At 54.0% G+C, this 112,788-nt stretch overlaps 4 protein-coding genes and 1 non-coding gene across 8 annotated transcripts; 4 read left to right on the top strand and 1 right to left on the bottom strand.

Annotated features, from left to right (window-relative positions):
* Positions 1 to 1,517: 1,517 nt before the first annotated feature.
* Positions 1,518 to 18,914, bottom strand: MLC1 (modulator of VRAC current 1). The gene is made up of 11 exons (XM_061124013.1): positions 18,851 to 18,914; positions 17,577 to 17,630; positions 17,194 to 17,295; positions 10,444 to 10,542; positions 10,215 to 10,217; positions 10,013 to 10,084; positions 9,049 to 9,165; positions 7,590 to 7,646; positions 6,951 to 7,073; positions 3,031 to 3,192; positions 1,518 to 1,613 (listed from the first exon to the last, which is right to left on the bottom strand). Exons 1-11 carry the CDS (start codon positions 18,878 to 18,880, stop codon positions 1,539 to 1,541), a joined length of 894 nt encoding a protein of 297 aa, XP_060979996.1. The 5' UTR covers positions 18,881 to 18,914; the 3' UTR covers positions 1,518 to 1,538.
* Positions 18,915 to 25,430: 6,516 nt separating this feature from the next.
* Positions 25,431 to 84,240, top strand: MOV10L1 (Mov10 like RNA helicase 1). The gene is made up of 26 exons (XM_061124283.1): positions 25,431 to 25,527; positions 27,238 to 27,422; positions 32,866 to 33,028; positions 37,238 to 37,350; positions 37,810 to 37,997; positions 40,387 to 40,530; positions 40,797 to 41,041; positions 41,373 to 41,505; positions 45,524 to 45,718; positions 50,423 to 50,537; positions 53,988 to 54,165; positions 54,430 to 54,500; positions 56,112 to 56,203; positions 66,160 to 66,218; positions 66,676 to 66,773; positions 78,074 to 78,182; positions 78,446 to 78,618; positions 79,125 to 79,271; positions 79,764 to 79,885; positions 80,038 to 80,137; positions 80,267 to 80,431; positions 81,576 to 81,749; positions 82,380 to 82,529; positions 83,210 to 83,317; positions 83,788 to 83,925; positions 84,010 to 84,240. Exons 1-26 carry the CDS (start codon positions 25,431 to 25,433, stop codon positions 84,103 to 84,105), a joined length of 3,558 nt encoding a protein of 1,185 aa, XP_060980266.1. The 3' UTR covers positions 84,106 to 84,240.
* Positions 76,441 to 76,512, top strand: TRNAG-CCC (transfer RNA glycine (anticodon CCC)). Its single transcript has one exon. It is a non-coding gene; the product is annotated as a tRNA-Gly (tRNA).
* A 6,636-nt stretch (positions 84,241 to 90,876) lies between the features above and the next one.
* PANX2 (pannexin 2) lies at positions 90,877 to 98,383 on the top strand. Its single transcript, XM_061124277.1, has 3 exons — positions 90,877 to 91,102; positions 95,430 to 96,860; positions 97,238 to 98,383. Exons 1-3 carry the CDS (start codon positions 90,877 to 90,879, stop codon positions 97,579 to 97,581), a joined length of 2,001 nt encoding a protein of 666 aa, XP_060980260.1. The 3' UTR covers positions 97,582 to 98,383.
* Positions 98,384 to 101,103: 2,720 nt separating this feature from the next.
* On the top strand, positions 101,104 to 109,509 carry TRABD (TraB domain containing). Of its 4 annotated transcripts, none has more exons than XM_061124280.1 (10): positions 101,104 to 101,165; positions 105,796 to 105,862; positions 106,080 to 106,158; positions 106,485 to 106,651; positions 106,787 to 106,927; positions 107,334 to 107,444; positions 107,537 to 107,676; positions 107,885 to 108,057; positions 108,151 to 108,262; positions 108,362 to 109,509. In XM_061124280.1, exons 2-10 carry the CDS (start codon positions 105,830 to 105,832, stop codon positions 108,537 to 108,539), a joined length of 1,134 nt encoding a protein of 377 aa, XP_060980263.1. In that variant the 5' UTR covers positions 101,104 to 101,165; positions 105,796 to 105,829; the 3' UTR covers positions 108,540 to 109,509. The 4 variants fall into 4 exon arrangements, with proteins under 4 accessions (XP_060980263.1, XP_060980262.1, XP_060980265.1 ...); XM_061124279.1 differs by having other exon boundaries at positions 105,978 to 106,158; XM_061124282.1 differs by lacking the exon at positions 101,104 to 101,165 and adding an exon at positions 103,402 to 103,425.
* The last annotated feature ends 3,279 nt before the right edge of the window (positions 109,510 to 112,788 follow it).

Raw genomic sequence — 112,788 nt, 5'->3', positions numbered from 1 at the left:
TCGGCACCTTCCTCCTGGTAACTTTCCAAAATCTAGATGTCATCTTTATTTGGTTTAAACATCTTTATTTTGCATTTAACTTCCCGAGATAACCCCAAAGCGAGGCTCTGTGCCTATTCTGTGAGGGATTGGGGGTCCCGGGGGAGGCACCAGTGCTTTTCCAGCCTCCTCCCATCCCACCTGCAGACTGGCTCAAGGCTATGGTAAATCATGAATTAAAAGCATCCCCCCACCATGCTTTACGTCTTAGTTGTTTCGGAACCTGGGCATGGAGATGCGGGGCGACCCAAAGTGAAATAGGCCACTGGCCACAATGACATGTTAGCATTTATTGCTCAGGCAGTATTAAATTATATCACACAAAAATGTAAATTGACAGAGACAGGACTATGCAGTTTAAAACCCCACTTGTGTGAATGTTTTGCGCTCTCTCTGAAGTTAGAAGTGCCTGTGTAGCCCCAGGCACTCACTCCAGCTGTCAGGCTCCAACTTCCTGGCCTCCTAGAGACATCCGTGTCACCTGCGCTACCCCCGTGGCTTTCACCCAGCCTGAGGAGCTGGGAGGGGGAGTTGGCCCCCACGGGCTGCACGTGGGTGGGTGTGGTCTGCTTGTGTGCAGACAGCCCCTCAATGCTCCCGTGCTTGTTTGGGGACTTGACCAAGGCCTGTGTCTGCCCGGCCTGCCAGGGACACGAGGCCATCAAGGCATGGAGATGTGGCCTGTCCATTTTCAGAGCTGTGGACGGGCTCAGCCACAGCCGTGGCCCATCCGGAGGACACTGAGCTGCCAGTGATCAGGGTGGACTTCTGTGTTGACAGAGGCTTCAGGACAAGAGTGCGCTGACCACCGCTGAGCTGGGTCTCTACTGGCCGTGCGGACAGCCCAACATGGACGAGGGCCCTTCCAGAAACACTGGGGTTAAGTGTAAAAAGAGGTCAGAAATGCAGGCCCGTGGGTTTCACATGGGGACACTGCGGGTTGAGTGGGGGCTGCCGGCGCCTGCAGCTCTGAGGGCTCTGCAGGCTCTGGGGCAGGCAGGAAGCAGCTCTGCCCGCTCCGGGGGAAATCGAGGCTTGGCAGGCTGCCCCCCTCGCCTGGAGGATAGAAGTGTGGAGATGGGTAAGGTCCATGCAGGGATGCAGGGCTGAGCACACAGCAGGTGCAAATCAAAGCAGGGCAGGGAGGCCGAGCACGGTGCAGGCGAGCATGCCGGCAGCCTGGGGCCCGGGGCTGCCCAGCAATCAGCGCCGGCAGGGTTCGGCTCCGGCCAGGCCCTTCCTCACCAGGGGCCCCGTGCCACGGCTCCTATGGTCAGGCCACCTCAGCAGCACTGAAATGATCACCCCTCAATAAGCACAAAGCAGTCAACATTTGCCTATTTCACAATTAAACCACAAGAAATGAGAAAACTCCACATTGAACCTGGCCTTTCGCAGGAAAGGGGAGGGGCAGGCTGGGGTTGCAGCTCGGGGGCAACTAGCGTCTGGGTGTTAGGGTGCCGGGGCGTGGGCCCTGGGCCTTGGCGGCCCGTGTGCGGTCACTGGGCCATCTGCACCACGACGGCTCTCCACGCTTTCTCCTTGTCGAACTCCTTCAGGGGGCTTCTGGCCACCTGCAACTGAGGACAGCGTATCTGTCCGGGGCTGCCCAGCCCGTGCAGGAAGCAGGGGAGGCCCTGACCCCCTCACTGGCCCTCCCAACTCTCCCAGACGTCCCCCGCCGTGCCGTCCACAGGGGTTGGGCTGGCACCCACACCTGCCTCGTGAGGCCTCTTCCTGCGTGCCCGCATCCTGCACCCGGCAGGGCAGTCTCGGCACACGGCAGGTGCTCAGTAAGTGCTGCAGACGGGCAATAATGCTCTCCAGGGCACAGCGGCAAGTCCCGCCAGCTCTTCCTGGGGAAGGGGACAGATGCCCCCCATACCAGGAGGCTGGACCTGGCCCTGGAGGCTGTGAGGCAGCTCCAGGGCTGTGACCCCTGGGAGGGAGGGCGTCTGAAGCAGCCAGTGGTCACCAAACAGGGTGGACCGCTGCCCGGATTGCCTTCCTGAGCCCCAGAACGGCAGCTCTGGAACCAGCCGGGAGGAACCACCGGCTTAGACGCTGCATCTTGACGTCCTGGCATGGAGCCAGGTGGACCTCACGTGGGGCCCGGGGACACAGCAGTCCCTGCGGGAGACTGACCGCAGCCGGGTGGGAAGGACAAGCGAGCGACACCGCCCGAGCAGCGCCCAGCGGATGGGGGGCTGGCGGCGCTGGGCTCGCCCCAGGAGGTGCCGCGCGGAGCGCAGGGGAGCCCCACTCGACTCGCCGTGTCCCCCCGGGAAACCCACGGGCCTGCGTTTCTCACCTGTTTTTACACTAAACCCAGTTTTCCCGGAGGGGCCCTGGTCCATGCTGGGCTGCCCTGCACAGCCCATAAGTAAGCCGGGTGGGCCCAGGGGGCAGCCAGGCAGGAGGAGTGCCCCGTCCATCCAGGGTGCCCTCCCCAGGGGCCCAGGGCATGGTGCCGCCTGGGGGACAGTGGGCAGGTGTGTCCAGCCAAAGCGCCGCAGCAGACAGCACCCGGAAGGAGCCATCCACTTGTGGGGACGAGGGGCGGGGCCCGGGCAGAGTGCAGCGGCCATGAGCCTGGCCGAAGGGCTGGCGTGAGTCCTCAGAGCCCGCGCCACGGGCCCTGGACGCACATCTACAGGGGGTGGGCTGGGCTCCCCTTCCTGGCCAGGCTGCTGGAGGGAGAGCCCGGTGATCCCTGAAGATGCTTGCCAAGTTCTCAGCTCACTTATAAGAGTAAAACTGGAAGCATTCAGTCCATAATATCTTTTCAGAAATAGATTTGTGTTTGCCTGGCTGGCTTAAAAACTGTATAAACGTATTGCACCTTTTCAAGAGTTTTCTTTGTTTTAAAAAGAGAAAGTGACCCAACAGGTCTTGAAAGAAGTCAGCCTGGGTGGCGTCGCTTTGCCCAGGGTCCCAGGATGGCAGGCCCCCCCTTCCCCTTCCCTCCGGACGGGCTCAGAGGCCACTCACCTCCCCGGCCACCGGGCGCTCCTGCGGGCTGGGCAGGGCGCCCGCGGCGTCCCAGGACGCGCCCACCTTGAAGCGCACACACTGGATGACCGTGGCTGTGTTGAGGCCCGCCTGCAGCAGCAGCTCCAGCATCAGCATTAGCAGCAGCGCGTCGTAGGATTGCTGGGGGCGAGAGGTGAGCAGGAGACGGGGGAGAGGGCGGGAGGGGGGGATGGCAGGCCGCACACCCTGCTCCCTCTCAGCCGCTACCCCCCCACCCCACTGCGTGGCCCCTCGGCCGGGAGGCTCCCAAAGCAGAGACCCCGAGCCCTGGGGTAGTTACATGGAGCGGTTTCAGCTTCCCATTCCTCGGGGGCCCTACTGTGTCACCAGCTGGGGCAGTGATCACTGCAGTGAGCCAGAGCTGAGGAGCTCAGTTCTGGTCTGAGCTCTGTCATCCTGGACTTAACAGAAGACCCGCACAAACATGACCCAAAGGCAGCCAGGCCCCCGACGGTGCTGCCCGGCTCGTCTTCCAGGCCCCCCAGCAGGGCCAGAGAGGAGCTGCTGAAATGATCTATGGCCTCCCGGAGGGTGCCTGGTGACGCAAAGGCGAGTTCCGTGTGAGACGCCAGTGGAAGCCCAGAGCCGGAGGAGAAACAGGGACACAGGCTCCAAAGAAAGACCGGCAGACCAGCTCCAGCAGAAGCCGGGGGGCCTGTACTGACTACTGGGAGGAGGCGTCTGCCCGGGACCACAGGAGCAGGGGGTGGCACGCCTTGGGGAAGGGGCTGCCAGCAACCCTAGGAGGAAGCCCTAGGGTCTGTAAAGACACCCACAGACCACTGGCTCTCTCCTCACACTGCAGGGTGACCTTCCAGCCTCAGAAACGCAAAGCAACCAAACATTAAGACAAAGAACCCAGGTAGGGTCACTGTTTAAAAAAAAGAGACTCAGTGTCTCTGACGTTAACCTGCATACTTAAGGGTGAGTCTAGTTTTTCTAAAAACTCAACACTGTGTTTTCTTGAGTCAGGCAGGGTGATTCTAAAATTCACACAGGAACTTTCTGGTAGTCCAGTGGTTAAGAATCTGCCTCCCAACGCAGAGGATGTGGGACTGATCCCTGCTTGGGGAACTAACATCCCGAACCCGCCGCTGGGCAGCTCAGCCCAAGTGCCACAGCCACCGAGTCTGCACTCGAGGGCCCGCGTGCCCCAACAAGAGAGAAACGCACGTGCCGCAATGAAGACTCCCACACGCTACCACCGAGTCTGCACTCGAGGGCCCGCATGCCCCAACGAGAGAGAAACACACATGCCGCAATGAAGGATCCCACACGCTATAACCGAGACCCGACGCAGCTCAAAATAAAACATTTCTTACAAATCTAAAAAATAAAATTCATATATAAGAACAAACAAGTGACAGAAGTGAGGAAGCCCTGAAATGCAGGGCAGCTGGCATCAAGCCAGCCAGGTGGTGATGGCCTGGTGCCAACCTCCAGGGTGGGCAGAGCAGCACAGATTGGCTGCGAGAGGACAGTCAGGGCAGAGAGAGACCCAGATAGACAGAAACTCAGTGCAAGAAAAAGGCAGAGCCTCAGACGACAGAAAAAGATGGGCTTTCTAATACAAGGGGCTGAACCTTTCATTCACAGATGAGCTACTCGAGTAAAGTCCGATTGGGCCCACTCCTCGCGCCATGCTCCGGGTTAAACTCCAGCACAAACACAAGTGTGAGCCTTCCTAATTGTGACTCAAAATCCAGAAGCAATGAAGGAAAATATGGACAAATTTAACTGTGTAAAACACCAACAAAACTTCCACATGAGACAGATCACAGCAAGCAGAATGGAACAGCTGCCTAGCTGAGGCCGCTGTTTGCATCTTCCGTGTCTGACGGAGGGCTGGGCTTCCTGTGTTGACAGCGTTATTAAAGCCCGCAGGAAATGGGCAAGAGACACAGGCAGAGCTTGTAGGAGAAAGGCAGGGCCTGGGACAGAGGAAAGGGCCTCAGTGACCTGCGTGTTCAGATGCGTGCTTCAGCCCCCCCGCCACAAGACTCCATCTCTCAGCCATGTCACAAGTCCCGGGGGACACCCCTCCCGGGCTATGGGGGGACAGGTGCCCTCATACCGCTGGTGGGAGGAAAGAGAGGAGCCTCCAGGGGATTTGCCAACATCCAACTAAACTATAAATGCATCTATCCTTTGGGTGATGAGGAAGCACCAAGATAAATTGTTTAAAAAAAGAAAGGTAAGGTGCAGAGATATATTAGAGTGACCTGTTCTGTAGGAAAGAAGGAAACTAAAGATACACACAGTTGCCTGTGGGAGCAGTGGGGGGCCGTGGATGGGACCACAACCCCTCTGAGTTTGCCTCCAGTTGATTTCACTTTTGAACCACATAAAAGTTTTATATGTTCAAAAGTACTAACAAGAGGGAAAAAAGCATCAAAGCCCCAAACTGAATACAAACAGAAGCCGTTAAACTTGGCTCTGCAGCACGGCCACCCAGCGGGGGTTCCTTCCCAGAACGAGTGGGTGGAGGAGCCGTCAGCTCGCCCAACGGCATCACTGCGAGCACGTGTGTGCAGTCAGATGAAAGGTGGCAGCAACCACAGTCAGTGCTACCAGGAAACATGGTCTCTGGACTAAGAGAAAAATAAGGCAAATATAAAACAACAGAGGCTGGGGGAACCCTAGAATGTAAAATTTTGAATTAGAGATACCAACATACATTCAGGATCTGTAAGTACACACATTTCTCAGCTCTGTCCACTGACAGGGCCTAGGCATGATGATACCCCCGCCGGAATGGGTACATGGCTCCCCAGGGCCAGGGCGAGTTGGGGCGGGGCCAGGACCAGGTGAGCTGGGCCATCTCAAGCGTCTGATGGGAGAGGCTGATGGGCTGGCATCTGGGAGCCCAGAGAACAGGGACGCAGCGCTCTGCGGACAGTGACCAGCGCACGTCCCCTGGGGGCGGTTCTTGGGCAGACACAGGTGCACACACCCCGACCCCATCTGTGGCCCAGGGAGTGTGCCGCCAGCCGCGCTGACCCACAGGTGCCGGCGCTGGGACTTCCTTCCTTCAAGGGGTTGCAGCTCCTGGGAAGCCCGCCGGCAGCACTGCAGACTGGCCAGCACGCAGCGCCAGCGCTCCTGGACTCACTCCTGCCCACACTGCAGCACACAGACCCACGGGGGCATCTCCCAGGCCACAGGCCGGCACTCTGGAAAGTCAGTGCCTGGGGGGAGCGGAGGCTGCCCCAGATCCGAGGACACCAGAGCGCAAGGGTGAATGAACCTCGCTGCTCTGAGGACCACAGCCCTGGGAGCGTCTTCCTGGGACAGTCCGAGGGAGGCTGTGCTGTCAGCTGTTAGGCCAGCCACCTCAACTGCGCCGGGACTGGCCTTACTGCTGACATGCAGAGGATCGAAGGCCAAGGGTCACCTCAAGCATCTGCCACTCCCTTTCAGATGCTTCCAGAAAACAACGCCTGTGTGTGCTCTGCCCACCCGTCAGCGCACACCACACACACACACACACACACACAAACCACCAGAGAACCTCAGTGTTGACTGTATTAACCTTCAACTCTCCTGATATGTTTGAAATTTCTTATAACACCGTCTTACTGGGATCATCCAGGGCATCTGAGACTAACCCTGCCTGATGCCTGAGCCTCTGGGGGAGACACTGGACCCCAGAGGTCTTAAAATAATCCCCTTAAAAAGAAGGTTCTCGCTCCCTTCAGCTTACCCAGGAACCAATGGGGTCTCTCATGAGACTGGATGAATGTGACTCTAAAACACAAATGAACGCAGAAAGGGCTGAGAAAATAAGACACGCCTGTGAAGGCAGGCGTTCCAGACCTGGGCAGCAGCTCAGCGGCACCGTGTCTCTAAGGGTTTAATTAAAATAAAAGCACACAGACCTTGAAGGCTGGTGGGTAGTCTTTGAAAACGTCCATGATTCTCATGATGCTGAAGGACAGGTACCCAGAGGCCGTGAACAGCAGCGGGGCCGCCAGGCTGCAGACGGCGATCAGCACCTCCACCTGGGGGAGCGGGCGGGGTGGGGGGCTCGGGTCTGCGGGTCTGTGGCTGGCGGGGGGCCTGCTGAGTCTCTGTGCCCAGTGTGCCCCTTGATTCAAAACGCACTGTGTGTTGAACTTTCTCAACTGACGCACAATTCACTCTGTTCATAAAACAGCACTTAATGATCTCTGGCCTCCTCCCCATGTCCTCCAACCTGCTCCTCTGACCTCCCAAAACAAGCCACGCAGCCCCAGGACTTGGCCGAGCTGGGATGCTCACACCTTGGGGCATTCAGACTGGATTCAGCAGTTCAACACCCACACCAGGACAGGACGCCGCCTCTGCTGAGTCCCTAGAATCTCTCCCGACTCTCATGCCAGACCTGCCGTGGCTGCTCATTTCCAGATGGGCCAGCCCTCGGACAGTCGCCCGGCCCTCCTGCAGGCCCTGCAGACGCCCCTCGGGTGCTCACCCCCACCCCGTTCAGGCCAGCAGGTTGTGCAGGAGGTCCCTGGGCCCAGCCGGGTGTCACCTACCAGAGGCCTGCTGGGACACTCCGCCGTCACGTGACTGGCGATGGCGCTTGGGAAACACTGAGAGCGGAGGAAAGAGAAGGCTTCAGAGCCGACACCCCACGTCCGGCCCCAAACCTGCCCCCCACCTTCCCCGTGCTCATTCAGGCCGGCCACTCGGGGCTAGAGGGTGCGGGGGAGGCAGGGGAGGCACCCTGCGCCCTGCTGCTCAGCGCCACAGCGGCTGGGGGCCAGGCCGGGAGGTGGGCGCCCCGCCAACACCGAGTGCCTATCTCCTGCTCCCTCCCAGCTCAGCGGCGGCCCGGGCTGTGACGCAGACTCAGTGGCCGTGTCCAGGGCAGGGTCTGCGTCCAGCTGCAGTTGTCCCCGCCGTGTCCTGGCCCAGCTGGGTCTGCTCGCAGCTCAGGGTCCAGGTGAGGATGAAACTTCGTGCTTCTCGTCTCTGGGGAGCCCTCAGCTGGCCCTCACCTGTGCCTCATTCGTGACGTTTCTGGGCCGTCACCAGGGCGGGCTGCATGGGCTCAGCTGGGCTGTCAGACGCAGGGGCCCTGGAGACACTGTGCCACCGCACACCACGCTTCGACCACGGCGGGGGCCTCCACTGGGCCAACGTCCCTGCCGCTTCGTTAGTAACAAATGCCTGTGCTACTTATTTTAAGGAACCAGATCTAACTCTACACGACCCAGGCAGGGGGAAGTTCGGGGGCTGAACTTCCTCAAGGTCGCCAACCCCCGAGCCCACCTTCTGGCCATCCACCCGCCCGCACCAGGCACCCGGCACCCTCCGCCGTCCCGGCCAACACGGCCTGCTAAGCCCAGGTGTGTCCAAACCCCAGCCAGCCATCCACGCAGCCACAGAGGAAAGGGAAGCGCCCACACGCTGGGTGTGGAAGCACCAGGCTCCGGAGGACTGTGCGGTTGGGGCGTCACACGACACGGGGAGACTCGGGGCGCGGGGGGCCCTGGTAACTGCCCCAAGCGGACTGGGATCCAGGCACCCCGGCACGGCAGGGCCGCAGGGTGGCGGGGCTGGGCAGGTGCTCCACAGGGGGCTTCCCAGTTTAAGGGGCAAATAGCATTCAATTACGTAAGTCAACTGAGACTTGCTTATAAGAGGGTGGACGTTCCGTCTGCAACAGCGACCCAGCGGTGAGCACTTGCCAAGCTGAGCCTTCACTGTGTTGCAGTCAGTGTAAAATAACACACGTGTCCTTCATTTAAAATGTGAAACAAAATGAATGCTATACATTATAAAATTATATAAAATAATGAAACAAGGATTTTCCTAGAAAAATAATACAAAAAATAAGATAAAATAAAACAGCTAGGCTAACAGGCCGACTCGTTTCCTCCCGGGTCCCAAACAGCCCGGGTGCCCCGGCCCTCCCACTGCGATCCTGCCTGGCCCCTGAAGCTGAGTTCAGAGGCTGGCCACCCCCACGGGCACCGCCGGTGTACTCACAGCCACTAAGATCCAGAAGAACGTAACCGAGAGGTGCGGGCCCGAGACGGTGTCGTCCACGTTCAGAGCAATGATCCCTCCGAGGATGGCGGAGACCCCTGCAATCACCTCGATGACCTGGGCGCAGGCAAACATCGAGGGTCAGCATCTCCCGGGGGGTTGGAGCGGCTCCCCAGGGCCCCCCGGAGGCGGGTGGGGAGGCTCCCGAGAGCTCGGGGCTGAGGAGCAGGGTGCCCCCCCATGCAGTGACATGCAGGATAATCTCCAAAGGAATACTGAAAATATGCATTCCAACACAAATTTGTGGGAAAAGGAAGGAGGAAGCTTCCACCAATTCAAAGGAAAGTGGGAAAAGCCACAGAAAATAGGAAAAAGACGGAGAAATACATAAATACGAAGGTGCCAGGAATTGTGCTCCGGGTGACCTGGCTCAGTCCACACAGCCCCTATACGCCACACAGAAACCACCCAGATGTGCGGGAAGAAAGGGCTGGAAGGAATGGAAGACACGGTGAGGAGATATTAACAAGAGACAACTCGTGTAGTTAATGATGCAACTGTCCTGGCAAAGGCCACGACTCTGGAGAGTTGCTCGTAATGGTTTAAAAAAAGGCGGCGGGGGTGGGGATGGGGGGACAGGCGTAAGGAAGGGATTCTAAAGTTGTGTGTACTAAAAACCAGCAAACTCTATGGTGCAAAGCTGCAGAATTACAGAGACAGATTCGTAATCTGCACTCAGGTTGGGAGGTTTTTAACAGACCTTTCAGTAATAGAACAAGTGGACTAAAAGATTTTGGAAAGGGCTTAAAACACAGTTAACATGGGATTTATGGAACAGGGGTGCACTGCCAACCAGGGCGGTGCCTGTGATCGTGGACACGCCCACTCCGTATTTATCACGTACACCCCCTCCCCCCACCACTCCATGAAACCAAGTAGAGGGGGAAAAAAAAGCCTTTCTTACAGAGTAGGATTTCAGGACCCGAGCAGGAAATGTCACTTCACACAGAATGTTGGTGGTCTCAGAGATGGAACCCTGTAAAGAAACAAACCCCGTTACAGGGGTGGCCATGTCCAGGCCACCGCTCCAGGGATGGTCTGAAATGGGAGTTTCTAGGCGATGCTCCTGGATCTTCAGGCTTAAGAGCAGAAGTTCAAACATGGACTTTCTCTTTGCACATGGAAATGTGTGATTGCTGAAGTCCTAGTTTACAAGGTGATACTTGAGGTTGACTTGGGCTCTGTCTGTGGCACTACTGGGGGTGGGGAAGGTACTTGGTCAGAATCAGACGAGGGAAGAGATGGTCCGCATCTCTCTGTTTGCCTCCCCGGGGCCATCGACCCCTCACTCCGCAGCCAGGTCTGTGGTGCAGCTGTGCTGCAGGCTGGACCCACCTTCTGCTTGCAGTGCGCCTCACTGGACCGTGCAGAGATGATCACTGTGGCCGCCATGAAGAGCTCCAGCAGAAGCAGCAGAATCAGATTGAAGTTGATCTGGCCAAGGAAAACATACACATTTATAAAATTAGCTTCTCCACTTTGATCCAGTAAACGTAGACAGCCCCATGAAGGAGCTCAGTGGCCTCTTCAAAGCCCAGGCAACATTTCCTGTCCAAAGTTAGATATCAGGCAAGCCTTTTCTTTCTTGGTTGTGGATTTTTGTTCTTAAACCACTGTTGGTTCACAGGCTGGATTTGACCTTGGGCTGTAGTCTGCCAACCCTGACCTCAAGCTTCCTTGGCAGTTGTTCCCTCCTGGGTATTTATACTAAAGGAATGAAAACTCACATTTATAACAAAACCTGCCCATATTTACAGTAATTCTGTGCATAGCTGCCTCAAGTGGAAAACACCAGGCTGTTGGGGGTTACAGGACTGACCCACATCCTGACTGTTGGCAGTTACAAGAATCCATGCCTGTGTTTAAATTCACACAATACACAACAAGTCAATTTAACTGTGTGATATAAAACCATAATATCTACTACTGTGGGCAAGAATCCCTTAGAAGAAATGGAGTAGCCCTCATAGTCAACAGAAGAGTCCAAAATGCAGTACTTGCGTGCAATCTCAAAAATGACAGAATGATCTCTGTTCGTTTCCAAGGCAAACCATTCAGTATCACAGTAATCCAAGTCTATGCCCCAACCAGTAATGCTAAAGCTGACATTGAACAGTTATATGAAGACCTACAAGACCTTCTAGAACTAACACTCAAAAAAGATGTCCTTTTCATTGTAGGGGGCTGGAATGCAGAAGTAGGAAGTCAAGAGATACCTGGAGTAACTCTTGCAGTAAAGTGATGCACTCAGTATGGCAGCAAATTTGGAAAACTCAAGAGTGCCCACAGGACTGGGAAAGGTCAGTTCTCATTCCAATCCCAAAGAAAGGCAATGCCAAAGAATGTTCAAACTACCGCACAACTGCACTGATTTCACACGCTAGCAAAGCAATGATCAAAATCCTCCAAGTCAGGCTTCAACAGTACATGAACCGAGAACTTCCAGATGTTCAAGCTGGACTGAGAAAAGGCAGAGGAATCAGAGATCAAATTGCCAACATCTGTTGGATCATAGAAAAAGCAAGAGAGTTCCAGAAAAACATCTACTTCTGCTTTACTGACTATGCCAAAGTCTTTGTGTGAATCACAACAAACTATGGAACATTCTTCATGAGATGGGAATACCAGACCACCTTACCTGCCTCCTGAGAAATCTGTATGTAGGTCAAGAAGCAACAGTTAGAACTGGACATGGAACAACAGACTGGTTCCAAATCGGGAAAGAAGTACATCAAGACAGTATATTGTCACCCTGCTTATTTAATTTATATGCAGAGTACATCATGCGAAATGCTCAGCTGGATGAAGCACAAGCTGGAACAAAGATTGCCAGGAGAAATAGCAATAACCTCAGATACGCAGGTGATACCACCCTTATGGCACAAAGCGAAGAGGAACTGAAGAGCCACTTCATGAAAGTGAAAGAGAAGATTGAAAAAGTTGGCTTAAAACTCCACATTCAGAAAACAAAGATCATGGCATCCAGCCCCATCACTTCATGGCAAATAGATGGGGAAACAATGGAAACAGTGATAGACTTTGTTTTTTGGGGCTCTAAAACCACTGCAGATGGTGACTGCAGCCATGAAATTAAATGTTTGCTCCTTGGAAGAAAAGCTATGACCAACCTAAACAGCATATTAAAAAGCAGAGACATTACTTTGCCAACAAATGTCCGTCTAGTCAAAGCTATGGTTTTCCCAGTGGTCATGTGTGGATGTGAGAGTTGGACTATAAAGAAAGCTGAGCATCGAAGAATTGATGCTTTTGAACTGTGGTGTTGGAGAAGACTCTTGAGAGTCCCTTGGACTGCAAGGAGATCCAACCAGTCCATCTTAAAGGAGATCAGTCCTGAATATTCATTGGAAGGACTGATGCTGAAGCTGAAACTCCAATACTTTGGCCACCTGATGTGAAGAACGACTCATTGGAAAAGACCCTGATGCTGGGAAAGATTGAGGGCAGGAAGAGAGGGGGACAACAGAGGATGAGATGGTTGGATGGCATCACCAACTCAATGGACATGAGTATGAACAAGCTCCAGGAGTTGGTGATGGACAGGTGATCTGCTGAAGTCTATGGGGTTGCAAAGAGTCAGATACGACTGAGCAACTGGACTGAACTGATAAAACCAACTAATCAGGAATTCCCTGGCAGTCAGTGATTAGGACTTGGCACTTTTACTGCCTGGGCCCAAGTTCAGTACTTTTTTTTTTTTTTTGGCTCTGTTGGGTCTTCACTGCTGTGCGTGGCCTTTCTCTAGTGGAGTCAAGAGGGGGCTCTCCAGCTGCGGCGCTCAGACTTCTCATTGCGGTGGCTTCTCTTGTTGGCGGCTGTCGGGTTCTACAACACGCAGGCTCGGCAGTTGCGGTGCACAGAGTTAGCCGCCCCATGGCAGACAGAAAACTTTAACACTAACAATGAAAGATGTCCCCTCACCAACAGTCATCATCGAGATGACTTTACAAGTGAGTTCGATCAGACTTTCCAGAAGCAGTGACTTCTCGTGTCAAGATGTTGCAAAAAGCAAAAAAGAGGTAAGAGTTTCTGTGTTCATTTTATGAGAACAAGGAAAACCTTGGTTCTAAAACCAGACAAAGGAAATGTAGGTCCATTTCACTCAGGAAACTTGATGAGCAACCCTAACGAGGAGACTGGTTGGTCGGCCCATCAAAACACTGAAAATAACACACTGTGATGAGGTAAAGCTAATCTCCGGAAGGAAAGTTTCAACACCAGAAAAATTAGTGCATTTAATAAAGTAAATGAGGACAGAGCATCTCAATAAGTTCAAGAGCAAGCAGCACATGTTTGTATTTTTAAAACGAAAAACTTACAGCAAACCAGGACTTGAAGACAAGGTTTTAACTTGGTGAAAGTTATGTATAAAATACTTAATGGAGGGACTGCTCTAGTGGGCCAGTGGTTAGGAGGCTGCCTTCCAAGGAAGGGGATGCGGGTTCGAGCCCTAGTTGGGGAACTAAACTCCCACGTGCCACAGAGCAACCCAGCCCACGCCCATAACGACTGAGCCCTCAAGCCAACTAGCGAGTCTGCAGGCAGCGCAGCCAAAGAAGAAAAAGAAGGAAGTTCACGGCAACTTTAGATCCAGCCCATTTAAAACCAGGAATAAGACAGAAAGGCCCAAGGTGCCAGAAGCCCCGGGCAAAGCTATGAAGACACAGGGACTGAGGGGCAGGCTGAGCAGGGCGTTTAGTGTCACTTGTGGTGACACAGGCCTGCACAGAAAACCAGCGCAACCAAGAGGAGCGCTCGGAGGATGCGAGTCCAGCAAGGCTTCCGGACACAAAGTCCTCTTATGAAAATCCACTTCTAAAAATGGCTACCATTTCAATGGAATCTAAATTAACACATGCCATGTCAGTTGATTTGACAACATAAGATGCTGTCACTGGGGCAACTGGATAAAGGACACCCAGGAATGCTCTGTACTGTGCATGCAAATTCTTTTCAGTCTCTAACACTTCAAAATAAAGGGGAAAAAAAAGAAAATCAGAAGCTTCTCTCTGCACTAGGAACAACCCATCTAAAAATATAATTTGAGAAAGAAGACACCATTCACACTAGCAACACGCCCGTGAATTATGTAGAGACTGTCTAATACAGGAACATTCCGACCCTGATAAAGGGCAGATGCTGCGAGGGGGGAGACAGTCTGTGCCCCTGGTTGGATGACGTCACACAACAAAGCTGTCAGTTCTTACCAGGTTACTCTATAAACTTCAACTAATCGCAACAGAATCTCAGCTGTATTTTTTGGGAACTCAGCAAACTTCTCCTCCAACATATCTGAAATAAGAGCGGTCGACTTTGAAGGAGGAAGACAACTGAAGTCACGAAGCCACACTGACAAGCCTGGCTTCGCCTCGGCCACCAAGCAGCCCACGGGGGTGTAGGCAGGGGCTGGCCCACGTGGCACGGCCTGAGCTGCTGACCACGGGGAGACCCAACTCAGGAGAAGCCGAGGACGGGAGCAGCCAGCAGACAGAAAGGAGGTTCAGGAGGGCACCTGCCTGGGAAGAGGGGTTCAGAGGTGGCAGTGATCCGAGGGTGGTGACGTGCGGCAGCTGGGAGCCACGCCACAGTCATCAGATGGGAAAACGGGATGGCTGGAGATGCCACGTGCAGGGACAGCTGTGGGACCAGGCAGCTTTTGGCCGTGGGGAGGATGGACCCCGCGGTGTCCTGGGCTTGGCTGCGTCAGGTGGGTTCACGGCCCTCCTGGGCATCCAAGGAGCCCACGGAGATGTGCCACGTCGGCCTCATTTGTTGAGGGAAGAGTCAGAGGCCAGGGAGCTGGGTCCTTCCCTAAAGAAAGCAGTGCCCAGGAGGACACAGAGCAGCCTGGGTGGGGAGTGCGGGGACGGAGGCAGCAGAGCCTCTACTGGAACCCCGCGTGGCCTCCCCCAGGGAGGGCAAGTCCAGCTCCTGCTTAACAGGCAGAAGGGGGAGGGGAGCAGCCCCCTCACCCTGGTGGCCTCACGGCGCGGGGCTTCAGGGTTTCCTGTTTCATCGTACATGACCCTGTTTGGACACTGGGAGTCCGACCTCGTGGTCCTGGGGTCCTTCCGTGCGTTCAGGTGTCCGAGCTTCACGTCCTCCACGTGGCCTGGCTGGGCCTTGGAGGTGCAGGAGCCCATGGGTCTGGTTAGCGATGGTGGGGGGATGCTGCGGCCCAGCCCCGGGGGAGGCCACCGGAGGAGGAGCCCTCCTGGGGGAGCCCTGGAGGAGGGGAAATGCAGTGCACAGCTGCGCACATCCGCAGCCTCTTCATCCACTCTGTGTGGGGCGCCGTCCTGGGTGACGGGTGCTGGATTATGTTCTGGTCTGGGACTCCTGCCACCATCAACAGGGCTGCTAGGAACACACTGCCTGGTCACCCGTGTGAGTGTCTCTCTGAGGTTTGTACCTCTTTCGAAATGACCTGAAAATTCCAGGCCTTTGCCAAGAGGCTGCAGCAGCAGCAGGAGTTGCAGGAAGTGAGGGAAGCCCCCTGGGCCCTTGCCCGACCTTACGGGGAACGTCATCTCCTGTGGTTTCAGCTGACCTCCTCTGACGGGTGGGTCTCCGCTCGGCTGCCTGCTGGCATGGCGGCTGCCTGCTGGCGAGCCCCTGGCGCAGTCACCTACAGCCCAGGACTTTCTCCCAAGGCTCCGCACAGTGGCCTGGAGCCAGCCGCTCTGACAGAACCTGTCCCCTTCCTCACAGCGTGGGCTCCTGTGTCCGCGGGACAACTGGCTGGGCCTCATGGCGGGCAGGTGGCAGGGCCAAAGCCGAGTCGATCACAGCTGTGTGCCAAGCCTGGGACGGCCACACCCTGGACTGCTCAGGCTGACTGGATGCAGGCGCTCTCCTCTCCTGCCAGGGCAGCTGTGTGATGGAGGGGGAGACCCCCACCTGAACTTCAAGGGGGCTCCGCCCCGGCCCTTGGGTACCACCTGGATCTGCTGGGGCCTGCCTGTGGGTGGACTTGCTCTGGGCCCACAGGCCGGCAGCACCTCCATGCAGAGTTTCTTTCGTGAAAAAGCATCGCAATTATCAGTGAGGCTTTGTGACTTGCTACAAACAGTCTCCAGACCTTCTGTTGCATTTATTCCCAGAAACTTGATACTGTATTTCATAAAGTGCTATCTGTATTTCAGTAACATTTTCAACAATTTCTGTTTCTGGCACAAATAATTGTTTTACATGGATTTTCACATCCAACAACCTTGCTAGGAGCACTTAACGGTCAAATGTCAAGAAAGCAGAGACTCGTCTCCTGCAGGACAGGCAGCAGACAGGCTCCTCTGAGACCTGAGCGTCTGTCCTCTTCCTGCTCAGACGCCGGGCTGGGGTGTCTCTGGCCATGGCCTCCGTTTCCCGATCTTAAAGAAACGCGTGCACTGTCACACACAGAGCAGCAGTATCCCTAACCAGGTCCTGTTTCCGAGAGATTCTTCTCTGCTTTTTTGTGATTTAAACAACAAGGCTCTTCCATTTTTCTTAGCAGAACATAAAGTAATAATGGGACTTTAGTCAGCAGCATCACACATTTAACAAAATACGTTATGTACTGCTAAATGTTTAAGACCCTGTTTAAGACTCCTTTGAAAAGACCCTGATGCTGGGAAAGATTGAAGGTGGGAGGAGAAGGGGACAACAGAGGATGAGATGGTTGGATGGCATCATCAACTCAAAGGACATGAGTTTGAGTGAACTCCGGGAGTTGGTGATGGACAGGAAGGCCTGGCATGCTGCAGTCCATGGGGTCGCAAAGAGTCGGACACAACTTAGCAACTGAACGGAACTGAACTGAACAGAACGTTTAAGAACTGTCATGAAAGAAATACAAGAAATCAGTGTATCCATCCACTGACACCAATGAAAGCATCGAAGACAGTTATTTTCTTCAGAAGCATAGGTGAAATTCTCAGACTCAAGAGCTACGGTACACATCCCTGCGTAACTGCCCAGCAGACAGCTCGCCAACACCCGCTCCAGGCCCACAGGGCTGGGCAGACTCAGGAGCCAAGCCCGCGGCACCCGTGAGCCGGGAGACCGCATGGCTCTCTGCGGACTCACATCTACTGCTGACGGGTTCAGGACAAGCTTACAGCCGAACCAGATCAGGCAGGTGGTGGTGACAGCAAACGTGGACACGAACAGTATCTGGAAGTTGGGGATCTGGAAGACAAGACGGGAGGCTTTCCTTCACCTCTGTGTGATGTTCAGCCTCATTCCCGGGCACTGACCACCACCCCGAGGTCAGGCACTTAGCATCAGCAGGGGTGACTGTGAGCTCGGCCCCTTTGCCCTCATGGGGGCAGGAAGAGGGGGTGCAGAGCTGCAGAGGGTGTGCCCCACGGGCGGCCTGGGCCCACCCCCCAGCCCTCCCACCTGCGTGCCCTGCCGTCTGGGGCCTCTGGTGCAGCCCTCAAGCTGTGCAGGTGGAAGGCTGGACTCACCGCGCTGACACTTCTCTTCGAGACAGCGAAGCTCACGATGGCTGAAGGGATGCACTGCAAAGAGAGAGTGGGCGAGCGTCCCGCTGCCGCTCGGTGTCCTGAAACCCGCAGGGCCCGAAGCACGTCCCCTCTGCCCAGTGGGCTCGCTCAAAGCTGGGGGGGTCTGGGTCTGTCAAAATAATTCTTCTGGAAACAGCTTTAACTGTTCTGATGATGGAAAGGCACCTGGAGGTGAAGACTGTCCTAGCCAGACGCGCCTGGAGCAGATTAGTTTCCTATCACCTGAGACCAGCGCGGCTTGCTAAGAATTACCCAGGAGACCCCGAGCCCCTTGGGGTCCTTGTTGGGGGCCCCCACTGCACCCTCCCAGGAGCTGAGGACAATGAAAAGGGGAAGCCTGGGCGGCAGGGAGGGGATGGGGGCCAGCCTGAGCCTCGGGGATCATGCCAGCGTCGCTGCAGCCCCAGGACCCCCAGACCTCAGAGGGAGCAGTGGTGACACAGCCTGGCGGGGGTTGGCTGGGGGCTGGGCCAGGGGAGGAGCCAGGGGGACCATGTGACCCGCCCCCACCCCGTCACCCCTGACAGTTCTGCTGGGACATCTGTCTAGGTCAGCGTGGCCCTGGAGCCACCTGGGTCAGAGGTCAGAGGTCACTGTGACCCCCAACCAGGGCTGCTCCAGTAGTGAAGAGCAAGGGCCACCTAGGAGGTTCTGGAGAGAAGGGCAGCAGGTGAGTGGAATTCTTTCAACGGGTTTTCTTTAAGAGAGCGGAGGCTGTGCGCCCTGCGGGGGTATAGGGTAAGGAAACGTCGGTCTCGAGTTTTCAGACACTTGGGAGTGCTGACGGGGCTGGAGCAGGGAGCAGGTGCGCGAGCCCCCCCCCCACCCAAGGCCCCACGGAGCGTGCCCTGTGCTCGAGCTGGCCGGGGTCACCGGGTGTTTCTCCGTGCAGGCCAGCGGCTCCCCTGGGCCTCAGCACTCTGAGTCCAGAGCAGGCACAAGCTCTGGGGAGGGCAGGTGCAGCCCCCAAACCACGGAGGGGGTTCCCTGCTGGCTCGTGGGACAGCCCAGAGCAGCTCGCAGCCGCCTGGGAGAGCTCAAAGGGCCGCTTCTCACCCTGGAGTTGGTGGAGTAAGGCAGGCTTGCTTCATTCATCCATTTCAAAAGCAACAGAAGCCAAAGTATACAAAGAGATTTTTTGAGTAAGAAGTGAACACAGATACGGGTCAATCTCAGAGTCAAGAACTCAGTGCTGACGGAGGACCACTACTCACTGAGCCTGCAGCACAGCGTAGGTAGTCCATCTCCAGAGGAAACACGTTTCCCAGGTAGAGAGAAAACCCCGAGGTCACAAGCAGGCAGCTCTGCAGGACAGCACGAACGCAGGTGACGACAGCGGGCCTGAAGCTCAGGTGGAGGAACAGGAAGCCCTCTCCCACACCTTAACTCTGCCCACACCAACACCCCAGCTGGATCCTGCTGGACCTGACTCCCTCCTGAAGGACAACAGCTGCCCACTCTCCCCCAGGCTCAGGCTGTGGGCCTCAACACTTACTAGGGGGACGGGAGACTCTGTCAAAGCTGAAAGCAAGAAGCAGAGGTGCCGCTTCCCAGACAACGCCTGCACCTCAATGCGCGCAGGGGGCCTGGGGACGGAGCCAGCACACAACCGTGTCCTCCTCAAGGAGGCGGAGATGGAAGCTCACCCCACGGAGAAGGCCATGGGGCGAAGGTCACAGGTAGAGGTCTCTCAGACCCGGGGTCTGGCGGGGGGGCTTGTGCACCGTGGAGTGGGAGTATGGGGCCTGGGGGTGCAGGGACAGAGGAGCCCTTGCTGCACCCCCAAGTGAGGAGCAGACAGCTGGGCCACGCGCTATGGCCGAGGGCACAGAGCCCTGGGCCCTGGGAGTGAGAGGAGGCTGACCAGCTGCTGGCCGTCCACACAGGGGTGGGGGGAGGAGACTCCTCCGAGACACAAGTAGTGGGGGTTCCAGTCTCAGTGGCACAGGGTCGCAATGTAGGGGGAGGGCAGGCAGGACACTGGGGTGCTGGCCTGTAGGGCCTGGGCCCGGGGAGAGGCAATGGCCCAGCCTGGATCCTGGATCTTGGCCTGGGCACACGGGCCCCCAAGGTCCTGCCCACGGAGAGGTGGGGCCAGTGGCCAGCCCCGGTGACTGTGCTTGCTCAGGCCAAAATGGCTCTTGCTGTTGTCTGAGTGCCTGCGCAAGCTGTCAGAAAACGTCCCGGGACCCCAGGCACCGTCCGCCCGGCCTGCCCCCAGCTCCCTGTCAGCCCTGCCCCTTCAGCCCCTCGGTCTGCACGGTCCCGTGGCCCTGGCGTACTGCCTCAGGGCCCCCTTCCACTGTTCACCCTGCCAGAGGCCCGTCCTGAGAGCAGAGCCCCTCCTCCCATCTCTGCAGAGCCCCCAGGAGGTGATGGGCATGCAGGCCATCCTGGCCCAACAGGTGACCTGGCCGATGGGCAGCGTGGGCCCCAGACTGTCCCAACCCTGCGGGACACAGGGTGGCCACCAGGAAAGAATCCAAAGAACAAAAGCAAGCCAGCATGTCACACCCGTGAGGCTCTCAGATGCAGCAGTGACCCAGGGCCCCGGGGAGCCACACGCAGGCAGGGGACCCTTGGCAGGGAGCACTCACCCCCACCAGCACAGAGAAGACCCATGTCTTGCGGCTGAAGCACGGGGGCAGCCTCGATGACAGCTGAAGGTCGCCGGGCTTGGTGTCCGGGGCGTAGCCCGTGGCGTCCGGCCTCCCGCGCTCCAGCGGGGGCATCCGGTCGTACGCCAGGCCCTCCCGGCACTGCTCCTCACGGGCCATGGGCCGGCCGGGGCAAGGCTGGCGTGAGCGGCTCAGCGCGGCACTCACCACGCAGCCCTGTCTTTATTTGCGATAAGATTACAAATTACACTTTGATCACTCTGAAAAAACTCCCACAGAAGTGATTTTCAGTAAATACTTGTTTTGGGCTTCCCTGCTGGCTCACTGGTAAAGAGTCCACACCCACTGCAGAAGGCGCGGGTCGAACCCCCAGTCTGGGCAGGTCGCACACGCCAAGGGGCAGTTATGCGCACGCGCCACACCCACGGAGCCTGTGCGCCCCAACAAGGGCAGTCACGCAACGAGAAGCCCACACACCACAACTCCAGAGTAGACCCCACGTGCCGCAGCTAGAAGAAAGCCCGTGCAGCAGCAGAGACCCGGCACAGCCAGAGACAAATTAAAAAACTATTAAAAATTTCTTAAATATTTGTTTTCAATAAAAGAAATATCATGCGTATGGAAGTACTGTGAATTTGAAGAATAAAATGAACACTTAATTTTGCAAGTGAACAGAATCACTCTCCCAGTAAAACCACCCTGACCAGTCCAGATTCATGGAGGGACTCAGGCGCCTTGCTGAACTGGGGCTCCCTCGGCGCCTCCCCCCCACATCCCACTGTCCACTGGCACCTGCAGCCACAAATCCCTTGATGTGTCGGTTACGCCAGGTCCAGGGTGGTGACCAGACAAGAGATCACAGATGTACCCCACCCAAGGGGTTCCCAGCTGTCCACACACTTACCTCCGTGGTGATTCTGGCGGCGGGAGCACCAGTCTCTGGGTGATGGGCTCCTGTTACTGAGTCACTGTGCCTTGGCATCCAGTGAGAACTATTCACAGACGGAACAAAAGCCCAGCAAAACTGCACTTAAGCCAGGGAAGCGGGACTGCTTCCTGAATTTCAATGAGGGCATAAAGTGAGGGATCCTGGAAGGTTCTCGGTGGTTGTGTAACTGCTGGCCCAGAGTTCCACTCTATCCTGTGCCAACCCGCCAAGAGCAGGGGGGCCTCTGCTGCCCCACTTGTGGCAGACAGGTTGTGAGCACCAGAGTGGGCCTCTCAGGAGAAAGAGCGTGCCCGAGCGCAGAACTGTACCAAGCTCAGGATCCTAGAAGGCCGGACAGCCCAGCGCTTGACTCTTTTGGAAACAAGCACGCTTTTATCCAAAGTCTTACTCTCCATCCTTTCTGGAAGCCCTTTTCCATCCCTGCCATCACACAAGGAAGGCCCTTCACAAGGTCACACGCCATTTGCGTGCTGCGTGACTGGCCTGGCCCTTAAACTGTTTGGGATTCTGACCCATGGGTTCCTGTGCGCCGTGAGGGCCACGCTGTGCCCGCTATGTCCGCTCAGCGCGGAAGGGAAGGGACGGGCGTGCATTTTGCCCAGCCTCTGTTTGTTACTCCTCCGTAGCTCAGTCGTGTCCGACTCTCTGTGACCCCATGGACTGCAGCATGCCAGGCTTCCCTGTCCTTCACTATCTCAAGGAGTTTGCTCAAACTCATGTCCATTGAGTCGGTGATGCCATCCAACCATCTCATCCTCTGTGGCCCCCTTCTCCTCCCGCCCTCAATCTTTCCCAGCGTCAGGGTCATCAACCTGGTCAGAAGTTGCAAAGTATCGATACTCCTCACTGTCATTCAGCCTTCTCTATTTGCCATTGCTTGTGAACTTTACACACAGACAGTGCGCTCCAGAACGAAAACCACAGTCACAGAAAACGAACCCAAACGATCACATGGATCACAGCCTTGTGTAACTCAATGAAGCGATGAGCTGTGCTGTGCAGGGCCACCCAAGACAGACAAGTCATGGTGGAGAGTTCTGACAAAACGTAGTCCACTGCAGGAGGGAACAGCAAACCACATCAGTACTTTTGCCTTGAGAACTCATGAACAGTATAAAGGCAAAAAGACATGACATCAGAAGATGAGCCCCCAGGTTGGTTGGTGCAGAGACTCCGGTGCCCCCTGATCACGTCAGTCTCTTGTGTTCTCAGGAGCCGAAGCCTTCCACAGAGCTGGCCGCTCAGACCACAAGCCCACATCACGCCCAAGCAGAGGCTTCAGCTTCCCATCACAGGATGCTCAGAGCCTTAGTTCTTCAACCAATCAAAAAGTATTAGAATTAATTTTCACAAACTGTGAGGTCAAGAAGGGATTTTAAACATTGAAAACCTCCCAAACCTCCTTAGTGACTGCCTTTTAAAGCAATTAAGTGCAACTAGCAGGGAGATTGTCAACCAGTGGAACTCTTCGCTTCTCTCTTTGTTTGAAAAAGAGCATTATGCAGGTTTCACCATGTCTGTGCATTTCCAAAGTCGTTCTCTAAGAAACACAAATAAGCAGTCTGGAATTAGAGATGGTGGGACAAACGCCTCCCACGCATCCTGGGAAGAACTTCCTCATCTCCGGCAGCAACACCAGTCTCTAGAACAAGCCCCACCCCTCGCACGAACTCTGTTCCTAAAGTGCCCCCTCTCCCTCTGTGCTGCCCAGGTCCTGCTCACGCGTCAACATTCACCTCGCCATTCAGCACACACTTGCGGGATGAGCGGGACAGGCCACGGCCCTTCCCATGTGGAGTCCACAGCCTGATGGGGCACACAGGGGCTAAACGGGTGTCTTCTGTGGTGATGCACCTGGCTCCCTCTGTGATGGCAAATAAGTCCAGGGAGGGCGTGGGGGGCTACTTGGGGGAGTTAGGGTAGGCCTCACTGGGGGGGGCAAGGAGGGCTGGGGAGCAGCAGCGCCCCAGGTGCAGAGGCACTGAGGTCATGGCAAGGCTGGAGGGCGGTGGGCACAGTGACCCCGTGAGGCAAGGTGCAGGTGAGGCGCCCAGGCTGAGGCGCCTGAGGATGTGGAGACGGCTGTGGCTTTGACTCCGATGCACTTGCAGGGCAGGAGAGTGAGCGTTCAGCTGGGTGGAGCACAGGCCGTGGCACAGCCGCTGAGAGCAGGTGTTGGTGGGGTGGAGGGGGCGCCGCGGGGGTGGTGAGGAGCCACCAGATTCTTGACAGACTGAAAAGTCAAGCTGACCTGCCATCCAAATGATGCGAGATGAGGGGAGCAGGAGTCCGGGGACTGGAAGGTTCCTGGCCTGAGAGGTGCAGCGGCCTCACCTGAGACAGAGCACAGAGAGCAGGAGTCCTGTCCACGGGACGGCTCAGCCACAAGCCCATGCTCTGCGCCGAGAGATGCCGCCGCAGTGAGAAGCCTGCTCGCCACAACTAGAGAAAGCCCACGCGAATCAACAGAGACCCAGCTCAGCCGAAAATAAACAAAAACTTCCAAAAAACTGTATATGCAACTAATTGGTGCTTAGAGTAATACATGGTCTTAAATGCTGGTGTTAAAAATGAAGAAAGTTCCATTCCAAAATTCATTATCTAATTTTCCAGCTTAAAAAGTTAGAAAAGCACAAATCAAACTAGAAGAAGGGGAAGGAAGGAGAAGAGGAGTGGAAGGGGGGGAAGAGAAGGGGGAGGAAGAGAAGGCAGGAAATAATGAATAGAAAAAAGTCAATGAAACCAAAAGATATTTTTTGAAAAGATAAATAAAATTGATAAACATGTAGCTAGACTGATGAAGACAAACAAGAGGACAGACATTAATTACCAAAGTTAGGAATGAAAGATGGTTCATCACAGTGGATCACAGAGACATTAAAAGGATAGTAAGGAAATACTATGAACAATTTATGCCAACAATTTGACACGTTGGCTAAAACGGACAAATCCCTTAAAATTACCAAAGTTTATGCAATATTGCTGAATATTGGTAACAGCCCTTTAACTAATATAAAAGTTGAATTTGTTAAAACAGATATATGTGTTTGATAGGCCACGAGGCAGGCTGTTCCAGTTAGCACAGATTTCAAGCCAAATCAGGTATAAGCCCAGAGGACTGCCCTACACCACAATAAATGAAAAATTCCTCATCACTCAGGCACAAACACACCACCCTTGACCAAATATTACCAAGCTGGATCAATACACAAAACAGATAATACACCATGACCTGGGAAGTTGAGCTTACCGGGAATGCAGGGTAGTTTAACATTTCTCTGATGGTAAAGCGTCTGCCCGCAGTAGGGGAGACCTAGGTTCGATTCCTGGGTTGGGAAGATCCCCTGGAGAAGGAAATGGCCACCCACTCCAGTACTCTTGCCTGGAAAATCCCATGGACTGAGGAGCCTGGTAGGCTACAGTCCATGGGGTCGCAAAGAGTCGGACACGACTGAGTGACTTCACTTTCTTTCTTTCTTAACATTTGAAAATTCAATCAATGTAATTCATTCTCATTAACACGCTAAAATAGAAAAAACAAGACGTCATTTCACTAGATACAGGGAAAGCATTTGAGAAAACTCCACACCCAAGCACTGTAAGAACTCTCAGAAAAGTGGGCAGAGGGGACTTCTCCCACTTGATACAGTGAAGTGAAGTCACTCAGTCGTGTCCGACTCTTTGCGACCCCATGGACTGTAGCCTACCAGGCTCCTCTGTCCATGGCATTTTCCAGGCAAGAGTACTGGAGTGGGTTGCCATTTCCTTCTCCAGGGGATCTTCCCGACCCAGGGGTCGAACCCGGGTCTCCCGCACTGCAGGCAGACGCTTTACCATCTGAGCCACCAGGAACATTTGCCGAAGCTACACCTAACAGCACCGAGCAGCCAAACGTTCAGCCGGCTCCCGCCCAGAAGGAAGCAAGCACGCCAACCCAGCTTGCCTGCACGAAGCCCGGCCAACCTGCCCCAGGTCCCGCCCACCAGCACAGGCGTGACGTCACTCCCACAGGCCGCACTAACGGTCTCAACCGCCCACCACTCGCGGCTAAGTCTCCGCGTGCGGCACACCCATTGGCTGAGCGCCACGAGCTGGGCGCAGGCGCCGCAACCCTATTGGCCAAGCTCCAGGGCGCGCTGGCTCGAGCGCGGCAGCCCATTGGCGGCAGGAGCGGCGTGCCGCGTGCGGGCTCCTCAGTCTGTGGCGCAGAGGCTGGGCGCCCAGGCCATGCTGCGCCTCGCGGCCAAGGTGGTTTCCTTCTTCTGGAGGAAGGCGGACTGCCCAGAGGAGGAGGCCGGGCCTCTGGGGCCCGAGCTCGTGGAAGGTGCCTCGCGGGGAGGGCGGGCCGCGCGGCCCCTGAGGCGGTCCGGCCTCACTGGACGCTGCCCGGGCGGGGGCGGCTGGTGACCTAGTAGTAGCCCCCGAGGCTCGCGAAGCCTGGTTCCCGCGCCTGCACTGAGGGTGGGGGTGGGGAGTGGCCCGAGCCGGGTCCCAGGGCGTTGGCATGAGCAGACCAGGGTCTGAGAGACCCGGGCGTCACCTTTATATTGTCTTCTCCCTCGAAGCTGAGGCGTGTCTCTTTCATGGCAATCTCTTCCCAGCATAGGATCTGTGTCTCCTTTCCGCTTGGTTTTTTCGCGCGCTGCGAGCGCCCTGATACCAGTCCCTCTGGACAGGTTCCCGCTCTTTCTTTGTCCGTGCCCCAGCAGTTGGGTGCGTCGACGGCTCTGGAAAGGGTGACCCCGGCTGTCCTAAACTGTCCTTTTAGTCTCGTGGGGTCTTGCTCTTCTCGAAATTGTTTTCGAACCCAGTTCCTGAAGTCCAGGCAGTACTTGTGATTCTGGCACCCGGAATTACACATTCCCCAAGGTTCTTGGCATTTTCTCCCAACCCCTCCTTCTGTCCGAGACTTGAGCGCTGGGTAGTGACTCTCTAGTTGCTTTCTGTAACCTCCAAAACCAGGAAATTCTCCGCGAGAGAAGCCAGAACGTCAGTCATGGAACTACTTGTCGCAACGTGCTATTAGCCGTCCCCCGCCGGCATTCTGGCCTCTTCAGCAAACTGCGGCCTGGAGCAGGTCGCTTCACCCATCCAGGCCTTGTCTGTCAGTGCAGCCCCTCAAGCAGCAGTAGGATTACAGCTCGGCCTAAGTGGGCTTCCAGCCGGGCCGGGGGGCACTCGGGTGTCTTCTGGGTCTGAGAAGGAGCAGGAGTTCTAGGCCCAGGTCTCCTGAGTGGATGAGGGCAGGCCAGCTCTGTCCCAGACTTGCCCCCCAGGCCCAGAATCTTCCAGTAGTGCCTGCCTGGGATTGAGTGCTCAGTTGTGTCCCACTTTTTGCGAGCCAGTGGACTATAGCCCACAGGCTCCTCTGTCCATGGGATTCTCCAGGCAAGAATACTAGAGTGGCTTGCCATTTCCTGCTCCAGGGGATGTTCCTGAGAAGGAATTGAACCTGGGTCTCCGGCATTGCTGATAGTTTCTTTTACCATTGGGCCATCTAGGAAGCCATTCCTGGTATGATGAAATAATACTGAATCTCCTACCCCTGCTGCTGGTAGTATTGGTGATGAGAAAGACAATAGTGGTGATGAGAGTACACAGTAGTGACTCCCCCACTGCTGCTCTAAAGCAGCCCCCAGCCTGTGCCAGCCACGCAGAGATCTGTGCTTTGCACATTCTGTCGTGTGATAACCTTCACACAGCTCTCTTGGACTGTAACTGTCTCCATTTTACAGATGAGGACAGGCACAGACCTAGACCAGGGTTCCCCAGATGGCAGGGCAAGAGCTGGGCATCAAACCCAGGCAACATGGCTCTAGAGTCAGAGCTCTACCCATGGTGCCTACCACCTGTGCCCCCTGAGAAGTCTGCCTCCAAAACCCTACTTTCTGAGCACTCTGCTCTCCAGGGAGGTTCTCAGCCCACAGGGCTCTTAGCCACAAGGATGCTCTGAGCTCCACTGTTCTCTGGGAGGCTCAACTGTAGTGTGCACTTGCTTTGTGGTCAATGTAACTTTTCTGTTTACCTGTCTCAGGTGACACCAGGTTGAAAACTGTCCAGGGTGTTGTGACAAGATACTGCAGTGATTATGGCATGATTGATGATTTGATCTACTTCTCCAATGAGGCTGTGACTAGCAAAGTGCTTCTAAATGTCGGACAGGAAGTTATTGCGGTTGTGGAAGAAAATAAGGTGTCAAATGGACTGAAAGCAATCCGGGTAAGACCTGAGTTGTTGAGGAAGAATTTTCTCCACCTTGAGCTTTGCACCACCATCCTCCTCTCAGGGACAACCTATAGTTTTGTGCCATGGAGGAAATCAGTGTTACCACTTCGTTATCTATTCTTCTAGTCATTTAAAAAACTATTGTTACAAATGATAGCTATTTGGACCCTTTGTTATCCAGTTAGCAAAGATAATTAATGAACTCTACTATGCAGCAAATTTTTCTTTAAAAAAATATAGTAGTATTATGCTCTAATTCCCTGATGTTAGTCAGAGGGTATGCATGTTTAACATTTTAATGGTTATCATCAAATTATCCTTCAAGAACTTTGTGCTAATTATACTCAGGAGCAGGATGAGAGACTTGTCACCTGTGTTGGCAAGGGTGTGGACTTAGGCATCTTTGAAATCTTCACCAGTCACTTTCATAAATGATCTTATTGTTTTAATTTGCATTTAAGCCTTAAAATAGACTAAATATTCACATTTTTTTCCTGTGAGTTATTTTAGTGTCCTTTATACATTTTGTTTGTTAGATTCAGCTATTTAAAATTAAACTTTCTACATTACAGGATTAAGTTTCATTCCATGTAGTTAATGGGTCTGTCTGTTTCTTGTGGCTCTGGGGCTTTGTATGAATCCTTAGAGAGGCTTTTCATACTTCTCAGTACAGACATGCACTCAGGTTTTCCTCTGAAAAATTGTTTATTGACATTTAAATGTTTAATTTCCCTGGAACTTATTGGCTGTGTGGACTGAAAGAAGGAACCAGATGTTTCTTTCCTGGTAGCTTGCCAGTCATCTGCTGAGTGGTCCAGTCTTTCCTACTGAGTTGGAAGGTCCCAGAATCTCACCTACCTGGGACCCTGTCTGGACCCTGTCGGTCCTAATGCCTTCTCTTGGACCCCGTGGCACAGTCACATCCTTGGGTGGCAGGCTGGTTCCCTCTTCCTGTCTGTGGAGGGGCTTCTCCAGGCTCTCCTCTTATTCTGGGTGAACATTAGAGTCGTCCTGCTGTTTCTCCTCCTTGGCTCAGACTGACCTGGACCAGCACGGAGTACATGGATCCACTGAGGTCCAGTGACGTGGATCAGGGCGAATTTCACCAGCTACAAATTAGGTCCACTTATTTAAGCCTTCCTTTGTGTTCTTTTTGTTCACTTATGTTCTGCAGATTCCTTCTTAAGTTTATTTTTGAGAATTGTATTGATTTTATTTCATTATCAGTATGATTTTATTTTCTATTTTCAATCTTTTTCTTCCCTTATAGGAAATCTGTTGATTTTTGGTATATAACTTGGTATCTGGTAAACTTACTGAGTTCAACTACTTTTTTAAATGGTCATGACATACCATCTACCAACCATATGTCGCTATTTAGATTTATTAAAATTAAAATTTAGAATTAACTCCTCAGTTTCATGAACTACATTTTAAGTACTGAACATGACTGGTGGCACCAAATCGGATGCTTCCAACATAAACCATCTCTATTGGGGCAGAAGGGCCTGTGGAGTTGCTGTGGTCTGGAACATGCCACCCCTAGGGAACAGCATTCTCCTCGTGCTCCACCTGGACTCTGGCTCTTCAAACACAGTGCTTCCTTGTTTGTCTTTAGCTCTTCTGGAAGATGCCTGTGTCACTTGATTTACCAACACTAGGTAGGATTAACTGACTTCCACTGTGAAAGTTGTGGAATTGGCTCATTTCTACTAGCCTCTGGATTTATTTGCTTATTTTTTATTTAGGTTTTTTAAATCATGGTAAAATGTATATAACATGAAATTGTTAACCATTTAAAATTTCTTGATGCCATTCAGTGGCACTGAATACATTCATGTTGTTGTGCACCCATATCACTACTTTCACAACTTTTCTTTGTCCTGAATACAAACTCTATACCCACTAAATAATAACCTACAGTTCTAGTTTCTGTCTCTATGAGTTTGACTATCCTGGGATGCTTCATGTTAGTGGAATTGTGTATTAGTCCTTTTATATCTGCCTTATTGGACTTAATATTTTCAGAGTACATCCACGTACCAAGTGTCAGCTCTTCATCCCTTTTTATGGTTAAATAACATTCTGTTGTATGTATAGACTATATTTTGTGTTTCCACTCATCTGTTGATGGGCATCTGGGTTGTCTCTACCTTTTGGTTGCTGTAGATAATCCTGCTATGGAAAGTACCTTTGGAGTCCCTGTTTTCAACTCTGGAGTCTTCACCGTGCAGTAGAATTGAATGGTCATATGGTAATCCTGCGGGCTTTCCAGGTGGTTCAGTAGTAAAGAATCCGTCTGCCAATGCAGGAGACAGGAGATGTGGGTTCGATCCCTGGATCAGAAAGATCCTCTGGATTAGGAAATGGCAACCCCCTCCAGTCTTCTTGCCTGGAAAATTCCATGAACAGAGGAACCTGGGGAGCTACAGTATACGGGGTTTCAAAGAGTTGGACATGACTGAGAGACTGAGCATGTGTAAGGTAATCCTATATTTAACTTCTGGAGAGTCCACCACAGTTTCCCCACCAGCAGCACAGAGCTCCACTTTCTCCAGGCCCCGACCAACGTGAATTATTTTCCTTTTTTTTTTTTTTTGATAGTAACCAACCTAGTGAATGTGTCTTATTGTGGTTTTGATTTACATTTTCCTAATAGTAACACTGATCATCTTTTCATGTCTTTATAGGTCATTTACAACAACATGTGTCTTCTTCAGAGAAATGTCTTTTCAGTTCCTTTGCTTATATTTTAATCACTATTTTCTTATTGAATTGTAAAAGTTCTTTATATATTCTGGTATTAATCCGTTATCAGATGTGTGATTTACACGTATTTCCTCCCATTCTGTGGATTTTTTCACTTCTCTTTTTAAATTTATTTATTTTTGGCTGCATTGGGTCTTTGTTGCTGTGCGTCAGCTTTTCTCTAGTTTTGGTGAGCAGGAGCTACTCTCTAGTCACATTGCTCTGACTTCTCATTGTAGTGGCTTCTCTTGTTGCAGAGCATGGGCTCCTTAACCTTCAGTAGCTGTAGTGCAGGGACTTAGTTGCTCTTCAGCAGCATATGGGATCTTCCCAGACCAGGGATCATACTGATGTCCTCACATTCCAAAGCAGAGTCTTAACTACTGGACCGTCAGGGAAGCCTCTTCACTTTTCTCAATAATATCCTTTGATGCACTGAAGTTTTAAATTTTGATGAAGTCCAATTTATCATTTTTAAATTATGATAAATTTAAATTAAATTTAAACTAAAATTATCATATTTTATTTTTTAATTTAATTTAAATTAAAATTTAATTTTAACTTTTAATTTAAATTAAAATTATCATTTTAAACATCAGCCTGTGCCTGATGTCACATTTAAAAAATAACCCAAGATCATAAAGTTTTTCTCCTATGCTTTCTTCTAAGAGTTTTGTAGGTTTAGCTCTTAAATTTAAATCTTTGACCCACTTTTTAATAGTTACTGAATATGGTGTTGGATGAGAGTTTGACTTCATCTTTTACATGCTGGGATCCAGTTTTCCCAGCGCTATTTCTTGAGGAGATTGCACCACATGGAAGACCTTTTCTCCTTCGAATGGTCTGGCACCTTTGTTGAGAGTCTTTTGACCATACATGTGAGGGTTTATTTCTGGGCTCTTTATTCTGTTTCATTGGTGTTTTGTATGTCTCTACAGTCTTTTAATTATTGTAGCTTGGTAGTAAGTTTTGAAATCAAAAAAGGTGAGCCTTCCTACTTTGTCCATCCTTTTCAAGATTGTTTTGGCTATTCAGGGTCCCTTGAGATTCCATATGAATTTTAGGATGGGTTTTTCTGTTTCTTCAAAAACCGTCATTGGGATTTTGACCAAGATTGCATCGACTCCATCGATCACTTTGGGCAGTATTGATGTCTTCATGTTAATCTGTGGACGTGGGGTGTGTTTCCACTTGTTTGTGTCTTCTCTAACTTCTTTCCTGGTGAGGGCTTCCCTGGTGGCTCAGACGTTAAAGAGTCTGCCTGCAGTGCGGGAGACCTGAGTCCGATCCCTCGGTCGGGAAGATCCCCTGGAGAAGGAAATGGCAACCTACTCCAGTATTCTTGCCTGGGAAATCCAATAGATGGAGAAGCCTGGCGGGCTCCAGTCCATGGGGTCGAAAAGAGTCGAACATGACTGAGTAACACTTTAACTTCTTTCAGTCACATTTGTAGTTTCAGTGTATAAGTCTTTCACCTTCTGGGTTAAATTTATTCTTAAGTATTTGATTCTTTTTTGATGCTATCATAAATGGAATTGTTTTCTCAGTTTTTTTGGATCATTTATTACAGGTAAATAGAAATACAGCTGATTTTTGTACGTTGATTTTGTATCCTATAACTTTGCTGAATTTGTTTATTGGCTCTAACAGGTGTTTTGTAGATTCTTTAGCATTTTCTGGATGTAAGATCTTGCTCAGTAATGTTTGACTCTTTGCAACCCTGTGGACAGTAGCCTGCCAGGCTTCTTTTCCATGGAATTCTCCAGGCAAGAATCCTGGAATGGGTAACCCCCTTCCCTTATCTAGAGAATATTCCTGACCCCAAGGATCAAACCCAGGTCTCCTGCATTGTAGGCAGATTCTTTACCATCTAAGTCTTCAGGGAAGCCCATATTAGATCATTTGTTGTTGTTCAGTCCCTCAGTTGTCTTCAACTCTTTGCAATCCCATGGACTACAGCATGCCAGGCTTCCTTGTCCTTCATCTCCCAGAACTTGCTCAAACTCATGTCCATTGAGTCGGTAATGTCGTCCAACCGTCTCATCCTCTGTCGTCCCCTTCTCCTCCTTCATTCAATCTTTCCCAGCGTCAAGGTCTTTTCCAATGAGTCAGCTCTTCTGATGTCAACTTCAAATAAATAGTTTTACTTCTTCCTTTCCAATCTGGACATTAAAATTTCTTCTTCTTGGCTAGTTGCTTTGACTGGGACTTTCAGTATTCTGTTGAACAGAAGTGGTAAAAGCACACATCCTTGCCTTTTTCCTTATCCTGGGGAAAAGCTTTCAGCCTCTCACCACTGAGGGTCATGGGAGCATTGGGTCATATGTGGTCTTTATAGTACTGAGGAAGTTCCAGTGTCTTCTTAGTTAATTGAGTATTTTTATCATAAAAAAGGTGTTGGGTTTTATCAGATGCCTTTTCTGCACCATCTGAGATAACTATATAATTTTTCATTTGTTCTGCCAGATTGCTGGATGGTGGTGACTGGTTTGCATTTGTTGAGCCATGTCTTTGTTCTGGGAGGAACCCCTCTCCATCACGACGTGCAGCCCCTCACCATGCAGCTGCATTTGGTTTGCCTGTGTTTCACTGGGATTTTTGCCTCAGTGTTCATAGGGGGTCTCGGCCAGTATTTGGCTTTCTCTGTGGTCCTCGGCATGTGCTAAGTGGTGGTTTGTCTGTCTTGCAGGTGGAAGCTGTCTCTGATAAATGGGACGATGACAGCAAGAGCCACGGTGGGGGGCTGTCGGACCCCAGCCCCCGGGTGCTCATCGGCTGCGTGACCTCGCTGATAGACCGCGCGGGCTACATCAGCCAGACCACGTACTTCTCCCTGGAGAGTGTGTGTGAAGGTGCGCTGGGCAGGTCTCTGCTTCACATTTACAATCAGTTTTTGTGGTTTTTAAAAAATGTTAATGGATAGAGTTGAAGTGACTGCTCGAATCACTGAAAGGGCTGAGTCTGGGTTCCCTCTGGAGGAGGCTTGTGGTGGGAGCAGCAGCAGGCGCTGGTGCCACAGTGCCCCTCGTCTGTGGCGTCTGTCGTGCAGTTGCCGACTCCTAGGTAGCTGTTCCTTTTCCATAATTGTTGCTCCTGACCTAAGACAGCAATGTCATAGATGTACAGAGGTACTGTGATTTTTTTTTTTTAGTTATGTCCGGTGTTTTAAAATAGGACTTGGGGATAACCTGGTACTTTTCTGAGAGTACATTTTTAATTGCATTTAGCTGATATTCCTAGATAGCACCGTGATAAAGAATCTAGTTCCAATATAGGAGACACAAGAGACCTGGGTTTGATCCCTGGGTTGGGAAGATCCCCTGGAGGAGAAAATGGCAACCCACTCTAATATTCTAGCCTGGAAAATCCCATGGACAGAGGAGCCTGGCAGGCTACAGTTCATGGAGTTGGCAGAGTCAGACTCAACTGAAGGACTGAGCACACACACATTAGCTGATCTAAGATTCTGTTTTTATGCTTAAAGAAATAATTCGTCAGCATAATTTGTTGAACAACTATTTATTGTGTGCCTGCCGTCTCCAGTGGTGGGTAGGGAGCAAGGCAGGAGGAGACCCAGATGAGTGAGCCCTTGCTGTCCCTCCTGAGGAGAAACAGCTCTATACATGCTTTATCCTCAGGCAGGACTTAGAGGAGCTTGGTGGGGGGAGGCCCGTGAGCTGGACACTCTGCTGGGCTGTGTAGTCGAGGGGCCGTGCCCCCTGTCTGGATGACCCTTGAGTGATTGATGTGTCCAGTCCAGGGACCAGTTTTCATCTCCCAGCATCCCTGAGGTCCTCAGAGTGTTGCTCTGAAAGCCTCGACCCAGCACCTGGTTCCTTCTTCCTGGGGCTTATCCCAGACCTCTGACCTACGACCCACCTCAAGGCTGGACCCCTTTACCCAGATCTCCCCCTTCTCTGACCCTAGGCCTCCCCTATATGGACCACAGCCTTGCCCTCTGCCTTCTGGTTGGGATTAACCTGGGGGGAGCACCAGCAGGTTGAGGATGTGGGGAGTGAGATTGGGCTCAGCACCCCCACCCTGTGGCCTGCCCGTGGCTTCGCTCCTCTCCTGTGACCATAACCAGGGCACCAGGCAAGTGAGTGGCCAAGCTGGTACACAGTGGAGAAGTGAAACGGACATTCAAATTGGTTAAGATTAAATCATTTTAAAATGTGTGTGTGTATATATATATATCAATTAGCACATTTATTTTATTATATTGGTGGGCCTTTACTGATATTCAAAAACTATTTGCAATGCTAAAATTCCTTCTAAAAAAAAAGAAAAACAATACCTGGGTACATTAAAGAATAGTAAAACAATTTAATCTTGACTGTGTAGCCATTATATTCTTTGTGTGTCTTAACATCTTTTCATTTCTTAGCAGCCCTAATACCATGTCACTGGTATTGTTCTGAGGAATGTACATTTTCCAGTGTTATCTTAGCTTCATTTTTTCATACAGTGGCCTGGAGTCTTCCTCAAAGCTGCATTTTATGGTCGATGAACTTGAAATTGTAGGCACCTTTGATGGGCTCTCCCTGTAGGCTTTTGTATGCTCAGTCGCTAAGTCATGTTAAACTCTTTGTGACCCCCTTGGAGTGTAGCCCACTAGGCTCCTCTGTCCATGCGATTTCCCAGACTAGAATGCTGGAGTGGGTTGCCATTCCCTTCTGCTGGGGATCTTCCCAGATCAGGGATTGAACCCTCATCTGCATTGCAGGTGAATTCTTTACCACTGAGCCACCTTTTAATTAAGGAAATACTAGTAAGCTCAAAGCAGATTCTGCTGAATGTGAGTTTATGAACAAGTCTGGGTTTTTTCCTACTGAAATATCCAACTTTTTTAGCCCAGATGTTTCACAAGTATTGGTTTTTACCTCTGTAAGTACAAAGGTATTCAAATATTTTCATGAACTGAAATCTATCAAATAAGTCATCTCTGTGATTTTTTTTAATCTTACACCAAATTTGGAAGCTGTAGACTTGTTGTAGGCCTTAATGGTTTTAACTTATTCACTGCTGAATATCAGTGTATCCAGCTAAAAGTGAGGGCTTGATTGAACGGCTCCTCACACAGGTGGTGGGCGTCATGGCCAGGTGCTCAGCTCTGCGCTGAATCAACACATGGGGCCTCGCTGCTTCAGGTTCTCGGTGCTTTTATGGGAGTGAGTGTCACCATGTCGTGTTTACAGGCTGTATTCCCAGTAACTGCAGTTCACAAAAGTCTCAGAACTGAAGTTTTTTTTCTTTTGTTCCATCTCCCGCTCAGCCCCACCCTGCCGTGCCGCACAGCTTGTGGACTCTTGTTCCACAACCAGAGTGAACCCCGCCCTCACCAGTGAGAGCACCGAGTCCTAACCACTGGACCATCTAGGAATTCCGTAAAGCTGAAGATTTGTTGCTTCCACATTTACTGAGTACTTTAATTAAAAATTGCCAACTGATTTTGAACAAAGTGTAACCAAAATTTAGAGCCCTCACCTGAAAAAAGTGGAAGGAGCACCACTGAAGGGTTGATTTACAAAGCACTTCTTCAAAGGTTCAACCATTTTTAAAATTCAGGCTGCGGGGCAGCCAAGAGGACCAGGCCACCAGGCCCCACGATCTGTTTGTTTTAACACTGGCTTTGCCACGGGGCTCTGAGGCTGAGTTGCCTCCGTGCCTCCGTCAGTCTCCATGGCTGCAGCCTGTCCGTCCACTCACCGCCCGGCACAGCGTTGGGGAAGCCCTGGGCCTGCGGGCGCATGGTGGTTCCTGTACTTGTTGCCCCACGGGTGTCTCGGTGCACAGGGACGTAGTTTCTGTTACAGTTCCATCAAAACTTGCACTTACGTGTGTTATCATGGTAAAAGCAAATAATCTTTTCTCCAGTGTTGGGTTTTTAAACTGAATTACAGTCGCTTTCACAATAACGTCAGATATATCTCCTTCAATAGAACAGTCTTCCAAAAATCTTTACATTGACTCCATGATTCTGATGGGGGAAAAAATGAACTAGTTTTTTACTTGCCTCACTGTTTTTCTCTTTAAAATAACTTTTATACAGCTAACAGTAATAGCTATTGCTTCACTTCTCGTGTATGTTGGAAGATACAGAATTAAAAATTAGCAAAATTATCAATTATTTGATAAATTAAGGCATGGCTTACAAACCAACAAGTAAAGATTTCTCAGTGGTGTGTTAACTTGTGCTTCTGGGCCTCATCCTCCTAAAAAACTCACCAACCTGGAAGCTGGCGCCCAGGAGCTGTGTCTCCCGTGGGTTTGTGCTGCCGTGCCATGCTGGGTGGCCCCTGTGCTGAGAAGCAGTGTCTGTAGGTGTTTGGGCTGCTCTCTGCTTATCATCAGCTTTCTTGAGAAACAGCTCAGTATTTTATTAGGCACTGTTGTCTTCTCAGCTCAATAAAAATGTTTATTACAAAAGAACCAAAAGGTTATCAGCAGGTATAGCCCCACCATGAACCACGGCAGTTCAGCGGCTGCCTCACGTCCGTGCTCCTGTGGTTCCCGTCTCTGCCTGCCCCGCCAGTTCCCAGGCACGCTGAGGGGGCTCCGAGGGCTCCCCTGCCTGAGCTGGGGCGGTCGCGGCTGCCCAGGCCTCGGGCGCGAGTGCACCTCCCTGCGTCGCCACGCACCCACGTGTCCCTGACGAGGAGGGTGGGCGCGCGCTCCCAGTGTCTGCTGGAGCCTGCAGAGGAGCGCCATGAACACCCACGCCTCCTGGAGCTCACCTCAGTGCGGTTGTCAACCACGGTGCTTGGTCACGTGTTAGATGTGTGCTATATGTGCATATGTGTATAATTGCTATATATGTATAACATAATATATATGCCTGTGTATTATATAGCATATAATTGTGTATTACATATGATCACATATGAACACAACATATATAGTTGTATATAATTAGCATACATAATATATACCTTATATACATATGTAACAACCATGCTCTGAAAGGTAACTTCAGAGTCTCTTGTACACTTTTTTTTTTTCTTGTACACTTTAATGTTTCAATGTCACCAAGTAACTTGCCTGGTTTCCCTGCCTTGGAGGTTTCCAGCCCTGCAAGGGAGACTGGGTGGAGGCTGAGTACTGGATCCGGCCAGGCACATGGAGCAGCGAGGCCATCTCAGTGAAGCCGCTGAGGTACAAGCGCGTGGACCGGGTAGGTACCAGGCCTCGAGTATCCATGGGTCCTGGGTGCAGCGGGAGGTCAGGTTAAGTGAGAGTCAGAGAAGACCCTGACTTCTTAGCAAGATGACCGGAGGCCGGCCTGCATGCAGGCGTACTTAAATTCTAGGTCACGGGGGTACTCAGTGTAAAGTGTCTGATGGTGGGACACAGAGAGCGGGTGTGGGCTCTGCCTGTGCTCCTCGCAGAGCTGTGGTCTGGGGAGTCAGGGCTGGAGCAGAGGAGGGAATTGCGCTCGCGAGTGGAGGTGGAACCTGCCCTGGGCTGCTCCCGAAGCCTCGGCTCCGGGCTTCTGCCTGGCCTGCGCCGTCTAGGGCGTTGCTTCTCACCAGCAACCAGGCCCGCGCCTCGCTGGCCACAGCAGCCCCACCCTCCGGGCGCTGGTCTCTGCCTCACTGTGCACGTGCTGCCAGCCCTAGTGTTCTGCTTGCAGGTCTGCGTGTCCAGCCTTTGTGGGAGGAATGGGGTGCTCGATGATTGCATCTTCTTCACCTTGGACTCCCTGAAACTTCCGGAAGGCTACACGCCCCGCAGGCACGATGTGGTCAGTGCGGTGGTGGTGGAGAGCAGCCAGTCCTGCTACGTGTGGAGGGCACTGTGCATGACTCCAGTGCAGAGGTGGTGAGGAGGCGGGAGCGGGCCCAGGGTGCGTCTGAGGGTTGGTTCAACAAAACAAGATCCCCTGAGCCAGCGGGGTTGGAGGGAGACCTCCTGGGTGCTGAGGGGTCTTCGTGTTTGACTGAAGGCTGAATGAAAAATGGCCCCTTGAGCCTGATCTCATGTTGATGATCTTCATGTTTTCATGGGTTTTGTGAGTTGTACTCTTTCACACACTGGTGTTTTGCAGAACATGTTACACATGGCAAATTTTTAGAGTTACTGAATTTGCTGTATCCGTGTTCTTCTCTCTGTGTCCCAGTGACCTTCCACCTCTGACGCGTGTTTGTGAGCACTCCAGGCATTCCCGAGCTCGGGTGTGAGCAGCAGCCCTGCCCTGCGTCCTGCCTGCCTCTGCTCTTTCTCCCCAGCGCTCAGTTAGGGCACTCATACACGGTTTCCTAAGCAGTCCTATTTGTCCTGTGGTCCCACAGGAGCAGGTCACATGTGGGAGGAGGGTCTGTGAGCCTCAAGTCGGGGAGCCTGTCTCAGGAGAAGTGGGCTACCAGCCTGGCCAGGAAGGTGTGCTGCAGATAAGGTGTGGGCAGAGCAGGGGACATGCAGGCGGCCCTGCCGCGTCCAGACCGCCTGTGGGCACGTGCTCCTGCCCCACGGGGCTTGCTCCCCTTTTGGAGAATGACTTGGCCCATCTGCGGAGCAGTGAAGTGTGTGAGACACATTGCCCTCACCCCTACCAGCAGAGAGGCTGAGGAGTTCTGGCTTCAGCCTGTCTGATGGGCCCAGGGGTGTGAGGACCACCCTGCCACGTGATCGTGCTGGCCGCCAGCTGCCTGGAGCAGAAGCCAGGGCCCTGCCCACATGGGTGTCATGGTTGCTCAGAACCTCCTGCCGCTCTCAGGAGACCCCAGGTCATTGAGACACATGATTCCATGACCGTCCTCTTTATGCCGCAGTTAACTGGGTTCCTATTGGCTGTGGGCATGGGCGGACCGTGGGAGGGTGGCCGGGACTGGCCCAGATGACCATCCGGGAGAAAGAGCTGCCAGCACACCCTCAGGGCCAGTGTGTCCATCAGCAGGACTCTGGATCCCTACTGCTCCACCTGTCTGCCTCTCTGCTCACTTCCCTTGCCCTGCCCTGCTGCCCTCTGTCTCCAGAGGACTCAGGTCTGCTGAATGGAGTGGGTGGGGGCATGGGCAGGGGCTCCCTGGCTGTGGGTGGCAAGCTTCAGGTGAGCCTCTTTTGGGCCCCGGCTGCAGTGGCCTCTGCTCCATCCAGGGAGGGGACCTGGTCCCGGGCGCGTGATGACAGGCATGTCCCCCTGCGGCTGGAGCGGCTGTCCTCGCAGGGAGCCTGCGGCCCAGCAGGTGCTCCCCGAGCACTGTGGCCTGTGCCACTGCCCTGACCCTGTCTCCTCCTGAGCTGGTCCCGCCTTCCGGCTTTAGCCCCAAGTCGAGGGTGCCGCCCCGCCCTCAGACCCACTGTCCCCCACCCACTCGAGGGTCCAAAGGCCAGCAGCAGTGCTGTGTGTGCAGCAGGGCCCGTGCTCCTCCAGGCCCAGCCTGTGGTGCTGTCCAGGCCCGCCCCCCAGGCTCTGGGTGGGTTGAGCCCGTTAGCCAGTTCTCAGCCCCTGGGTGGTGGGCTGGCTGTAGGACAGATGGCCACTGCCACAGCACGCTGGGCTGGGGGAGGCTCGGCAGGGCTGGCTGTGTGGCCAAGGCGAGGAAGACGGGATGGGATGTGTGACTGAAATGGGTCTGAGGGGGTGGGCAGGCTGAGGTCGAGGATGTTGCTGGTGTGTGGACAGGGGCAGGTGTGAAGGAGCCCATTTGTGAGTGGCATGGGGTGGGTCAGGGATGGGAAGGAGCTGCGGGTAAGTGGTGGACGCAGCACCTGCAGCTCACAGCCGTGTCAGCACAGAGGGGACGAACGGTCCCTCCTCAGGGGAGGGCGGCGTCTGCCCATTTTCTAAAGATTAAAATTCTCCTTTAGTTTCAGATACTCTGAAGCCAGACTCTTTTCCCCAATGAAATGGGTCCCTAACAAGCCAAGTGCCTCCCTCCAGCCGAGGGGAGGGTCTGAGGAGGAGCACTGAACGCCCTTCCCTCTGGGTGCAGCGGGCTTGGGTCCCTGGGCCACTCTGGTGGAGGCAGCCTGCTCTCAGACCCTCAGTATCACTGCTGGTCCCCCTCTCCTCTGGAGTCAGCAGGCTTGTGGTTTCTTCATGAGGGTGACCTGCTGTCCTGCCTAGAAGTCCTCAGGGTGTCCTTCCACGTCTCCTCTGGGGCTTGGCTCCATGCCCTGTCCCCTGCGGTTGGTGCCACCCGGTGGGGCGGGGCCTCCACACACCCCTGCCTGCTGACCTGACAGCGTCCTGTGGTGCTTTCTCCAGGGACTTCTCTCCCGCCACGGGGACTGCTGAAGAGGCCTGTGGAGCCCTTTTGCTCAAAAACAAAGGTGACATTGAAGTCACAAGGATGACAGATTTTGGAACTCTGAAAGAAGGAGAAAGCAAAAATATGGTGATCTGGATAGAGTAAGTTTGCCACTTAAATAGAATTACACAGTTGGGTTTTAAGCTGTGATTGAAGAGTTTCTGTAGAGTGAACTTTACTTTGCCTGTTTGTTTTTCGTTTTATGTCTGTCTTTCTAGATTTTCCGCCCTGAAGTAGCCTTTTCACTTACACTCAATTAGAAGTATTTTCAATTGTCATTCTCTTGTTAGATTGAATTCTGTTTTATGGTAATAGTGTTTTACTTTAAAAATTCTGTCTCTGTTCACAGCTAATTTTCCTTTTCCAGGAATAAAGGAGACGTTCCTCAAAACTTAGTCAGCTGCAAGCTGGGTGGCTGGGATAAAGCTCAACAGTTCCGATTTCAAATGCTGGATAAGACCCAACTGTGCCCCGAAGTGTCTCCTGTTTGTCTTCCTCAGAAGGAGAAGGATTTTGCAGATGGAAATATTAACTCACTAGACAGCTGCGGGGGAAGCACAGCCGGGCAGCCCCTGGAGAGCAGTTCAGTGAACAGCAGAGAAGTCTCTCCAGGTAGCCGTCTCACTGATGCCGTCGGGTCAGCCGCACCAGCACCTTTGGCCCAGGGGCTGGTGCAGCTGCTCCCGGGTCTGGGCTGGTGGGGGCTGTGGCTACACTGCTGGCGCTGGCTCTGCACCCTACTGTGGTAGCTCGGGGCTGACGGCTGGAGACGCCCAGTGTGCTTCAGACAAGCCACTTCCTCTGAACGATTCTAAACTGGGGAGAGGCTGCCTGTGCGCCTTTGCCTGCTGGTCAGTGTGTGTGCTAGACCCTTCCATCAACACCACCGCTGTCAGAACAGCTCGCCTTTGGTCTGATTTTGGATTTAAATTTCATCTCCCAGGTGATTGTGCCTGTAAAGGAGAAAATGGACTAAAGGAGAAGAACACATCACAGAAGCAGGTGACAGAGTCCGAACCTGATGGGCTCATCCCTCCAGGGGGAGAAACTCGGATCGTGATCACATGTGATGCAAAGTACGTGGCTGGAGGGTGTGGAAGGAGTTGACCTTAGGGATGTGTGCGCATGTGTCTTGTTCTGTTTCACGTGTGGTCCTTCTGGGTTGGATGTTGTGAAAAAGATCGGTGGTTATTTTGGTGGGACAGAATCACAAGGAAAAGCACTGGAGAAAACTGGTCCAGTCCAGGGGGAGAGTAGGCGTGCCCGCCAAGGGGCTTAGCCTGGCAGAGGACATGAGCCCCCTCAGTCCTGGGAGCCAGTGCCCCAGCCTCCTGCTGCTGCTCCTCGAGCCTGCCTTCAGCGTGCCCTGAGCCCTTCCTGCCCCACCCCTGCCCCCCGCGCAAGCTGACCAGACGGTGGCTCCTGAGCCCTTGCGGGCCCTTCCCCTCTTCTGCCTCCGTCCCTGTGTCCGGAGCCCTGGGCTTTGACTCCCAGTAACCTGTCAGCTCGGAGCTTGGGTGCAGCCCTTCTTCCCTGTCTCATCTCATCTGCACCGGCTGGTTCTACGTTGGTCCAAGGGTAGCTCTGATTAGATCAGCACCTCGCTTCAGGCCAAGGGTGACCCTGTGCACAGAGGGCAGTCCTCACGTGAGCAGTCAGTGCTGGTGCCTGTGTAGCTGTGTGACGTGGCCCAGCCTCGAGCAGCAGAGGGAGGCGGGCCGCAGGCAAAGGGAGACGGCGTCTTGTGTAGCACGGCTCTGATCAGACTTGGGGACACTGGGTGTGTGTTTCCTATTCTTAAGTCTGAGAATCACAGACAATACTATTTTAGGTTTGTGATTTTATCTTATACTGTTCATGGGGTTCTCAAGGCAAGAATACTGAAGTGGTTTGCCATCATTCCCTTCTCCAGTAGATCACATTCCGTCAGACCTGTCCACCATGACCCCTCCGTCTTGGGTGGCCCCACACTGCATGGCTTAGTTTCACTGAATTAGACAAGGCTGTGATCTGTGTGATCAGATTGGCTAGTTTTCTGTGACTGTGGTTTCAGTCTCTCTGCCCTCTGATGCCCTCTCTCAGCACCTACTGTCTTACTTGGGTTTCTCTTACCTTGGACGTGGGGTAGCTCCTCTTGGCCGCACTTCTGTGCCATCGCAGCCATCGCACTCCAAGAGTGAACATGAGTGAACATTGACATTCTAGGAATCAGCAAACTAAGATGGACTGGAATGGGTTATATCTACTACTGTGGGCAGGAATCCCTTAGAAGAAATGGAGTAGCCATCATAGTCAACAAAAGAGTCCGAAATGCAGTACTTGGATGCAATCTCAAAAATGACAGAATGATCTCTGTTCATTTCCAAGGCAAACCATTCAACATCACGGTAATCCAAGTCTATGCCCCGACCAGTAACGCTGAAGAAGCTGAAGTTGAACAGTTCTATGAAGACCTATAAGACCTTCTGGAACTAACACCCAAAAAAGGTGTCCTTTTCATCATAGGGGACTGGAATGCAAAAGTAGGAAATCAAGAAACACCTGGAGTAACAGGCAAATTTGGCCTTGGATACAGAATGAAGCAGGGCAAAGGCTAATAAGAGTTTTGCCAAGAGAATGCAAACACCCTCTTCCAACAACACAAGAGAAGACTCTACACATGGGCATCACCAGATGGTCGACACCAAAATCAGATTGATTATATTCTTTGCAGCCAAAGATGGAGAAGCTCTATACAGTCAACAAAAACAAGACCAGGAGCTGACTGTGGCTCAGATCATGAACTCCTTATTGCCAAATACAGACTGAAATTGAAGAAAGTGGAGAAAACCACTAGACCATTCAGGTATGACCTAAATCAAATCCCTACTGACTATACAGTGGAAGTGAGAAATAGATTTAAGGGACTAGATCTGATAGACAAAGTGCCTGATGAACTATGGACGGAGGTTCATGACATTGTACAGGAGACAGGAATCAAGACCATCCCCAAGAAAAAGAAATGCAAAAAAAGCAAAATGGCTGTCTGAAGAGGCCTTGAAAATAGCTGTGAAAACAAGGGAACTGAAAAGCAAAGGAGAAAAGGAAAGATATTCCCATTTGAATGCAGAGTTCCAAAGAATAGCAAGGAGAGATAAGAAAGCCTTCCTCAGAGATCAATGCAAAGAAATAGAGGAAAACAATCAAATGAGAAAGACTAGAGATCTCTTCAAGAAAATTAGAGATACCAAGGGAACATTTCATGCAAAGATGGGCTCAATAAAGGACAGAGATGGTAGGGACCTAACAAAAGCAGAAGATATTAAGAAGAGGTGGCAAGAATACACAGAAGAACTGTACAAAAATGATCTTCATGACCCAGATAATCTCGATGGTGTGATCACTCACCTAAAGCCAGACATCCTGGAATGTGAAGTCAAGTGGGCCTTAGGAAGAATCACCACAAACAAAGCTAGTGGAGGTGATGGAATTCCAGTTGAGCTATTTCAAATCCTGAAAGATGATGCTGTGAAAGTGCTGCCCTCAATATGCCAGCAAATTTGGAAAACTCATCAGTGGCCACAGGACTGGAAAAAGTCAGTTTTCATTCCAATCCCAAAGAAAGGCAATGCCAAAGAATGCTCAAAACTACCGCATAATTGCACTCGACTCACATGCTAGCAAAGTAATGCTCAAAATTCTCCAAGCCAGGCTTCAGCAATACATGAATTGTGAACTTCCAGATGTTCAAGCTGGATTTTGAAAAGACAGAGGAACCAGAGATCAAATTGCCAACCTCCAGTGGATCATCAAAAAAGCAAGAGAGTTCCAGAAAAACATCTAGTTCTGTTTTATTGACTATGCCAAAGCCTTTGACTGTGTGGATCACAATAAACTGTGGAAAATTCTTAAAAGAGATGGGAATACCAGAACACCTGACCTGCCTCTTGAGAAACCTGTATGCAGGTCAGGAAGCAACAGTTAGAATTGGACATGAACAACAGACTGGTTCCAAATAGGAAAAGGAGTATGTCAAGGCTGTATATTGTCAGTCTGCTTATTTAACTTATATGCAGAGTACATCATGAGAAACGCTGGGCTGGAAGAAGCACAAGCTGGAATCAAGATTGCCGGGAGAAATATCAGTAACCTCAGATATACAGATGACACCACCCTTATGGCAGAAAGTGAAGAAGAACTAAAGAGCCTCTTGGTGAAAGTAAAAGAGGGGAGAGAAAAAGTTGGCTTAAAGCTCAACATTCAGAAAATGAAGATCATGGCATCCGGTCCCATCACTTCATGGCAAGTAGATGGGGAAACAGTGGAAACAGTGGCTGACTTTATTTTTCTGGGCTCCAAAGTCACTGCAGGTGGTGATTGCAGTCGTGAAATTAAAAGATGCTTAGTCCTTGGAAGGAAAGTTATGACCAGCCTAGACAGGATATTGAAAGGCCGAGACTATTTTGTCAACAAAGGTCCGTCTAGTCAATGCTATGGTTTTTCCAGTGGTCATGTATGGATGTGAGAGTTGGACTATAAAGAAAGCTGAGTGCAGAAGAATTGATGCTTTTGAGCTGTGGTGTTGGAGAAGACTCTTGAGAGTCCCTTGGACTGCAAGGAGATCCAGCCAGTCCATCCTGAAGGAGATCAGTCCTGGGTGTTCATTGGAAGGACCGATGTTGAAGCTGAAACTCCAATACTTTGGCCACGTGATGTGAAGAGCTGACTCATTTGAAAAGACCCTGATGTTGGGAAAGATTGAAGGCAGGAGGAGAAGGGGACGGCTGAGGATGAGATGGTTGGATGGCATCACCGACTCAGTGGACATGGGTTTGGGTGGACTCCGGGAGTTGGTGATGGACAGGAAGGCATGGCATGCTGCAGTTCATGGGGTCGCAGAGTCAGACATGACTGAGCGACTGAACTGACTTTATCTTGGGAAAATGTTAGATTGCTTATTGTAAAACATCCCTTTTTTCCTGTAAAAGAATTATTAAAAGGCTAAGGGTGACTGGTTTGCTACCTCTGTGACTTTCCCTGAGTGAAAAGGGAGGTTGTGTTAGATCTGCCTGTCTTAACTTATAACACACACTGAATTGTGTCTTGTTTTTCCAGGAATTCTGGCCGCTGCAGGGAGCTCCTTCTGCTTTGCTTCTCCAATTTCATAATTGGGCGATACCTTGAAGTAAATGTTGTAAGTGAGGAGGAGTCACTGATAGCCATCCGCGAACCCTTTTCGTGGAAGAAGTCTAAAAGTTCCCAGGTGTTAGCTTCTACCAAAACCACAGTCGTCGTGACCACACAGAAAAGGTACCATGAGCAGAAATGAAAAAGCAAGCCCTGATCTCAGGCTCGCGATGGGAGGGACACACACGGTTGCTGTTGTTGAAGGGATGCAGACATCCAGTTAAATGGGTGTAGCTGTGGCCCAGCCTCTTACATCACTGTGCTCGGGGCACGCTGTGAGGACCAGGCGGGGAGCCTGCGACTGCAGCTCGTCTCGGGGTGACTCTCAGGGCAGGACGGGGCTTAACCCTCACCCTCAGCTCCTGCCACCTCTCATGTTCCCAGCAGCACAGCCGCTCACCCTCAGAGACAGCCCGTGTCCCACATGGGCACCCCTCAGGAAGGGGTCAGTGAGACGTGGCTGGCGTAGCCTCTGTGAGCTGTCCACAGCACCCAAGTGTCACTTATCAAGGGCAGCTTGAGGGTCACTTGGCTGCTTGAAGCCCTTTTGAAGATGTGACACCTTTTAAAAGTGAAATTAAGAAAAAAAAACCTGTAACCTGCCATCTACATGTGGCTGGCGGTTGGGGACCACCCAGACTTTAATTAGGTCATCGTCTGGAGAAAGTGCTTTTTGTCTACCTTTTCTCATCTGCAGTAACAAACCCCAGAAGCTCTAAAAAGCAGATTTTGCTTTTTTAAGTTTGGTGCCAAAAATTATGACCTATAGACTGGAGGGTTTTCATGACTTCGTCCTCTGGGTATGTGGCCTCAGCTGCTGCCCCAAGTCCCTGGGATGATGGGTGCTACTTTTCTGTAATGCGAAGCCCTGAATTTCTGCTTACACCCTACCTGGGAATAACTGAAGATAAGATGCGGACTTCAGCTCAGCTGTGGGCTGAAGGAAGACCTGTTGGAGTGTTGTGTGTTGTCGGCCTTGGGTTGGAGCACTGTTGACTCCCGGCATGCACAGGGAGCCGCGTCGACTCCCAGCATGCACGGGGAGCCGCATCTTCCCTGCCCAGTCTCTCAGACTCTCTGACCTGCTCTCTCTGTGAAGCGATAGTCCCGCCCCCGCCCTGCCTGTGATCGTAAGGATCTTTCTTTCCACCGAGCTGGGTCTTTGTCTTGGTGCACCAGTGCTTGGTTGCTCTACGTGGGCTTTTCTCTCGTTGCTGTGAGCAGGGCTCACAGGATGTCTGAGGGCTGACATTGCAGTGGCTTCTCTTGCTGCGGAACGTGGGCCCTGGGGTGCGCTGGCCTCAATAGTTGCAGCACGTGGGGTTAGTTGTCCCACAGCATGTGAGATCTTAGTTCTCAGGGCAGGGATCAAACCCATGTCCCTTGGATTGAAACGTGGATTCTTAACTGCTAGACCATTGGGAAGTCCCAGTTAATGAGGATTAAATGTACAGTTTCTGGCTCTGAGCAGTCAGGAGTAATAAATAAGCAGTAACAGTCACTAGGTCTGTGAACAGTGGTCAGGTTGGGTGGCTCTAGGGATGGAAGCTGAACACAGGAGCAAGAAGTCACATGGTCCGCAAGTGGTGGGTCCCCAGGGCTGGGCTCCAGTTACAGGAGCTTTCTAGAGCTTCCAGCTGTCTTCAGTGGTGCTGCAAGCAGCTTTCTCATCACAAGTTGACCTAACTGAAGAAGTAAAATAGAGCAGGAGCACACATATTTAATCCCCTGGTCAGCTTTTTCACTTTGAATGTTAATACATTGTTCCTGTTCAGGAGCATCCCTAAAACAAACATCTGTTTCCCACCATCAAAGCAGTGACCCAGACTGCCTGTCCTGATGGCCTGGCTCTTTTGGAACTGCCACCATCTGCATCTGCCCACCCCATCAGCTTTAAGCCCTTCAAGACCTAGACCCAGCCACCAGTGGCCAGCAGCCTCCACACAAGGCAGGGCCTGGGAGCAACCAGACCAGGGGCAGCCGCACCCACCACTCACAGCAGTCAGCCCACCATGACCAGAGGACCCACACAGCCCACACAGAGGGCGCGTGTAGCTGTGAGGCATGTGGCTCTGGTGCTCAGCGGGGACTGTGCTGCTGGGTGCACAGGACATCTACGAAAGGCCACTTTTCCAAGGCCAGGAAACGTAACCACCGCCCAGATACTCAGAAATAAGAACAGCAAGCTGGGCAGAGGAGGGCTTCCCTGGTGCTCCAGTGGTTAACAATTTGCCTGCCAATGCAGGAGACACGGGTTCAGTCTCTGCTCTGGGAAGATCCCACTTGCCAAGGAGTAATTAGGCCTGTGAGCCACAACTGCTGAGCCTGCATGCCCCGGGGCCTGTGCTCCTTAACAAGGGAGGCCACTGCAAAGAGAAGCCCTCGGGCCGCAATGGAGAGGAGCCCCCACTCATCACATAGAGAAAGCCTGCATGCAGCAGCAAAGACCCAGTGCAGCCAAAAATACAAAATGTTAGCAAGGTGACAGAGGAATGTGTTCCAAATACAGGAACAGGTAAAACTCCAGAAGAACTGAGTGACGTGGAGACAAGCCTCCTGCCCAAGAGATTTCAAGGTAATGATTGCAGAGATCAAGCAACTTGGGAGAAGAGTGCATGAATGCAGCGAGAAGTGAGAAGTTTTCAACAGAGTTAGAAAACGTAAAGAACCAAACAGATGGAGACTGAAGTAACTGAGATGGAATATGCCCTAGAAGGAATCAGCATTGGATTAGATGATATGGAGGAATGAAACAGCAAGCTTGGGAGACAGTGGTAGAAATCACTGAGGTGGAACAGAAGAAAGAGAAAAGAATAAAAAAAAATGAGGATAGATTAAGAGACCACTGGGATGACGTCAAGTGTGTAGACATTCACGTGATAGGGGTCCCAGAGAGAGGAGAGAGAGAAAGGGGCAGAGAACACAAGTGAAGGCGTAACAGCTGAAAACTTCCTAACTTGGAAAAGAAAACAGACATCCAGGTCCAGGAAGCACAGGGAGTCCCAAACAGGATCCACCCAAAGAGGAACATAGCAAGACACACTGTCGTTAACCTGGGAAAAGTTAGAGGCGGAGTATTAAAGGCAGCACACTGGGTACAAGGGCACTCCTGTAAGACAGTCCGCTGATTTCTCAGAATCTGCGGGCCAGAAAGGAGTGGCAGGATATATTTAAAGGGATGAAAGGGAAAAAACTAACGCCCAGGAACACAACCCAGCAAGGCTCTCGTTCCGATTTGATGGAGAGATCAAAAGCTTTACAGACAAGCAAAAGCTAAAAGAATTCAGCATCACCAAACCAGCCTTACAAGAAACGTTAAAGGGACTTTAGGAAAAAGAAAAGGCCACAAATGAAAGTGTGAAAGTCATGAAAGAACACTCGTAGGAAAGATAAAAATATATAGTAAAGCTTGCAAAAACAGCCTTGTATAAAGCTAGTAATAAGGTTAAAAGGCAAAAGTAGTGAAATCATATGTGCCCGTAACAAGTAGTTAAGTGACAGTGTCGGTTGCACAGTTGTATCCGACTCTTTGTGACCCTATGCATGGTAGCCCACTGGGCTTCTCTGCCTTGGGAGCCTCCAGGCAAGAACACTGGAGTGGGTTGCCATACCCTTCTCCAGGGGATCTTCCTGACCCAGGGACTGAACCCATGTCTCTATGTCTTCTGCATTGGCAGGTGAGTTCTTCACCACTAGCGCCAACTGGGAAGCCCAGTAAATAAGGGATACACAAAAGATGTCAAGTATGATGTCAGATATGATAATCATGAGGGAAGGGAAGTAAAAATGCAGGGTTGTTTAAATGTGTTTGTACTTAAGCAGCTTAAATAACCATAGATGGATGGATGGATTGATGGGTGGATGGATAGATGGGTGGATGGATGAATGGATGGAAGGTGGAAATGGATGGATGGAGGCTGGCTGGATGGAGAGGTGGGTGGATGGATGGGAGGGATAGATAGATGGATGTATGGATAGGTGCATGGGTGGGTGGATAGCTAGCTATCCCCAATGTGGGGAATATAGTCAATAACAATGTATTAATATCTTTGCAGAATGACACATCTTAACTATGCTATGATCATCCTTTTTGAAATGTACAGAAATATCAAATCACTCTGTTGCTTAATAGAAACTAACAGTGTTGTAGGTCAATTATACATCAAAAATAAAGTTATAGAAAAGGACGTCAGATCTGTGGTCACCAGTTTGGTTCAGGGGAGGGGAATTGAATGAAGGAGGTAAGAGGTGCAAACCACCATTAATTAACCAATGAGTGAGTGCTGGGGTGTGACGCGCAGTGGGACGGGTGCAGTCAGCCCTGCCGTGTGCTACATGTGAGGGTTGTTCACGGAGTGAAACCTGGGAGTTCTTGTCACATGGAAAACTATCTTTTTCTGTTTCTCCAACTTTGTGTTTGCACGAGACGGTGAGCGATCATGATTTCTTGATGCATATAAATCAGGTCATTATGCTGCACACTTTAAGTGTCTTCAGTGCATCTGTCAGTATCTCTATGAAACTAGAAGGAAAAGAACAGTTGAGCTCATTGGAAGCTTTGAAACAGTGTTTCTGAATTCCCTGGTTCCTGGAGGCTCCTGGTCATTGGGCCCATTCTCCTATCGCAGGCAGAGCAGCTCTGTTCCTGCTTACAGGAGGACAGGCCCGGAGAGCAGGTCCCAAAGCTGAATGACACTTTATAAACCGAGGACCAAGGCCAGAGCCCAAGGGTCAGTGGCTTTTGGTGAGAATGTGTAAGTGAAGACATCTGGTAGGAAGTGCTGTGTGAGGAACGATTGTTTTTGACTTGTGACTCTCTTTTGTAAGGAACTCACGACGACAACTTCCCAGCTTCCTCCCGCAGTACCCGATACCAGACAGGCTTAAGAAGTGTGTGGAACAGAAAATTGACATCCTGACCTTCCAGCCGCTGCTTGCGGAGGTAAGGATTGTGTCTTAACGCGAAGCACTGATTCTTCTTTGCACTCGAGCTGTTTTCTGACAAACTCAGGATGAACCCTTGTCGAGTTCAGAGGTCATGTGGGCTGGTTTTCACCCTGGGGAGCTGGGAGTGTCAGAATATTGAGTGTGGAGACCATCGCTGGGTCCCTCTGGAGACGGTCCATCCTCACAGCCTTATGGACTTACATGCACCAGGGCTCTGGGGATACCCTCTCCCCACCTGGCCTTTCTCCTGTGTGGCTGAGCCTCTCGGCAGCTCTCCACTCCTGCCGGAGCTCTGAGCACTAGGAAGGCCTGCAGCCGTGAAGAGCAGTGGGGAGCGGAGGGGGCTACCCTCCCCAACCCCGACCCTCGGGCGTCCTCTGCAGGGACAGCTCCTCCTCACCCTCCCAGTGCTGTGTGTTCTCAGGCTTCCTCATACCTGCTGGAGGAGGCCTGCTTCGAACCTGTCTGCTGTGACTGGAGGAGAAGGGCTGGGAGTCTGAGGGCAGGGCAGTGCTGAGTGAGCCCCGGCAGGGCTGGAGCCTGTGTGTGTGCAGGGGGAGCAGAGATGTCTGCTTCACCGGCAGGGAGGAGGGGAGCGCGGCCCTGTCTCCAGGAGGCATCTTCCCAAGAATCTGGGGGTCTGTTGGCTGAGGACAGGGTGAGTGGAGTGAGAACTGGGCCTGTGTTGATTCGGGGCAAGGGGGGAGGAGAGGCCATGTGGGCCCTGTGTCAGAGGAGAGCTTGAGCCCATGACTGTGTGGCAGCTAGGAGCACGCCTGACACTGTAAGACAGACTGACGGACAGACGGAGCCTCCGTCTGCTGGGCCCTGTGTCCTCCGCAATGAGGATGCCACAAGGGCACCTGCAGCAGACAGCACCCGAGGCTGGCTGACCACAGGGAAGGGGCAGCACCTGGAAGCATGTGGGCGAGGCCACGGGTGGCTGCAGTGATTCCTGTCGGCCTGAACTGAAACCGGAGCAGCAAACCTGCCCTAAAGTAGCTCAGAGCAAACCTGGGGCTGAGAAGCAGATCCCAGGGTGGTGCTCGTACACTGTCCTGTGGGCCTCCTGTGACTTGGCCTGGGCACCAGGACGGGACCTCCTCAGGAGTGCAGTTCCCAGGAGAAAGTGGCTCCTTTCAGCAGTGGTAACATCACAGAACTGAGATAGCGCACCTGTCACTCAGCACTTCTGCGCCCTGTGACCTCCCCCACCCCCGCCCCGCAGTGTGGCCCCTCCTGGGGCTCCTCCCATCTGCTGGGGGCCTGCACAGTAGGTTCCCCACTGCCCTGTCTGGGAGGGGCCCTCTGGGCCCGGGAGGCGTTGCTTTCCTTCTCACCTTTATTCTTTTGTACAAAGCCTGTATTTTCCCCTGCCTCCTTTTAGGGTTTTCACTAGTTTTAAGGCATTTAATTCACAGTATGCCTTGCTGTAAGTTCTTCACGTTTCTTGGCTTGGGTTCTTTGAACTTATTGGACAACCAGAACTTACAGTTCTCAGATTTCAAGGTTCTTGGCCATTCTGTCTTCATGTGTTCCTTCTGCCCTGCTCTCCAGGCTCCTCTGACGGGCACGTGCGGCCACATGAATTAGCCCAAGCTGCCGGCTGCTCCCTTCACTTCTCTCCGTCTTTCCCCTCTGCGCTGCATTCTGAGTAGTTGCTCTGGCTGTGTCTTCACAGCCAGATGTTTCTTCTGCAGCATGTGATCCCCTTCAGACACTGCAGTTATTGCCTCCACAAGTTCAGTGAGGGTCTTTTATATCTTCTGTATTTCTACTTAATGGACTTCCCTGGGGCTCAGATGATAAAGTATCTACCTGCAATGCAGGAGGAGAATACAAGAAACTCAGGTTTGATCCCTGGGTGCGGAAGATCCCCTGGAGAAGGGAATGGCAACCCACTCCAGTATCCTTGCCTGGAGAATTCCATGGACAGAGAAGCCTAGTGGGCTACAGTCCATGGGGTTGCATAGAGTAGGACTTGACTGAGTGACTAACATTTTCACTTTAACTTCTCTACTTAATATGTTTCATCTTGCCTCAACTTTCTTTTCACTTCCATTTTTTCCCCTCCACTTTTTGAATGTATATAGTTAAATATATAAAATATATAAATATGTAAAAGAACTGTTTTATGTGTTTGTGTACTGATTCTATCCCAGGGTTTTTGTGTTTTTTTTTTTTTCCTTTTGAACCTCTTATTTTGTTTGGAGTTTAGCTGATCAGCCGTATTGTGATAGTTCAAGGTGAACAGCGAAGGGACTCAGCCATGCATATACATGGATCCATTCTCCCCCAGACTCCCCTCCCGTCCTCAACATTGAGCAGAGTTCCGTGTGCTCCACAGCAGGTCCTTGTTGGTTATCCACTTACAGCAGTGTGTACATGTCCCTCCCAAACTCTCTCACTATCCCTTCTCCCCATTCTTCCCCCTGGTAACCATAAGTTCCTTCTCTAAATCTGTCAGTCTCTTTCTGTTTTGTAAATAAGTTCGTTTGTATCGTTTCTTTTTAGATTCTGCATATAAGGGATATTTCTCCTTCTCTGACTTAACTCCTGGGGTCATTTTTTTGTTCTGTAGATACGTTTTTCTCCTCATTACAGGTTGTGGCTTCTGCTCATTTCCATGCCTGATCATCTTTGGATGCTAAACAAACATCCTGCATTCTACTTAGTTGGTATTTCTATTCCTGCAAGTAGCTTTGAACTTTGTTCTGGGATGCAGTTAGGTTAGCTGGCAGTGGTTGGGTACTTTTTAGCCTGGATTTAAAGCCTTATTAGACCAGAGTAGTTTTTACTTAGGGCTGATCCCTTCTGAATCCCCCACGCAGTGCCCCTGTATCTCAGGCCTTTCTTAGGCTAGGGGGCCCGTGGCACCTCAGCCCTGTGTGAGCTCTGGGAATTGTTCTTTCCAACCCAGTGGCTCTCAGCAGGCGAACTTGCCCCCAGGAGACACTTGGTTGTCACGGTTGAGAGAGCCCACAGCCTCCAGTGGATGGAGGCCAGAGGTGCCACTCACTGCCGAGCTCTGTGCAGCTCAGCCCTGGTGCAGAGGCCGGGCCGCCCTGGCGTCTCCCGCCCCATGCGTCTACCCCGTCTGGCATAGCTCCTCCCACTCACGTGCTCACGGGGCCCTGGGAAGCTCCAGACCACTGTGCTGCACCTCCCCCACCCCGGCATTCGGCCTCCTGGGACCCCCAGCCCCGCCCGCTCTGCGCAGAGACCCGAGGCTGCTGGGCGCGCTCCGCGCCGAGCCTGGCAGCTCTGTCTGGGTGGGAGCTGGGCAGCTGTGGGCACACTCAGATGGCTCCCGGTCTCAAGGCTGCCGCCCTGCGTTTGCCGGGTCATCGGCGTGTGAAGGCTGGTTAGCCTGCCCTTTGGCCTCCTGACCTGAGTGTGTGTGCAGTGCCACTCTGCTCTCACTCACAGGCTGCCTTGTTTCCAGCTTTTGAACGTGTCAAACTACAAGGAGAAGTTCTCAACTCTGCTCTGGCTGGAGGAGATTCATGCAGAAATAGAGCTGAAGGAGTATAATATGAGTGCAGTCACCTTGAAAAGAAACGGGGATCTGCTCGTTCTGGAAGTCCCAGGATTGGCTGAAAGTCGGCCTTCGCTGTATGCAGGTTTGTTATGTGTCGTGTTCTCCTCGGTGGACTGGCAGCCACTGAACACGGTCACGGAAGAGAACATGTTAGCTGGCAGCGCTGTCGTCACATGAGTTGCCTTTTCTTTGGGTATCTCTCTCAGCACATTGACGTGATTTTAAGCCATTGACCTCATAATGTTTTTTGGCTTATTCCACTTCTTCATAGTGTTTCACCTTACAGTACAGCAGCAAAGTTTATTGAGTTTGTAGTTTTACATGTGGTAATGTGTTTTTTAACTAGGTGATAAACTGATTTTAAAAACCCAAGAGTACAATGGACACGTGATCGAATACATCGGCTACGTGATTGAGGTGAGAGGCCACTGTTAGTCAGTCCATGTGGGGCTGGCCCAGCAGACCACTCACAGAAGTGACCCATCTGCCTTGGGGACAGGGAGGGGGTCCCCTGGGTGTTGACAGCATTTTAGAAAATCAAGGATCAAGTGAATATTTAAATAAGTGTGATACATAAAGAGAACTTTGTAACTGAAGAAATCCTATCACTTTCAGCCATGAACAGCGTCTTACTTGTTATCACATCGATATCAAGGTATCGCATGAGTATCCCATGGAAGGCTTGCATTTACTCAGATTTGAGTGTTCTGAACAGGTCCCAGAGGGTAGACTGGTCATGCCCCTAGGGGCCACTCTGTGGACTAAATCCTCAGCAGAAGCAGGGCCAGAGATGTCAGGGGTGAGACCCCCATGGCCCTGCCCCCAGGCTGGCTGGGGGAGTGAGCAGCGCCACAAGCTGGAGAGTCCAGAGCTGAAGCTGCAAGTGCCAGCCTCCAGGTGAGGGCGCCCTGCCAACCCTCCTGCAGGACCATCTGGAGCCGCCGCTCCTGAGTGATGGGCTGCCAGGTGAAGCTAGGGCTGTCTCGGGTCTCAGTCTGTTGCTTCACTCAGTTCTCTGGAAGTCCTTGGACGGTGCCGTGGCCTGGGTACCTTGAAGGCACCAAGGCCCTCGAGAGCCCCCAGATTGTGTGGCAGGCGGCACGGTGCTTCCGGGAGCCTCCTTGGCTGCGCCAGCACTGGCCTCCCCCGGCCGCCGCCTCAGAGGGCCTGCCTGTCTGGGGCAGCGCACGGAGCACTTCCCCCCTTCTCCCTGAGTCTGGCTCTGTAAGCACACCCCATTGTGTTCCCTTGTGTTATCTTATGCTTGCTTATCTTGGTCTCCCTAGTTTTTTTTGTTTCATAGTTTTTGAAGTTTCTGTAAACGACAGTGTCAGTACATGCTGACCTGGGGGCCTTGATCTGTTGATGACTGTGCCTGTAGACCCTCACTGTTTGTGGTTTGTTTCCTTGTCTGCTTGGTAGTCTTTGATTACAGATTTATTTTCATTTGTCTTAACCTGTGGGAAAACTGGGGACCTGTGCTTGCATTTGCTTCTGCCAAGAGCAGGGGCACAGTTAGCCTCATGTCACGGCCCCCAGCTCTTGGGAGAGACCCCACTGCCTGCTGCTCCTGTCCTCTCAGCTCCTCCTCAGCTCGGGATTTTCCATCCTGCTCATCTCGGATTGTTATGTAGGATCTAGTTTTGGCTGGAGGGTTCCTGAATGTCTAGTACCCTGTCCTGCTGGAAGGGGGTTTCAGAATGATGTCCATGAGGCATTTTTGTGGTCAGCACACCCTGCTGTTAGTGGTCACTCACTTGTCTGCTTTGGAGGTGGCAGCCTGTCTCCAACATAGGCTGTCTGAGCCCCAAGGAGAGTGCGACCTGGGGGAGGAGTCGGCAGGTGTGCTAGTGGGGCTGGGGATGCAGCGGCACAGTGACGGAATCTTTTTAATATTTTTGCACACGTTTCAGATACCAGATTTTAGCTCTGATCTATAGGATGGATTTTGATGATGCATTATGACTATGGGTGGAGGATTGTCCAAAGCAAGCATAAAGATGAGAAGTAAAATATTTTTCTTTTTAGATTCATGAAGAAGATGTAACTCTTAAACTTAATCCAGAATTTGAACAAGCATATAACTTTGAACCTATGGATGTGGAATTTACATACAACAGGTAATGCTTCGGGGACTCTTTCTGCCGGGTGGGGGGCTTCTCCCCTTCGCTCGGCCCCTTGATGCCTCAGTGGCGGCATGGGTGCTGCAGGTGGTGCTCCTGCCCCTCTCTGTGGTCCCAGCTTGGTCAGTGGACATTTGTAGCATACTGAGCTGCGAACGTTTGCACGTCCGTTCCTTCTTGGGTCTGAAGTGAGGATCCCCACGCTCAGTCACCACCGCCACCGCTCCCTCTCATCCCTCGTCACGTGCCGCCAGCCATCTGTTCCCTCCCTCCACCAAGCCCCCCGCTGTTAGCAGGGATTTTGTGTTTCTCTTCACTTTTTAAAGCACAGTCTGTGTCTGTGCATATGCACACGCGCACACACACAGGAAAGGTTGTGTTAGCTGCAGCTGCTTTGCGCTTGCAGCCTGTGGTCTCTGGAGTGGTGTGTGTGCTGATGTGAGGGTCACATGCCAGGTCCTCGGCACGCTTGTGCCCCCGTGTGTTCTGCCCCGTCTGTGTGCCAGCTGTGCTTCTGTGGACACCCAACCCCCTCCTCGTGCACACACACTCCCTCAGGTGTCCTTGGCTGCACACTTAGGATGGGGCGTCACAGTTGGGGGGTGTTAGTGTTCCAGTGCTTACACGTGGTGGGAGAAGCGACCCCCGAGGTCAGGATCTGTAACACCCTCCCAAAACCTGGTTTTAGGAAACGTCTGAATTGGTGCCAGCCTTGTACGTGTCTGCTGTTTCCTCTGTGGTTGTGAGGTGTGTTTCTCTGATGATGTCTAAGGTTATGGATCTCCCTGTTTGTTGGCCATAAAGTTCCTTCATCTGTGAAATGCTTGCTCGTGTCTTTTATTGAGTCATTTGATTTTTATTTGTAGGAGTTCTCTCTGTATTCTTTATATAGACCTTTCTTAGATTCATGCATTACAGATAACTTCTGTGAGTTTGTTACTTGATTTTTCACTTCTTAAAGTATCTTTTGAGTGACAGAAGGTGGTAGTTTTTATAGTGAAATGTACCTGGGATTTTGTACATTACTGCTTTTCATGTCTGGTCTTCTCTGGTGGCTCAGTTGTAAAGAATCCACCCACAAATGGAGAAGATGCAGTTTCGATCCTTGGGTCGGGAAGATCCCCTGGAGAAGGGAATGGCAACCCACTCCAGTATTGTTGCCTGGGAGATTTCATGGACAGAGAAGCCAGGCCGGCTGCAGTCCATGGGGGTCACAAAGAGTCAGACAAGACTGTGTGACTGAGCACACACGCATGCTTTTCACATCTGATTTAAGAGGTCTCGGTGTTTGGAACACAGCCAGATGAAAACGTCTTGAGGATGAATGGATGGTGCAGATGTGGAGTCGGCCTCTTGAGGGGTGTTTGCCTGTGAAAGCAGTAAAGACAGGAGAAAGAGACCAGTGAGTGAGGAGGCGCCCGAGGCCCAGAGGTCCTCCCTTGTTTGTGTGCTGACCAGGGAGCATGAGTGACTTGAGGGGACACGACTCTGGACCCGGTTTGCAGGCCATGGTCTCTGGGGGCAGCGGCACATGCTCATTGGAGCTGAGCTGGTACAGCAGGCAGAGTGCTGGTGAATGGGGTGTCTGAGGGCTTGTGGTTGCTCTGAAACAGGAGGCAGGATGCTCACAGAGGAAGGGGAGGATGTAGATCTGAGTGAGGTGGCGGAGTGGGGGGCAGAAGCAACATAGCTGCAATTGGTGTGAGAGGAAACGGACTGAGGGACACAGACGGGAGGATGGGTGGGAGCGCTGTCGGATCTGAGCCCAGGAGAGAGAGGGAGCAGGAAGCGGCTCAGGACCCTGGGCAGCTTCTTGACTCAGCATCGTCCAGGTGGGGCACGAAGGGGGCTGGACGGCCGCCATAAGTGAGTGAGAAAGCCCGGGGGCACTTCTCTGCGCAGAGGTTCTGCTCCAGATAAGTTTTTGTTTCCCTTTTTTGTTGTTCTTTTTTCCCCTGTTTTTATTCTTTTATCTATTTTCTTTTGGTTTATTTCTTCTTGTTTTTCTCCCAGATAATTTTTGATGGTTTACATTAAGTTACTGCCCCAAAGAAGAATAATGTCAAAGAATGTTCAAACTACTGTACAGTTGCACTCATTTCACAAAATCCTTCAAGCTAGGCTTCAACAGTACATAATGCAACAACTTCCAAGATATACAACCTGGGTTTCAGAGAGGCAAAGGAAACAGAGATCAAATTGCAGATATTTGTTGGATCCTGGACAAAGCAAGAGAGTTGAAGGAAAACATCTGTTTCTTTGACTGCACTAAGACCTTTGACTGTGTGGATCATAACAAACTGTGAAATATTCCTAAAGAAATGGGAATACCAGACCACCTTACCTGTCTCCTGAGAAACCTCTGTGCAGGTCAAAAAGCAACAGTTAGAATCAGACATAGAACGATGGACTGGTTCAAAATTGGGAAAGGAGTACAACAAGGCTATATATTGTCACCCTGCTTATTTAACTTGTATGAAGAGTATGTCATGTGAAATTCAGGACTGGATGAATCACAAGCTGGAATCAAGATTGCCAGGAGAAATACCAACAACCTTAGATATGCAGATGATACCACTCTAATGGCAGAGAATGAAGAGGAACTAAAGAGCCTCTTGATGAGTGTGAAGGAGGAGAGTGAAAAAAACTGGCTTGAAACTCAACATTCAAAAAACTAAGATTGTAGCATCCTGTCCCATCACTTCATGGCAAGTTCAGTTCAGTCGCTCAATCATGTCCAACTCTTTGCGATCCCATGGATCGCAGCATGCCAGGCCTCCCTGTCCATCACCAACTCCCAGAGCTTGCTCAAACTCATGTCCTTCAAGTCATTGATGTCATCCAACCATCTCATCCTCTGTCGTCCCCTTCTCCTCCTGCCTCCAGTCTTTCCCAATATCAGGGTCTTTTCCAGTGAGTCAGTTCTTCCCATCAGGTAGCCAAAGCATTGGAGCTTAAGCTTCAACATCAGTCCTTCCAATGAATATTCAGGACTGATTTCCTTTGGGATTGACTGGTTTGATCTCTTTGCAGTCCAAGAGACTCTCAAGAGTCTTCTCCAACACCACAGTTCAAAAGCATTAATTCTGCAGTGCTCAGCTTTCTTTATAGTCCAACTCTCACATCCATACATGACTACTGGAAAAACCATAGCTTTGACTAGACAGACTTTTTTCAGCAGAGTAACATCTCTGCTTTTTAATATGCTGTCTAGGTTGGTTATAGTTTTTTTTCCAAGGAGCAAGCGTCTTTTAATTTCATGGCTACAGTCATCATCTGCAGTGACTTTAGAGCCCCAAAAAATAGTCTATCACTGTTTCCATTCTTTCCCATCTATTTGCCATGAAGTGATGCCATGATCTTAGTTTTCTGAATGTTGAGTTTTAAGCCAACTTTCTCACTCTCCTCTTTCACTTTCATCAAGAGTCTCTTCAGTTCCTCTTTGCTTTCTGCCATCAGAGTAGTGTCATCTGTATATCTGAGGATACTGATATTTCTCCCAGCAATCTTGCTTCCAGCTTAGACTTCCTCCAGCCCAGCATTTCTCATTATGTACTCTGCAGGTAAGTTAAATAAGCAGGGTGACAATATACAGCCTTGATGTACTCCTTTCCCAATTTAGAACTAGTCTGTTGTTCCATGTCCAGTTCTAACTGTTGCTTCTTGACCTGCATACAGATTTTTCAGGAGGCAGATAAGGTTTAGAAAGAATGAAGAGATGGAGCCAAAGCAAAAACAAAGCCCAGTTTGGATGTGACTGGTGATGGAAGTAAAGTCTGATGCTCTAAAGGACAATATTGCATAGGAACCTGGAATGTTATATCCATGAATCAAGGTAAATTGGAATTGGTCAAACAGGAGATGGCAAGAGTGAACATTGAAAAAAAAAAAAAAGAGTGAACATTGACATTTTAGGAATCAGTGAACTAAAATGGACTGGAATGGGCAAATTTAATTCAGATGACCATTATATCTACTACTGTGGGCAAGAATCCCTTAGAAGAAATGGAGTAGCCATCATAGTCAACAAAAGAGTCCAAAATGCAGTACTTGGGTGTAATCTCAAAAACAACAGAATGATCTGTGTTCATTTCCAAGGCAAACAATTCATTATCACAGTAATCCAAGTCTATGCCCCAACCACTAATGCTGAAGAAGCTGAAGTTGAACAGTTCTTTGAAGACCTACAAGACTTTCTAGGACTAACACCCCCCAAGAAATGTCCTTTTCATCATAGGGGACTGGAAAGTAAACATAGGAAGTCAAGAGATACCTGGAGTAACAGGCAAGTTTGGCCTTGGAGTACAAAATGAAGCAGGACAAAGGTTAACGGTTTGGCCAAGAGAATGCACTGGTCATAGCAAACGCCCTTTTCCAGCAACTCAGAGAGGACTCTACACATGGACACCACCAGATGATAATACTGAAATCAGATTGATTATATTCTTTGCAGCCAAAGATGGAGAAACTCTGTATAGTCAGCAAAAACAAGACCAGGAGCTGACTGTGGCTCAGATCATGAATTCCTTATTGCCAAGTTCAGACTTATATTGAAGAAAGTAGGGAAAACCACTAGGCCATTCAGGTATGACCTAAATCAAATCCCTTACGATTATACACTGGAGGTGAGAAATAGATTCAAGGGATTAGATCTGATAGAGTGAAGAACTATGGACGGAGGTTCATGACATTGCACAGGAGGCAGTGATCAAGACCATCCCTAAGAAAAAGAAATGCAAAAAGGCAAAGTGGTTGTTTGATGAGGCCTTACAAATAGCTGTGAAAAGAAGAAAGCGAAAAGCAAAGGAGAAAAGGAAAGATATACCCATTTGAATGCAGAGTTCCAAAGAATAGCCAGGGGAGATAAGAAAGCTTTCCTCAGTGAGCAATGCACAGAAATAGAGGAAAACAATCGAATGGGAAAGACTAGACATCTCTTCAAGAAAATTAGAGATACCAAGGGAACATTTCATACAAAGATGGGCACAATAAAGGACAGGAATGGTATGGACCTAATAGAAGCAGAAGATATTAAGAAAAGGTAGCAAGAATACACAGAAGAACTATACAAAAAAGATCTTCATGACTCAGATATCCACGATGGCGTGATCACTCACCTAGAGCCAGACATCCTGGAATGTGAAGTCAAGTGGGCCTTAGGAAGAATCACCACAAACAAAGCTAGTGGAGGTGATAGAATTCCAGTTGAGCTATTTCAAATCCTGAAAGATGATGCTGTGAAAGTGCTGCCTTCAAGAGGCCAGCAAATTTGGAAAACTCAGCAGTGGCCACAGGACTGGAAAAGGTCAGTTTTCATTCCAGTCCCAAAGAAAGGCAATGCCAAAGAATGTTCAAACTACCGCACAATTGCACTCATCTCACATGCTAGCAAAGTAATGCTCAAAGTTCTCTAAGTGAGGTTTCAACAGTACATGAACCGAGATCTTCCAGATGTTCAAGCTGGATTTAGAAAAGGCAAAGGAACCAGAGATCAAATTGCCAACATCCGTTGGATCATGGAAAAAGCAAGAGAGTTCCAGAAAAGCATCTACTGCTTTATTTACTACGCCAAAGTCTTTGACTGTGTGGATCACAACAAACTATGGAAAATTGTTAAAGAGATGAGAATACCAGACCACCTTTCCTGTCTCCTAAGAAATCTGTGTGCAGGTCAGGAAGCAACAGTTAGAACTGGACATGGAACCATAGATTGGTTCCAAATTGGGAAGGGGGTACATCAAGGCTGTATACTGTCACCCTGCTTATCTAACTTATATGCAGAGTACATCATGAGAAACACTGGGCTGGATGAAGCACAAGCTGGAATCAAGATTGCTGGGACAAATATCAATAACCTCAGATACACAGATCACACCACCTTTATGGCAGAAAGCAAAGAGGAACTGAAGAGCCTCTTGATGAAAGTCAAAGAGGAGAGTGAAAAAGTTGGCTTAAAACCCAACATTCAGAAAATGATGATCATGGCATCTGGTCCCATCACTTCATGGCAAATAGATGGAGAAACAGTGACAGATTTTAGGACAGGGAAGCCTGACATGCTGCAGTCCATGGGTTCGCAAGGAGTCGGACACAACTTAGCGACTGAACAACAGCAACAAAGTAAGTTACTCAAAATCAGATCCTTTCACACTTCAGAAAATCTGTATTTCCTCCTTGTTTTGAAAATGAGAGGATGGATGACACAGCAGTGCAGCAGGTGAGACAGAACCAGGAGGCCAGGCCTCTCAGTGCACAGATGGTCCCCTCTTATGCTCCTTCACAAGTGTTTTTCCTCCTTACAAAAGTAGGTGTGCTGAGATACAATGATCATAAAATGGTTATGCCTGTTTAAAGTGTACAGTTTCATGATTCTGATGTTTGCATACCCCTTGGATCCATCTCCACAGTGAAGACCGCGGTTCCGCAGGTGTTTCCTGGTGCCCCGTCCTGCCTTGTCTGTGCCCCAGCGCCCAATCTCCAGAGGCTTGTTTTCATTTCATAGAATTTACGTTAATTGGAAACATACAGGACCTACTCTTTTTTTGGTGGCATCTTTCACTTAGCTAATTATCTTGAGATTCAGCCTACTTTTGCATGAATTCATTCCTTTTTATGAGTAACATTCCCTTATAAGACCATACCCTAGCTCACTAATCCAGGCACCTGTGGTTGGACGCTGGCTTGTTGCTTGTCGTGGCCGTCACAGATGAAGCTGCTGTGAGCATCACACCGAGTGTCTGTGTGGCCAGGCATTTCCACTGCTCTTGGGTAAGTGCCTGGCAGAGCCAGAGCCGTGTACAGCGGCTGGCGTACACTGGGCATCCGGAGGCCCTGCCAGGCCCTCCTCCAGTGGCTGCGCAGCGCAGCCTTTGTGCCCACAGCGTGCGTGAGGTCCCACTTACCCCACAAGCTCACAGCCGCTGGGTGGTTGGTCATGCTGCTGCTCGTGGCGGTGTGAGGTGTTCAGGGGGGGCTCCTGTGGTCTCGGCCATCTTTGCTCTGATGACCAACACTTGCTGGCCATCACTTGGCCTTGGTGAGAGTGCCTGCTCCCGTCTGTGGTTCACAGCCTCCATCATTTGCTTATTTTTGTTGGTCTGGAGAGTTGTTCACATATTCTCAGTGCAAGTCCTTTATGATGTGTGTTTTTTGCAAGTGTGTCCTCAGACTGTGGCTTGTGTTCTCACTGTTTTTAGCAGTGCCTTTGGAATAGCAGAAGTTCTTAATTTTGATGACGTTCAGTGTACCAGTTTTGCTTTGATGGATTATGCTTTCGGTGACACGTTTAAGAAGTCTGCCAGATTCAAGGTCATGAGGGTTTTCTCTTACGTTTTCTTCTATAATAGAAATTTTACAGCTTGAAGTTTTATATTTATGGCTATGATCTGTTCCGTTTTTGCAGATGATGCCATGTGTGGATTGACTAGCGCCAGGGGGTATCCAGTTGTCTCAGTACCGTGTGTTGAAAAGACAGACTGTCCTTTGTCCAGTGAGTGACCTTTTCACCTTTTTGAAAGCCAGTTGACCTGTGCCTGTGGATCTGCTCCTAAGCTCTTGGCTCTGCTCCACGGATGCGTGTGTCTGTCTTGCAGCCACACCACAGAGTCTTGTCCAGGTGCCCTCGTGGGAAGTCGTAAAGTCGACGGGACAGCCTCCAGTGAGTCCCTCTTCTTCAGAATGGCGGCTGTCCTAGGTGTTGGCATTCTGTGGGGATTTTAGATTCAGCCTGTCAGTTTCTACAGAGAGCCTGTTGAGATTTTGGTCAGGATGACATGACGGACCCTTTAGGTCCACTTAAGGGACAATAGACATCTTTTTTTAATTGGAGTAGAGTTGACTTACAGTATTGTGTTAGTCTCCAGTGTACAGCAAAGCGATTAAGTTACGTATTTCTTTCAGATTCCCTTCCCGTTCTAGGTTATTGCAATAACCTTTTGGCCTCAAGCACTTCCTCATGCCTGCTCCTTTCTGCCTATGAAAGTCTTCTATTTTGAGCTGCTCCTCATGCTCCTTTCTGTCTGTGGTTTGGACTGCCTGATTCTAATCAGTTTTTGCTCTAATAAACTCTTAAAATTTTTAACATATGTCAGCTTATCTTTTAACTGTTTTGAATAAATTTCATAGGAATGAATCTTCACCATCAGTTACTTCCCTTTTTAAAAAATTTTTTTTACTTGTCTTTGGCTCTGCTGAGTCTTTGTTGCTGAGCTCAGGCTGTCTCTAGTTGTGGCACTGCAGGCTTCCCATTGCGGTGGCTTCTCTTTTTAGCACAGGTTCTAGGCTCAAGGGCTCAGTAGTTGTGCATGGACTTGGTTGCCCCACAGCATGTTGGCTCTTCCTGGGCCAGGGATCGAACCAGTGTCCGCTGCATTGCAAGGCAGACTCTTATCCACTGAACCACTAGGGAAGCTGAAAGTTACTAGATTGATGCAAACATAATTGCAGTTTCAGACTGTGACTTTTAAATCATTATAACTAGACTCAAACACATTTTTATTAGTCAAAATAGGAACCATTACAATCAACACATTTTTGCCAGCGAGAAATAAGTTTGTTTATTCCTGTAGTGCAAAAATCCATTCTTCAGGATTTGGTGAACTCTTGGAAAGCATTTTCTGCTTCCTGTTGGTTGTGGAAGTGTTTTTCCTGCAAAAAGTTACCAAGATGCTTGAAGAAGATGTAGTTGGTTGGCAAGAGGTCTGGTGAAAATGGCAGATGAGGCAAAACTTTGCAGCCCAATTCATTCAACTTTTGAAGCACTGGTTGTGTGATGTATGAGGGCATTGTCGTGGAGAAGAACTGGGCCCTTTCTGTTGACCAATACAAGCTGCAGGCATTGCAGTTTTTGGTGCATCTCATCCATTTGCTGAGCATACTTCTCAGATGTAATGGTTTAGCCAGGATTTGGAAAGCTGTAGTGGATCAGACAGGCAGCAGATGACCAGTGACCATGACCTTTTCTGGTGCAAGTTTGGCTTTGGGAATTGCTTTGGAGCTTCTTGGTCCAGCCACTGAGCTGGTCGTTGCCGGTTTTCATGTAAAATCTACCTTTTGTCACACATCACAATCTGACCGGGAAATGGTTTGTTGTTGTTGGGTCTAGAGTAAGAAAATGACACTTCAGAACGATGATTTTGATTTTTAGTCAGCTCATAAGGCACCCACTTACCAGGTTTTTCACCTTTCCAATTTGCTTTGAGTGCCGAACAAGCATAGAATGGTCAACATTGAGTTCTTTGGCAGCTTCTCGTGTAGTTGTAAGAGGATCAGCTTCAATGATGGTTCTCAGCTGGTCGTTGTCAACTTCTGACAGCCAGCCACTATGCTCCTGTCTTCAAGGCACTCGTCTCCTTTGCAAAACTTGAACCTCGACTGCACTGTACGTTCACTAGCATTCCTAGACCAAGTGAGCTGTTGATGTTGTGAGTTGTCTCTGCTGGTTTATGACCCATTCTGAACTTGAATAAGAAAGTTGCTCAAATGTGCTTTTTGTCAAACATTATTTCCATAATCTTAAAATAAATATAAGTAGTTAAGTCAGTAACAAAAAAGACATAAAGCGAGAAATGTTCGTTAAAATAATGTATAATGTAGCTGCATTTATTTAAGAATGTGTTCCAGTATCAAATGGCAAAGTTCAACAGTGCAAAACCAAAATTACTTTTTCACCAACCTAATACTTTCCCACTGATGCAGCATTGTTGCTATTTCTCTGACACTTCACAGGCTCTATTTTCTTTTTTTCTACTTGTTCACTTTGTACATTAAACAGAGATAGTCCCAGAAAGGAAGGCACCTGCTACCCTGACACATTTAAAGTTTTCCTGGTAAACTCCTGGCATCCTGATGACAGCCTCATGGCCGGTAGGGCTTCTGATGCTGCCTAGCCTGGGCTCTGAGCGCCCGTCTGCTGAGGCGCCAGGCCCTGACCTATGTTGCTTTCTCCACTGCAGGACCACCAGCAGACGATGCCACTTTGCACTTGAACAGGTCATCCACTTGGGGGTAAAAGGTACTACTTTTGGGGGATGGTAGTGTTATATCTTCCTGGAGTATTTTAGAAGCTTCCTATAGAATTTTGTGTAAATCAGTTTTTTCAGCTGTACACTAGAAGTGAATTGAAAAAAAAAAAAAAGAAGTGAATTGAAATTCTGATATCCAGTGTTTTTTCTGTTGGGGAGGTTCATTGTTTTCTGACAATTTCAAGTATGCAGAAATAGCACGCTTAAATTATTAACAATAAAATGATTTTACTCTGCTTCCCCATCTTAATATAAGTCGTTTGTAGGCTACAAATGAACAAGAAAATGGCGTGGTTGCAAAGAACATGCGGTGCTGGCGTTACGCTGCAGCTGAGGAGCAGACCCGGGGCAGGGAGCAGGGGGTGCACAGACATGCGTGTCTTCTCTGTTCACCTTTCTTAAGCTTCTCAGTAATATCTGCCTTCTCGTGTTGTCTTGTTTTAAAAGTGTTGTTTCCAGAAGAAATCATTTTACAGCCTCCCCAGGTGACATGGAATTGGACCCATGCACAAGACACCAAAAATGACGGACAGTCTACCTCCAAGGTACTGATTTGATATGTGTAAATAGATAATAGTTTCCTCTCAGTTTACTGGTGCATCAGAGGAGTATAGTGAGTGTAGTTCACAAATAACCCCACATCACAATGAAAGTAAAACTAACTATTCACTATGTAAAGTCTGTTTACCCTTACATGTAGGGTAATGACAGCTGCAATATATTGGGGAATAATAGGGGAAAGGAAGATAAGGATATATTGTGTGAGCATGTAGTTTTATTTTTTTGTTTTTATTTATTTACTTTTTAATTTTTTAATTGAAATCTAATTGCTTTACAGAATTTTGTGGTTTTCTGTCATTCATAGACAAGAATCAGCCATAGGCACACCCATGTCCCCTTGCTCCCGGACCTCCCTCCACATCCCACCCTCCCGCCTGTCGCAGGTTCAGTTCCCCGAGTTATACAGCGCCTTCCCACTGCCCATCTGTCTCACATGTTATTGTGAATTTCCACGTTACTGTCTCCATACATCTCCCCTTCTCCCTCCTCTCTTCCCGCCGTGTGCATAGGTTCAGAGCTCTTTCTCTGAAAGAGAAATTAAGAAATCAATCCCACTCACCATTGCAACAAAAAGAATTAAAATCTAGGAATAAACTTACCTAAGGTGAAAAAAGACGTGTATACTGAAAACTATAAGACACTAATGAAGGAAATCAGTTTAGTTCAGTTCAGTTGCTCAGTCGTGTCCGATTCTTTTGACCCCATGAACCACAGCACACCAGGCCTCCCTGTCCATCACCAACTCTCAGAGTTTACTCAAACTCACATCCATCAGCTCAGTGATGCCATCCAACCATCTCATCCTCTGTCGTCCCCTTCTCCTCCTGCCCTCAATCTTTCCCAACATCAGGGTCTTTTCTAATGAGTCAGTTCTTTGCATCCGGTGGCCAAAGGATTGGTGTTTCAGCTTCAACATCAGTCCTTCCAATGGCTATTCAGGACTTACCTCTTTTAGGATGGACTGGTTGGATCTCTTCGCAGTCCAAGGGACTCTCAAGAGTCTTATCCAACACCACAGTTAAAAAGCATCAATTCTTCAGTGCTCAGCTTTATTTCTAGTGTAACTCTCACATCCATACATGACTACTGGAAAAACCATAACTTTCATTAGATGGGCCTTTGTTGGTAAAGTAATGTCTCTGCTTTTTAATATGCTGCCTATGTTGGTCATAAATTTTCTTCCAGGGAGTAAGTGTCTTTTAATTTCATGGCTGCAGTCACCATCTGCAGTGATTTTGGAGCCCAGAAAAATAAAGTCTGTCACTGTTTCCACTGTTTCTCCATCTATTTGCTGTGAAGTGATAGGACCAGATGCCGTGATCTTAGTTTTCTGAATGTTGAGTTTTAAGCCAACTTTTTCACTCTCCTCTTTCACTTTCATCAAGAGGCTCTTTAGCTCTTCTTCACTTTCTGCCATAAGGGTGCACATCTGAGCTTATTGATATTTCTCCCAGCAATCATGATTCCAGCTTGTGCTTCATCCAGCCCAGCGTTTCTCATGATGTACTCTGCATATAAGTTAAATATGCGGGGTGACAACATACAGCCTTGATGTACTCCTTTCCCAATTTGAACCAGTCTGTTGTTGCATGTCCAGTTCCAACTGCTGCTTCCTGACCTGCATACAGATTTCTCAGGAGGCAGGTCAGGTGTTCTGGTATTCCCATCTCTTTAAGAATTTTCCACAGTTTGTTGTGATCCATATAAAGGCTTTGGCATAGTCAATAAAGCAGAAATAGATGTTTTTCTGAAACTCTCTTGCTTTTTCAATGATCTAGCAGATGGGGGCAATTTGATCTCTGGTTCCTCTACCTTTTCTAAATCCGGCTTGAACATCTGGAAGTTCATGATTCAATATACTTTTGAAGCCCAGCTTGGAGAATTTTGAGCATTGCTTTACTAGCATGTGAGATGAGTACAATTGTGCAGTAGTCTGAGCATTCTTTGGCATTGCCTTTCTTTGGGATTGGAGTGAAAACTGACCTTTTCTAGCCCTGTGGCCACTGATGAGTTTTCCAAATTTGTTGGCATATTGAGGGCAGCACTTTCACAGCATCATCTTTCAGGATTTGAAATAGCTCAACTAGTTTTGTTTGTAGTGATGCTTCCTAAGTTCCATTGACATCACATTCCAGGATGTCTGGCTTTAGGTGAGTGATCATACCATCATGATTATCTGGGTCGTGAAGATCTGTTTTGTACAGTTCTTCTGTGTATTTTTGCCACCTCTTCTTAATAGCTTCTGCTTCTATTAGGTCCATACCATTTCTGTCCTTTATTGTGCCCATCTTTGCATGAAATGTTCCCTTGGTATCTCAAATTTTCTTGAAGAGATCTCTAGTCTTTTCCATTTTATTGTTTTCCTCTCTTTCTTTGGACTGATCACTGAGGCAGGCTTTCTTATCTCTCCTTGCTATTCTTTGGAACTCTGCATTCAAATGGGTATATCTTTCCTTTTCTCCTTTGCTTTTCGCTTCTCTTCTTTTCTAAGCTATTTGTAAGGCCTTCTCAGACAGTCATTTTGCTTTTTAACATTTCTTTTTCTTAGGGATGGTCTTGATCCCTGTCTCCTATAACAGTGTCACAAACCTTTGTCCATAGTTCTTCAGGCACTCTATCAGATCTAATCCCTTGAATCTATTTGTCACTTCCACTGTATAGTTGAAAGGGATTTGATTTAGGTCATACCTGAATGGCCTAGTGGTTTTCTGTACTTTCTTCAATTTCAGTCTGAACTTGGCAATAAGGAATTCATGATCTGAGCCATATTCAGCTCCCGGTCTTGTTTTTGCTGACTATATAGAGCTTCTTCATCTTTGGCTGCAAAGAATATAACCAATCTGATTTCAGCATTGACCATCTGGGGATGTCCATGTGTAGAGTCTTCTCTTGTGTTGTCGAAAGAGGGTGTTTGCTATGACCAGTTCGTTCTCTTGGCAAAACTCTATTAGCCTTTGCCCTGCTTCATTCTGTACTCCAAGGCTAAATTTGCCTGTTACTCCAGGTATCTCTTGACTTCCGACTTTTGCTTTCTAGTCCCCTATAATGAAAAGGATATCTTTTTTGGGTGCTAGTTCTAGAAGGTCTTGTAGGTCTTCATAGAACCCTTCAACTTCAGCTTCTTCAGCTTTAGTGGTTGGGGCATAGACTTGGATTACTGTGATATTGAATGGTTTGCCTTGAAAAAGAACAGAGATCATTTGTCATTTTTGAGATTGCACCCAAGTACTGCATTTCGGACTCTTTTGTTGACTATGATGGCTACTCTATTTCTTCTAAAGGATTCTTGCCCACAGTAGTACATATAATGGTCATTGGCGTTAAATTCACCCATTCCAGTCCATTTTAGTTTGCAGTTTCCTAAAATGTCAACATGCACTCTTGCCATCTCCTGTTTGACCACTTCCAATTTTCCCTTGATTTATGAACCTAACATTCCAGGTTACTATGAATTATTGCTCTTTACAGCATCAGACCTTGCTTCCATCACCAGTCACGTCCACAACTGGATGTTGTTTTTGCTTTGGCTCCATCCCTTCATTCTTTCTGGAGTTATTTCTCCACTGATCTCCAGTAGCATATTGGGCACCTACCGACCTGGGGAGTTCCTCTCTCAGTGTCCTATCTTTTTGCCTTTTCATTCTATTCTTGGGGTTCTCAAGGCAAGAATGCTGAAGTGGTTTGCCATTCCCTTCTCCAGTGGACCACATTGTGTCAGACCTCTCCACCATGACCCATCCATCTTGGGTGGCCCTACATGGCATGGCTCATAGTTTCATTGAGTTAGACAAGGCTGTGGTCCATGTGATCAGATTGGTTAGTTTTCTGTGATTGTGGTTTTCAGTCTGCCCTCTGATGGAGAAGGATAAGAGGCTTATGGAAGCTTCCTGATGGGAGAGACTGGGTTTCCTGAGGGGGGAAACTGGGTCTTGTTCTGATGGCTATGCTCAGTAAATCTTTAATCCAATTATCTATTGATGGGTGGAGCTGTGTTCCCTCCCTGTTGGTTCAGTTCAGTTCAGTTGCTCAGTCCTGTCTGATTCTGCAACCCCATGGGCTGCAGCACACCAGGCCTCCCTGTCCATCACAAACTCTTGGAGTTTACTCAAACTCATGTCAATCAAGTCGGTGATGCCATCCAACCATCTCATCCTCTGTCGTCCCCTTCTCCTCTGGCCTTCAGTCTTTCCCAGCATCAGGGTCTTTTCCAATGATCAGTTCTTTGCATCAGGTGGCCAAAGGATTGGTGTTTCAGCTTCAACATCAGTCCTTCCAATGAATATTCACGAATGATCTCCTTTAGGATGGGCTGATTGGATCTCTTTGCAGTCCAAGGGACTCTCAAGAGTCTTCTCTAACACCACAATTGAAAAGCATCAATTCTTCAGTGCTCAGCTTTATTTATAGTCTAACTCTCACATCCATACATGACTACTGGAAAAACCATAACTTTAATGAGATGGGCCTTTGTTGACAAAGTAATGTCTCTGCTTTTTAATATGCTGCCTATTTTGGTCATAACTTTTCTTCCAAGGAGTAAGTGTCTTTTAATTTCATGGCTGCAGTCACCATCTGCAGTGATTTTGGAGCCTAAGAGAGTAAAGTCTGTCGCTGTTTCCATAGTTTCCCCATCTATTTGCCATGAAGTGATGGGACTGGATGCCATGATCTTAGTTTTCTGAATGTTGAGTTTTAAGCCAACTTTTTCACTCTCCTCTTTCACTTTCATAAAGAAACTCTTCAGTTCCTCTTTGCTTTCTGCCGTAAGGGTGGTGTCATCTGCATATCCGAGATTGTTGATATTTCTCCCAGCAATCTTGATTCCAGCTTGTGCTTCATCCAGCCCAGTGTTTCTCATGATGTACTCTTCAGGTAAGTTAAATAAGCAAGGTGACAATATACAGCCTTGACATACTCCTTTTCCTATTTGGAACCAGTCTTTTATTCCATGTCCAGTTCTAACTATTGCTTCCTGACCTACATACAGGTTTCTCAAGAGGCAGGTCAGATGGTCTGGTATTCCCAACTCTTTAAGAATTTTCCACAGTTTATTGTGATCCACACAGTCAAAGGCTTTGGCATAGTCAATAAAGCAGAAATAGATGTTTTTCTGAAACTCTTTTGCTTTTTCAGTGATCCAGTGGATTTTGGCAATTTGATCTCTGGTTCCACTTCCTTTTCTAAATCCAGCTTGAATTGGATTCAGAAAACTGGATGTTCATGGTTCACATATTGTTGAAGCCTGGTTTGGAGAATTTTGAGCATTATTTTACTAGTGTGTGAGATGACTGCAGTTTTGTGGTAGTTTGAGCATCCTTTGGCGTTGCCTTTTCCTTTGGGATTGGAGTGAAAACTGACCTTTTCCAGTCCTGTGGCCACTGATGAGTTTTCCACATTTGCTGGCATATTGAGGGCAGCACTTTCACAGCATCATCTTTCAGGATTTGAAAGAGCTCAACTTGAATTCCATCACCTCCACTAGCTTTGTTCGTAATGATGCTTCCTAAGGCCCACTTGACTTCACATTCTAGGATGTCTGGCTCTAGGTGAGTGATCACACCATCGTGGTTATCTGGGTCATGAAGATCTTTTTTGTACAGTTCTTCTGTGTATTCTTGCCACCTCTTCTTAATATCTTCTACTTCTGTTAAGTCCATAACATTTCTGTCCTTTATTGTTCCCATCTTTGCATGAAATGTTCTCTTGGTATCTCTAATTTTCTTGAAGAGATGTCTAGTCTTTCCCATTCGATTGTTTTCCTCTATTTCTGTGCATTGATCACTGAAGACAGATTTCTCATCTCTCCTTGCTGTTCTTTGGAACTCTGCATTCAAATGGGTATATCTTTCCTTTTCTGCTTTGCTTTTCACTTCTCTTCCTTTCACAGCTATTTGTAAGGCATCCTCAGACAGCCACTTTGCCCTTTTGCATTTCTTTTTCCTGGGCATGGTCTTCATCCCTGCTCCTGTGCAGCGTCACGCACCTCCGTCCATAGTTCATCAGGCTCTCTGTGTGTCAGATCTAGTTCCTTGAATCTGTTTCTCACTTCCACTGTATTATTGTAAGGGATTTGATTTAGGTCATACTTGAATGGCCTAGTGGTTTTCCCTACTTTCTTCAGTATAAGTCTGAATTTGGCAATAAGGAATTCATGATCTGAGCCACAGTCAACTCCCGGTCTTGTTTATGCTGACTATATAGAGCTATAACCTAACACCATAGGTAAAAATAAGCTCAAAATGGATTAAAGACCTAAATGTAAGACCAGAAACTATTAAACTCTTCACGAAGAATGTAGACAGAACCCTTGATGACATGAATCAAAGCAAGATCTTCTATGACCCATCTCCTAGAGTAATGGAAATATAAACAAAAATAAACAAGTGGTACCTAATTAAACTTAAAAGCTTTTGCACAACAAAGGAAACCACACACAAGGTGAAAAGACAGCCCTCAGAGTGGGAGAAAATAATAGCAAAGGAAACAAGTGACAAAGAATTAATTTCCAAAATACAAAACCAGCTCATGTAACTCAATACCAGAAAAGCAAACATCCGAATCAAAAGGTGGGAAAGGGACCTGAAGAGACATTTCTCCAAAGAAGGCATACAGATGGCTAACAAGCACATGGAAAGATGCTCAACGTCAGTCATTATTAGAGAAATGCAAATCAAAACCACAATGAGATAACCACCTCACACCAGTCAGCATGGGCGTCATCAAAAAGTCTACAAGCAATTAATGCTGGACAGAGTGTGGAGAACGGGAACACTCTTGCATTGCTGTTGGGAATGTAAAATGATGGAAGATGGTGTGGAGACTCCTTAAAAAACTAGGAATAAAACCACCATATGACCCAGCAATCCCACTCCTAGGCATATATCCTGAGGAAATCAAAACTGAAAGGGACACTTGAATCCCAATATTCATTCCAGCACTGTCTGCAATGGCTACAACATGGAAGCAACTTAGATGTCCGTCGACAGGTGAATGGATAAAGAAGCTGTGGTACATATATACAATGGAATAGTACGTAGCCATAAAAAGGAATGCATTTGAATCTGTTCTAATGAGGTGGATGAAACTAGAGTCTATTATACAGAGTGAAGTAGTAAGTCAGAAAGAGAAATATAAATATCGTATGCTGACACCTATATATGGAATCTGAAGAGATGACACTGATGAATTTATTTTCAGGGCAGCAGTGGAGAAACAGACATAGAGAACAGACCTGTGGACACGGTGGGAGGAGAGGAGGGAGAACAGGAGATGTATGGAGGGAGTAACGTGGAAATTCACAATACCAGATGTGAGATAGATAGGCAATGGGAATTCGATGTATGACTTAGGGAAATGAATCAAGGGCTCTGCCATAGGCGGGAGGGTGGGATGGGGAGGGAGATGGGAGGGAGGGGACATGGGTGTGCCTATGGCTGATTCTTGTTCATGTGTGACAGAAAAGCACAAAACTTTTACTTCTTCTCCGATTTGGATTCCTTTTATTTCTTTTTCTTCTCTAATTGTCATAGCTGGGACTTCCAAGACTATGTGAAATAATTGTGGTAAGAGTGGACACCCTTGTCTTGTTCCTTAGCTTAGAGGGAGTGCTTTTAGTTTTTCACCATTGAGAATAATGTTTGCTGTGGGCTTTTCATATATGGCCTTTACCATGTTGAGGTAGTTTCCTTCTGTGCCCATTTTTTGGAGTGTTTTTATCATAAATGGATGCTGAATTTTGTCAAAGGCTTTTTGTGCATCTATTGAGATGATCATATGGTTTTTATCTTTCAATTTGTTGATACTGTGTATCACATTGATTGATGTGCATATATTGAAGAATCCTTGCATCCCTGGAATAAACCTGACTCGATCATGGTGTATGAGCTTTTTAATGTGTTCTGTTTAAAAATTCTGTTTGCTAGAATTTGTTGAGGATTTTTGCATCTATGTTCATCAGGGATATGGCCTGTACTTTTCTTTTTTTCTGTTGTCTTTACCTGGTTTTAGTATCAGGGTAATTGTGGCCTCATAGAATGAGTTTGGAAGTGTTCCTTCCTCTGCGATTTTTTGGAAGAGTTTCAGAAAAATAGGCATTAGCTCTTCTCTGAATGTTTGATAGAATTCCCCTGTGAAGCCATTGGCCCTGGGCTTTTGTTTTGGGGGAGATTTTTGATCACTGTTTCGATTTCAATGTTTGTAATTGGGTTGTTCATAATTTCTGTTTCTTCCTGGTTTAGTCTTGTGAGGTTGATTTTTTTCTAAGTACCTGTCCATTTCCTCTAAGTTGTCCATTTTACTAGCATATAGTTGCTCATAATATTCTCTCATGATCCTTTGTATTTCTGTGTTATCTGTTATAACCTCTCCTTTTTCATTTCTAATTTTATTGATTTCGTTTTCCTCCCTTTTTTTCTTGATGAGTCTGGCTAGTGGTTTGTCAATTTTGTTTATCTTCTCAAAGAACCAGCTTTTAGTTTAATTAATCTTTGCTCCGTAGTTTTATTTTTAAGTTACATGGTTTTTGTGTACACTCAGGCACGTTTTTATCATTACACATGCATAGAAGACCTCTGAAAGTGCTGCACACCAAGAACATTATTCTTTTGTGATCTTTGTGCAGGTTACAAGGGTATTTTTTAATGTACAATCATTAGGTCCGTAAATACATATTATGTGCCAGATATTGTTCTAGGCTCTACGTTTTATTTTCAAGAGTAAAATAGAAGTGGTTTTATTTATCACTGAATTTCCCTTAACAAGAAAAGCCCTTCATGCCACAGGTTACAGCTTGTAACTTATAATTCTATGCTGTTGGAATTTGGTTTTTTGAGCATGCTTTGACTTTATAGTAAATACAGATTTTTAAATTATATCTGACATGTATAAACCTTTTTACTACTTTGTAGCCCCTCTCCAAAAATGGAGAAATGATAGCTTTAGAATGCCTGCACAACCACAGAGAATTCTCTAAAGGTTTGCATTAAAATCATCTGCCATATAACTGGTACCTGAACTCACTTTTGCTCTGAAAAATAGAAAGAGGTCTTCATTGAACAAAGATGCAATGTCATCTGCAAAACTGTGTTTTCACCTCATTTCCTGGCCCATCCCACTGCCCGATTCTCAGGAAGTATTGCTGTTTTAATGGATCACAGTCCTGATGAGCTGAATCTTAGCACTTTAAATGTAGAGCATTGTCCTATTACAGATTAACCAGGTTGCAGACAAAGCACCCAGCCAAGGTGGAATTGCAGGGAGTGGTTTTACCTTCCCACCTAAATGATTAAAAATCAGAATACATGAAGCAACAGGTTCAGAGCTTGATCAGTGATTCCTGAGAGAAGAAACAAGGAGCGGCCACTGGGGTCACCCCAGCCCCTGCTACCAGCCTTCAGAGCTCCCAGGTCGGGGAGCCCAGAGCCAGAGCCAGTGTCTGCCTCATGGAGGAGGCAGCGTTTTCACTAAATGGCCAGTGGTGTGTTTTGATCAACTTCAAGTGGAGATGGGTTTGGGAAAGATACTGCTTCTGTGAAAATGCCCCCTTTTCTCCATTAGAGGTACACTCCTTCAGCTCTGATATTCATATTCCAGTAAGTTATTTTGTTCTCACTGTTAAACACAAAAAGAACATAAAAAGCCTTGCATGGGACTTCCCTGGTGGTCCAGTGGTTAAGATTCTGTGCTCCCAATGCAGGGGCCTGGGTTTGATCCCCAGTCAGGGAACTAAGATTCCACATGCTGCAACTAAGAGTTTGCATGCCACAATCCAGCACAGCCAAATAAATTTTTTTTTAAAAAAAAAAAGACACAAGACAATAAAAAGACAAGTGACAGACTGAAAATATTTGCAAATCACTTTATCTGATAAAAGATTTGTATCAAGACTACATATTGAAGAATTTTGCAAATTGAATAGTAAAAAAGATTTTTAATGAACCAATACCTGAGCAGATGTTGTACAGATGAACCACGTACAGGTGACATGACCGCAAGAAGATGCTCGGTGTTAGTCGTTACGGAAACACACGGCCAGTGAGACCCCACCACACACCTGCTAATGTGGCCGCACTGTGGGGCCAAGGGGGCCTCACTGCGCTCGCTGGTGGGAACACAGACCTGACTGGACACAGGATGAGCGCTTGAGCAGGAGATCGCCCACAGCCTGCAGTGCAGGCGTCTCCCCGGGGGCGGTGGGAGCACGTGCACTGCAGCCTCCCTTGCAGTGGCGCAACCTCAGAAACCGTCTCTGTCCATCCACGGACAGTAGGCCAGCAGTCAGTTTGTTCTCACCATGAATGTCTTCTCAGCAAGGAAGAGGGTAACGTCCGTGTACACACAGCCCAAAGGAGTCTCCAGACCTCCAGTTGTGCTGTGTGGAGATGTCAGAAAGCCTGCGTCTGTGCGCTTCTGTGACTAGAACCTTCTGGAAGATGCATGTCAGTCTGCAACAGCAGGAGGGTGTACGGGGGTGCTTTGGGACTGAGAGGCAGACTTGCTTTCTTGCGGTGATGGGTTTACGGGTGTGCATGTGTCCAGACACGCCCAGTTACTCGCTTTGGCAGTCCACTCCTTACTGTGTGTCTGTTCTCTGTCAAACAGACGATGCTGGGAGGGCGGATTGCTGTGATCTCTTGGACTGAAATTTGATAAAAGAAAAAAACTTTTCAGTGTGAAAACCTGTATAGAAATTTTACTTTGGGAATTTACGCTGTAAAAGTAATCAGGTGATTGCACAAGCATGTGTGTGCAGAGGTGTTTATTACCACGTTGTTTATAATGAGAAATTTGAAAAATAGTTCCATTGGTCCATGTCAGATTCAGTTTATGTTTAAACACATGCAAAACCAGTTCCTCAGCACGATCCTGACCAGTAGACAAGGAAGCAGCCCCAGGGCTGCCTCGTACCCAAGAGGCAGATGAGGGTCTGCCCGGGGCCGAGTCCTCGCCGAGCTCACGGGGCCCCTTCACACACGGAGAGGAGGACCTGGGGCCCCAGGAGCAAGGGCTGAGCTTGCAGTCAGCCCCGGTGGGTTCTCCTCGCAGATGAGCAGGCTCCAAGGGAAGAGCAGACATCTTGGACTCAAGGAGAATATAGTCCTTTTTAGCAGTTTTTATTAGATATTCTGCATTCGCGTTACATCTGAAAGGGATGACCTGTGATCTGTGCAGAGAGCTGTTAAGTCAATAAAACAAGCATTTGATGATTGTTTACATTCACACTTTAAGCCTGCGTGAACACAAAGCTTTCCTTTTAAGCAATTTTTTTGGCGTGATTTTTTTCTAGAATAGGAAAGCCGTGAAGGACCAAACTAAGCAAGCCCCAGAGGAGCACCAGGCAGGTGCCCAGGACACACCAGGGCCGCGGGCCTTCGCCACAGAGATCAGCAGGCTGGGTGAGTCTGGGACCAGGCTGGCTCCTGCAGGCCTGGAGGGGAGACGTCTGGGGCTGCCGGGGGACACATGCTCTGGCCTTGGTGGTGGCTGTTGTTGTCCACCTGTCACCGCAACATCTGACACCTTGGTGACACTGTCCAAGTGAAATGGGGAGGGGCGAGTGGCCTGGGCTTTGCAGTCAGCCAGCTGTCCTGGTGAGTGACGCTGAGCGGGTCTTGAAGGGCCCTGCCTGTGACCCACTGACCGTCTCTCCCTGACGCAGTCAGTGGATCCCCGAAGGCGAGAGAAAAGGAGTTTTTCAACCCCATGCTCAACGAGAACCAGAAGCTGGCAGTGAGGAGGATCCTGAGCGGAGACTGCCGCCCAATCCCCTACGTGCTCTTCGGGCCTCCGGGGACGGGGAAGACGGTGACCATCATAGAGGCCATCCTGCAGGTAACGGCCGGGCAGTGTCGCGGGAGGCGTAGCCTTGTGCTCCTGCCATCAGAACGTGTTGGTGCAGACCTTAGGATCAGAGCATGGGAAACAGCTTAGAAAATCTCATTTGCTTTGCATGTAGCAGTTTGCTATGTGGCTTTAGGGCTTCTGAGAGCTGGTGTCCTCAGTTTAGAAAGGAGTTGCTTCATTTCAGAACAGTCAACTGCAGATGTTTCTGGTGCCTCAATCTAGATTGAAACTGAGTTTGTGGAAAGAGAGGGTGTGCTCAGTGTCCTGCATCGCTGGGGACCCGGCTTGACCCACAGGCACCCAGACCTGGTGCAAGGTTTCCCAGGGTCCTGGCTGGGCAGTTTAGGGGCTGGGAGACACGATGGCAAGGTCAGGGCTCTGGCCACGAGGGGTGACGTGGGCCAGGCAGCAGGTCTGCATCCAGAGCCCTTGTGGCGGGGCTTGGTGCTGGCTGCTGACCATTCCCTCTTTGCCTTCCATGTGTCCTGGGGAAGGTCTTCCATGCTCTGCCGGACAGCCGGATCCTGGTGTGTGCACCCTCCAACAGCGCGGCCGACCTTGTGTGCCTGCGGCTGCACGAAAGCCGGGTGCTGCGTCCAGGCACCATGGTCCGCGTGAACGCCACCTGCAGGTTTGAGGAGGTGAGCACCCTCCCCAGCCTCGTGCACACCGCCGGAGGCCCCGGGAGGGCCATTTCCATGCTGGTGTCCAGTGGCGGCCAGGCAGTCCCAGCTCTGTGAGGCGATGACACTCCTGCTTGCCTCCCCCAGATGTGTACTTGCTTTTTGGTTCTCTTCTGTTGGTTTGCTATAAAGGTTTCCAGTTTGGTTAGCAAAAAAGATTAGAAAGCATGTACAGTTGTTTTGGGGAAGGATCTGCAGGATTCTCTTGTTATATTCATGGTTCTAGCATCTGTAAGACGTGGATTATGTTGATGAGAAAACGTAAGACGTTTTGATTTAAGAAAACAATCTAAAAAAAAAAAAAAAAGGAAAACAATCTTACATCATTACGTAGTCCAGATAAAAAGGGGCAGCAGAACAGGCTTATTGTTGAGAATTCCATTCAGCTTCGTGATTACGTCCAGTTTAAAGAATCACTCAGTAACCCTAAGGGTGGCCTCTTCCCCGCAGACTATCACAGAGGCCCTCAGGCCGTACTGCAGAGACGGGGAAGATGTCTGGAAGGCCTCTCGCTTCAGGGTGGTCATCACCACGTGCAGCAGTGCAGGGCTCTTCTACCAGATAGGCTTGAGGTGGGGGCTCGAGGCTTGGGGCTTCCTGGGTGGAGGCAGGGCAGCGTGGGGTGTGGGGAAGGGTTGGAGGTGCCTGGGCTCCCAGGCCATGAGGCAAGGCCTTGTGGGCAGGACACTTGAGCAGGAGTGACCCTGGCACGTGTCTGCTGCAGAGTCGGGCACTTCACGCACGTGTTTGTGGATGAAGCAGGCCAGGCGAGCGAGCCCGAGTGCCTCATCCCTCTGGGGCTGGTATCGGATGTCAGCGGCCAGGTGAGGCCCCTGCGCCGCGGCCACCCCGGCCTTGGTCCCTGCCCCTCCACACACCAGGGGCCCAGGCAGCTGTGTCTGCCTTCTTCACCTGTGAGACACACGCTGAGAGTTGCCCCATTTGTGTTGTAGATCGTCCTGGCTGGAGACCCCATGCAGCTGGGACCAGTCATCAAGTCCAGACTTGCCATGGCCTACGGGCTGAACGTCTCCATGCTAGAGAGACTAATGTCCCGACCAGTGTACCTGCGTGATGAGGACGCTTTTGGGGCCTGTGGCGCCTACAACCCCTTGTTGGTGAGCTCAGACCCACATGCTCTTCAGTCAGACTGGATCAGAGGGGCCACTGGGGAAGTCACCTCTCTGTGTCCCAGAGTCACAGCTGGGGGCAGAGGCCACCACCTAGGGTGCACCTGAGGTGCCTTCAAACCCTCTGTCCTGGGAACTCAGGAACTGCCGCCTGTGCCCCTTGAGCGGCTTCCTGAGGGGTCAGCCCTTCCAGCAGGTCCAGCCCATCAGTAGAACCACTGCAGACCGTGACGCTATGGGAAGTGGGAAGGAGCTTTGTAAGTTTACCTGGAGGAGAAGGCAGATGTCTGCGGTCTCCTGAGGTACCAGGTGGAGTGCAGGTTCCTGGCTCTTGGCGGCTCTCTGACGGCGCTGAGGCACAGACCTTGGCGTCTGCGTTTCCGGAGCCCCAGCTCCTGGAGCTCAGAGCGTTGTGCCTGAGACTGCCCCGTGCTCGGGCAAGAGGAGGTTCCCCTCTGGACTTGGAACAGAAGGGCAGGTGCAGGGATCGTGGGCGGTGGCCCGGGCAAGGCCTGGGGCCTGTTCCACATTCCAGGCCCTTTCTGCCAGAGGGCAGGGCGGGCAGGTGGGCACAGGGTGGCGAGATGGCGGGCAGGGGTCCAGGCCGGTGCAGCAGGCCCAGCCTGGCCGAGGGAGAAGTCGTGCTGCTGAGTTTTGGGGTTTTGACAAGAGTCTATCTCGGAGGCTGGACTTGTCGTGATGACTGAGTAGAAGGGTGTCGGCCGGAGAGTCCCGGGCCTCTGGCCTTCCCACCCCAGGAGCAGGAAAGACGGGAATGAACTTCCTGGACAGTTGAAGCAGGAAACAAAGCTGTCCTTGCTTCATGTCCTGGTGCTCCACCCCCACTGGCTCTCAACAAGGTCCTGGCCAGCCTCAGAGACCCAGCACCCACCGTAGCAGATCCAAGACCAGGCGCCCCAGGCAGCTCTAACGGCCGGGCTCCCCTGGCCTGGATCAGGGTGCAGCTTGGAGGCAGCCGCAGCCCCCACAGGGGCCCTGTCTCGCAGCAGAGGTCCCCCAAGCGCTTCTGAGGCAGGAGGAGCTGGGCACAGGTGCAGGGCCCTCCTCCACAGTGGCAGCGTGCAGGGCGCCCACGGGCTCTGGCCTAGGCCCTGCCCCACCTCCCCCATAGGTGACGAAGCTCGTGAAGAACTACAGGTCCCACTCGGCTCTGCTGGCCCTGCCGTCCAGACTGTTCTACCACCGAGAGCTGGAGGTGTGCGCCGACCCCGCCGTGGTGACCTCCCTGCTGGGCTGGGAGAAGCTGCCCAGGAAGGGCTTCCCCCTCGTCTTCCACGGAGTGCGGGTGAGCTTCGGGCCAGCTTAGCAGGAGGGTGTACGCGTGTCTGTGCGTGGGTCTTGTTGAACCCAGCCGTCCCCCGGCGTTTCCCGAGAGCCCGCGGTGGGCTGGCTCCCTCCTGCTGCTGGTGGTGGCGGCGGTGTTGAGTCAGTAAGTTGTGTCTGACTCTTTGTGACCCCATGGACTGCAGCACTTCCGGTGAGTGGGGAATAAAACCAGTGAGGGGGGCGTTGAAGGGGGGCATCCTGAAGGAAGGAGTAAGGGTCACAAAAAGCTTATTCATGACAAAACCCATGTAGGAGGAATTTGCCAACATGCGTAAGGTTGTGTAGAAGGAAACGGAGACTGAAGCCCACTGGGTACCCAGCCTCGGAGCTGTGAACGTGGGGCTCCTTGGCGTGGAGAGTACAGACCTGAAAGGCTGCCTTACTTTTTAATAAGTGCTCTTTGTTACTAAGATTTACTTATGTAGGCTGTGCTGGGTCTTCGTTGCTCTGAATGAGCTTTCTCTAGTTGCGGCAATGGAGGCTGCTCTCTGCGTGTGGTGCACAGGCTTCTGACCGTTAGGACTTCTCTTGCCAAGAAAGTGACATTTTCTGATGGACCAGCTATTCTCTTATCTTCGTGGTGACTCAGGGCAACGAAGCTCGAGAGGGACGCAGCCCGTCGTGGTTCAATCCTGCCGAGGCCGTGCAGGTCATGCGCTACTGCTGCCTGCTGGCCAGGAGCGTCTCCAGCCAGGTGTCCGCTGACGACATTGGCGTCATCACACCCTACCGGAAGCAGGTGTGGGCCGCTCCAGATCCTCCGCGCAGTCATGTCCGTGGGGTCCTGGTCTCTCTGCCACTCCCCCCTCTGTCTGCACAGCTGCTGCTCCTGTGCCCCAGATGGGGTGGGCACACGCCTCGAGAAGGCCTGTCCTCTGGGTGTGGAGAGAGTAGCCCCTAGTCCCCGCCCTCCAGCCTCCTCTCCTGGAGAGCCGAGCTTCTGTCCATGTTCTGTTCCTTTCGCAATTTAGAGTTGCTTCTCCTTTGCCAGCACCGCCTGGAGATCTCGACACCCCTCTCCCCCAGCGCCCCCGCCCAGTCCTGCCCCGCCTGCAGGAATGTCTCCCCGGCCCTCTTCCTCCTGGCTTCCCTGTGGTGCCCGCTCAGGCCCCTGGGGGTGGGATCCCCTGAGGGGCTCTCCCCCGACCCTGGGAGGCACTCTGCACCCTGGAGCCACCCCCACTGTTGGGGGTGCCCTCGTGTCTCACGTGAAACCCCACTCCTGGCAGTACCCACTGGCGCACCATCTGAGATCAGGGCATGTTCTGTGAGCAACTTAGAGATTGTGAAATTTAAAAGATTGTGATTAGGAGTTGAAAGGCCCTGATGCTCACTGGTTACCGTTTGGCTTTTGCTGTTAATATGTAAAGAAATGGTCAGATTTGTGAAATTTTATCTTTGATCTTATCTCTTTCAAAGGTAGAGAAAATCAAGATTCTTTTGCGAAATGTTGATCTGATGGATATAAAGGTTGGATCCGTGGAGGAGTTTCAAGGGCAGGAATACCTGGTCATCATCATCTCCACTGTAGGTGCCCTGTCCCAGACTTGTACAGGCCCTCCCCTCGAGCACTTACCTGCCGGGTGTTCTTTAAGAAAACAAAACAACTATAGAATCCCAGGAAGAAGTGCTTAAATTTGGAGAAGGGAGCCAGGAATGGAGAGGAGGGGAAGGCGGGATCAGAAAGCAGCTGCGGCCCGGAGGGCAGCTGGGCTCCAAGGAGTCTGTTCTTCTTTTAAAAATTCCCATAGTGACCAGTGCACCGCTGTTAACTGCAGGCAGATTAGGGAGTTCAGGCAGGAGAAGAAGCAGCGTTTCTTGAAACCCACACGTGAGGTCACCCCTGGGGAGAACAGAGCACGGTGAAGCATATTCCCCTCCCGTGGCAAAATGAAGACACACTGACGTGTAACATTTTTAAATGCTTTTATATATCGAATTTCTTTCCACACCAAAAATTTTTAGATACTGTTTTTATTCATCTCTGTGTTTTTTAGGTACGGTCAAATGAAGATAGATTTGAAGATGATAGATATTTTTTGGGATTCTTGTCCAACTCAAAAAGATTTAACGTCGCAATCACCAGACCCAAAGCCCTGCTGATCGTAGTGGGAAACCCTCACGTCCTTGTCAGAGTGAGTCACGGCCGGGGGCGCGGGGCGCAGGCCCTGGGGGCAGGGCGGCTGTGAGAGCCAGCCCGCTCCCTGCTGTGTCCGCAGGACCCGTGCTTCGGGGCTCTGCTGGAATACAGCATCGCCCACGGCGTCTACACAGGCTGCGACCTGCCTCCCGAGCTGCAGCCACCGCGGGAGTGAGCTGCGCCTCCTGGCGGACGGACTCCGGCCTGGCCCCTGGGCTGCAGCGGCCACCCTCCATCTGGTCCTGGGGTGACATTTCCAGTCTGCGTCCCTTGCCCTCGCACAGCTTCACGAGAAACTTCAGTGCCCCTCGTAAAGCCTCCTTGGGAAGCAGGGCAGCCGCCAGCCCCACCGCAGTGGTCCCGTGGGCACCTGAGCCCCCACGGGGAGCCCCACCCACTAGCCCCTGCCTCTCCAGGTCTGCAGCCATGGCTGGGTGTGTGGCCTCCCCTCCCCGCCCAGCAGAGCCCTATTGAGAAAGGGCGGCCAGAGGCCAGCTCCACCCCCGAGGGGCGCTGTCTGGACGCAGCCTGCCTGGACTCCAGCCTTGGCTGCGGGCGTGGGGCCCCTGGTCTGACACCTGCTCCCCCTGTGGGCAGCTCCACACCTGCCTGCCCCTGCCCCGGGGCAGTCCTGCAGCTGTCACCAAAATAAACGCTCAGTGGGATACCTGCGAGGCATCCGCCTCAGATGTTTAGGTGTTGGGGGATGGCCAGGCTTTCACGGGGTCCTCCAGGCCCTTGAGCCACTTCCCCGTCATGTGCCGGCTATGGGAAACCCGGCGGCTCTGCCCGAAGGCAGGCCGGTCGGGCAGGGGGCTCAAGCATCCTGCCCACCCACTTCCTGGAGCAGCTAGGCAGGGCCACGGAGAACTTCCCGTGAATTCTGCAAGGGTGGAGTGTGGAGTATGTGGCAGGAGGGACGAGGCAGGGACTGTCCACACCAAGTTCCCACGGCCGTCCCAGGACCCTAGTGCACATACCCTGTGACGGCTGCTGCCCCGCCCCGTCCCAGCGGGCCCTGTCCCTTGTTGACAGCTGTGAGCACAGGAAGTGCCCTCATCCCAGCTCACAGGTGGGGAAGTTGAGGTCCTGGGGGTCCAGCCTGGCACCCGCTGGGGCCCCAGTGGTGGCTCAGTGGGTAAGAATCCACCTGCCAATGCAGGAGACGTGGGTTTGATCCCCGACCTGGGAAGACGGCACGTGCTGAGAAGCAGCTGAGGCCTGCGCACAGCTGACAAGCCCAGGCTCCTGAGCCCACAAGCCCCAGAGCCCGCGCTCCCCACGAGGAGCCGCTACAGCGAGAAGCCCTCGCTCACCGCAGCTGGAGAGACATCCATGCACAGCACTGAAGGCCCAGGGCAACCAAAAGCTAATGTGAAAGGCTGCCCATCCCCAGCATGTTGTAAATGGTACCTTTTCATGGCAGCCTTTCCAGTGTCTCCAACAGAATCAAAAAGCCGTTGATTTGCCGCTCACCTTTGTCCACTTGACGAGGACCCCCGCCAGCTGCCCCTCCACAGCTGGCCGCATCGTGGCACTCCTCCCTCTACAGAACCGCACCCCAGAGCAGGAGGGGCTCAGTTGACGTCGAGGCCATCACAGAGGGTCTGTTCCTCCCGGGCGCACTGTGGGCTGGAGCCAAACCCTCTGCCAACAAAGTGCAGCAGCTCACAGCTCCACTTCCTCCGGAGGTGCCTGTGCCCCCAGCCCTGGCGGTGGCCGCCTCTTGCCAGAGTGAGGGGTGCTGACCAGGGCAGAGCTCCCAGCCCACCTACCACCCACGTTCAGGGTGAAGGGGCCCTCTGCTGTGTTGTGTGTTGAGACCGGCGAGGTTACTGCAGCGTGACTGGGCCTGGCTTGTCCTGCCCAGCATCCTCTGCTGCTCCAGACAAATGCAGTCAGTCCCTGCGTGTGGACAAGCTCCGTTCTGAGAGCTGTTCATAAGTCCAACGATGTTTGCCTAGGTATCCAGCTAACACAATTGACTATGTAGTACTGTATTGTAATAGGTTTATAATACTTTTCATATAAATAGTATATAAAAAACAGTATGACAGCCAGCATGCAGGGACTGGTGTCGCGTGAACAGGCAAGAAGAGTTTCTGATGAGGAGGAAGAAGAGGGGAGAGAGGCTGAGCTGAAGGAGGCAGCCACCAGAGACAAGGCGCGGCCTCACTCACGTCTGATGTCGCTGGCTCAGGCCTGGTTCCATGCTGGATCCTGTTCTGTCGTCTTGAAAAAATGATCCAGTGATGTCTGGGTTGTAGCTCTTTTTCTGTCGTCATAGATGACACAGTAGCCCTGGATTGCATTCTGAATGGCTGCTACAGACAAGAACAGTGACTCCTCCAGCAGAGAACGTGCTCTGCCATTTCCTGTAGGCTGGCTCTCTCCGGTCCTTCAGTTCCTCCTCCTCCTGTCTCTCCCCGTCCTCTCTCTCTCCCCTCACCCCCTTGGGTCTTCATTAGCGAGGCCCCCATGTTGCACGGCAAGGAGTTGAGGGAAGTCATCCTCCTGCAGATCCGCTCCGGCGTCTCTCTCAGGGTCCCTGAGTTGCTGAAGATCTCTTTGGACTCCTCATCCACCTTCTCAAATCCTCAAGAATCGTGAATTATGGGCAAAGGTTCTTCCAAACCCCATTCATGGTAACGGCTGTAACCTCACGCCGAGCAGAGTCGGTGTTTTTATGGCCTTGTAGATGGTGTCCTTCCCAAACTGTCACAGCTTGTTCCTGATTGGTCAGTGCCTTTACTTCCTGATGAAAAGTGTGACGTGAGTAATACTTCTTGAAAGTCAGTAAAACTCTACTTGGTCCATAGGTTGGATGAGTGACATGCACTACTCCGACGTTGGGATGAAAATTGTCTATGATCAGGGGGTGGCCCGGGGCACTGTCAAGCTTCGAATGTTGAATGGAACGTCCTTCTCCACACAGTATGTCTCTGCCTCTGGGATAAAGTGGGAAAACCAGTCCTGGAAAACGGGCTGTAACCAGGCTTTGGGGTTACTTTTCCACACAACAGGAAGAGAGCCCTTGGCTGTTTTTCAGGACTCGAGGGCTCTCTGAGTGGTAAATTAAGAGAGGTTTCAGCTTCATGTTACCAGAAGCATTGCCACCAAACCGCAGAGTCAGCCTGTCCTTTGCTGCTTTATAGCCTGGCATCAGCTTTTCCTCCTTACCAATGTAACTTCAGCCTGGCGTCCTCTTCTGGTACAGTCCTGTCCCAGCCAGTTGAAAAACCTGCTCTGGTAAATACTCCCCTTCATCAATAATTTCTCGAAGCATGTCAGGAAATTCCCAGCAGCTACCATCTCACCCACTGCCTCAGCACCCACTTTTATGTCGTGAAGGCTGACGCTGGCTCTAGCCTTGAACCCATGAAATCAGTCATGGCTGGGATTAAAGGATATACCCTCTGATTCTCCCTTGTGGGTCTTCTTCAGGTCTTCATATAGGCTTTTAGCTCTCTTAAATCAGCATTAAGCTGAGTGGGGCTAGGCGCTGGTGCTGGTCCTGCAGCCACATGCTGAGAAGGTTCTCCGTCTCCTCCGTCGCTTTCCCACGCCTCTGCAATGTTCTGGCCAACATCCTCTGCACAGCAGACCTCCACACATTCCACGACCTTGTCCTTACTCTTTAGAAGCGCGCCGACGGCTGAACTGTTCATGTTACAAGAGCGAGTGATGTCGACCATCTTTTCACCTCGCTCTGCTCTCCGTTATTTTCACTTTTGTTTCCATCATTGTTTCTTGGCACTTGTTCGCGGTACTAGCTACATTACCACTATTTTTGCACCTGCTTGCAGATACCCTGGCCGTGAAATAAAGACGCTGCACCTCTGCACTCTATAGCACTGCTCAGTAACGTGCACAGGAGCGCAACGCTCCCAGAGGATGCGCTCAGTGCCAACGCACCCCAGACGCGTGAACCAGCGGGACTGCACGTGTGAGCATGAGCTCACACCTTTGGAAGTTCACAACTTGAAGGCTCACACATACGGGACTTACTGTATCTGCAGTGCACCGAGGGGGTCATCTGTCCTAATCTGAGGCTGGGAACCCGAGCCTGGGAACCAGAGCTTCCCCTGTGTTCTCAGGATTATTAGCTACATACTCAACACAATACGCAGACATTGCAGATTTGCATAACAACATGGAAGTAAAACTGACTTAGAAATTCGTTATTAACAAGCCATCTGTCTTCATGGGAGAACACTACTTAGGGCCAAAATGAGACAGTATTCAGAGTGGCGCTTTTTCCTATTTTTCATCTTCGTTGATACAAGAACTGAATAGAGATGGGAATGTTTTGCTGTAGCAACATCCCTCAATTTTCCAAAGTCTTTCATGTGTCAGAAGCCACATGTTAATGTTCTGGAGACAGAAATGACCACCCACTCCAGTATTCTTGCCTGGAAAATCCCGTGGACAGAGGAGCCTGGCGGGCCACTCCCCATGGGGTCACAGAGTCGGGCGAGACTGAGCACCACACAGCACAGTCAGCCCTACGCCGGGCTCAGTCGCTCAGTCGTCTCGACTCCTCCGACCCCGCGGGCTGTCAGCGCTGTGTGTGTGTGTGTCTCGGTGTCTAAAGGTATCGTCGTGGGAAAGGGCAGTCTGCCCCCTGCAATGCCACCCCGCCCCAGAGGCTGGATTTGGGGAGGCTGGCCCCCCACTCTGGGCCGATGGGCCTGGGGAGGGTGCAGCCCCTGTTATCCACCTCTGTCCAAGTGGGGGTTGGGGGGGAGCCACAGAGAGGGCGGGGGGCTCAGAGCCCTGGTCTGGGCGTCACCTCCACACCCAGGCCTCCTGGGATGACAGCATCGGAGGGGCTGCTGGCTCCAGCTGTGCCCCCGTCCCGTGGGAAGGCGTGGGCCAGCGTTCCCACGGTGCCCACTGGGTCCTGTCACTCACCACTGCTCCAGCAGCGACTCCGCCACATGCCACGGCCACATGCCCACTCAGAGCCCATGAGGCCAGTGGTGTTCGTGGCACCAGGCTGACTATAAAATAAACCAGCGCGACTTCCCTGGTGGCCCAGTGGTTGAGGATCTTCATACCAGTGCAGGAGACACAGGTTCGATCCCTGGTTCAGGAGGATCCCATGTGCCACGTGGCAACTGAGGCCACGCTCTAGAGCCCGAGCTCTGCAACAAGAAAAGCCACTGCAGCTAGAAAGGACCCACATGCAGCAGTGAAGACCCAGCACAGACCCACATAAGCTAGTAAAACACACCAGAGACTGGGCCCTCTACAGTGGGACTTCTAGGACGTGTCTAGGAAGCACCTGCAGAACCAACAAGACATTGCAGGAGAGACACAGAAGACGACGCGCCCTGTTCACCAACAGGGTGCTTAACTCAGTGTAGATTTCCACTTTCCCCATCCTGCAAGTGTACATGGAAGAGGAAAGGCCGTGACTACCTAAGTCGTCATGGGAAAAGGAGGGCGCGGGGACCTGCCAACCTCTGGATCCTGCAGAGCCAGTCAGGAAAGCGTGCTGCTGTGGGGAAGGGCCAGCCTGACGGGAGGCGTCAGGCTTGGGGGCATTGGGGCGGGGGCGGTTATCTGAAAACAGGCAGCCCAGCTCCCTCAGTGAGCAGCAAAGTAAAATGACCTGGAAGCCAGGGGCAGGCGTCATTTGGGAACATTTGTAAATCTTTAAAAGCACAGGCATATTAAAAAGGTTTTGTGTTTTGTTTGTTTTTAAAAAGTGTGAAGTTAAGGCTTGTGCAGGATAAACCCCCTCTTTGAACCTCTGGGCAGAGGGTAGGGAATTAGCTCACCACAGTGACCCAAGGCCTGCAAATACTGGTACTCACAACATGCTTGGATGAATTAATGAAGCTGAAACTCCAACTGTGCTACATATTTTACAAAGACCACGCATACATCCTCTTACAATGGCATGGGTTCCTGCCATGGAAAAGTGAGTCTCGCCGGCAGTGGTCATGGAGGTGCAGCTGGTCTCTGCCAGGAAGACCTAACCCAGGAGAGTGTGCAGTGGGGGTGCCTGAGGGTGGCTACGCGGGTTCCGAGTGGAGGGGGTGAAGTTCAGGAAGGTGGCAGGGGCCCGGGAGCCTGTCTGGAGAATGCCTTTGACAGTGGCAAAGGGACGGGGTGATAGGGAGGGAGGTGCCGGGCAGGAGAGGCCTTGGGGCCACGTCGCGAGGGGAAAGGGGACGCTCACCCGGGCCATGGGTCAGGGTGTGGGCGCCGGGGACGCCGGCTGCAGTGGAGGGGCCGCGAGGAGACGCCCCATAGCGTCCATCTGCCCGCCGCCCCGAGCGGGGAGGGGTGCCAGACCCCTCCTCTGTGGCCGCAACACCCCGGGTGCGTGGGGGCCTCAGCGCCCACCGTGGCGGCCAGGCATCGGTAGGGAGCGGAGAGGGACTGCGGAAGGCGGGCTGCGAACCCCTCTCGACCTCTGGCGGCTCCCGGACGCCGGGCTGGAAGAGGGGGGCCCGGGACGCCGCAGGTCTTCCCGCGTTTCCTTCGCGTGCGGCCGCCCCCGCGCCCCGGGAGAGGGGAGCCACCCCACCCGCTAGGCCTTTCCCTCTTTCCCACCCTGAGGAGGCGAAGGGACCAGTCATTGTTCATTCATTTTATCTCATTTAAATATTTTTTGCTAAGTCATCGCCGGCGCCGCATCTGCGTGCGGTGGGGGGGGGGGGCGGGGGGGCGGAGCTACTCCCCGAGTCGCCGCAGGTAAACAGCCCCCTCCCCGCGGCGGGACCGCAGCCGCCGCCCGCCGCTCGGGGCGGGGGTCCCGCCGCCGCCCCCGCCGGGAGGACGCGCCGCGGCTGCAGCCGAGGCGGGGGCGGCGGCCCCTGCGCCTCCCGCAGCCCGCGTCGGCCCGGGCGGCCGGACCCCCGCCCGGGGAGCGGCGGCGGAGCGCCCCCCGCCCCCGCCGCGGGCCCCGCGCCCCGGGTCCCCCGCGCCCCCCATGCACCACCTCTTGGAGCCGGCCGCGGACATGGCGACGGCGCTGCTGGCCGGGGAGAAGCTGCGCGAGCTGATCCTGCCCGGCGCGCAGGACGACAAGGCGGGCGCGCTGGCCGCGCTGCTGCTGCAGCTCAAGCTGGAGCTGCCGTTTGACCGCGTGGTCACCATCGGCACCGTGCTCGTCCCCATCCTGCTGGTCACCCTGGTCTTCACCAAGAACTTCGCAGGTGAGGCCGGAGGCTAGTGGCGGAAAGGGCGCAGGCCCTCTGAGGTCTCCCTCGCTGACCCAGCCGCCGCGGGCCTCCTCGCTGGGACCCGCAGTGGGCGCGGTGCCCCGGGTCTCCCCGCAGAGCCCCTGCATGTGTTGCGGGTCGCTGGGGCTACCTCCCCACGTCTCTCGTTGCTGGATTGATTTTCCCTTCCCTTGGTTCACACTGGGTAGAGGGTGCTGCGGTCTAGGCATCAGGAGACATGGGGTCTGGCCTGGAAGAGGGGGGACCAGGAGGGGAAGTGGGCAGGGTCTGAGAGGAGGAGGAGTGGCCAGGGGGGACCGGGAAAGGAGGCTGCAGGTGATGAGGCCCGGGGACACGGAAGACCGCTGCTGGGTGGGGTCCTGGGGCCAGGTGTGGAGTGAAGACCCTGCGAAGTGGGCAGATTCTTGTCTGGGGCCCAGGGATGCTCCAGCCGCTGGGAACCTGGGTCGGTCTTGGGCAGAAGCCCAGCAAGCAGGCAGGGCCTGGAGGAGCAGGCAGTGAGGGCACTGGACCACGCTGGCCTCAGCAGGAGGCTGAGCCTGAGGCTGATGCAGGGAGGAGAGGGCAGGGACCACGGCAGTGTGCTTGTGACGAGCGGTCAAAGGCCCGGGTCCGCAGATGCGGTCCTGGCTGGACTCAGTGTCGGGGCGCTGAGGGCCCTCTGAGAAGCAGTGACCCCAGGTGAGGCAGCGGCAGGGAGGAGTGGGCTCCTGGGGCCATTGTCCTCCCGGGGGGCCCACGGGGGTAGGTGGGTGGGAGACTGGAGACAGGAGACAGCACCCCCACCCAGGGTCTGGCTGGCAAGCGGTCTCAGGGTCCAGATGTCCAGGGAGGCCCCTGGGCACCCATCAGCCCGCGCAGAGAGGGCCCTGGGGCAGCGGGGTGGAGCAGCTCTCCCTGAGGGACGCAGCCAGGCAGCTTTCTCAAAGGCCTCTCCTTTAGGGGTCTCTGTGACCAGGGCGGACACTGTGCAGGCTGCCTCGTCTGACACCTGGGCAGGGCACGCCCACACCCACATGCTCAGACACTCCCGGTCGCACACGACCTGTCCCCGCGCGACCTGTCCCCTCGGCACAGAGTCACCACCCCCTGCAGGGTTTGAGCCCGGGGGTGGGGTGTCCTGCTGCAACCAGAAGGGTCCTTGTCCCACCCCCCGGCGCCCAGCTGGGCCAGGGGCACCTGGTGCCCAGACCCTCACTTGCTGCCCTGGCGTGGGGGGGTCCACCCTATCTGCCTGTCGCAGACTGGGCGAGTGCATGCTGGATGTCCGGCTCATGGTGAGGAGCCAGCCAGACGGGACCTCCCTGACACCAAGGCCTGTGCACGTCCCCCGGCTGGAGGGTGGCTGATGGCGGGAAGATCCTCATGGCTCCGTAGATGCCGCCCACCCTTTAGACCTGCTCTGTAACAGACAGAGGGGACAGCCAGGGGCATAGCTGAGCAAGAGGACCACAAGGAGGGGAGTTGAAGGGTTGCCAGGTTCTCCAGGGGCTTTTCCGATGGCTCCATGGCAAAGAATCTGCCTGCCAATGCAGAAGACACAGGAGATGCGGGTTGGATCCCTGGGTCAGGAAGATCTCCTGGAGGAGGGCATGGCAACCCACTCCTGGAGAATCCCATGGACAGAGGGGCCTGGCGGGCTACAGTCCACGGGGTCACAGAGAGCCGGACACGCCTGAGCGCACAGCACACAGCAGGTTCTCCAGGCATCACGCGGGCCCCGGGCAGAGGGGACCAACACCTGCCTTTTCCTAAGTAGCCAGATACAGCCGGCTCTGGCTTTATTGTGCTTCACAGATACTGCGTTTCTCACAACTTGAAGGTTTGTGACAACACTGTGTCAAGTCGCTTATTCAACAGCATTTGCTCAGTTCACATCTGTGCTGCATTTTGGTAATTCTCACAATGTTTCAAATTTTTCATTATTAATATATTTGTTAAGGTGATCTGTGAGCAGTGATCTTTGATGTTACTACTGCAAAATGATTACGATTCACTGAAGGCTCCGATGATGCATAGCATTTTTTAGCAATAAAGTGTTTTTAATTAAGGTATGTACATTCCTTTTTAGACATGCATACAGTATGCAGATATAGACTACAGTGTAGTATAAACATTTTTACATGCACTGGAAAAAAAAGTGTGTTACTTGCTTTATCAAGGCATCTGGAGCCAAACCTGCAGTGTCTCTGAGGTGCCCGCAGGTAGGCAGGGTCTCCAAGGGTACTGGGGTGCCCAGGGGCTGGGAGCACCCTGGCCACAGTGCCATCCTCCAGAAGGGTGCCCTTCGCGGGCTGTCTGTGTCTCGGCCCCCGGCAGACACCTGTGCAGACCCTGCCGTGTCTGAGTGCCCAGGGCTCAGGCTCCGTGGCCCAGCAGTCACTGCACACCCCCCACCCCCGGGAGTCCAGCCCAGGTCCTGGGCCCCTGCAGGTCAAGTCAGGACAGGTGGCCGCCGCTCCTCCAGGGCAGGGTCCTGAGGCGCCTGGGTGCCACACGTGCTGGGCGCAGTCTGCTTCGCAGTAGCCAGCGGGAGGGGGAAGGATAGAGATCCTGGAGAAGAGCCCGTGGGGCGCTGGGCTGGGCCTCCCCTGAGCTGGAGCTGTTTTCCCTCCCTGCCGGCAGGCAGGGCTGGTGGCGGGCGTGAGAGGACCGGGGGTGGGGGCCGGCCTCGATGCACAGAGGGGCTCAGCTCCCCTGTGCCTGCAGCACTATGGCCACGGGAAAGGTCTCCCCGTGCCCCAGGGCCCGGCCGGGGCCTGGACCGGGGCACCGCCCCCCGGGGTCCCTTTCCCCAGCAGAGAGCGTCTCCTGGCCTGGAGTTGGCTGTAAGGACAAAAGTAAGTGAATGAAATGCTATTTTCTCAACCGCGACGCGGGCTCCTGTGCCTTTTCCATGTTCTCGGAGCCTAACTCACCACCAGGCCCCAAATCCGTGTCCTTGTCAGGGGCCCTGGGCTGTGGGAACAGCGTTTCCTGACCTGCCCCCACCCCAGTGCCCCCGCCTCATCGCCACCCCCAAGCCCGCTCGCCCGCGTCCCTCCTGCCCCCAGGCCCCTGACCCCCCAGTGCCTGCCAGGCTGAGTTTGAGGTCCGCATTCCCGGAACGAGCCATGGGCCCCGCTCTGGCGATGCTGAGGCCCGAGGCCTCCAGGATGGCACGAGGCTAAGACAGGGTGGTGGTGGCCTGAGGCCTGTGCGTGTGAGAGGGAGGTGGTCTCCGCGGGCTGGGCCGAGGCGCATAGAGGGTGTTTGTACCCAGAGGGTAGCCGGCCCCTGGGCCCCTGCGAGGCACCAGCAGTGACCAGCTGCCTCCCCAGTCAAGGGCCGGCTTCGTGCAGCTGGCCTTGGGGTGGGGGGCCTGCACAGACAGACAGACAGACGGGCACGCTGGTCCCCACAGCTTCGTGGTCTGCGTCTCCTGGGCTGAGAGGCTTAAGCTGGGGGAGAGGGGGACTTAGCGGCCTGCCCTGGGGCTCTTCAGGTGAGGGGGAGGGTGCCCGCTGTGTTCAGGTTGGGGTGCTGCCTCCTGCCAGTGAACGCTGCCCTCTAGGTGAGGGGCCCTGGGCGCCAGCGCCTGCAGGAGGGCACCCCCGGCTGGAGCCCAGCCTAATAGCGCAGTGACCCGGCCTTCAGGGCCCAGACCACCCTGCCCTGAGGACAGCGCCGAGGCGGCCAAGCCCTGCCCTCTGGGAGACCCGGGGCGGGGGCCTCGCCTCCCGCTGTGGTCTGTGCCTGTCCTCACCTGGGGAGACAGTTCTTCCTGCGTTCGGGGCGGAGCTCTCACCCTCGAGTGTTGGGCAGACACCGGGGTGTGGGTGATGACTCCTTGCTGTCCAATCCCTGGAGTGGCTCCCCTGCCCACCCAGCGTCCAGGGACCTCAGGCCTGCCCTTCCCCAGGACAGTGGGTCTGGGGGGACACCCTCACCTCTCACAGGCAGGTGCCGCTTTTGCTTTTCTTCAGTCATGCCCCCATAACCTCTGGCCAGGGAGGACTCGCCCAGGGCACCTGCCCTCCTCAGGATGGGCGGTGGTGCCAGGCCCTGGGGGGGCCCCGGGCTCTGGACTCTGCCCTGTGTGCTGGGGGCAGGCCTGAGGTTCCAAGTGCAGATCTCTGCCCCCCTCAGGTGGGTAGGGCTGTACCCTCCACCCCAAACACAAAGCTGACTGCGGTATGTGGGGGCGGGAGGGGGTGTAGGAGGAGACCCCGTGGGACACAGCAGAGATGGGGAAGGGGGCTCGGGAGCCGCAGACCGGGAGGGGTCCGATGCCCCAGCGCCTTCTCCTCTCCGCCCCCAGAGGAGCCCATTTACTGCTACACGCCGCACAACTTCACCCGCGACCAGGCGCTATACGCCCGTGGCTACTGCTGGACGGAGCTGCGGGACGCGCTGCCCGGCGTGGACGCCAGCCTGTGGCCGTCGCTGTTCGAACATAAGCTGCTGCCCTACTCGCTGCTGGCCTTCGCGGCGATCATGTACGTGCCCGCGCTGGGCTGGGAGTTCCTGGCGTCCACGCGCCTCACCTCCGAGCTCAACTTCCTGCTGCAGGAAATCGACAACTGCTACCACCGGGCGGCCGAGGGCCGAGCGCCCAAGATCGAGAAGCAGATCCAGTCCAAGGGCCCGGGCATCACGGAGCGCGAGCGGCGCGAGATCATCGAGAACGCCGAGAAGGAGAAGAGCCCCGAGCAGAACCTGTTCGAGAAGTACCTGGAGCGCCGCGGCCGCAGCAACTTCCTGGCCAAGCTCTACCTGGCGCGGCATCTGCTCATCCTGCTGCTCAGCGTGGCGCCCATCTCCTACCTGTGCACCTACTACGCCACCCAGAAGCAGAACGAGTTCACCTGCGCGCTGGGCGCGGCCCCGGGGGGCGGCCCGTCCGTGCGCGTCACCTGCAAGCTGCCGTCAGTGCAGCTGCAGCGCATCGTGGCAGGCGTGGACGTCGTGCTCCTCTGCGCCATGAACCTCGTCATCCTGGTCAACCTCACGCACCTCTTCATCTTCCGCAAGAGCAACTTCGTCTTCGACAAGCTGCACAAGGTGGGCATCAAAACGCGCCGGCAGTGGCGCCGCTCCCAGTTCTGCGACATCAACATCCTGGCCATGTTCTGCAACGAGAACCGGGACCACATCAAGTCGCTCAACCGGCTGGACTTCATCACCAACGAGAGCGACCTCATGTATGACAACGTGGTGAGGCAGCTGCTGGCGGCGCTGGCGCAGTCCAACCACGACGCCACGCCCACCGTGCGCGACGCGGGCGTGCAGACCGTGGACCCCAGCGCCAACCCCGCCGAGCCCGACGGCGCGGCCGAGCCGCCCGTGGTCAAGCGGCCCCGCAAGAAGATGAAGTGGATTCCCAGCAGCAACCCGCTGCCCCAGCCCTTCAAGGAGCCGCTGGCCATCATGCGCGTGGAGAACAGCAAGGCTGAGAAACCCAAGCCCGTGCGCCGCAAGACGGCCACGGACACTCTGATCGCGCCGCTGCTGGACGCGGGCGCGCGCGCCGCGCACCACTACAAGGGCGGCGGGGGCGACGCGGGGCCCGCGACCGACAAGAAGCACGCCCGCCACTTCTCCCTGGACGTGCACCCCTACATCCTGGGCACCAAGAAGGCCAAGGCCGAGGCCGTGCCCGCCGCGCTGCCGGCCTCCCGGAGTCAGGAAGGCGGCTTCCTGTCCCAGGAGGACGAGTGCGGGCTGGGCCTGACAGCGGCGCCCGCGGCAGGTAGGGGCCGGCAGGGCGGGGGCAGGGGGCCGTGAGCGGGTTAAGGATTGCGCCAACCGGGTGGACGCGGGGGCAGGCAGGGGAGCCAGCTGCGGGCGTGACCCCAGGCGGCTCCCTCGCCCCAGGGCCCCGGGAAGCAGCAGGGATGAAGGGCTGGAGAGGGGAACACATGGTGAAGTTGCTCAGCTCCTGGAGAAGGTTCTGGAAACCGGCGCCCCTGCTCCTGGGGCAGCCAGGGTCCATCCAGACAGGCCACCGTGCTGGGGAGCTTCCGCGCTCCAGCCGGCCGGGAAGGAGGGGCGGGCAGGGCGCGGGGGAGGGGGTCGCCGCAGTTGGGGCGGGGGCTGCAGACACCCGGTGCTCTGGGCTGTTTGCAGACGCGCCGCTCCCGGAGGAGGAGGTCCTGTACTCAGCAGAGCCAGCCCGGGGCGTGCTGTCCCCCGGGGGCCCGTTTCACGTCTGCTCGCCCCCTGCCGCCCCTGCCACCGCCCCTCTGTCGCCAGCCAGCCTGGGCAAGCCTGACCCCCTTGCCATCCTGAGTCGCAACGCCACCCACCCGCTGCTGCACATCAGCACCCTCTATGAGGCCCGAGAAGAGGAGGACGGGGCCCCTCGCGCCCCCCAGGACGTGGGCAGCCTCATCACCATCCCTCCCCCGCAGCAGATCCTCATCGCCACCTTCGACGAGCCGAGGACAGTAGTGAGTACCGTGGAGTTCTGAGGGCCGGGGTTGCATGACCGCGAGGCGCTGGTCCCAGTCCCTTGTGGAGGCGGCCTTCGCTTTGCCCGGCACTGCCCACGCGCCCCGGCCTCCCGCCCGCATGCCACGGGTCTCAGCACCTCTGCCCTCCGGCCCCCCGAATGGCATCGTCGGGGCGCTGGCTGGGTCCGGGGCTGGCCGGGACCCCGTAGGAGCCCAGAGCCGCCCCCTCCCCCCAGCATCAGGCGCTCGGCTGTGAGATGAAGAATTTATTTTTTTAGTTGATTCTGTTTGGGGCCTGGGATGCTGGCCTGTGAGGGGCCGGGAGGTGGCAGGACGACTCAGGGGGGCGCGGGGGGTGGGGTGGCACCTCAGCCTTAGCCCGCCCCTGCAGGGATGTGCGCCCTGGTGGGAGGGGCCGGGCCCCCTCCGGTCAAAGGTCAACATGCACTTTCTCCTCATACCCCGACCACCTGTCCTTTATTACTGTATTATGATTACTGTAACTAGCCAGTACATTTATTACCCGGTGGCTTCGGATGCCTTTAAATCAAAGGATGTCGTGCGTGTGACTGTGCGAGCGTGCCCGCGGGTGTGTGTGAGAGCCGGTGAGCTTGGAGCGTGTGCATGAGTGGGCGTGGGGTGAGGCCGGTGAGGGCAGGAATCCAACGCAATAACCACGCCCCCTCCAGGCCACCTGAGGGGCCCCAGCCGTCTGTGGGAGCCCCGGGCTGGCGTGGGCGGGGCTCCCCATTACCTCAGCCAGGGGGACATCATGACAGTGTTAGCAAGGTACCGAGCATCTCAATAAAGATTATTCTGATACCCACGGGTCCCGAGTGCTGCGTCCCGCCAGAGGCCCGAGCTCCGGCTGGGGCTCTGTCTCCCTGCACGGGGTGGAGGTGCTGGGGGGCAGGGCACTGGGAGATGCCCGCTGCCCTCTGGGGCTGCGCTGCAGCTGAGCCAGGCCGTGTGGTCCTCGCCGGTGGCCTCCAGCTGCCTCACGTGCATCCTGGGCCCCTGGGTGAGTCCCTGCCTCAGTGGAGAGGGCCTGGCCCCCAGGAAGCCGCCCCCATCAGATGCTAGAGGGCCCAGCTGCGAGGTGCACCTGAGGCAACAGCCAGGGCTGGCGGGACTCAGGAGGGCTTCACCGAGGAGGCACCTGTGTTGCGGGGACTCGGGGTAGGGGGCTTTCGGGATGCAGGTGGGGGTGCAGCCGGTCCGAGGAGTCACGAGCCTCCCAGGCCCTGGCAGGAGGCCCTGGGGGCCTGAAGACAGGTGGCTGGGGCAGCCGGGCCAGGGACCCTGGGGCTACAATCACAAGGGGGCTCGGCGGGGATTAGAGTGGGACCATCTGCTGCACCGTGTGGAGGGCCAACAGGAAGACCCTGGGCAGGCCCTCTCTGGAGCAGCCCCCGCTGGGCGCCCTGCAGATGATCCCTTGCCCAGGGGCGGCATCCTAATGGGTTTCCATCATCACTTGGGGACGGTGAGGCCCGAGATCGGGGGAGGCCGCCACTTCACAGACAGCTCCCGAGAGGAGGGCCCCAGGACCGGGCAGCAGGCAGGCAGGAGGACGTGTGGGCAGGGCCTTTCCTGGGGTCTCCACAGGGAGGGCGCATGTGAGGCAGGGTGAGCAGGCTCAGGATGGGCCGGCATGAATAATCTGGGGGGGCTCGGGCAGGGGGCTGCCCCTGGCTGCCGGGTGCCTGGCCCTGGGGATCCCGAGGGCAGCACCAGGACACACAGGAGCCTGAGGAGGATGGGGCGCCGTGCTCCAGACGTCCCCTTGGCCTGTGAAGCTGTTCGCCGGCTCTAGGAACTGGCCGGCTCTGGGAGGGCTGGTCTCTCCAGGGTCAGCAGGGTTCCCAGCCCTGCCCCAGAAAGCACTCACCCACACCTGCCGCTCTCCGCTGCCCAGCGTCCCAGGGCACGTGGCCCCTGCCCCTCAGGCTGGCACTATCTCCACGTGTCTGGGGAAGGTACCCAAGGACCCACGCAGGCTGGGCCAGCCCCGCAGGTCAAGCAGCTCCGTGGTGATGGTGACCCCAGCACCAGGGCCAAGGTGCCCCCTCCCCAGGAGAGCGGCTGTGCCCACCTGGGAACCCAAGCCACCCTGACCTCAGGCCCCCCCCACCCCTGAGGGCTGGAGGGCAGCCCCGCCTGCCCACGCCCACGCAGGGCCTCGCTGAGGGTGGAGGTGTGCCGGCGGCCGCAGGCGTGCACTGGCCAGTGTGTGCCCACCAGTCGAGGCAGGGCTGGAGCACCGCGGCCTCTGAGCCTGGGCTGTGTCTCTGGCAGGACTGCTCTCCCCCAGCCCCCTCCCTGGGCCAAGGCTGGCAGGACGTTTTGGGCCCAGTCTCCTCCAAGGCCTGGGCTGGCTGGGGAACAGAGGGAGTCAGAGTCCCACTGAGGCTGACCTCCTCCTGCGGGGCCGGGGCTGCACCTCAGGGGAGCGGGCAGAGGGCGCCCGACGGGAGCTGTCGGTCCATTACACACGGTCCACAGCCGGTCCTGGGCAGGGCAGCTGGGGGCGCTCTCCCTCTCCCGGGAGGAGGGGCGTCAGGAGAACCTCCGACCGCACCCCGGACAGCCAGGACGGGAGCCCGGGCCTGCATCAGTCACACCAGCCCAGCGGGGGCGTCTCAGCCAGGCAGGCTCTCCAGCGGGGCGACGGCCTGGAGTGAAGGGCAGCGCTCTAGCTCTGCCGTGTGGGTCGCCAAGGCGGCGGGGCGGGCAGAGCCAATCTGTGCCATGCCGACCGGACAGAGAGGCTGGGCCCAAGCTGTGGGCCAGGAGCCTGGAAGCTAAGGGTCAGCCTGGAGCCTCTCCTGACAGCTCAGCCTGCAGGCCGGGAGCCCACCCTGCTCGAGGCTGGACGGGGCGTCTCAACTCAGAACGGGGGAGCCCGGGACCCGCAGGGGCGCCAGGGCGGGGCGCACCCCCTTCGTGGAGCTGAGCAGGCAAAGCGGATGGGGCCGGCCTCACTCTGGGCTCCCCGTCCGGCTGCGCGCCCCCCATCCCGCCCGCCCTGCCCCTGCCCGCACCTCCTTGGACCCCACCCGCCAGGCCGAGGGGGCGCCCAGGCACCCGCACGGGCGCGATCTGCGGTCTGGACTCTGCTCCTAGCGTTGCATTGATGGTTCTGTATCATAGCAGGCCACACGAACATCCACTCCCTTTTCCCGACCGGAAGCTGAGGCCAGAGAATTTCGGGGCGCTTCGCAACGCCGCCCCACTACGGCCGCAGGCCTGGGACTCGAACCCACGTCCTCAGCCGCCGCTAAGCCCTCGGAGCCTGGCGCGCGAGGAGGGGCCAGGTGGTGCTCCTTGCGCGCGGCCTCCTGGGAAGTGAAGTCCTTGCACAGTCGCGCGCGGCCCCCTGGGAACTGTAGTTCGCAGGCGCGGATCGGGCCTGCTGCAAGCGCAGGCAGACGGCGCGCCGGACGACGCTTCCCGGCAAGCCGCGCGCCCCGCCCCCCTCCCCCCGCCCCGGCCGCAGCCAGTCTGGCCGCCCCGCCCCGCCCCGCGGCCCTGGCCCGCCCCGCCCCGTCCGGTGGGCGACGCGCCGCATGGAGGCCGGCTGAGGAGCGCCGCCCCGCCTGGTACGCCGCGCGTCTCGGTCCGGGGCGGGGGGCGCGCGGGGCGCGCGGGACGGGGGAGGCGGCGGCGGCAGCGGGGGCGGTCCAGACCAGGCCCAGTCGTCCCGCGGCACGCGGCCCCGGGCCGGAGGGTCAGCGCCGGCCTCCGCGGAGCGCGCGGGGCTGAGGGAGAGGGCGCTGTGGACTGGGGGCGGGGCCGGGGGCGGGGACCGGGCCGGGTCGGGGTCGGGGTCGGGGTCGGGGCCGGGGCGGGGGGTGGCGGCGGTCCGAGCGGGCAGCCCGGCTCCGCAGGGGCGGCGACGTGGCCTCGGAGGGGGCCCTGGGCCCTTCGCGGCGCCGGCGGCCTCTGCCCTTCAGGCCGAGGAGTCGGGGCTGCCATATGGAGCCCCGGAGCCCAGACTCCGAGGCCCGGCGCGCTCTACTCACCTCGATTCTGGGAGCAGCTTTATTGAGATGTAACTTACATGCCGCAAAGTTCTCAAATGCGTCTCTGTGAAAACTGTCCCGAGAAAGAAAAGCGAGGCTCACAGAGAGCAGGAAGTCCTCGGCGTCACACTTGGGGTGTCAGGGCCGCCGCAACCGGAGATGGGGGGCCTCCAGGTGTCTTCCTCCGGGCTCTCGGGAGTCCCCCGGAGAGGAGGGTGTACAGGCCACCGGCTCGCTGCGCCCCCGTGAAGGCGGCAGTGTCTCTGGGCTGTCTCCCTGGCTGTCGTTGTCTGCCCCCTTGTGTGACTGGGAGGGAGCCCCCTGACCTTGGCGCCACTGGGCAGCCTTGCAGGGTGGCGGTGATGCTTCGGTGTCAGGCCTGGGGCAAAACCGCCAGGAGAGGGCCCAGCATGATGGGCAGGAAGGACCCCACCCCCCAGTGCCTCCGAGGAGGTCAGCATGGGGACCCCCACTGGGCAGAGTGCAGGTTCCAGGAGGGTTGGCCAGGTGTGCTAGGCCTCCAGCTCAGGTGTGACTTGACACTTTACCCATATCCCGACCTTTGCCACAGCTCCATAAAACAGCCTGCCAGGCCCGGGGGGGTGGGGGGGTTCCGGTGGCTTCAGAAGTGGGGGTGTAGGGGTGTAGCTTCAGGCCACACTCTGCTGCCTCCCACTCAGTCGTTTTTCTCTACAGCCTGTTGTCTGTCCAGTTTGGGATCCCTGACCTGAGCAGGCAGGCCTAGTGGGCTGGTTGGGAGCTGGTTTTTCTGGAAACTCCATCTGGCACTGGTCAGCTCTTGGCCAGTAAGGGGAAGCCAGGCTGGGGTCCGGGAGGCGTTTCTGGCTTCCTGATTTTTAGAGGCAGATGGGAGGGAACGACTGAGTGTGATCATGACAGAATACCACCGATGGGGCTAAAGCAACAGTTTCCTCACAGTTGTGGGGATAGAAAATTCAAGACCAAGGTTCCTGCTGCCTTGGTTGCTGAGAGGAGCTCTTCCTGGCCCCAGACAGTTGCCTTCTCACCATGCACTCCCAGACCAGCCCTCCTGGGGCTCTTCCCAGGAAGGCTCTAGCCCTGTCCTGGGGCCCAGCCTCGTGACCTTCTCATCTGCGTCATCTCCCGGAGCCCCTGCCTCCTAATTTCATCCCATTGGGCTCAGGGCTTCAAAATATGAATTAGAGGGGACACAGCCCAGTCCATAGCAGTGGGACCCTGAGAGGAGATGGCAGCCCATGGTCTGGCTCCACGCCGGCTGCCTGCTGTCCTGGGTCTGTGCTGCACGGGGCACTCAGCAGGCTGTTTGCTGTGCCAACACCTCGTCCAGCAAGAGCACCTGACACGTTCCCTGGGGGTCCCCAACGCAGGCGGGGCTCTCCCTGCCTGTGAGCCGGTGCGTTCTCTGGTGAACCTGGCAAGATGGGTCCTCTTGGGGGTCAGGGGCTCCCTGGCATTTGGAGTCTGTTTCCCATAAGTGTGTGGGTGGAGCCAGATCACAGTTACGCCCCTTCTGCGGAGGCGCCTCCTGGTCCTCCTGCCCCAGGGACGGATGCCGACATGCCATCTGAGCGCGGCACACCCTGTGCCCATCATGGGACGGTTGGGCGGCTGCTCGAACCACCCCGGCCCTGGAGGCCGGAGGTAGGCGTCTGGGCAGGTTGGGGGGGCTGCCGAGGCCGCACCGTGCCAGGTGGCAGTCTGAGAGCGGACAGCCCTGCGGACATCCCCCCGCAGCGCAGTTGCTGACAGCCCAGGTGCCTGTTTGCTGGAGGACCGGCCTCGGGCCACCCAGCTCAGGAGGCCTCCCCAGGCCGCGCTCCCTAAGTCCAGCGAGGTAGTGACAGCTGCTGGGGTGCGGGGAGAGCACCTGGATCGGGCGGAAAGGTCTGCTTTGTGCCAGCTCCCCAAGGGCTCGGCGTTGTTGGCTGGGTTGCTGGGCGGAAGCCTGGCGTGGGCTCCCTGGGCCTGGGCATGGAGCCTGGGGTCTGCTGGGCTGGGCTGCCAGGACCTGTCGTCCAGAAATCCTGTGGCCAGAAACGCCACCTGCGGGTGTGAGGAGGTGGAGGCTGGGCCCTTGCGCCCCTCCAGGCAGCTGAGAGGTCGGGTCCCGGCTGTAAAGATCTGAGGGTGCGTCATGCTGGGAGGAGGGTCGATGACCCTCTGAACTGGTCCTGAGTCCGCCAGGGGCCCTGCCTGAGCTTCCGGGAAACCAGACGCTGGAAAGTGAGAGACGCCTCTCAGGCCAGGTACCCGCCCTGGGGCACTCCGAGTGCTGGGTCTGGGTACTGTGGTCGTGGCCCAGCTGTCTGGGGGCTCATGGCCCGTCTGCCCCCTGGGACAGAGGGTGGGTCTGGGGGGCCAACCAGACTGCGGCCCCCAGGCCCCAGGGAGGGACACTGAGGCTCACTGGCCTGCCTCCCGCTGGCTGTCACACAAGCTTCCCGGGACAGCATGGACGCTACCTGGAGAAGCTTCTCTGATCCTCTGGCACCTCGTGTGAAGGAGACCCAGGGGGCTCTCCTGGGTCTGCTAGGGAACCTGAGAGGAGGGCGGGCCAAGCCAGACACCGCAGAAGCAGCTTCCTGTTTCTGTTCCCGTGGGGCCTTTGGTCTGTGAAGCGGGAAGGAGGCGGCCCTGGGGCTGGTGAGGCCGGTGAGCCGCCCTCCGCGGGGACCGGCCCCCGCAGCGTGGCTGCTGCTCCGGGTGGGGGGCGCTGGGGCCTGGCCTGCTCAGAGCCCACGCTGGCCCCCCGCCCCCCGCAGAGGCCCCTGGCTCTGCCTGCCGCTCCTTGGCCGGGGCCTCACCCGGGGCCTGTCAGTCCCTCTTGGGACCCTTCCCCCGACTTCATTCCCGGGAGCCCCAGGCCAGGACAACGGTGCTCCGAGAGGGGCTGGGAACGGAGCCCGGGCGAGAGTTGGGCCCAGGGTCACAGGGTACTGGGGGGAGGAACTTGACCTGGTGTCGTGTTTATTTTATGGTCTGTATTTCCTCTTCGTTGTGAAACTGGAGCTAATGGGGCCTTGGGCATGTCCTGCTGCCTGCGTGGACCTCCTGGGGGCCCCCCGCGGTTCACGTGTGACCGCGTGGACGCAAGAGCCCACCACGGCACTGAGCCAAAACCAGATCAGAATCGCTGCTCACGTGATGGTCCCGTCACCTGTCAGATTCTCCAGTGGGCTCAGCCCGTGGGTGCCCCGCAGGACCCCAGCTTTAAGCTCAGCTGGAACCGAGGCTCTTTCAGTTTCTGGTTTGTTTCCAGAGGCACCCTGGGAGGTCTGGGTGACTGATGTGGGGCAGGCACTGCTTCTGTCCTCAGTGGGGGCAGACAGAACGCCATGTCCCAGCCCCTGACATCCCACCCACCCCCGCACACACCCACCCCATTCCTGATACCCCCACCCTGCCCCCTGACACCCCAGCACCCCTACCATGTCCCTGACCCCACACCCTGCCCCCTGACACCCAAACACCCCTACTGTGTCCCTGATACCCCCACCCCACCCCCTGACACCCCACCCTGCCCCCTGACACCCCCACCACCCCCGACACCCCAGCACCCCTACCGTGTCCCTGACACCCCCACTGCCCCTGACCCCCTGGTTTTCTCAGGTGAGAACAGTCTTCCTGGGTCCAGCTCCTGGCTGGCCTCTGGTAGGAACAGTGCAGAGGCTCACGGACGACCCAGGGGACTTGGTTTCTGGCTCAGCTTCTTAGAAGCAGGCTGGGTTCTCAGTGACGCCAGTACAGCCAGGCCGTCCCCGATCCCTGTTCCCTGCGCCTCCTAAGTCTCTGCTCACACCCGTATGAGACTCACACCCATGCCGACACTGCTGGGACGTGGGCGTCACTGCCCATGAGAGCAGGGCTGTGGCCACGTGGCCTCCCACGCCGGCCCCACACACAGACTCCCTCCCACCGCTTGGTGTCATTTTTTTAGGGAATTTTATAAATTTTGTTTTTGTTCCGAAGTCAGAACGGAAGCACCCAGGTCTGGCCAACTCCCCCATGGGGTGTCCCCCTGCCGGGCAAGCAGAGCAGGCGCGTCCCAGCTGTGGGCGACTCCAGGCTTGCTGCCCTGGCGTCCCCGCTCCGCACCCGGGGCCCAGGGCTTGCCTGCGGGTTGTTCCAGACGCCGGAGGCCCTGGCACACTGATCCCGTGCCCGGCCCTGGGGCCCTAGGTGAGGACGGCCCCTGTTTCCTCAGGCTTCACGCATCGCTGCCAGAGCTGCTGCCAGCCATGGAGGGGCCGGAGGAGCAGCCGCCCCGCGAGGTCAGAGGCTGGGTGGGCTCGGGGGATGGGTGCAGGGTCCCCGGGGCTCCCGGGGTCACACCGCCTTCTGTGCCCAGAGGCACCTCACTGGTTTTCCCACCGTGTTGCTGACCAGCTGAGGGCCACGCTGGGCGCCATCGGGAGCGTGTCGGGGGCACATGGCCCGTGGTCCCCCAGGCCGGGGGCAGCACAGCCTCAGCGCCTCCTCCCTCTGCAGGCTGACACGGAGCCCGTCGTGACTTCAGGGGCCTCAGAGGCAGTGCCCAGGGTGCTCCCCGGAGACCCCCAGAACCTGTGTGCGTGCTCCCCGGGTCCCCGTGGGGTGGGGCTTGGGCGGGGTGACCTCCCGAGGTGGTGGTGAGCCGGGGCCCCGACCCAGCCTGGGGTGTTCAGGGGTGCTTGAGCGGGAGCCCCCTCCCCTCCTCGGGTTGGTGGGCTGGGGGCTTCAGAGTCGCCCTGGAGCCCATGGGCCCTGCCGCAGCCTCCCCTGGGCACCTCAGCAGCCTGGGGCTCCCACCCAGGCCCCAGGACGCTCATCCTGGTGGGTGAGGACCAGAGGCTCCAGACTGGGAAGGACCCCGTGCAGGCGGGCGTCCCTGAGCGGGGGCTCGCTGTCCCGCAGCCGATGTGGACGCGTTCAACCTGCTGCTGGAGATGAAGCTGAAGAGGCGGCGAGAGCGGCCCGACCTGCCGCGCACGGTGACTGAGCTGGTGGCGGAGGACGGCAGCCGCGTGTACGTGGTGGGCACGGCCCACTTCAGCGACGACAGCAAGCGGGACGTGGTGAAGGTGAGGCCGCCCCTTCCCGGCTTCACGTACTGAGCGGTGCCACGGCCCAGCCGTGGGTGGGGTCGCCGCGGGGCAGGCGCGTCCGGGGCGGGGCTCTGGGCCTGGCGGGGCCCTGAGCTGGCGCGTCCGCCGCAGACTATCCGGGAGGTGCAGCCTGACGTGGTGGTGGTGGAGCTCTGCCAGTACCGCGTGTCCATGCTGAAGATGGACGAGCGCACGCTGCTGCGCGAGGCCAAGGAGATCAGCCTGGAGAAGCTGCAGCAGGCCATCAGGCAGGTGCGGCCATCGGGCGGGCCGGGCCCGGGGCTCTGCCCGAGGGGCCGGAGGAGAGCCGGCTGGCTCCCCAGCCCCGAGGCGGGAGCTGCTCTGGCCCCGGGGACCCCGGGGGTGCTGGCAGGTCACAGGGGTGGGGAGGGGGCTTCAGTGTGTCCTGGGGCCGCAGGCCGAGACCCCCACTGCGTGTCCCTCCCCGGGGACATAGGACCCAAGGGAGATGTGGACAGGGGAGTCGGGTCTGGGCTGGAGGGCAGGGGGCTCCGTGGGGCCACGGGCAGGCCGCCGGCCCAAGCCTGCAGGCTGCTGGCGTGTGGTGGACACGCCTACCGGCGGCCTGTGGAAGGCTGCCCCCTCGCGGCTGACACGCCCCCCCCCCCCCCCCCCCCCCCCCGCTCCCCCAACGCAGAACGGCGTGGCATCCGGGCTCATGCAGATGCTCCTGCTGAAGGTGTCCGCCCACATCACCGAGCAACTGGGCGTGGCTCCCGGCGGCGAGTTCAGGGAGGCCTTCAAGGAGGTGGGCCCAGGCCCCACTGGGGGCGGGGGCTCGGGAGTCGTCCCGGGGCCTGGGGTCCCCCACCGACACCCCAACACCCCACCTCTACCCAGGCCAGCAGGGTGCCGTTCTGCAAGTTCCACCTGGGCGACCGGCCCATCCCTGTCACCTTCAAGCGGGCCATCGCCGCCCTCTCCTTCTGGCAGAAGGTCAAGCTGGCCTGGGGCCTGTGCTTCCTGTCGGACCCCATCAGGTAGGTCCGCTCAGCCTCCTGACTGGGGATGCGGCCAGCCGCCTCATGTGACCCACAGTGACGCCCCACCGTGAGGCCTGCTCCCCGAGTTCCCAGGCTGGGTCTCCTCGTGCAGAGCCGCCCCTCCCCTCCTTCCATGGGGTCCAGATGGGGGCGGGGGGGACCCCGCCCTGGGCCCACCGCCTCAGCGCCGGCCGCCTCCCCCCAGCAAGGACGACGTGGAGCGCTGCAAGCAGAAGGACCTGCTGGAGCAGATGATGGCAGAGATGGTGGGTGAGTTCCCAGACCTGCACCGCACCATCGTGTCGGAGCGCGACGTTTACCTGACCTACATGCTGCGCCAGGCTGCCCGCCGCCTGGAGCTGCCGCGCGCCTCTGACGGTGAGCACAGCGCCCGCGGGAACGGGGCCCCGCAGGGAACGGGGCCCCGCAGGGAACGGGGGTGCTCAGGTGCTCATGCGTCTCCCACCCCAGCCGAGCCCAGGAAGTGCGTTCCTTCCGTGGTGGTGGGCGTCGTGGGCATGGGCCACGTACCTGGCATTGAGAAGAACTGGACCACCGACCTCAACATCCAGGAGATCATGACGTGAGTGCTGTGCCCCGCACGCCCCGCCCTGCCGCCTCGGAGTCGGGCTGGGGGCTGGGACCGCCCCCTCAGCCAGCCCAGCCCGCCCTCCCTCCCCAGCGTGCCCCCGCCGTCAGCCTCGGGCAGAGTGTCCCGCCTGGCCGTGAAGGCCGCCGCCCTGGGCCTCCTTGGCTACGGCCTCTACTGGACGGGGCGCCGTGCCGCCAGCCTGCTCCTGGCCCTGCCCGCCGCCCGGCACGGCCTGCAGAGGCTCTGCGACGCCTGGCCGCACAAGTAGCAGGACAGACTGGAGCCAGCGCCCGCGCCGGGGCCGCCCCTCAGGGGTCTCAGCCCGGCTTCTGCCCGCCCCCAGCCCGCCCAAATAAAAGAGTTGTTCACTGTCTGAGCTCGGGCTTCCCCGCAGCCCCTCCGCACACCCGCTGTGGGCTGTTAGGAGGCTCACGGGCCAGGACGAGCCGCGGGGCAGGGGCAGGGGCAGGGGCGCGGGAGGCCGGCCAGCCCCTTCCTCACTGTGCCTTCTCTCCGAGGCGGGCTGCGGGGGTGTCTCGCAGGGGGTCGGGGCCACTCCCTGGGGGCAGGCTGCGGCCATGCAGCCTTGGGGTGTCCCCTGGGGGCGACTTGGCCAGGCTCAGGCCCCCAGGAAGCGCCAGCAGCAGCTCTGCCTGCAGAGATTCTGTGTTTTGGGCTTTTAAAAACGTCTGAAACTTTTTTACTCAGGTAATTTTAACTTAAACTGAAGCAAACGTCAGGAAATACTAGCCTTAAATCTGGTTGGGACCGAGAACATCTTTTTCTTGAGTCTCAGTCCTGGGAAGATGAGCTTGTAGGGCACGTCCGCTCCACTGTGGGCAGCCAGGCCGGCCCCGAGCCTGCCTCCAGCTGCCGGGGGCCCAGGACCCCACCCTCCCGGGTGGCTGACCCTGCTACCTGTGCAGCTGGCAGAGGGACCTGGGGTCTCCCTTGCCCTCTGGACAGACGGTGGCTGCCAGCAGGGCATCCACCTTGCACGGGACCCAGCCTGGGCACAGTCGGGCCCCACACTGCACTGCCCTGTCGCCGCCTGTCCGCGTGTCTCCTGGTCTCCTGTCGGTGGCATAGCATCTGGGGCCCACGGCCTCGTCCGATTGTGTGTGTTGACTCAGTGTCCAGATGAGGTGAAATCCACACCACCGGCTGGACCAGGTCATTGTCATTCACATGCTCGTATACCCGTCCCTTAGAAACTGAAATAAAATCTAATTTTGGAAGCCGTCTTGTGAAATATGTGGGAAGGGGGCTCAAGTGACAGGCGGGTCAGGGAGGCGCCAGCGTGCCGGGGGCTCCCCCCATCCCCGCGGGGCCCTGCCCTCACCCTGCGGCCCACGCTGCCGTGCTGCCCAGCCCAGCCCAGCCCAGCCGGGAGGAGGCAGGCCGGGACCCGCACCTCAGATCGGTCCAGAGAGCCCAGAGCGGAGAGGGGCCTTCCCCCCAGAACACACGCTCACCCACCCCACGCGGGCCTCCTCTGTGCTGCTCTGCCCCGGGCCAGCTCAGAGGGGCCGCGTCCAAGGCCAGTAAGAGTGGCCAGCAGGCACAATGAGCTGGGGGCCCCAGGGCTCCTGGGCCTCCCCCTGCCAGGGCTCTTCTCTCCACTGGTGCAGGCAGTGGGCTGGGACCCCCAAGGCCTGGCCGGGCGTGGGGGGGTGGGCAGGAGGGGCCAAGTGGATGCTGACCCTTCACCCCACAAGTCTGCACCCTGTAGGCCTCTCGCTGCCCATGAGGACCCTGCGGGGTCCCTGCCCTGAGCAGCCCGGGGAGGGGCAGACAGGGACCAGGCTCCTCCAGCCCCAAGTTGGGGGGGGAGGAGGGCAGGAAAGCCAAGGCAGGCAGGTGAGGGCCAGATGGGACCCACCGGGTGACCACGGCAGTGGGGGGAATCCAGGGCGGGGGCAGCCTCTTCTGGAGGAGGCAGCCTGATGGTGAAGGGACGGTGACCAGGTCGTGAGTCACCTGCTGGGTCACCTGCAGGCCCTTCTGGGGCCCTGGTCCCCGGAGTGCTCTGAGGCGTCCTGGCCGCGTCTCTCGGGGAGGGGCCGCTCTCAGATCCTGGTGGAGAATCCCGGGCCCAGTGGCGTGTGTACCAGCCTGCTGGGGAGCCCGCACCCCCTTCCAGGATGCGGCCGGCAGCCCAGGGGGTGTGGACTCTTGTGTCAACTTTGGTAAAAACAAGAGACGTCACCGTCAGAGGTTGGGAGGGAAGGCGGGGGCCAGCCATACCTGCCCAGAGACCACCCTCAGGCGCTAGCTCCTGGGACGCAAAGGCTCTGAGCCTTGGCTCCAGGCAGGAAAGGCGAGGAGATGAACCACAACGCCAGATACAAGTTAGGTATAAAATAACTGCCAAGCCTGAAGCCTGGAGAGTTACTTGAATCTTCCCCCTGGGAATTTTAATGTATTCCGATGCAAGTTTGTATTACATTGACAAACACAAAAGCAACAAGGTTTCATTTTTCAAATGTATGACAAGTACTTGGAGGAGAGTGGACTGACAACCAAGGGAGAGGGGCCTGTGGGCCCACCCAGGCGCTCAGCATAGGAGATGCTGGTGTCCCTGCCCCCACCTGGCTCCTCTGCGAGGGGGGCACAGCCAGTGGAGACTGGGGCCGGGGTGCCGCTGGACTCTGAGAGGTGCTGGCAGAACTAGAGACTGGGTCCCAGGACCTCGTCGGAGAACACAGCAGGGGTGGCCAGTGCGGCAGGCCTGAGCCTGGGGCCCCCCCACGGGTGACCCCTGAGCCTGGGCCCCCCCACGGGTGACCCCTGGCCAGGGCAGGAGCACATCTGGGTCCTGGCTCCCCGCCCAGCCTGCGCACCACGCTGCCGGCGGACCTGCTGGACACAGACAGCCACACGCTGCGGGCCCACTGCAACAATGACCGCGTGGACCTCCTGGACCAGTTTTACTGGCCGCCCCTTGGCCTGTCCTCGGCCCAGGTGAGTGCCTGGGGGGCTGGGGGCTCTGCTGACACCCCCCTGCCCACAAGCACCCCGTTTTGCTGACACGTTTTCCAGGCTGGGGGCGGGGGAGAAGGCTGATGCCCCAGAGACCCAACTTCTCGGCCTACCGCTGCCAGCCTATGCGCTCTGGGAAAGGACGGTGCTCCCGGGGCGGGGCGGGGGTGGGGGGGGTTGCTGGGGGTCCAGGGTCCATGATGGAGGTGCAGTCAGGGCCACATGGGGTCACGGACAACAGGGGGCTGTGCACACACACCGGGGCCACCAGGCCTCGCGGCCTCACTCAGCGCGCCTGCCTGTCGGCTGAATTTCCAGAGAGGAGCCAGGAAGGGGCCGGCTCAGCCCCACACAGCAGGGCCGCGTGGGCCCACCTGCACAGGACGGACTCGGAAGGTCCAGAGGCCAGACGGCCAAACGGGGAGGCAGAGTCAAGGCTGCAGGGCAGGGAGGGCCACTGCCGCTCCTGGGTTGACCTGCTGGGACCACTGGAACCAACCGGATGTTCCCTCTGCTGTGCATGGCCAGTAGGCACCCGCAGGCTGTCAAAACCCAGCCTCACCAGGTTCCAGAGTGCGGGCAGGGCAGGGGCTGAGGGTGGGGGGCGCAGGTCTGGAAGAGGGAAAGCTCAGGCTGGTCTCTCAGGCAGTTAGGAAGGAGGCTGGGCACGGAGGACTCTGCCCGCAGGCCAGGTGAGGAGACCCCAGGTGGGCCCAGGGGTAAGGGCAGCTGTCTGGCTGCAGGAGGCGGCTCTGGGTGCCGAGCACCACCAGACCCTCACCGCGTTATCCCCGTCGTTCCTGGGAGCACCACCCCCACCCCAGGCAGACGGTAGCATCCTTGCTCTTCTGGGGAGGAGGACCTGAGCTGGAGTCGGGGCATCCCCGAGGGGGCGGAGCCGGCAGGGCAGAGCGGGGTCACACGAGGTCTGGGAGCCGCGAGGTGGCCCCTGGAGGCAGTTCTGGAGAGCCCCCCATGTCAGAGGTGGATCGGGGCTGCTGGACAGAGCGGCCTGGACAGGAGGGCGCTGGGAGTTCGTCCAGGTCTCAGGTTTTGCTCCGGAGAAGGCAATGGCAACCCACTCCAGTACTCTTGCCTGGAAAATCCCATGGGCAGAAGAGCCTGGTGGGCTGCAGTCCATGGGGTCAGGAAGAGTCAGATAGACTGAGCGACTTCACTTTCACTTCTCACTTTCATGTATTGGAGAAGGAAATGGCAACCCACTCCAGTGTTCTTGCCTAGAGAATCCCAGGGATGGCGGAGCCTGGTGGGCTGCCATCTATGGGGTCGCACAAGAGTCAGACATGACTGAAGCGACTTAGCAGCAGCAGCAGCAGCAGCAGGTTTTGCTCTGGGCCCGGGTGGGCGGGGGCTTGGGAACCCCTCCGAGGACCACCCTCTCCAGGCAGGCATCAGCGGGTCACCTGGGGGCCCCACACGACTCTTCTGAACTGGACCCCGGAGTCACTCTGCACACTGACCCCACCTCCTCACCTAGGGAGGCCCTTCGAGGCCAGGCTTGGCCCTCCCCACCC

This window comes from Dama dama, chromosome 22 (assembly GCF_033118175.1).
Source record: "Dama dama isolate Ldn47 chromosome 22, ASM3311817v1, whole genome shotgun sequence".
Classification (NCBI taxonomy): Eukaryota; Metazoa; Chordata; class Mammalia; order Artiodactyla; family Cervidae; genus Dama; species Dama dama.
The sequence above is the reverse complement of the archived record's forward strand: the minus strand, read 5'-3'. Positions and strand labels throughout refer to the sequence as shown.

Coding starts and splice junctions, on each gene's coding strand:
- MLC1 (XM_061124013.1), bottom strand. CDS start 18,880: ATGGACTACCTACGCTGTGCTGCAGGCTCA. Junction 3,193..6,950: donor ACTACCCACCAGCCTTCAAG/GTCTGTGTGCTT, acceptor TCTCGCCCCCAG/CAATCCTACGACGCGCTGCT. Junction 1,614..3,030: donor AGCGCCCGGTGGCCGGGGAG/GTGAGTGGCCTC, acceptor CCTCAGTTGCAG/GTGGCCAGAAGCCCCCTGAA.
- MOV10L1 (XM_061124283.1), top strand. CDS start 25,431: ATGCTGCGCCTCGCGGCCAAGGTGGTTTCCTTCTTCTGGAGGAAGGCG. Junction 45,719..50,422: donor GTCGTGACCACACAGAAAAG/GTACCATGAGCA, acceptor CTCTTTTGTAAG/GAACTCACGACGACAACTTC. Junction 81,750..82,379: donor TCGTCTTCCACGGAGTGCGG/GTGAGCTTCGGG, acceptor GTGGTGACTCAG/GGCAACGAAGCTCGAGAGGG.
- PANX2 (XM_061124277.1), top strand. CDS start 90,877: ATGCACCACCTCTTGGAGCCGGCCGCGGACATGGCGACGGCGCTGCTG. Junction 91,103..95,429: donor CTTCACCAAGAACTTCGCAG/GTGAGGCCGGAG, acceptor CTCCGCCCCCAG/AGGAGCCCATTTACTGCTAC. Junction 96,861..97,237: donor GACAGCGGCGCCCGCGGCAG/GTAGGGGCCGGC, acceptor GGCTGTTTGCAG/ACGCGCCGCTCCCGGAGGAG.
- TRABD (XM_061124279.1), top strand. CDS start 105,830: ATGGAGGGGCCGGAGGAGCAGCCGCCCCGCGAG. Junction 105,863..105,977: donor AGGAGCAGCCGCCCCGCGAG/GTCAGAGGCTGG, acceptor GTTGCTGACCAG/CTGAGGGCCACGCTGGGCGC. Junction 106,928..107,333: donor TGCAGCAGGCCATCAGGCAG/GTGCGGCCATCG, acceptor CCCCCAACGCAG/AACGGCGTGGCATCCGGGCT.